Raw genomic sequence first — 144,179 nt, 5'->3', positions numbered from 1 at the left:
ATGCGCTGGATTGTCTCTGGTTTTTCCTCATCATTTTCTATATTTATCACCTTAAATTTGTTGGTGTTTTTTATGTATTTTTGATTAGTTTTGTGTTAATCACCTGGTCTTGTATTGCCACAAGGAACCCTTCTATTTCTAGGAAGAGGTCCCCAACTCTGAGCCAGGTGTTTGACGTTTCCTTGTCAACACCTAGTCTGCTCAGATCATAGGGATGTCTTCCATGGAGGATCATGCTTTTCCATTGGTTAACTTTTTCTTCAATAATGATAATGTGTTCATTTTTCAGGGTTGTGCTCTCAGTTATGTTTAGTGGTGTTGCATATTGGAATTGCATATGCTTGCACCGAGTGCGGATTCCTGTTTTCCTTGATGAGAGTATATCCTTAGAAGTTCTATCTGACTGTTGTGAAGATTTTTAATGTCTGTTATTCTATGTCCTCCTTCTGTCCTAGGTAGATAATCTAAGTGCATTCAAACGTACATAATTTTTTTCTGAAATCTGTCATTTCAATTTTTTTTTCTTTGCAAATTTTCCAGGTTGCTTTCAGACTAAGATATTATGTCAAAAGAATACATTAATATAGATACAGCAGAAGTGTTTTTTGCCTTTGTTATATTTTTACTGTTGAGCTTTGTTTAGCAGATTTTCTTAAGCCTTGAAGTAAATTCTGTCAGTTTTTCTTTTATCACACAACCATCTATTTTCTTTCCTTGATGATATCCCAGATACCTATATGTTTCATATTCATCCATCAGTTGTATTGTATTCTGCTGCTCTGTTTTATGTTCTACTAGCTCTATTGCACCTTTCTTTATGTTTAATGTTCTGTATTTATCCAATCCAAAGTTCATGTTTATATCTTTCAAAAATAGTTCTACTATTTGATCTAATTGCTTTAGCTTAACTGACAAAGGGGCATATAATTTCAAATTGTTCACATATAAAAGGTGTGTTAAGGTATAGCTCATTTAGCTGTTTCTGATTTGATACCCAATTTTCATTCAATTCAGTAAATTAGAGAGTGGTTTTAAAGCTAGACAGAACCAGAGTGGACTTCGAGAGTTGCCTTGAAAAAAATGCCTCGGTTTATTTTGATAACAGTGGTTGTTCTATTTTGGTGGTTAATTGATAGGGTGATTACAGTACGCAAATACTTCATTAGCATTATCCACTGGGCTTGATTTAGAAATACGGAATCTATTATTTACGATTATTAATATTATTTTATCTCTCTTTGCACAGTTTGTTGTTCCTTGCTTGTCCATCCCGTTAGGTACGGTCTTTCATCGATTCTATTGTGTTTCTTGTACTTACTGTGAATGCCTGCAAGAAAATAATTCTCAGGGTTGCATATGGTGACATTTACGTACTTTGATAATAAATTTACTTTGAACTTTTGAACTTTAATTTACAACAAGACTACATTGAAGCTATGAGATACTCTGTGAAGACAGTGAAGTCAAAAATTCAAGGGGGCTATGATGTGGAATTAATTGTAGTAGACTAGAAATCTGTGAAATGTCAAATTTGAAAGAGAAGGTAAAGAGATACCATGACTGAGCAGAAAGATAACTTCAATGCAAGTGATGACTCAAGTTCCAAATGAAATAATTTAATGGAGTCAGGAAAAATGCAGGCAGTTACATGAGATTGAGCAATCACTGGTACACTGACCAAAGCATGTTCTAGTGACTTACAAAGAAAATCTTAAAGCCAAATTACAGAGACCAACCAATTCAGAGACAGAAGTGCCAATAGGTATACATATCCCCAAAGAATGTATGCTGAAAAATCAAGAGGCTAACTGATACTGAGGAGGCTTTAATGGATTCTAGCTTTGGTTTGACACACTACTAAATGGATATTATTGTAGGAAAATGCTACTTAGAAAATCAACCCACAAGCGGAGGAGTACCAGTGCGACACAGGGAAGCAATCATAATTCAAAGTACATAAAATTAATGTGTTGTAAAAGCATAGATGAATAGATGATAACTTCAATTCTTTTAATATCCTCAATAATTTCAGGACTTTGCAATAGTTTAATTCACAATTTTCAGGATGACATACCCAAAAAGAAAATTCATCATTGAAATAATATAACCTAAATAAAACAATAATCAGATGAAAATTGTGTCTAGATTGACTATATGGTCATCAAGTGAATTGTGGAAGATAATTTAAAGCTTTTATTTTGGAAGCAAAGATATTTTTGGGGGGAGTAGGAACAAATGGTTGTTTTGTCCTGGATCATCGGGACACAGCTCCCAGCCCTGGAGGACACCTACAGCTAAGGAAAGCTACAAGCATCTGTAAGGTCAATACACACCCATCCAATCATCTGTTTGAACTTCTTCCATCTGGCCTACGTTATAAGATTTTCTATGCCCGCACTTCTAGACTGAAAAATAGCTTTCTCCCCTGAGCTATAATTGCTCTGAACCGATCGATCAAGCATCATCCATAAATTGTTACATTGCTACTTTTAATACTGGTTTTGTGGCTGTCATGCATCTGAGTTGCACTTTTGTACTGCTGGACATTGCTTGTACTGGCTGGTTACTTGATTTTATTTATTGTTTATTTTATTTGTTGTTTTATAGCATTGACTACGAGAGTTGAAAACACATTTTCGCTGTATTGGTGCATGACAAATTGTACTATGCAACGACAATAAAGATATTTCATTTCATAAAGGCCTAAACTGAAATTGTACCAGAGACCGAAGAATGGCACCAACTGTGCCATGAACATGATGAATTATTGTGGAAATAAATCTTTTGCAGGCTCATCAGAAATGCCTGCTGTGATGATGAATTACGTGCTTAGTTTGCATTGTGCAAGAGCTTTGAGCTTTGTCTGCAAACGCATGCATGTTAATGTGGTTGGGATCAGAATGCTTCATGGTGCTATACTAAGATACTGTAAACCTTTTTGCAGAGAGACTAAAATAATATAATATTCTGTTACAAGAGAACTGACCTCATAGTGTTCTCTTTTCCAGTACTTCAATATTTCATCTGTAATGGTTAGTTCCATGACTTTTACACTTTGGAAAAAATGTTTCTTCAGTTATGCACTGAACTTCCTTTTAGGTAGCCATGGATATTTTATTCATCTGATCTGACATCTTTTTCATTGATTGTTTGTTTATCCTTTTGCTTATTGCAATTAGTGAACATACCCTGAAAGTTATGCAGAAGAAATTTTCCCTTTGGTCACAAATAATAAACGTATGCAAGAAATTCAGGTGTAGTCATCATTATTCTCGGCACATAACAAGAACAGAAAATGATGGAACTATCATCTAGCAGGTCAAGTAATAGATAACGAGTTAGTATTTCATGTCAAAACCATTTTATCAGAAGTGGAAAAGGGAGAAAATAATGTAGTTTTCAGTTCCAGAGAAAATGGGGCGAGGTATTAATAGGGTAAAGAAAGTACCTTGAATAGGATGAGGACAGACTGTGGCAGTAAGTTGTTAATGGTGCCAGTTCAGGTTGAAAAGAAAATATCTTGCAAATAACAGGTCTGGATATGCTAACGGAAAGGGGAAGAAAAACAGAGACAGAGAGAGTTAATATCACAGATGGGTGACTTACAGAGGAAAAGTCCAGTTCTAATACGGACAAAGTGCAAGTTAGCTAAAGTTGTAGATTCCTGTGTAAGTCCAGAAGGCTGCTATGTAACTAGCTAAAGATAGACTGTTAGTCAACGAGCTTGCATTGGATGCTGTTATAACAGATGTATAGGTCACACTGGGAAAGTATAGAAAATTAAAGTGACAGGCAACAGTAAGCTAAGTGTCCATCTGCAGGTTGAAACAGAAAATGCTGAAAACACTCAGTGGATCAGCAACATGTACAGAAAAAGAAACAGAGTTAATTTATCAGGTCGCAGGGCTTCCATCAGAATCAAGAAAAAGAAAATAAAAGTTAGTTTTAAGTAGCTTAGGAGATTGGGGACTGATATGTGCACGTTCCATTCCATCGAGTTGGGAGAAGAAGAGAATTTAAAAACGAGACAGTGAAAAGTGTCCATTTCTGTGTGGGTGATCAGTGAACAGATTGTGGTTACAATGAACACCATCTTATTTCTCCATTCCCTGTTTAAGCTCCCTTTGTTGTTGGTCACCGTAGCATTCACTTGACCACAATAAGAAAGTTAAAGTTAATAGGAAATCACATTACAAAGTATACAGTATATCCAACTATGAAAAAATACATCCACATGTACCAACCTTACTCCCTATTTATATTTTTATTTATTTTTCTTTAGAGATACAGCACAGTATCAGGCTCTTCTGGCCCAATGAACCCACACTATTCAATCACACCCATGTGAGTAAATAACATACGAACACATACGTCTTTAGAATGTGCGAGAAAAGCAGAGCACCCAGAGAAAACCCACACGGCACTATAGCACCAAAACAGACCCTTTGGCCATGGAGTTCATGCTGAACTGCTATTTTACCTAGTCCCATGGCCCGCATCTGACCATACCCCTCTATATCCCTCCAATTCGTGTACCTCTATTAATTATTGAAATTGAACCCACATCCACCACTTACTCTGCCAGCTCATCCACACTCACACCACCCTCTGAATGAAGAAGTTCTCATTGCGGTTCCCCTTAAATATTTCACCTTTCACCCTTAACCTATGACCTCTAGTTCTAGTTTCATTCAAACTCGGTGGAAAAAAGCCTGTTTGCATTAACCCTATCTGTATCTTCATAACTTTGTACATCTCTATCAAATCTCCCCTCATTCCCTGACGCTCCAGAGAATAAATTCCTCACCTATTCAACCTTTCTCTATAACTCAGGATCTCAAGTCTCGACTGCATCCTTGCAATATCTCTTGACTCTCTTAAAATCCATTGATCTCTGTTTTGAATGTAATCAATGACTGCCTCCACAACACTCCAAGCAAGATAATGACAAAAACTTACTACTCTCTGAGTGAAGAAATTGGTTCCCTGCTTATTCTTGAATGGCCAACCTCTGGTACTGTAACCGTTGCTTCTGGACACCCCAGCCATGTGAAACATAATCCTAAAAAAGCTATTCATTGGATAAAAACAGAATGTTGGAAGCACTTTGCAGATCTGACACCACCTTTTGAAAGAGAAAGAGAGTTCACTTTTTAGATGAGACCCTTTGTCAGAGTTTACAACCTGAAACACTAACTCTGTTTCTCTCTCCATTGCTGCTGCTCGACCTTGTTATTTTGTTTTAGGTTTCAATATCAGTTGATTTGATTTTAAAGCCCCTTAAGAATTTTGCATGTTTCAGGGAAGACCATCTTTCATTTTACTAAACTCAAGCGAATTTAGGAAATATCTGTAATCCAGAAAGCAAATCATCGTTCTTGAATGAATGAATGAATTTCTTTAAATCTTACATCCATCCCATAAAGTGAGGGAGTAAAAATCTTTGCGTCATGACTCCATTGCAATGCACAAACATGTGAATTTATAAGTCTAATGGCTTGTAGAAAGAAGCTATCCCGTAGCCTGGTGGTACTGGCTTTAATGCTGCGGCACCGTTTACCAGATGGAAGCAGCTGAAACAGTGTATAGTTGGGGTGACTGGATTCCCCAATCATCTTCCAGGTCTTCTTTCTGCACCTGCTGCTGTAAATGTCCTCAACAGAGGGAAGTTCACATCCACAGATGTGCTGGGCTGTCCATACCACTCTCTGCAGTGCCCAGTGATCAAGGTTGGCTCAGTTCCCGTACCAGGTGGTGAAACAGCCAGTCAGGATGCTCTCAATGGTGCCCCTGTAAAAGGTCTTGAGGATTTGTAGGCCCATGCTGAACTTCTTAGATCACCTGAGGTGGAAGAGATGCTGTTATGCTTTTTATTTTGCCACACAGCCGGAGTGTACAGTCCAGGTGAGATCTTCGATGATGTGTATACTGAGGAACTTGAAACTACTCACCCTTTCAATTGCAGACCCATTGATGTCGATTGAGGTGAGCCTGTCTCTGTTCCTCCTGTAATCCACAATCAGTTCTTTCGTTTTTTGCATGTCGAGGGGGAGGTTGTTATCCTGGCACCACTGTGTCAGGGTGTTAACCTCTCCTCTGTAGGCTGTCTCATCACTGCTAGAAATAAGGGGGATCAATATCACGTCATCTTTGAACTTGATCAGCGGGTTGGAGCTCTGTGTGGCAGCACTGTCATGGGTGTAAAGGGAGTAGAGGAGGGGACTCAGAACACAACCCTGGGGGGCCAGGGCCAGGTTAAGTGCGGGGCCTGTAGCATATGTTATAAAGGGGCCCTAAATTTTAAAAATGCACATAAGTATTAAAACATAAATTATTTACTTGCATAGTAAAGTAATTCAATTTTTTCATTTGCTATGCAGCCAGATAATACGACAAATGTCTGACACTTCAGTAATAGTATTACTTACATGTAGGTATCAATTTCAAATGTCAAAAGTAACACAACTACAATTCAAAAGTTACATTTTCTAGATTTAACATGAGCAAATTTGTTGATGATACTGGAAATGTCTATTTCACGCAGAGGTTCATGTTCAATGCTCATTAGAGTGTGATTGTTCAATCCGTTTTGACCCATGGTGCTCCACAGTTCATTTTTAATCCTTTTCAGTTTTGAAAATGAGCGTACTGCACTGCAGTTGGTAACCATGAGTGACAAATAGATGCACAAGGCATTTTCTACATTTGGAAAACATGACTCCAAAGAATTGTCAGTTATCAAACAGTACAACTGTAACTCTACAAGGTCTTGTTTGGTGCCAATGTGAGAAGCAAATTCAGTTTTAAACAGTTTAGTAAACTGCACAAATTTTTCATCAAGACTTTCTTCCAGATCTTCCAGAATATGATTTAATATCTGGAAGCAACTTACAAAAGCTAAGTAGCGGTATCAACAAAGACTAGTGAACAATAACAAATTTATGTGACTGTAGTGGCTATGAGCATGTGTGGATCACATGCACTCAACAACCAACTAGGAATAGTGTTCTGAAAATTATCTGTTTTGTTGCTTATTGAAACTCATTTCAATTGGGAAATACAGGTTGAAACTCACAGTCTAATCCAATCTTGTATGTTCCTGAGCTGGTTCGGACTACCTAAAATCAGGAAAAAAATAAGGAATCACGAACTGGGTCACATAAAACTGTTGAGTCACACATCCCTTGTTGCAGGCTCTCCACGGCAGTGCACCCTCCAGCGGTGTAACAGCGCACGCTGCAGCAGCTTGGGAGCATGGGAGATAGCACAAAGGTCACCACGACACAGCAAGGAGCCAACACACGCCTGCACACACATACCATGCAGCTCCCCGGACATGAAAACAGCAGAGTTGTTGGGGCCCATCCTTACCACCTGTTGCCGATCCGTTAGGAAGTCTAGGATCCAGCTGCACAAGGTGGGGTGCATGCTGAGGTCGCTGAGATTCCTGTCAAATCTGGAGGGAATTGTGGTGTTGAATGCTGAACTGTAGTCCAGGGACAGCATTCTAACGTATCCATCCCTCTTCTCCAGGTGAGTGAAGACGGTGTGTAGTGCTGTGGCTGTGGTGTCATCGGTAGATTGGTCCCATCGGTAGGCGAATTGTAGGGGTCCAGTGTGGGGGGTAGCATGCTGCAGATGTAGTCTTTAACCAGCCTCTCAAAGCATTTGCTTATAATGAGGTGAGTGCAATAGGGCGCCAATCATTCAAAGCAATCTTTTGTTGTACTTCCTTGATTACAAGTATATCCTTCCTTAGTTAGGGAGAACCAATTTGTTATTACTGTTTTAATCCTTAGTACATTCATCCTCTGGCGATCTGTTCATTCCTTGCTGGTTAGCGCATTTATCGTTGGAAGTCCTACAGAGAGGATTCCTTAAATCTTCTAATAATAGCACTCAATGGCCAAGGAGGATGATCAACAAATTGGAGCTCACCAGCAGTGTATTGACACATGGTAGCATAGTGGCTAGCGCATACTATTACAGCACCAGCAGCTTGTATTCAATTCTGCCACTGCCCTCAGGAGTTCGTACATTCTCCCCATAACCACACAGGTTTTCTCCAGGTATTCTGGTTTCCACGCCCCCTCCAGGAGACGTAGTAGGCTAAGTGGTCACTTGGGTGTGATTGGGCAGCGGGAGCTTGTTGGGCCAGAAGGGCCTGTTACCTTGCTGTATCCTTCATATATTAGTTGAGATAGAATGATTTCCTTTAATTGAATTCCAGAAAAGTATTATGTTTTCTTCAATTGTCCCAATAATGTGCCTTGAAGGAATTTTGTAAATCTTCCAAAAGCATGCTTTTAAAATTCATTATTTAGACATAACAAGTCATATTGTCTATTTTTAGTTGAGCCTGGAATTTATAAGTACTTCTTCTCTTCCAACCATCACTGATGGTAATGATAAGACATTTCAGAATACCAACCCAGTGATGATGAGGAATTGACCATACATATCTAGGTCAGGATAATGTTCCCATGTACGAGGTATTCCAGTGCAAGTTCTCAGGGTGATACTGGGATGGAATGTTACTGCAGTTTTGATTGGAAAAGATCATCCTTGTTGACTTGAGCATTCAGTCAATTAAACAACTTTGTTTTGGACACTTCTAGGCTGCATTGTTGTTGATGCAGCATTAGTAATCTAAATAGAAGACCTTAGTACTCTTCTGACTATTCCATAATAATACTAAATGTTTCTATTCAGATTAATAGGACTGGTCTTAAAATATGTAGGCTGTCATCAACAATATTGTAAAGCTTTTCAGGTTTTTCCAAAGCTTTACAAAGGAAAATAATTGTTACACATGTCAAATTGATTATATATTCATTTTCATTCATGGGAATATGGGCGAAACACATTGCAAGAAAGATTGGTAGGGGAATAGGAATAGTGTCATGGTCCGGTCCGTGAAGTCTGTATTCCGGTTCACGGTCTGGTCCATCGACCCTTGATCCAGGTTTTCCTGTCTACCCTGTTTCTATTCTTGTTGAACTCTAATTGAGGCAACTGATGCTCATTGGGGCTGGCTGCATAAATACCTCCAGAGACCAGGGTGTGGCTGCTGGATTGTTCTTGTCCTTACTCCTTGTATCCCTTCCTCTGCCTTCTGTTTCCTCGCCTGAAGCCCTGTCTTGTCTTGCCGGTAGCTCTCGCCTCACCTGAAGTTTTCGTCTTGCCTTGCTTTGCCAGAAGCCTTGCCTTGCCAGAAGCCTTGCCTTGTCTTGCCGGTAACTCTCGCCTCTCCTGAAGTTCTCGTCTCGCCTTGCCTTGCCTTGCTGGTAACTCTCACCTCATCTCGCCTGCAGTCTTGTCCTGGAGCCACCCTGTACCTAGCTCCCTTGCCTCTGTCGGGTAAACCAGGCCGTCTCGCCGTTACCTGCGGTTGGTTCTGTCCCTTCCTGTTCCTTGCCTCTGTTGGGTGGTGATCCGTGCCATAAGACCATAAGACAAAGGAGCAGAAGTAGGCCATTCGGCCCATCGAGTCTGCTCTGCCATTTTATCATGAGCTGATCCATTTTATCCTATTTAGTCCCACTGCCCCGCCTTCTCACCATAACCTTTGATGCCCTGGCTACTCAGATTCCTATCAATCTCTGCCTTAAATACACCCAATGACTTGGCCTCCACTGCTGCCCATGGCAACAAATTCCATAGATTCACCACCCTCTGACTAAAAAAATTTCTTCGCATTTCTGTTCTGAAAGGGCGCCCTTCAATCCTGAAGTCATGCCCTCTCGTACTAGACTCCCCCATCATGGGAAACAACTTTGCCACATCCACTCTGTCCATGCCTTTTAACATTTGAAATGTTTCTATGAGGTCTCCCCTCATTCTTCTAAACTCCAAGGAATACAGTCCAAGAGGGGACAAACGTTCCTCATGTGTTAACCCTCTCATTCCCGGAATCATTCTAGTGAATCTTCTCTGTACCCTCTCCAACGTCAGTACATCCTTTCTTAAATAAGGAGACCAAAACTGCCCACAGTACTCCATGTGAGGTCTCACCAGCTCCTTATAGAGCCTCAACATCACATCCCTGCTCCTATACTCTATTCCTCTAGAAATGAATGCCAACATTGCATTCGCCTTCTTCACTACTGACTCAACCTGGAGGTTAACTTTAAGGGAATCCTGTACGAGGACTCCCAAGTCCCGTTGCATCTCAGAACTTTGGATTCTTTCCCCATTTAAATAATAGTCTGCCCGTTTATTTTTTCTGCCAAAGTGCATAACCATACACTTTCCAACATTGTACTTCATTTGCCACTTCTCTGCCCATTCTTCCAATCTATCCAAGTCTCTCTGCAGACTCCCTGTTTCCTCAGCACTACCGGCCCCTCCACCTATCTTCGTATCGTCAGCAAACTTAGCCACAAAGCCACCTATTCCGTAATCCAAATCGTTGATGTACAATGTAAAAAGAAGCGGCCCCAACACTGATCCCTGTGGAACACCACTGGTAACCGGCAACCAACCAGACTAGGATTCCTTTATTCCCACTCTCTGTTTCCTGTCAATCAGCCAACGCTCTATCCACGTATGTAACTTTCCCATAATTCCATGGGCTCTTACCTTGTTAAGCAGCCTCATGTGTGGCACTTTGTCAAAGGCCTTCTGAAAATCCAAATATACAACATCCACTGTATCTCCCTTGTCTAGCCTACTGGTAATTTCCTCAAAAAATTGTAATAGGTTTGTCAGGCAGGATTTTCCTTTAAGGAATCCATGCTGAGTTCTGCCTATCTTGTCATATGCCTCCAGGTACTCTGTAACCTCATCCTTGACAACCAACTCCAACAACTTCCCAACCACTGACGTCAAGCTAACAGGTCTATAATTTCCTTTTTGCTTCCTTGCCCCTTCTTAAATAGCGGAGTGACATTTGCAATCTTCCAGTCTTCCGGAACCATGCCAGAATCTATCGACTTTTGAAAGATCATTGCTAATGCCTCCGCAATCTCCACAGCTACTTCCTTCAGAACACGAGGGTGCATTCCATCTGGTCCAGGAGATTTATCGACCTTTAGCCTATTCAGCTTCCTGAGCACTTTCTCTGTCGTAATTGTGACTGCGCACACTTCTCTTCCCTGCCACCCTTGAGTGTCCGGTATCCTGCTGTCTTCCTCAGTGAAGACTGATGTAAAACACTTATTCAGTTCCTCTGCCATCTCCTCATCTCCCATTACAATTTCTCCAGCATCATTTTCTATCGGTCCTATATCTACTCTCACCTGTCTTTTACTCTTTATATACTTGAAAAAGCTTTTAGTAACCTCTTTGATATTATTTGCTAGTTTCCTTTCATAATTAATCTTTTCTCTCTTAATGACCTTCTTGGTTTCCTTTTGTAAGGTTTTAAAGACTTCCCAATCCTCTGTCTTCCCACTAATTTTTGCTTCCTTGTATGCCCTCTCCTTAGCTTTAACTTTGGCTTTGACTTCTCTTGTCAACCACGGTTGCATCCTTTTTCCACTCGAAAATTTCTTCTTTTTTGGAATATACCTGTCTTGCACATTCCTCATTTCTCGCATAAACTCCAGCCACTACTGCTCTGCCGTCTTTCCTGCCAGTGTCTCTTTCCAGTCAACTTTGGCCAGTTTCTCTCTCATGCCACTGTAGTTTCCTTTACTCCACTGAAACACCGACACATCAGATTTTGGCTTCTCTTTTTCCAATTTCACAGTGAACTCAATCATGTTATGATCATTGTCTCCTAAGGGTTCCTTCACCTCAATCTCTCCAATCACCTCCGGTTCATTACACAATACCCAATCCAGTACAGCTGATCCCCTAGTGGGCTCAACAACAAGCTGTTCTAAAGAGCCATCTCGCAGACATTCTACAAATTCTCTCTCTTGAGATCCAGTGCCGACCTGATTTTTCCAATCTACTCGCATGTTAAAATCCCCCACAATTATCATAACACTGCCCTTCTGACAAGCCTTTTCTATTTCTAGTTGTAATTTGTAGTCCACATCCCTGCAGCTGTTTGGAGGCCTATAAATAACTGCCATCAGGGTCCTTTTACCCCTGCTATTCCTTAGCTCAACCCATAAAGATTCTGCACCTTCCGATCCTATATCACCTCTTTCTAATGATTTAATATCATTTCTTACCAATAAAGCCACGCCTCTCCCTCTGCCTACCTTCCTATCCTTCCGATACACCGTGTATCCTTGGACGTTCAGCTCCCAGAGACATGCATCCTTTAGCCAGGTCTCAGTGATGGCCACAATATTATACCTGCCAATCTGTAGCTGTACAACAAGATCATCCACTTTATTTCGCCCTGCCCAGGTGATCCGCGCCCTGCCCAGGAGTATCGCGCCCTGCCCAGGTGAACCGCGCCCTGCCCCAGAGGAGCCTGCCTAGCCTCAATCCTGAAGACTCCAGCCTCTAGCCTCTAGCCTCTTGCCAAGCCAAGCCAGGTCTCTAGCCTCTAGCCTCTTGCCAAGCCAAGCCAAGTCTCTAGCCTCTACCTCAAGCCTCAAGCCTGAAGCCTGAAGACTCCTGCCTCGTCCTGCCTGCCTGCCAAGTCTTGTCCTTGCCTAGTTCTGGGGTCCGAGCCAGAGGCAAGACCCAGGTACTGGGTCCTTGTCCAGTCTCTGGCTCGGAGTCCAAGCCCGGACTCCTAGCTCTCTTGTCCAGTCCTGTTCCAGGTTCCTGGTTTTTGTGTCCATGTCCTTGTCCTAATCCTAGTCCTGTCCCTAATACTTCAGTGTCTGTGTCTTGCACTTGGGTCCGTTCCCAGCCACCACCGCATGACAAATAGATTTGACAGACCAAATGATTTTCTTTTATGATGTAAAGAAATATGCTTATCATTACTAAAAGAATTGATCGACAGGCCATTCTATTTTTTGTTGGAGACTTTTGAATGGGCCGATGATTAGGGAACAGATTAAGATAAAGTCTTTTGTTTACAGAAGAATACCCTTTGCTATTTAATGATACTTATTGCCAAGATACAACAAACTTAGCAATTTAATTGTATCATTCTCTACTTGTTACCACCGCCATGTTGTTGAAGATAGACTAACTATACTAAGCCCATCAACAGTGAGGAAGCTATTTGTAAAATGTCACCAATGTTTACAATATATAGAACCCTAACAATTTCCAAGTTTTAGAATTTACACTTGAGTGGCAGCTAGTTTGATTGTTGGGCCAGATTTTAATTCTGCCATGGTCACTGTTCACAGGAACACTCAGTGTTGAGAGTATTCTGGAGTTATGTGTATATTGCAGATACAGTATTAATTCAAGCAAGAACCAGTCTTTTGTTCTTATTGTAAATTGCAAGTAGTAAATTAAAGTCAAAAGCACAGCCTGCCCCAGAGTAAGAGATATAGTTTACAGAATGGTGACCATGAGATGTTTGCATGTTTAATGTAGTGTATTTAATAGTTCAGTAATACTTGATTAATATTGTAAATATATTGCTTGATTAAGCAGTCTTTGTTTGGTTACATAATTCATTATGTAAGCAGTTTGTGAATAGCATACATCATTATGCCACCATGTCATGAGTGAGCACTACTCTAAAAGCGAAATGAAGGAGACACATTTTCTCAGTCTTCCATGCTTTTCTTTTGATTGGTGTTTTGGTGTTACAAAAATCACAGCGGTGACAAGGAAGTTTTAAAATGAACCTAAGATGACTATCCACTTGTTGGAGTGCAGCATGTTTTTTTTTTCCTTCAGAAGTGAAGAAAGGAACATTTAAGTTAAAAAAAAAAATCACAGCATGTCTTTCTTCATAAGGGGAAAAAGTCATTCATAATTTTTTTAAAAAGGCAGAAAATAGATGAAATTCAAAAGTTCATAAACATTGAGAACCAGGCGACAATAAGAATAAATACATAAACAACAGAAATGGCTGGCTACATCAGATAGATAGGCGTGATCGACTGCACAGCAGATAACTGTATATTAAATGAATTAAGCAGTATTTACACCAGATAGAATAACCAATGAGAAATGAGGGCCAGCTTTGCTGAGTGCAATAGGTCGAAAAGCATATAGTTTATTTAGATGTTTAATTGCTCCAACCAAACTAGTCAAAATGAGTTTTGTTAATATCGTGAGCATAATATAGGAGCATTTGGAACCAAAACCAGTATTGATTGTAGAATATTTTCAGTTTCATAAGCAGAATCAAAAGGAAGGGAAGACTATTTTAGTTTATGTGGCTGAATTGTTGAGATTGTCCAAATATTGCCAGTGCAGTGACAATAATGCACCGAGAAATCATTTAGTTTGTGGAATCTTACAAGAAAGCATTGAAAAAAGACTCCTAGCTGAAGCACAACTCACATTTAAAAGAACAGTTGAAATTGGAGTTTCAATAGAAACTGCAGCCAAAGAAGTAAGTAAGTTACAGTCACGAATTAATGTGAGCATAAACAAAATTGCAATGTCTAAACAGAAACCTGCCTGGCCAAACAAATTATGTTACTGTTGTGGAAGTGGCTCACATACACCAGATCAATGCAGGTTTAAAGGTGAAACCTGCAGAAAATGCAACAAAGTAGGACACATACAAAGAGCACATTGGGCAGAAAAAAATAAATAGACTGCACAGAAAAGAGAAAAAGATAAAAAGTCAAATTACAGTTTCCAAAAGAGCACTAATCTGTATGTTCTCGATGACAAATTTGAAAATGGTGAGAGTGACACAGGATTGGAGAGCCTTGAGATTTAAAATGTGAAAACAAACAGGAGACAGGCAACATGGCTTACATCAAAAGTGAATGGCAAATTAGTTAAAATGGAATTGGTCACTGACTCTGCTGTTTCAGTCATTCCACAAAATGAATTTGAACAGCATTTCAAAGATACTAATCTGAAGCCTGCAGATATCCAACTAAGAACTTAAACTGGAGAAAGGATAACTCCTATGAGAACGACATTTGTAACAGTGAAATACAACAACCAACAAGTTACATTAGGCTTGTATGTGGTAAAAACAGCAGGGCCGGCATTGCAAGACCATAATTAAATGAGACAACTACAACTTGACTAGAGAACCATCCATCATTTGCATGCCATATCCCCTGCAATAGAGTGAACTGAAAGTGAATTAAGAAAAATACTGGATGAAACCATAGCATTGTTGAAGGATGACATTGGAAAACTCAAACATATCATGGATAAACTAGTGTTAAATGAAAATGTCACATCCAAGTTTTAGAAAGCTTATCCAATTCATTATAGAATCCATGATAAAGTAGCCAGTGAGCTAGATCACATGGATGATGAAGGAATTCTTTCCAATGTTAAGTGGAGCCCATGGGCAACACCAGTAGTCCCAGTAGCCAAATATAATGAATCTGTCAGAATCTGTGGTGCTGTTAAGGTCACCCAGTGCTGAAAGTAGATCAATACCATTTGCCCAGGATACAGGACATCTTTGCAAACTTTTCTGGAGGAAAACTTTTCAGCAAGGTGGATTTAGCTGAGGCCTACCAACAGATGGAAAAGAGTCCAAAGTGTTTCTTCCTATAAATACTCACAAAGGGCTTTATCACTGCAATAGGCTTATTTTTGGAATAGCATCTGCACCTGCACTCTGGCAGAAAGCCATGGACCAGGTACTGCAAGGCTGCCCAGGCACTCAGTGTTAACTGAACTATGTCATTGTTACCAGTAAGGATGACAAAGAACATCTCCAAAATCTCATGATATTGTTAAAAATATTAGAAGATTATGTGCTCAGAGCATAATGCAACAAGTATGAATTCTTTAAACCAAGAAGCACTTACTATGGCCAACCATTGATGCACAAGGATTACACAAGTGTGTTGAGAAAAGTCAAGCAGTGATGGATGCCCCAAAGCCAAGGATGTGTCACAATTGTGGGCCTTTTTAGGATTTATCAGTTACAATAACAGTTTCCTCCAAATCTGGCCACAAGTCACACCTGTCAAGCAGAATGACCACCCACCCATCTCGTCAGGAAAGGCATTATTCCACAACAGTAAGAAATCTTCTACAACAATCAAATCTTTAGGCTTGAATAGGACAATTTAACATTTACTACGCTGTGGCTTTGTGGTTGTATCATATAGTATATTTATAAATATATAGTATCATATATTTACATATATAAAATGACTAGAGAGCAATATGTTACATATTCATGTCGTGATGCATTCTATATTGAGTTGGGGTTTATAGCTAAGCAGGGAGGAGTGTTGTGTATTTAATATTTCAGTAATATTTGAGTTATATTGTAAATATACTGTTTGACTAAGCTTTCTTTATTTGTTTGCATAAATCATTCTGGGTTTTATGTGTTCATCCATGGTCAACGTCGACGAGGACCTCAACACCATTATGATGGTGTCGAGACTAGCGCGTGATTTAGACTTAAGTGAGGGAGAGTTGCGCAGCGCCAGCCTCACTCTCTCTTCCCAGTTCCCATCTGGATCCAGTGGCAAGACAGAGTTGAGACGGCTGGAGATGGGACTAGGCGCAGTGGATGACCAGGACGTCTTCTGTGTCTAGTCCTGCTCTACACGTTCCACGATGCTTGCAGAGACCGCCTTCTTGACCATTGGACCTTCCATTGGTCTCGTCCTCTCAATCCACCGGAGTCTGTCTTCACATGCTGGGATAGACAACTCCCTATCTCACCGAGGGTTTGAGACCCGTCGGCTACCTTCACCTGGTTTAGCCGGCTTGTCAAAGCCGTTGCCCGGGGTGTGGCCGCTGTCGCATGCAAACAGCTACGGGGAGCCACAGGTGAGAGCTGAGTGCCAGGTGGGGACCAAAGGTAGACTAACCGCCTTGAAAAGGATGCAACATGTTCCCCCACCAGAGGTGCTACCCCTCCCTGACATCCCATACACTCTGGGTTTTATGTAAGAAGTACCTGAAGGGCATACATCATTATGCCACAATGTCAGAAGTGAAAACCTCACTAAAAATAAAACTAAGTAGGCATGTTTTCCCAGCCTCCCATGATCTTCTTTCAATGACTTTTTGGAGTTACAAAACATAACATTTAAGACAATGAGGTTCTCTGCCACAGGAAACAGTTGAGGCCAGTTCATTGGCTATATTTAAGAGGGAGTTAGATAAGGCCCTTGTGGCTAAAGGGACCAAGGGGTATGGAGAGAAGGCAGGTACAGGGTTCTGAGTTGGATGATCAGTCATGATCGTACTGAATGGCGGTGCAGGCTCGAAGGGCTGAATGGCCTACTCCTGCACCTATTTTCTATGTTTCTATGTGTTAAATGCCTTGCATCAAACCAGGCAACATGGCTAAGTTATTTGCACTATTGTGACTTGAGTTCAAGCTGACAGACCAGGCTGATGTTGTCTCTTACCACATCAGACAATGTTGCAGGTATAGTTGCAATTAAAAGCTGATCTATTGTATGCTGACAGAGTCAGCTCACACAGTGACTAATCTTGAGCATCTGGCTCTCTGTCTTCAGAAGTTTTTTAGAATATCTGTGTCAATTAGTTTGTGCCACAGGGGTGGTAGAACACGCAGAGATGTCTCTCACTGTAGATATATAATTCAGAGGAAGCATTGTCAATGCAAAATGTTGAAGTAAGTGATGACATTGTCATTATTGAAATTGTATTGAATCATCTACCTTTGATCTCAAGGGTATAAAAATGTGATGTACTTTTAAGTTTGTGAGATTCTAGCTCGAGTGTTTTCATAGGAATGCCTGCTTGTTTTGCTGAATAAAAACTTTAACATCGCCAGCTTCAGTGTCTCTCCAGTGACTTTGATCACAGTCACAACACTGGGTGTAGCATCTGTAGAATAATTTGTCACATATTTAAATGCAATATGCTGTAACTTTGACTTACGAAGTTAACAGGATATTCTAAAATGGTATGTTGTTGATATGTGTTAGGTGCTGATATATCATGAATTCACGCTTTTTTAAAATTCTGACTTGGGGCACCAGAAATGCAAACAAACTCACAATTATCTTTGCACAGAAAAATCTTGTCCATTCTGTTATCCAACTTTGTTATTTTAGTGTCACAAGCTCTGTCATCCATTTTGGTTATATTACTATCTTTTCTTGACTGTTATATATTTATGAATATTCATTAGAAGTGAACCATTTGCAGTTCTGATGAATCACATTGGATACACATTTAAACTTTGCCCAGATTAATCTAAGCTAGGAAAAGCTGGTTAAAAAGGCTTAGCATGTCAAGCCAACAATATAAATTGGGAAACGACTATAACAAAATTCAGTGAGAACTGAGGTCAAGAGGTTTGTGGAGATTAATAGTAAGTAAGCCATGGTGTAGAGACCAGTGGCAGAGCCAGGGTTCAGGGGACAGATGTCCAAACAGTTCTTATTACAGGAGGTTGATCAAGGCTTGAGAATGTTTGGAAGATCAATCAGTGGAAATAAAACAAAGGCAGGAGAATGTGGTACATTGTTTTTGTGGGGAGGGAATAGTACTCACAAGGACAGTCAGTGAAAAATGAAATGAGAAAGATCTATCAGAATTGAACTATGAATTAGAATGGTTCAGTAAAACTGTCTTTAAACTGCAGTGGGCTATAACAACTAAGTATCCAGTCACAGAAAAAAGTGATCTAATTTTGCAGGCAGTAGTCTAAACTGGCTTTCCATAAAGAATAACATGATTCTATTTGGCATAATCACAATTCATAATCAGAAGTACAAGACAATTTTTAGCACGACTCAATTTGACCCTGATACAGGGATAATAATCTCCGCATTGGAATTAACGGATTTTCATTTCTGTTGCCTCGCAAGAAACTACATCATATTACTTAATTTCAGCAATATGCTTTGCAGATTACATATCCTGAGAGATAATATAAACAATTATATTAATTGCTGACTTCCTGTAATACAATAAATGCAACTGATAAGCATTTCTCTTTAAGAATGTAATTGTACTTCAGACAAGCTTCTAATACAAAGTTGTGACTTGGCTTAATTTATCAAAGATAATCCTTCAGACTTTCATTTGGATGCTATGCTTCACATCTAAAAGTAACTCATGCATGGAGCGTGGCTTTGCATAAATAAAGTACTAAAACTGAATTACATTTTCCCCTTATCATCTCCATATCTTGATCTTGAGTCCTTTGGCTACTCAGCGTCCTTTTGTGTAATTGGAAACAATTACACTTACTTTTTGTACTTACTTTTTTTCTCTCTCAAGACCATGTGTCATGTTGCCATCTCTATTAACCGGGTCTGTGTCTGTGTGAAACAGGCCACATATGTAAGAACAGAAACAGAGTCAAAGTTTTTGGTACACAATGCTTCATCAGAACTGAAATAGAATCAGAAGAAACTAGTAAAACTGTAAGGAGTGTGGAGAGAGGGATGTCTCTGAAGGGGTGAAACAGATGTAAACATGGGGATAAGCTGTAAAGGAAGTTCTCAGCACAGAATGACCTGAGACTGTCAGGTTAAATATTGAGTCCGTAAGTCTGCATCTTGCCCAGGCAGAAAAATGATTATGTTCGGCCTCACTGTGACAGTACAGGAATCCAAAGTAGGAGTGGGATGGAGAATTAAAGTGGCAGGCAAGTATTTTTTAAAGTAATGAGATCAAAGCTGAACAGAATATCTCAGATGTGGCCTCACCTATGGTGAGTATTGTGCAAAAGTCTTAGGCACATATACCTCGCTAGTGTGCCTAAGACTTTTGGACATTACTGTAGTAATTTCATGTATTGCACTGTACTGCTACCTCAAAAACATAGAAATTTCAATAGATGTAGATGATGATACTGTAAACTTGATTCTTATATGGGTCTCTATTATAGACTGAGAGTGGGAAGGGGACAGGGAGAGGGGGATCATGTTTGGGAGAAGAAGAAGGGAGAGGGGAGGGAGTGGGAACCACCAGAGAGACATTCTGTAATGATCAATAAGCCATTTGTTTGGAATCAAATGACCTTGCCTGGTGTCTCAGGGCTGGGTGCGTCTGTACCCGCACCATCCCCTGACTCTGGCACCTGTCCCACACCCCTCTTGTGGCATTCACCCTTCCCAATATCCTTTGCTCCCTCCAGATTTACAAACTCGCTCTCTGTTCCACCTTGACAAATACAGTACTATACAAAAGTCTTATGCAATCTAACTATATATATATGCGCCTAAGACTTTTGCACAATGTATGTGGTGCAGTTGCATTAAAGGCCAACATGCAATTTTTTTCTTAATTTTCCTGTGTTTGCCTTTGCTTTGAACAGCAAATTTATGTTATGTCAGTGCAATCAAACCCTGGCTTGCCATAATGTCAGTTGATGGATGTAGTTATAGTACGCTGTAAGCAATCCTCTCCTGCCCTTACAAATCATCTGGCAAAGGGCACAACTGTTGTTGATTGCATCTTCTGCCTGACTTTCCTCCATCTGCATGCAATTAAGATTATCCATACCTACAATAAAGAGATAACATTTATTGAAAGCAATTTAACTAACATTATTATCCAATAATCCATCAGTTGCAATTGAATAACTCTTCAACTATCTGCTCATTGACCCTGACAGCAATCCTGCCAGCTTTATACATTGGTCTGAGTATCTCAATTTGAAATAAAAATAATACCTGGGCTTTCAATGCAGCAACTCAAATGTAGCTATGGAGACACTCATCAGAAACAGAAGAGGACAAATGGCTCAAAGAAGTCAGTGATAATACCCTATGAATATTTTAACTACATAACATTTTCTCATCAGGCATGCAAGTTTAAAATCAAGATTCATGCATTTTTTCCAAACTTTCATTTTGTTTTTAAAATGGCCTTTATAGGGGTATATTTGCAAACTCTGTTTTAGTGGACTGGAGAATAAATCAGAAACAATTCATTACCACAAGGCCAATTCTGTTACGAATCTTGTAAGGCTTGACACAGAAAGAAGCTTCATAAAACTAACCCTTAGATCTTTAATGATACACGTTATATCAATAATCTTCTTATCATAGTACTAGGACACCACAGTTTGAAAAATCTAAACATGATGTTCTTATTGACTGCGTGAAGGGGGGGGGGAGTGTGTGGGTACGACACTGTGGGAGGTCTGTGTTGTCATGAAAGCCAAGCACAGTACTGATGCAAATCAAATTGTGGTCTATTGTATAATTAAAAAGACATTAAAAGACTTCAAATATAGCTAGCAGCTGTATAGATAAAGCTACACGGATCTCACTCAGTTGCTGAAAATAAGCTGTTCAAGTGATTAAGATAGAGCAATATTATTCATAGAACATACAACATAAAACATAGAACAGTAGAGCACAGTACAGGCCCTTTAGCCCTTAAACCCTGTCTCTCATATAACCCCCCACCTGAAATTCCTCCATATACAGTACCTGTCTAGTAGTCTCTTAAATTTCATGAGTGTATCTGCCTCCACCACTGACTCAGGCAGTGCATTCCATGTACCAACCACTCTCTGAGTAAAAAAACTTTTCTCTAATATCCCCCTTGAACTTCCCACCCCTTACCTTAAAACCATGTTCTCTTATATTGAGCAGTGGTGTCCTGGGGAAGAGGCGCTGGCTATCCACTCTATCTATTCCTCTTATTATCTTGTACACCTCTATCATGTCTCCTCTCATCCTCCTTCTCTCCAGAGAGTAAAGCCCTAGCTCCCTTAATCTCTGATCATACTGCATACTCTCTAAACCAGGCAGCATCCTGGTAAATCTCCTCTGTACCCTTTCCAATGCTTCCACATCCTTCCTATAGTGAGGTGACCAGAACTGGACACAGTACTCCAAGTGTGGCCTAACTAGAGTTTTATAGAGCTGCATCATTACCCCGTGACTCTTAAACTCTATCCCTCGACTTATGAAAGCTAACGCTCCATAAGTTTTCTTAACTACCCTATCTACCTGTGAGGCAACTTTCAGGGATCTGTGGACATGTACCCCCAGATCCCTCTGCTCCTTCAGACTTCCAAGTATCCTGCCATTTACTTTGTACGCTGCCTTGGAGTTTGTCCTACCAAAATGTACCACCTCACACTTCTCTGGGTTGAAATCCATCTGCCACTTCTCAGCCCACTTCTGCATCTTATCAATGTCTCTCTGCAATCTGTGACAACCCTCTACACGATCCACAACACCACCAACTTTTGTGTCATCTGCAAACTTGCCAACCCACCCTTCTACCCCCACATCCAGGTCGTTAATTAAAACCACGAAAAGTGGAGGTCCCAGAACAGATCCTTGTGGGACACCACTAGTCACAACCCTCCAATCTGAATGTACTCCCTCCACCATGACCCTCTGCTTTCTGCAGGCAAGCTAATTCTCAATCCACCTGGGCCAAACTTCCCTGGATCCCATGCCTTCTGACTTTCTGAATAAGCCTACCGTGTGGAACCTTGTCAAATGCCTTACTAGAATCCATGTAGATCATATCCACTGCACTACCCTCATCTATATGCCTGGTCACCTCCTCAAAGAATTCTATCAGTCTTGTTAGACACAATCTTCCATTCACTAAGCCATGCTGACTGTCCCTGATCAGGCCATGATCCTCTAAATGCCCATAGATCCTATCTCTAAGAATCTTTTCCAACAGCTTTCCCACCACAGACGTAAGGCTCACTGGTCTATAATTACCCGGACTATCCCTGCTACCTTTTTTGAACAAGGGGACAACATTTGCCTCCCTCCAATCCTCCGGTACCATTCCCGTGGACAACGAGGACATAAAGATCCTAGCCAGAGGCTCAGCAATCTCTTCCCTCGCCTCGTGGAGCAGCCTGGGGAATATTCCGTCAGGCCCCAGGGACTTTTCCGTCCTAATGTATTTTAACAACTCCAACACCTCCTCTCCCTTAATATCAACATGCTCCAGAACATCAACCTTACTCCTGTTGTCCTCACCGTCATCAAGTTCCCTCCATTGGTGAATACCGAAGAGAAGTAGAAATTACTTTTTTAAGCCTTCTTTGAGTGTTCCAATTCTTTTACTTTGGAAAAATAAAGATACTAATTCTTTTTTGGATTTATTTAAAGAAGATAGACTGATGACATTTAAACAATTAGTTGATAAATATTCTCTTTCATACTTTTTACAATACCTTCAAGTTAGACATTTCTTACAAAAATATTTAAGTAATTTTCCTTACATATTGGATGCTGACCTGTTAGATACTATTATGAGTATGAACACTTCGATGAAGGGTTCCATTGGAAGAATTTATAATTTATTATTACAATGGGATAAGCGTCCTTTATTTAAGATTAAACAAGATTGGGAAAAGGAACTTAATTTGACTTTTATGACAGAGGATTGGACACGGATTCTGAAGCTGGTTAACTCTTCTTCGATCTGTGCTAGTCATTCACTGATGCAATTTAAAATTGTACATCGTTACCATTTGACGAAGGAGAGATTGTTTAAAATATTCCCTAAAGTTGATAGTTATTGTGATAGATGTAAAACTGAGACAGCTACACTGACAAACATGTTTTGGTCTTGTTCTATACTGGAACAGTTCTGGAAGTCAGTTTTTTCACACTTTCTAAAGCACTTAAAATTAATTTACAACCTAACAAATTAACTGTGCTTTTTGGAATAATTCCTCTAAATATCCATGGTACCTCTTTGTCTGACCAACATGTTATTGCACTTGTTACATTGATAGTTAGGAGGGCCATTTTGTTGAAGTTGAAGGATACATAGGCTCCCACTTCGTCACAATGGTCTCTCAAGTGATGCTATGTCTTAGTTTGGAGAAAATTAGAAGTCGAACCTTTGAACCTATGTTTGATTTTGAGAAAAGGTGGGGTTCATTTGCTTGTTATTATCATTTGAGTTAATTGATAAATGTCCTCCATGATCTAATTGTAAATTTTTGGTACATATTTTTTTCTTGCTGGCGGTTTGATGTTTGTCTTTAGAAGCTTTTTGTATGATGCATGGCTCCGGAGTTGAACACCTAATGGTTTTTTTTTTCCCTCACTTTTTCTTGCTTAGTAGGGTTTTTTTTCTTTTTTTTAATCACCAAAATTTTTTCAATCTTTGAAATAATGTTTTTTCCCTTGAGACATTGTAAGTGTTGCCTACTTCGATGTACTCATGTTAATTTTGGATAATAATAATAAAAAGATTTGAAAAGAAAAAAAAAGAAAGAAAGAAGAAGTATTCATTGAGGATCTCGCTCACTTCCACTGCCTCCAGGCACATCTTCCCACCTTTATCTTGAATCGGTCCTATTGGTCCTATATTCAAAGGACAACTATGGGATTCATTGATGTCCCAGACTGAACCATAACCAGTGACAAAATTAATCAACAATTCATTCATTTTGTTTAGCTTTGTGGAAATTTTACATGGATAAAATGAGTTGTCCCTTCACAATAATTCTCTTTATGTGGAACACCTTCCAGGAGATTAAATAAGCTATCACTCAAACTAAGATTTATTTAAAATCCTACCTGAGATGACAGGCCAGTTTGGTGGGAAAGTTCCCCCTTACTCTGTCCCCTATCCTAACTCCAATTCCAAAAATCTTCATTAAGAACTACATAAGAAACAAAAGAAGAGATCTTCGTCGCCTCCCTGAGATGGGTTGGAGGCCAGAAAGTAAACAAGGTCCAAACTATTTTAAGTTTAGGCATTTTCTATTTGTCTTCAGCAAATTGCTAAATAAGAACACTGGTACAATTGTGGAGGGATGTGTGAGAAGTAGGGGAGGAAATGAAGACATATTGGGCAATTCTCATATTAAACCAGCCTTCCAGGCTACTCAGTTCATCCTACACCCAAATAAATATATAAATACACAACATGTCCACTTATTGGAGACACAAGAGGCTGTGGATGCTACAGTATGAAACAACACACAAAAAGCTGGACAGACTCTGCAGGTCAGGTACATCTATGGAGAGAAATGGACAGGTTGACATTTTGGGTCCAGACCAGATGAAGGGTCTCGACCTGAAACAACAATATCATCTCCATAGATGCTGCCTGACTTATTGAGGTCCTCCTGCCTTTTTGTGGATGCCCATTTATTGGCCAATCAATAAATCATATTAAAGGGTGACAACAGAGACCATACAACTTTTCATTTAGGGGAGTTCTTTCTTAGTGAGAGATTCACAGATGTAGTAACTTAGATCACAGTGTCATCTTCAAAAAGGACAAAATCTGTGGAGAGAGTAATGGAGATTATAGAACATAGAACAGTACAGTATAGGAACAGGCCCTTTGGCTCATGATGTTGTGCCAAACTAATTCAGCAAATGAAGCCTAATTAACTAATCCCTCCTGGCTGCACATGATCCACATACCTCCATACTCTACACATTCATGTGCCTATCCAAGACCCTCTTAAATGCCTCTGTCAAATGTTCCTTCAGAACCTATGTTGCCACTCAGGTGTGCGCGTACATATCTTTTGCTACTAGCGCACTTAGGAATTTAAACTGTTCACAAAATGTTGTCACCCTTTACCTCACTGGCATGTTATTGCATGATCGCATATAGCTATATTTCCTTTTCTGGTTTCTCATGTGGACGGTGTTGACAACATGGAGTTTGCGATGATTTATCTGCTGATTTTAGAACTAGCTTATTTATACTGTTATTGTTGAAAAAATTATTCAGTGCACAGCACAAATTTTTTGCACACATTGTTCATTACAAATTAGAGGAAACATGATTCAGAACCATTCCAGGCACCTACCACTCTTTCTGTAAACAATATAACCCACACATCTCCTTTGAACTATCCCCCTCTTACATTTAATGCATATTCTCTACTATTACACATTTCAATGCTGGAAAAAGACATCAGCTGTCTATCTATATCTTTCATAATTTTATACAACAGTCAGGTCTCCTCTCAGCCTCCATTGCTCCAGAGAAAACAACTTTTTTTTGGTCTAACCTCTCGTTATAGTACACGCCCTTAATCCAGGTAGAATCCTGGTAAACCTCTTCTGCACCCTCTCCAAAGCTTTCACATTCTTCTGGAAACAGAGCAAACAGAAAGCATGCATTACTCCGACTGTGATTTGCCCAGAATCTTACAAAGCAGCAACATAATTTCCTGACCTTCGAATGATGCGCTGACTAAAAAAGGCAAGTATGCATATGTTTTCTTCACCACTCTATCAACTTGCGTGGCTACACTTAAGGAGCTATAGATGGGCCCTGAGATCCCTCAATACATCAATGTTGTTAAAGGTCATGGTATTAACTGTTTACTTTCCTTTTATACTTGATCTTTCAAAGCACAGCACATCACAATTGCTCAGATAAAACTCCATCTGCATTTCTCCACCCATATCTGTAACAAGTCTATATTCCACTGCATCCTTTGGCAATCTTCTACACTAACCACAGTGCCACCAATCTTTGTGTCACCACAAATAGGAGAGTTCCCAATATGGATTGCTGCAGAACACCTTTAATCACGGACACCCAGACAGAATAAGATACATCAACTACTACCTTCTACAGGCAAGCCAATACAGAATCTAAATGGCGAAGTCACCAGGGATGAAAAATCATGAACTGAAGATGTTAAACTCAAGAGATGCTGCAGAGGCTGGAAATCCAGAGTAACGCACAGAAAGTGCTGAAGGAACTCAGCAGGTCAGGCAGCATATATGGAGAGAAATAAAGAGTCAATGTTTCAGGCCGCGACCCTTCATCAGGACTGAAAATGTTAGCACTGTTTCTCTTTCTAGAATGTCTGCATCAATTAATGACTATTTTCAGTATTGCTTTCAGATTGAAGCATCTGCCGAGTTTTACTTTGGGAAAGAAGATAACTTTTATCTCTGCTAGGTCATCTGGTACATTCTCAGCTATTTTATCCTCAGTGATATAAATCATTTATATCCATTGTTGACATTATATCTTCAGTTTATTTTTCTTTGTAATTCCATTTATTTTCAGTTTATTCATTCATTTCTCTTGACTTGTGCTTACAGATCAAGTGAAAGGTTTGAACCAAGAACAGAAGTCTGTTCTTCCATTTATCCAAGTCACCGCTGAGCTGTAGCCTGACTCTGTACATCCGACCACAGAAAAAAATGGGACATGTAACCTGGAGCAAAAAAAAATATGCATCTGGAAGAATTCAGCAGAGCAGGTTGCACCTCTGAAGGGAAGTGGACAAAACCTAACCTTATGAAGAGCTTTGACCTATAACATCGACAGTACAATTCACTCCATGGATGCTCCCTGAGTTCCTCCCCCAGACCATTTTCCCTCTGTATATTTGACTACGCCCACAGACCTCAAGATGCAAGGATAAGAAAATTCCTGAATTTCATATCATTCCCAGTAATCCTTGGTCAAAGTTTACACTGTGCTGCTGGTCATAGATTTCCTAAGCAGTTCCCTTTAACATCTTGGACATTAGGGTCAAATCTTACAAAAATGCCAGGGAATACATCCTAGGTTTTGTTAATAGATTTTTTTTTAAAGCTGCAGTTGCTGGAATTTGAAATGAAAATAGAAGATGCCAGAACTTGTAGCTGGCCAGATGAGAAAAATATCTAATTACTCCACATATGCCTAGATGGAAATATATTTAACCTTTCACCTAGTCTGTTATTATTTCTTTGTAATTTTATGCCACCATTTACCATACTGAGTCTGGTCCAGATGATATCTTTTAACCTCCTGTCAGCATCACAATAAAAATGGCCTCTGTCAGCCCAGCTGAAATTGACTACAATGTCAAAGTTAAAGTCAAAGTCGAGTTCATTGTCATATGCAGAAGCAATGTTTCCACAGGTGCAACAAAAATCTTTACTTGCAGCAGCATCACGTACACATGGTATTATATAAACAGAATTTTAGTGCAAAGTAATCAAAGTGTTCATAACTAAACTGTTGAGATTAGCGTTTTTCTGGTTGGTTCAAGAACTCAGTTGCTGAATGGAGGTAGGTGTTGTTGAATCTGGTGGGGTGGAACTTCAGGGTTTTTTTGATCTTGCCCACCAGTAGATGTGAAAAGATGGCATGGTCCAATTGGTCCTACAGCAATAGGGCTAGGTCTTTGGTGAATTTGAAGATGGCATTGGATCTGTGACAAATGATGAAGCACATTTTTCCCTTCACTTAGAGGTGGGTCTGGAATACATTTTTAGCTTTCCATCAGGTGAAGACTAACACTCGGAATGCTTGCGAAGCCCCCAGGTTTCCTTGGCTGCGTAAATCTAGGGAAGACAACCCCTGGCCCCACCAAACTCGTGAGACTGAGTCTTTCTCCCACCCCAAACCCTGGTTTGTGTGGATGCTGTGCAATTTGCTACCCTGTTACAAATTTTTACCACGAAATAACAGACAGACAGCATACGATTAAAAGATTATATTTTTTTATGAATCTTAATTTGACTAAAAGGTTAGTAGAGAAAAGAAAAAGGCCCATTTTAATGAAACAGTCAAATGTGCACAAGTTGGAGCTCACAGTTTCCCCATCATCACCAATCCTCAATCAGTCTCACCCCTGGCTTCGTCAAATCACGGTCCCACTCTGAGTGAAATCCTATGACTTCTTCTCTTCTGCAGCTTCCCTCTTCATCTCCTCTCAAACAAAAGCCCCAAGTCCAACCTTAGTGTCCCTCACCAGAGAAACCTCTCCTAAATTTGACCATCCTAAGAGAGGAAACTACCGGAAGATGTTGGAGTTGATTATCAAGGATGAGGTCTCAGGGTACTTGGAGGCACATGATAAAATAGGTTGTAATCAGCATGATTTCCTCAAGGGAAAATATTGCCTGACAAATCTGTTGGAATTCTTTGAAGAAATAACAAGCAGGATAGACAAAGGAGAAATAGTTGATTTTGTGTCCTTGGATTTTCAGAAGGCCTTTGACAAGGTGCCACACATGAGGCTACCTAACAAGCTACGAGCTCATCATATTACAGGAAAAATTCTAGCATAGATAGGCCTGTGGCTGATTGGCAGGAGGCAAAAAGTGACAATAAAGGGAACCTTTTCTGTTTGGCTGCCGGTGACTAGTGGTGTTCCACATGGGTCTGTGTTGAGACCGATTCTTTTAAAGTACTAAATCAATGATTTGGATGATGGAATTGATGGCTTTGTTGCAAAGTTTGCAGACCATATGAAGATAGGTGGAGGGGCAGGTAGTTTTGAGGAAGCAGAGAGGCTACAGAAGAACTTAGACAGATTAGGAGAATGGACAAAGAAATGGCAGATGTAATACAGTGTCAGGAAATGTATGCACTTTGGTAAAATAAATGAAAAAAAAGGGTTGATTATTTTCTAAATGGAAAGAAAATACAAAAGAACTGAGGTGCAAAGGGACTTAGGGGTCCTTGCACAGGATTCCCTAAAGGTTAATTTGCAGGTTGTATCTGTGGTGAGGAAGGCAAATGCAATGTTAGCATTCATTTCAAAAGGATTAGAATATAAAAGCAAGGATGTCATGTTGAGACTTTTATAAAGCACTGGTAAGGCCTCATCTGGAGTATTGTGAGCAGTTTTGGGCCCCTTATCTTAGAAAGGACGTATTAAAACTGGAGAAGTTCAAAGGAGGTTCATGAAAATGATTCCACATTGAATAGCTTGTTATATGAAGAACATTTGATGGCTCTGGGCCTGTCTTTACTGGAATTCAGAAGAATGAGGGGTGACCTCATTGAAACCAAATAAATGGTGAAAGGCCTTGAAAGAGTGAATGTGGAGGGGATGTTTCCCGTGGTGGAAGAGTTTCAGACCACAGGGCACGGACTCAGAATAGAGAGGTGTTGTTTTAGAACCAAGATAAGGAGGAATTTCTTTAGCCAGGGAGTAGTGAATCTGTGGAGTTTCTTGCCACAGGCAGTTGTGGAGGTCAAATCTTTACACATATTTAGGTCAGAGGTTGATAGATTCTTGATTGGTCAGGGGATGAAGGGATATGGGGAGAAGTCAGGAGATTGGGGCTGAGAGGAAGAATAGATCGGCAATGCTGAAATGGCAGAGAGAGCTGATGGGCCAAATGGCCTAATTCTACTCCTATATCTTATGGTCTTGTGGTTATGGCAACTCTCTGTCTAGCTGAAGTCAACTAACTGAACAAACTAAGAAGCATAAATGAAAGGGCAAAAGTTACCAGAAAATTCCCCCAACAGGCATGCATGGGATAATCGACTTTGGATTGTTTATGTGTCATATCCATTATGCACTTAGCAGAGGTTTTATTCACTGAACTACAAGTTAAGAAGGAAGTTGCTTTGATGTACTATTGCTGCAACTCTGCACCCACTCTTTCACACCATTATTTAAACCGACGAAAGAAAGGAAAGCTCCAATATTAGCCTCCCATTTTACTGAATCCTTTGGCCTTTCAGAGGTTTGATTGTCATGGAGGATGTGCTCTTCAGCCTTCATAAGTCAAACGGTTCTGTGAAGCTCCATTTGCATTTCCTGTAACAAAGCACATTATGTATTACAGACCACATCATGGGAGTCTGGGTCACTTGAACCATGCCAGCATACTGAGATTGCCAATATGAACAAGAGGAGGAGAAGGAATATAATGTGGAGAAATGCAAATTATCCACTTTGGCCATAAAAATGGAAGTAGCATTGACTTTTTTAAATCAGGGCCAAAAAATGTCAGTACACAGAAAGGGCTCAATATCCTTGCACAGACTCAGAAAACATTAAAAGTATAGACAACCAGTATCTCTGACCACAAATGAAACATTAGTCTTCTTTGCATAATAATTAGAATGCAAAAGTAACTTTCATTAAATAGGAACTTTCTGGTGTATCCATAGTACCATCCAGTCTTCTTAACAAAGGACAAGTATACTTCTCATGGAGACATAGGATGGGCTTACTTTTAGAATTGGGTGAGGCATAGGGAATTTGTGAGATACTGAGCAGTCTATGTAAATATTCACCAAGAAAGAGGAATACTATCATGAAATTGAACAATATTCATAAACAGACCAGTGAGCTATATTCTGAGCAGATGTAAAACTTATTGAACATTCTCAGATTAAGCATTAGTTTTAGTGAAAAAATGTTCCTATAATTAAAGGGATGTTTCTTTGAAACTTTTAATCAGTAAAGCTTGTGAATAACCTGTAGCATTTCTTTAGTACATAGATGAATGGACTTTACTCTGTGTGTGTGTGTACATAAACACAAATTCAAGATCAGGGAAAGGAGCTTGGTCCAAAGACCAAGCTATTTGTAAAACCAACAAAATGTTAAAACTTGTATAAATGGCAAATAAGGCCACTGACAACAATTAATTAATTAAGTGTTCGAAGCTTGCTCAGTTCTACAAGGTCAGTAAAAGGAATTTGGATCAATGTACACATTAACAAACGGCTGCAAGAAATTGGCAACATCAAGCCATCCATTCAATTGCCGAGATGGCTAAATAACTGATGTTAACTGAGAGCAAACTTTCTCAGTTCCTAACCTTTCAAGATTGATTACTTTTTACTCTTTCTTATTTTGATCTCACTCTGTCAATTTTTAGAATACAGTATGTGACATTTTACGTTTGTACATCTAAGCCTCATGTATATGCATTGAGAAAGGGAACTGTAAGTAAGGTCTTTCTCAAAGTCCTGGTGACTGACTAATCTGAAAAATTATTAGACACGCAGTGCACATGGCCTCATAACACAAACTTCAGATAAAATTAAAAGGTAGCAGTGAATGAATTCTTATAATATGCTTTAACAATAATTATAATCATTATAATTCTTATACCGGTGCCCAAGGAGACTGTTGTGACGTGCCTCAATGACAATCACCCAGTAGCACTTACATCCACAGTGATGAAGTATTTTGAGAGGCTGGTGATGAAGCATCAACTCCTGACTGAGAAACGACTTACTATTAATTTTCCCATCAGAGCAACAGGTGTGTGTATGTGTCTGGGGGTGGGAGGGAGAAAGATGCTTGTTTTGCTGTTGTTGTTTTGTTGCTTTTGGTCTGCTGAACATTGTGTGCATGCTATGTTGGTGCTGGAATGCGTACCAACTCTTGTGGACTTCCCCCAGCAAATCCATAGATTATGTTGGTTGTTCACACGAGTGACACATTTCACTATATGTTTTGATGTACATGTGGTAAGTAAATAAATCTGAATCTGAATTGAAATAGACTTTGCTTCCCAATTGCATACATCACATTCTTCATTGAAATCTAATATGGTTGAACCAGACACAGGTCTTGAAAGATGATTCATCAACATAAAGCAAGGAATCCCAGCATGACTGGATTCCACTGGTGGATTTTCCTGTAGCTGAAGTCCAGTGGAGAAACAAGCTAAAAGTTCTCCACATCAGCAATTCCAACAGTTCTGCATCTGACAGTGGCTGTGAGGAAGTCTGGTAGTTTTTGCTGTTTAAATGGCTAGAAGACAATGGTTCTATTTAGAAACATAGAAAACCTACAGCACAATACAGGCCCTTCGGCCCACAAAGCTGTGCCAAACATGTCCTTACCTTAGAACTACCTGGGCTTTACCCGTAGCCCTCTATTTTTCTAAGCTCTATGTAGCCATCCAGGAGTCTCTTAAAAGACCCTATCGTATCTGCCTCCACCACCGTTGCCAACAGCCCGTTCCACACACTCACCACTCTCTGTGTAAAAAAAAACTTACCCCTGATACCTTTTCTGTACCTACTCCCCAACACCTTAAAACTGTGCCCTCTTGTCCTAGCCATTTCAGCACGAGGAAAAAGCCTCTGACTATCAACACAATCAATGCCTCTCATCATCTTATACACCTTTGCCACCACATACAATAACCAACAAGGCTGAGTCCCAATGCAACATATGAAGTCATATCAAGATTCAATTCTAGGCAGAACCATGATGAAAAGAAATAAATCATAAAGGTCAACTGAAATTTAAGATTAAATTTTGAGATCTCGCCTGCTTGATCCTGAGGGGGTTTTGGTATTGTGGAGTTCCGATATTGATTTCAAACTAAATCTGAGTCACAACTGTTTCGTACTCGGCTATTGGGGATTTTGATCAGAAGGTCTGGCATGAAAGACAAATGAAACATGATGCAAAAGCTTTGTTAAAGCAACTGATAGTCTGGGAAGTAGATCAAGTTTGGATATTTCTGAGGTATACTGGAATATGAAATTAACTAACATAAACTGTCTAAAGCTAAATGTCCTTTGTGCAAAATCATCTCTCAATGGCAGTTCTAAGGGGTTGAGGATGACTTGTTTCCATTCCAATGAATGTATTTGTGATTCTCAGTGCTATCATGAACGATCAATTTCCCCACATTCATCCATCATGGAACAAGAATTTAGGGATTCAGGGAGACCTTTTTTGTCAGGGGGGTTTGAGAATATTCTAGAACCATTTCCTCTGCTCTCAGGGAAATCCCTTGCAGAGATGTCAGGATTGGACATCTATTTCATGGATCAGATGGCAGTTATGTGAGTGATTTGGTCTGCCAATTGAAGCTGTCTTAGTGTAATTAGGGCCCCAGTGTCGACTGGGGTGATATACTGCGTCCGGTGCTCCCGATGTGGCCTTTTATATATTGGCGAGACCCGACGCAGACTGGGAGACCGCTTTGCTGAACATCTACGCTCTGTCCGCCAGAGAAAGCAGGATCTCCCAGTGGCCACACATTTTAATTCCACATCCCATTCCCATTCTGACGTGTCCATCCACGGCCTCCTCTACTGTAAAGATGAAGCCACACTCAGGTTGGAGGAACAACACCTTATATTCCGTCTGGGTAGCCTCCAACCTGATGGCATGAACATCGACTTCTCTAACCTCCGCTAAGGCCCCACCTCCCCCTCATACCCCATCTGTTACTCATTTTTATGCACACATTCTTTCTCTCACTCTCCTTTTTCTCCCTCTGTCCCTCTGAATATACCTCCTGCCCATCCTCTGGGTCCCCCCCCCCTTGTCTTTCTTCCCGAACCTCCTGTCCCATGATCCTCTCGTATCCCCTTTTGCCTATCACTTGTCCAGCTCTTGGCTCTATCCCTCCCCCTCCTGTCTTCTATCATTTTGGATCTCCCCCTCCCCCTCCAACTTTCAAATCCCTTACTCACTCTTCCTTCAGTTAGTCCTGACGAAGGGTCTCGGCCTGAAACGTCGACTGCACCTCTTCCTACAGATGCTGCCTGGCCTGCTGCGTTCACCAGCAACTTTGATGTGTGTTCCCAGTGTTGTGTACGTTGGTTTGGGAGAGACCATTGATGTTGGTTCACTTCTCCGGTCGGTGAATATGAAGAACTTTATGTAGGCAACATTGATGGTTTCTCTCCAGAGTTTTCAGGTGCCTGGAATGTGTACTCCCTGCCTCAGTACAAAAATCTGCATCATTGCTAATAAGAGGACATCACCTTCAAGCACACCTCCACCCTCACAAAGTGATAAAAATATGCTGGCAGCCAAAAAGCGAGTAATTACAGGCCAGTTAACCTAACATCTATTATTGGAAAAATGTTAAAATTATTAAGAGGTAATAGAACAACTTTTGGAAGGTCATAATCAGTTCAAGCAGGCTCATGGGGAATTCATATCTGTTAAATGTATTGGTTCTCACTCAAGTATTAGCTGAGGCAGAGAGAGGGAAGCAAATAAATGTAATAGTATATTTAGATTTTCAAAAGGCTTTCATGACGTCATGCAAAAAGTTATTTGGCAACATAAGAGATCATAATGTTGGAGGTTTGCTAATTGGCAGGAAGCGACAAGTATAGTTAAAAGAATAATTCTCAGACTGTCAACAAAACAAGATCAACAGCATGCCACAGGGGTTGTTGTATGTTAGTGAATGATTTAGAGCAGAAGTTTCCAAACCGGGTGATATCACACCACCCCCACCCCCCGCAGAGGCTGTGGCAGTTTCTAAGGGGGCAATAAAGATAAAGGGGGCAGTACAGGAGGTGTTAGATAGCAAGGGAGGCAGCTGAAGGATTACAGGTTTAATTTAAGAAATTAATTACTTATTATAAGCATTTGATCCTCAACACCTCATCTCTGTTCTCTTAGACTACTCCTGAAGTATGTTACAGTTGTTGAAAAGCAATGTGACACTTCACAAGAAATCTGGGCTGAAGAAATTTCCGGGCCTTATTGTTATTCATTACTGTAGTATAGTGTTAGCTAGTACGATTTCCATACTCTAATCACTCAGTGATGCAATTCCTGTGAATTAGGGTATGGCTTTCAATGGGGTCTTCCACAGCCTTGTCATAGTGTTTGAAGGCTTGCCTGCCTCAGAGGGCTATGTTGGCTAGAGTCAGGGCCTTGTCAGGGCTCTTCGTAGGGCCACCCATGTCTAACAGGTCAAAGGGTAGAGGCCAGACTAAGAATGGTCCACTGGTCCTCCAGGTTCAGGGGTTCATCTCAGATCTAACAGCCCTGACTGGTCAAAGGACAACGGTTAGAAAAACAGAAATGAAGAAACCATCTCTACAGACAGAGGAGGAGGGCCTTCATTGCTGCCCTAAATGCCAGTGATGTAAGAGACAGTTAGTAAGTAAGTAGGTACTCTGTGGGGTAAAGTTCAGAACCTGCCCTTTTGAATGGTCTTGACAACATTTCTCTTACCCACGGCACAACCAAGATAATGTTGTTCTACCTTATGTACCTTCAGGCAGGTTTTGTCTCAGCTATGTTGATGTTATAACTTTCTCCTTTATTGTTTACAGAGCTTCAGGTTGGACAAACAACAGGCAATTGACTGTGGTCATTAATCCATAACGAAAATGGCAGAAGCAGACCAAACAAAAAGAGTGTAGACTGTATGGTGTAGAGTATCTGAAATTTGGATTTATACCTGCATCAAACAACCAACAGCAGCAAAGATGTCTGTTGTGTGAAAAAGTTTTCTTTTTCATATGAGGCAATGAAACCTCCTTGAATATTTGAAAAAGAATACACTCTGATAAAGCAAACAAGTACTTGGCTTATTTTTAGTCACTTCATGAAAACTTTCAGTTGTTATTTGCAAAGGGACTAGAAGCATATATGAAGAGGGAATCAATATTTCAGGTTGCTGAGCAATTTTTCAAAGAGAAGGACATTCCACTCATCAACACTCTTGCTTGTGCAACAGATGGGGCACCATCAATGACAGGACATCACCGTGGGGTTATTACATTCTTGTAAAAAGCTGTACCTAACATATTGACCAATCACCGTGTAATTCAGACATTCTTTTATTGCAAAAAAACCTGTGATCAGCTGCACAAGTCATGAAATACTGTTATCACAGAGGTAAACAAAGTTAAGTCCCATGCTTTCAATTCTCAACTATTTTGAGAGCTTTGCCTCAAGAATGATGAACAGTTTGAACACTTTTGTACGCAGAATTCAGATATCACTCAAAAGGAAATTGCCTAAGATGCTTTCATGCGTTTTTGAAACTGTGATAGAATCTTTGAAGACTTGAATGCTTCATTCAGTAATCAACTTAAGAATACTAGGCATGACATTGCTTATTTGTCAGAATTATTCACAAAGTTGAATTGGATCAAACTTCAATTGCAAGGAAATAATGCGAATCTTATTAAAGTCAAATCAGTTGTCTCCACATTTCTTTCCAAGTTAACCTATATAAATGCTGCTTTGGCCATCTCAACCTTTTCTGATTTCCAAGACTCTCTGCGTTATGAATGTCTCCAAGATCTCTTCAGCTAATTCTTTCAGAACCCTGGGGTCTAGTCCATCTGATCCAGGTGATTCATGTACAAACGTACCTTCAGACTTTTCATCTTCCCAAGCACCTTCTCCTTAGTAATAGCAGAAAAAACTTACTTTTGCTCCCAGAGACTCTTGAATTTCTAGCATACTGCTGGAGTCTTCCACAGTGAAAACTGACACAAAATACTTAATGAGCTCATCTGCCATTTCGGGAAAATTGAAAATGTCACCCCACATCTTTAAGAAGGGAGGGACGCAGAAGAAAGAAAATTATAGACCAGTTAGCCTTACTTCAGTGGTTGGGAAGATGTTGGAGTTCATTATTAAGGATGAGGATTCAGGATACTTGGAAGCAGATGATGAAATGGGCCAAAGTCAGCATAGTGTACTGAAGGGGAAATCTTGCCTGACAAACTTGTTGAAATTCTTTGAGGGAATAACAAGCAGGATAGACAAAGGAGAGTCAGTGGATGGTGTTTACTTGGATTTTCAGAAGGCCTTTGAAAAGATGCTGCACATGAATCTGCTTAACAAGTTAAGAGCCCATGGTATTACAGGACAGATAGTAGCATGGATAGAGGATTGGCTGACAGGCAGGGGGCAAAGAGTGGGAATAAAGAGGGCCTATTCTGGTTGGCTGCCAGTGACTAGTGGTGTTCCACAGGGGATGGTGTTGGAATCTCTTTTTTCACATTATATGTCAATGATTTGGATGATGGAATTGATGGCTTTGTGGCCAAATTTGCAATTTGTTGAGGGGCAGGTGGTGTTGAGGAAGCAGCGAGTCTGCAGAAGGACTTGGACAGATTGGGAGAAAGACCAAAGAAGTGGCAGATGGAATATAGTGTAGGGAAGTGTATGGTCATCTACTTTGGTAGAAGGAATAAAGGCGAAGACTATTTTCTAAATGGGGAGAAAATTCAAAAATCAGAGGTACAAAGGAACTTGGGAGTCCTTGTGCAGGATTCCCTAAAGGGAATCTGTGGAATTCATTGCCATGGATTGCTGTGGAGACCAAGTCACTGAGCATATTTAAAGTAGAGATTGATAGGTTCTTGATTAGTTAGGGCTTCAAAGGCTACGGGGAGAAAGCAGGAGAATGGGGTTCAGTGGGATAATAATTCCTTGATGGAGTGGAGGAGCAGACTCGATAGGCTGAATAGCCTAATTCTGCTTCTATTTCTTACAGTCTTACAGTCCAGCATGCAAGTACCATTACAAAGATTAATTTTCATAATAAATATACTTTTAACTTTCAACTTTGAAATTTGCTTTCAAAACAGGAATACCTTCTCAACTTCTTTGTTTAACTTCGGATCTCTTCATCTATTTCTTTTTATTTTCTGATAATATTTGATTTTCTTCATCAGTGAATTTGATAATGATTTAATATTTTAGTGACGTTCATCATGTACGTAGTTGATCACTGCTGGATGTTTAAGTTCATGGCTATATTTGTACCGGTATGAATACTGCGGCCCATTTTCACTGCCTTTGTTGCTGACCTGTTGATTGTGTTCTCTGTGTGTTATAGGAGGACAGTGACACTTATGTGGTCAGATCGTCCAGCTAAATAAGGACTGTGTACTCTGTGCTGAGACATCTGTTGTACTTTGCATTATTGTAAATCAATGAGCTTCAGCAAAGGCAATCATAAACATTCCTGCCGTGTTCCATATTACGCTTACCAGGAGAATTTCACTGTGTGCTATATGACTCTGTCTTTTACATGAGAGCCTTTGACTCCCTTCCACATCAAACTCTCAGCTCCGATGCCGGGTTTCAACCCGAAACTTCAACAATTCCTTAAATCCCACAAATGCTGCTTGACCTGCTGAGTTCTTCCAGCAGATTGTTGGTCACTCCAGATTCCAACACCAGCGGCCTCTTGTACCTCAAGTTCAACAGGCCACAGGCTAATGGAGAGGAAGGAAAAACAAGGCTTTGGAGCTGATAGTATCTTTGCTGCAGTTCTAAAAATTGTCAGAGAAGAACTTAAGTAATCTGATTGCAGTCTCTCTTCTCTCCCACAAGAAAGGTCATCACCAGGCTTTTAAACAACTACTTCCTCCCAGAGACTAAAGAGCTGCTCCCTAAATCACAGTGTAGGTTTTATCCATCTAAAGCAGGGGTTTTTTTATGTCATGGACCCCTTTTCAGTCTGGTGAAGCCTAGGGACCTCTTCTCAAAGTAAATATTTAAATATGTAAAATATAATGAATAGGATTGCAAAAAAATCTATATTTAAAAACAGTTATCAAAATATTTTAAAAACTAACATGTGATATAGTAATATATTTACTTCTTCATTAAGTAACAAGACCATAGATTTAAAATATAGGCAAGTTAAAATTAAATCTTACTTTTTAAAGACTCACCAGTGTGAAGGCTGCTGTTGCTTAGCTTGAATAAGAACATTAAACTGTGGGGTGGTCTTTGACAGAATAACACCTATGCCATGTTGGCCATTTAATCAATTTCGATTTTTGCTTTAATGTGTTGAAAATCCTGATTCACGAAGATATGTTGCAAATTGAATGAAAGCTTCCTTAGCTCACTTTACAAGACAAGGATAGGCTTCTCTCAAGGAACAGCAGAGTTCTCCAAGGCTTTTTGCCTGCATTCATAATTGAAGGAAATGCTAAATTTCGTTCAAGGATAGTGAAAATATGTAAATTTCTTCCCAAGTTTACAGACCCGTTGGAGACTATCCATGGACCCCAGGTTAAGAACCCCTGATCTAAAGACATAATGGGCATGGTCTCTATTATCTGTTAACTCCTAGAAAAATGCAGGAAGCAACTCCAACCTTTGTACATGCCCTCATTGGCAGTTATTGTAAGGAATCCTTACTTTAATGTTTCAACCTTTCTGAAATAAATGCCCGCATTTCATTAGCTTTCCAGTTTATCTACTGAACTTGCATGCTGGTGAATGTTCAAAGTTCAAACTTCAAAGTAAACTTATCATCCAAGTACATATATGTCACCTTATACTACACAAGATTCATTTTCTTTTGGGCATACTCAATAAAGCTATAATAGAATAATAACCATAATAGAATCAATGAAAGACTGCACCAATTCAAGCATTCAACCAGTGTGCAAAGGCAACAAACTGAATTACTACAAGAAGAAAGAAATAATAATAATAATAATAAAAAACAAGCGATAAATATCAAGAACATGAAATGAAGAGACTTGAAAGTGAGTCCATGTATGGGAGTTCATTGGTTGTGGGAACATTTTATATGATGGGGCAAGTGAAGTTATCCCCTTTAGTCTAAGAGCCTGTTGGTTGAGGGGTGATAACTGTTCCTGAAACTGGTGATGTGAATCCCAAGGCTCCTGGCAGCAGCAAGGAGAGAGCATGTCCTGGGTGGTGGGTGCCCCTGATGATGGATGCTGCTTTCCTGTAACAACATTTCGTGCGAATGTGCTCAGTGGGGGCAAGGACTTTACCCATGATGGACTGAACTATATCCATTACCTTTAGTAGGATTTTCCAGTCAAGAGAATTGGTGCTTCCAAACCAGGCTGTGATGCAGCCAGTCAATGTACTGTCCACCACACATCTATAGAAGTTTGTCAAAGTTTTAAATGTCATGTCAAATTTTTGCAAATTCCTAAGGTGGTAGAGGCGCTGCTGTGCTTTCTTCGTAATTGTACTTATGTGCTGGGCCCAGGACAGGTCACTGAGGAATTTAAAGTTGTTGACCTCTCCATGTCTGATCTGCTGATAAGGTCTGGCCCATGGACCTCTGGTTTCCTCCTCCTGAAGTCAATAATCAGCTCCTTGGTCTTGCTGACATTGAGTTGTTCTGGCACCACTCAGTCAGATTTTCAGTCTCTGTCCTATATGCTGATTCATCACCACGTTTGATGCGACCAATGACAGTGGTGTATATAAGCTATCTTACATATTTATATCTATTGTGTTTCCTTATTATTATTGTCTGTGTTTGTTTTTGTGCTGCATCAGATCCAGAAAAAAAAATTTCTCCTTTACACATGTATACTGGAAATGGCATTAAACAATTCAGAATCTCGAATCTAACTCCCTGTGTTCATGTACAAGAAACCTTAAAAACCCATTTTGCTGCAGTTTTACAGTTCTGCAGAATTTTACCATTTAAATAGGGATCTGTTTCATCATTCTAACTTCCAAAGTGATCAGTTCAGATTCCACAAGATCTAGTTCATTTGCTATTTTTTGTGGTTGTTAGACCTATCAATATCTCTGTGTATTCTGCCTGTATCCTCTACACAGCTTCTCTTCCACTTTCCTTGTATGTTAGCTGCCAATTTAGCTATAGTACGTGTATTTGCATTCTCTAAATCAGTGGTTCCTAAACTTTTTTGGGTTACTGCCCGTTTGGCTCCCAGACCACATACTCAGCATCCCCCTATCCAACCATTACATAAACAACTCTAAATAATTTTGATTTATGATGTACAGTGAAAGAAAATAGGAACAGCAAATTCAAAGCAGTGATGAATAATAGCAAAAAAATTCAAATCTATTTAAAGCTACAAATAAAATTCTTTATTTAATTACAGTAAAAACAATTTTATGGCATACATTAGTAGTACAACTATTCACTACTTCATTGCTTTTTCACCTTTCAGTGAGATGGCGCAGTGGTATCGTCTTCTCAACATCAGGCTGAATGTTACTCAGAAGGAGTCTCAGATCCCCACATTTAGTAATTTGCAGTCTGTTTCATTGCTTTGAAAGAAATTTGGCAACAGCACTGAAACTGCACTCCACTCAGTATGATATTGGAATGGCAATAAAGAATACCTCGACCTTTTTCCGCAGTGGAGGATAGCATTCAGAAATTTCTTTCTGCAACCAAAAGTCCTCATATAATTTTTTGAAACTCGGCTGCTGGTCAAAGTCATTTTGTAGTGAGATCAGTTCTTCCTCCATCCTTCCTGTTAATTCCTCATTACCAGTGTTCAAGAATGGATTTATTACCCAATCCGGAATTTGGATCAAGTGAAGATCATGAAATCTCTCTGACATGTCTTTTTCCAGCTCACCCAGTACAGTATACTTGAAGATCACCATCTGTATTCTTTCTTTTTCTTCCAACTCAGAAACTCTGGCTATTCCTATTTTACCATCATTCCTGCTAGTGTCTCCTTTCAATCAATTTCGGTTAGCTTTCTCTCATACCTCAGTAATTCCTTTTACTCCACTGTAATACTGATACATTTGACTTTATTTTCTCCCTCTCAAACTGCAGGGTGAATTCTATAACATTATGATCACTGTTTCCTAAAGGTTCCTTTACCTTAAGCTGGTTCATTATACAACACCCAGTCCAGAATTTCCTTTCCCCTTGTGGCTTCAACCACACACTGCTCTAAAAAGCCATCTCTTAGGCATTCTACAAATTCTATCTTGGGGTGCAGCACCAACCTGATTTTCCCAGTCTAACTGCTTATTGAAATCTCCCATGACTATTGTAACATTGCCCTTTTTACATGTCTTTTCTATCTCCCATTGTAATTTATATCCTACATCCTGGCTGCTGTTCTGAGGCTAGTACATAACTCCCATACATGGACTCACTTTCAAGAACTGTTCATCTCATGTTGTTGACATTTATTGCTTATTGGTTTGTTTATTTGTTTTTCTTTTGTATTTACATAGTTTGTTGTCTTTTGCACATTGGTCGTTTTTATTGTCCTGTTAGAAGCAGTCTTTCATTGATTCTATTGTATTTCTTGGATTTATTGAGTATGCCAGCAAGAAAATGAATCGTAGGTTTGTATATGGTGACATATATGTATGTACTTCGATAACAAATTTACCTTGAACTTTGAATGTGATCAAGGTCTTTTTACCCTTGCCGTTTCTTAACTCTACAGGGATTCTACATCTTCTGATCCTATGTCACCTCTTTCTCAGGACTTGATTTCATTTTTTACCAAAGAAGTTACTCCACCCGCCCCCCCTCTGCCTGCCTGCCTGCCTGTCCTTTCAATACAACTTGTGTCGTTGAATGTTAAGCTCCCAACTATGATCTTCCTTCATCCACAACTCAGTGATATCCACAATGTCCTGCCTGCCAAACTCTAACTGTGCTACACAATCATCTACCTTATTCCTTATATTGCATGTGTTCAAATATAACACCTTCAGTACTGTATTCATCACCTTTTTTGATTTTGGCCCCTGTTGCACTATAACTCATCTCATTGACTGCAATTTTGCCCTATCATCTGCCTGTCTTGCCTTACAGTTTCACTACACACTGCATCTGCCCAATCCTCAACCCTATCACTCTGGCTCCCAAACCCCTGCCAAATTAGTTTAAAACCACTGCAACAGCTCTATCAAACTCTCCTGCAAGGATATCACTCCTGTCCACATTTGGAGGAAACGTCTCCTTTTTGTCCATGTCATACTTTCCCTGGAAGAGATCTCCCTCCGATATGTTGATTCTTCACCACCTTTGATTCAGCCAACAATAGTAGTGTCATCAGCAAACTTAAGTATGGTATTGGAGCTGTGCCTAGCATCACAGTCAAAAGTATAAACTGAGTAGAGGAGGGGCCAAGCACACAGCTTTGTGGTGCACCTGTACTAATGGTGATTGTGGAGGAGATATTTTTGCCTTCTGAACTGACTGGGTTCTGTGAGTGTGGAAATTGAGGATCCAGTTGCACAAGGAGGTCTTGAAACTTGTTGATTTGTTTTGAGGGGACAATAGTGTTGAATGCTGAGCAGAATAGTGCATTTATATAGGGCTATTCATGATTCCACGATATCCCAGTGTAGCACAGTAGTGTAGCAGTTAGCACAATCACTTTACAGTGCCAGTGATCACCGAACAGTTCAATTTCCACTGCCATCTGTAAGGAGTTTGTGCATTCTCCACATGATGCTTGAGTTTCCTCCGGGTGCTCTGGTTTCCTCCCATGTTCCAAAGATGTACAGGTTAGGGTTATTAAGATGTGGGTAGGCTATGTTTTCACCAGAAGCATGATGACACTTGCAGGTTGACCCCAGTATATTTGCTGATTTGATTTGAAACAAGACATTGCATTGTATTTTTTGATATTTTGATGTACATGTAACAAATAAAGCTAATCTTTAAGATCATGAATTACTTTGGAATCTAATATAGGGAACACAAAAGATACAAAGGCATTGCAAAACCCCACTGACAGCATGTAACGATGACTAGAATTTTATTTTTTTTTAAGTGGCCTTAATTGAAGGAAAATGCAAACCAGGATATTGGGGGCACTGCCTGCTCTTAAAAATAATTATTCAGGATCCTTCACATCTGTCTGAGGAAGTGGGCAGGCTCTCATTTTAATGTGTGATCCAAAAAAATTCGCCCAACAATGCACACTACCTCGGTGCCATCTCAGAGCAAGAGTCTGGAACTTTGTGCACTAATTTCCAGAATTGGCATTGAACCTGCAAGCTTCTGATTGAGATATTGAAGCAAGAATGAAAGAAACTAAGGGGTGGCTAAAAATGTGCAGGGGCAATGCACAAAGTTCTAACCAAAAAGGAAAAAAAAAGGTTTGTATTGACCACATCCTCAGAAAATCTCAAAATGTCATCGGAAGGTTATTAAAAAGTTTTGAAGGAGAAAAGGCCAGGCAGTCCAAAACAGAATTTGAGATAGAATCGAGGATGCAGGAGACAGTAGGACCAGTTCAATATGAAAATAAATTGTTTAATGCAGAAATACAGCTAAGGTCAGTATCCCACAAGGTGTAATAACATTGGCTAGTAATTATATTTATATTGGAATTTTGGAAAGTTTTTTTAAAGAGTGAGCAAAATAGCATCGGTAACAAAATGGTCCAGTGTAATTACAGAGCTCAGGGTTGTGGGATAGGAGGTGAGGATATTTCTGAACGATAGTTCAGTGGTTCAGTCCTCAGCATATACAGCAGAACTGCAATGAATGAAGGGTCTGAATATTTCCCTGTATTATTAGTGACGAACAATACCAGAGTTAAAGAGCTGACTTTGCAAGTGAGAACACAAGGCACGGGATTGAATTAGGGCACTTGGCCCATCGTCTTCTCAGAACCACTCTGTTGTTCAAGTTTACGAACCTTTGCTGGTCCCTTGGTATTCGGGATGACTTGCTTCCACTCAAGTTCTTTGAGTTTTGGTCTGTCCTCAGAGGTATTGGACTTGGACTCTACCATAAATTGGAAGCAGATTCCTGACCAGATGGACTGCTGTGACATTCTTGAGGTACCTCACTCCTTCCACTCTTTAATGGGGCTTTCAGTGATCTTGATGTACTTCTCCAAAGCCACTTCTCCACTTTGAGCTTTCATTGGCCCATCGCCTTTATTTTTCTTCTTAAAACTTTTCCTCCATCCCCTTGTAATGTCACACTGTGACAGAGCTGGGAAACAATGTGCCGGTTTCAGGAGTCCGTTCATAGGTATGCGGCAGGTTTATGAAAGAAACAACTTGCGCCGTGTATCATTTTGGAGTTTTGAGAAGGGATCGTTATACAGTCGCTAAATCTTGCCGTGATATAGCTGCTTCACTAAATTAAAGCAACTTGCCTCATCTCAAGTCTACCTTGCAAGACACAGGAGAAAGTCACTCGGGGACACGTATCACTCTGCACAAAAAGGCTTATTACAGAATCCTCGTTCACTATCACCTGAAATTTTCTGCAGCAAATTAGAGTGACTGGCGTGAATACATACTCAGGACTCAAAATTTAATCCGACACTTCATATTTGGGTTTAAAAAAATGATGCGTATCACAATGATGATATAATATTGAGTCGTGTGTAGACGCGCGCCATTTCTAAAACAAAGTGTTTACATGTACATTGCGGACTAATAATTGAGACTCCACACAAATCGGTACATTCTACGACTCTTCAATCAATTGCTCGGTAACTGCTTTGGAGACTTCGGCGTTTCCCGTGTTTGAATTTGCTGCAGTTGTTTCGTCGCAGGTTTATGAGCATCAACTGCAACTACTAGCGCCGATCAGCATAAGTTTTCCCCAGTCTCCAAGTACCGGACAGCCTTTGTTTTTGGTGCCAGAGATTAAATGGTCACTCCCTGTCTCCCTCGCCCCATTTCACAACGAGCGTATACCCCAACTATTTCTGACCTCCAAGCAGTTCACAATGGGTAGTTCTTTTTGCAGCTGGTTAGGTCACCTGGATCGTTTATAATAAAATATATTATATATAGCTCCTTATTACGCTGCACCTCACTTCTGCCGACTCCGGAGCAAGCGCCTGCGCAGAGTCGAGCTCCCGCTTCATTAGCACAACCGGGAGATGTGAAGTGGAGAGGATGCGAAGCCCACCGAGTCTTTCCTCGCTCTTGGCTCATGCCCGCACCGCGATGATACTGCCATGCCTGTTAGTACTCGGGAAACTAAACGGTGAGACTTTCCCGCGTTTTGCGGTTGATTTACATTACTGATGTGTCTGTTGCTCCTGCGTATTAATTTTTAAATAACTGGCAAGCGGGACCATTTTGTTCAAATATATTAGAAATGGCCCATTGTGAAAGCCGCAGTAGTAGTATGGTATGATAGACTTTTTAAAAAAATCTAAGGTGGCTAAGCCACGTAGAAAACGCGCTTTGTCCTTCGCAAAAGGCTGTAGTGACGAGACCTGGGGTTTGGTTGGAAGGAACACCAGCGGCAGTATTGGGCCAACATTGGTTATGGATGACATGCTATCCGATCGGAATTAGTTATGGAGCAGACAACACATCTGATAAGGATAGATTATGGTGAGGATCGATTCGCTCGAACTGTAGCGTCGATCTAAGATGTGGGCAAGGGTGGATTTAAATGATCGATGTGTGATGTGGTGCTTAATTTTGAAAATTGAAGTGTTGCTTATTAGCCAAACGATAAGATTCAAGTACATTTATTTTCTGGAGTAAATGTTTATATAAACCCAAATCAGTCAACTTTTTTTTATTTTCCCAAATTTAAGTTTCACCGTGGCGTTCTCCCACCTCCCCAGTTCAACAGTGTCAATCGAGATTGCTAAAGATTAATGACTTTTAATTGACCTTTTCATCAACCGTAGCTAACTGAATGAAAGTGATAACCTTAAACGAAAAGTTCCCGGAAGGAGGCAGGGATGTCACAATCGTTGACTTTTCCTTGATCCTATTTAAAACATGCCATTCAATCATTTGCTCTGATAGTTTGACGCGCAGTAGAGGAAACAACCGAACTGCCTTGATTCGATTGTGCTTTGCATTCGACAGAAAACAAAAAATGCAGGTTTGCTTCTGTGAAGATTTTCTTTAAAACATTTAGTCTAATGTGGTTCACTTAATGTCCGAAGGTATCTTATTCTTTAATTTGAATGTTAAATATTGTTGGGCGGCTGGCCACAAAAAAGCGACGTTTCGTGACCGTTGTTCAGTTAATTTGAAAAACGATCTTTGTTATCTTGTAATTACTTTCTACATTTGTTGATCTGGAAAAGCGAGTTGATTGCTGAAAGGCGCGTTGCATATTTTGATTTAATCCAAACTGGACATTCCGCTCCCATGACTCCTTGCAACGGATACCTGTCTTTTCTTGTACCTAAAAATCCTGTCATCACTCATTCGACTCTCTCCCCGTCTTTCCGTTCTCGCCTCTTCTTTCAAAAATGCTTCTTGTTTATCATTAGGCTTGTCTAACACTTTGGAAGAATATTTTGAACCTGGCAACGTGACGCGCTCCATGTGTCTCCGGCGACTGGTGATGGCAGCTTTTGTTGCTTAATATAACTTAAAGTCAGGGCTACTGACTTATGCGCAACATTCTGCCACTTGAATATATTGTATCTGTCCTCCCAGAAGTTCAAAAGGAGTTGCATTTTATTTTCATATTAACCTCAGTGTTAATATTAAAATTGCCCAATCTGCCGATCCTGCCTGGTTTTCCTAGCTCTATTGATTCTTATTTTGTTAACACTAACCTTGACCTCCGAACCTACAATTGTTAGGTGTCCTAACCACGATTTGACTTTCATATTAGTGTTTGCTTTACAGTGTCTAGGATGGAGTTACGTTGGCCCCGTAATCAATTAACAGACCTCGGTTGTACTATGTTGCGATAAAGCTGCAATGAGCTTGTGCCTGGACGTGCGATCCAAAGTTCGCTCCACTTCAGTCCTGCTTCCGATGTTACATTTCCACCTTCGGTACGAACTAAAAATAGGACATTGAAATCAACAGGATACGCGATGCAGGCATTTTTAACTGTGACTATGCAATGTTGACTTTATATTCTTGGCTGACGTTCCTCGATGTCTGGTAAGAATTAGGTGCTTTGTTGCTTTTCAAACCAGGTTAGCTGCTTCCGGGACTGCCCTGCTGCCAGCGCTCTATCGAAAAACGCTCCTTTGACCATCGTTCCTGTTGTAGTAAACGAGTAAAAAGATGTAAAGCAGAAATGGAAAATTTGGAGTTATGCTGAAGTTTTGCTGAAGAAAAAAGTCCGGCCGCCGATGTCCGTGATGGTAAATGTGAGGGTAATGGAGAGGGCGAATTTAGCGGAATGTTCGTTTATCTGACGGCTGAGGGGAGGAAAAGTTCCCTGGTAAAGAAAAGGTGGGGTCCTATCCTGATTTGAAAACCAGCATGCTTTTTAAAAATAAAATCAAAGTATTTAACTGAGAGGTGGTGAATTCGGGCAAGTGATGGGGGTTGGGAGTCGGTGCCGTTCCGTGGCAGATAGCAGAGACCTGGATGACGCTTAAATTAATGGAGGGTGCAAAAATTGTGGGGGCTGGAGAGAATATCAGAAGATGAAATTTTTAAAATGCAGATTCTGGAAATCTGAGACTAAATGAAAGCTGTAAAACCTTAGAAACTCTCAGCAGACCAGGATGCATCAGTGAAGAGAAAAAGTTACTGTTTCAATGAAGGATCCCAGACCTATTTCCCTTAACACGGATGTTATGTAAGCGCTGTATGTTTGCAATGTGGAGACTAGAATAGGCAGGGCATGAACTTGACCAGTAAAGCAGACTGGTGTTATGGTGTCATCTTTGCGATGGCGTTGGTCTCCAACTGGTTGCAAAGAGCATGGTTCGTTTTCCAGTTGTTGCCATGGAGAGGCATGCAGCCAGTTTCTAGCAGTCGGGGATATTGGCAGGAACTCAGCTCAGGATTTTGCTCTTTCCAGTGTTTCACTGGAAGAACTCTGTCAACACAGTTACCGGATGTCGACTTGTATACAAGGAAAGGGGTAAGCCGAGGTGGCGATGGAAGAGTTTTGGCCTGTGAACTAGAGGACACTGCCAGTGATTTCAGACGATATTTTGGGGGGCAGTACATAGATGGGAAATAAAAGTGTCCAATTGTAACACTGGATAACATGTAGTATCATTGGTAACAGTGTGGGGAGTTACAGCTGATTCTCTATTACAGGAAGGTATTAGACCAGCTAAAACTGGTACTACCCTGGTGAGGAGAACATGGGTTCTCAGGAGAAATATTTCAATAAAAGGTGAGGGATATAGAAACTTATCACAATCATATGGGATGTCATTAATGACCTGGCTACTGTGTCAGGTCAGAAATTTTATTGGAGAAATTAAGAGATTAGCTTTATTTGTCACATGTGCAGTGACTGTCTTTCAATAACCAACACAGTCCAAATATGAGCTGGGAGCAGCCACAAGCATTAACATGCTTTTAGGATAAACCACTGGCTAGCCGCTAAACTACTGTGCATGGGAACTTCAATACTTTCAGAAGAAAAGGTGTTTAGAAATAAGGCAGTTTTTTACATAAAGCAGAGATCACAAAGCAGGGAATCATTGCTACCCTCTGGCATAGGACCCAGGAAGCAGAGTGGCAAGAATAGAGTCTTGAAATAAGCAGGTGAAGGAAGGATAGACGGTACTGAGAAAGGGAGACAGTGAAGGAAACTAGTGAAAGTTAGGATGAAGGATGTAATCTTTACAGCCTTAATGTTTTTAAGATCTTCTGATGTAACCTGCTTAGCTTAGAATCTTTTATCCCTAATGCACTGATATTGGTATATCAGATAACATGCTATGCTTCCATTGTAGATGGAAGGTTTTTCAAACATGTTCATCCTAATGTTTTTTTAAAGAAAAATAGATGTTTAGTCCTACTGGGTGGCAGGGTGGAGATATGTCCCTACCAAAGGAGGTGTAAGGTGCTCTTTCCCTCTGCTAGTCTGCTGTTCACCCTTGGGCAAAGTGTAGCACCTGCTTAGCACCACCCCCCCCCCCAATTCCATATCATGTGAAGCCACGGGGCAGGCGGTGGATGGTCGTATGAGCAGCTGGTGTATATCACAGCGCCTGGTTATGCGACCGCTGACAACCGGGAGACAGTCTCTGAAGAGTATTGAGAATGGCTGGGGTCACCCATCCTGTAAGGATACTGCCCAGAAGAAGGCAATGGCAAACCATTTCTGTGAAAAAATTGTTAAGAATAATCATGGTTATGAGACCATAATCACCTACATCAAACAGCATGGCACATAATGACAAGATCAGATTTCAAGTGCTGGAAAACCATAGAACTGTCGGAATAAAGGCAAGGAAGGTTGGAGAAGGCATATGCTGGGCACATCAAATTGGCCATTTTCTGTGGTATAAAACACAATATGATTTTCTGTGAAGCATCAATATAATTCTAAGTAGTACATTGAAATTCAGTCATTATCTAAAAAAGGAAAAGATTATTTTAAAATCAAAGCACCTGGGGAAACTCCACAGGGGAGAAACACGCAAACTCTGCACTGACAGCAGTCCAGGTTTGAACCAGGTGTCACAAGCTGAGAGACAGCATCACTACCTGCTGCAGCATCATGCTGCCCGTTATTAAACAGCAATTAAGTGATTTAAGCAAAATAGTAGATGACCAAATTGTTCACATTAAAAATTCATAAAATGCTTTAAAATAGTTAAATATATTTAAAAGTTAAAGTAAGATTCTTGTCATCTAAAATGCTGTTTCTGCTCCTGTCCTAACTTTATAGGAAGTTAGCATTTAGATTCACCAGCAAACCTGTGGGGAGTTCAGTAAGGTTATTCTCTCTTGCTGGGCTCACGTAGGATTCAGTGTCCCAGTGAGGCTGAGAAACCACTAGGGTGACCTGCCCTGCAAATCTGAGACTTCTGCGAATGCATGTGAGTCCCATACTTGCTAACATTTATGACAGTAAATGCCAGCAATTCTCTGTGAAACTGAAGGAAAAGTAGGATTTTTAAATAAAAAATAAGTCTAACTACTTATGTTTAGAAATATTTATGTCCAAGTACCTATACAAGGATAGCTTTCAAACTGATTCAGTCTAAGCTGACTTCTGAGCATATTATTTTTGTCCCTCAAATCAGAAATACTGAATTGAAATAATCGAGTGCTTTGAAAGGAAATTAATTCTTTCTGATAAGATATTTTTGACTCTACAAATAAAGAGCTAATCTGATGCACCCAAGGATATCAGTTTGTGTTCAATTAAGTTCCTAAGCAAATGTATGAGCTTAGCTCATATTTCTTTGCCAGCTCTTTGCGAGATTCATTGTTGTCGATATTACTTCCTATATTCTGTATCACCCCAGTGTAATTTTACAGCCAATCAAACTTTCCTGAACTTCCTGCTAATTCCCATTATACTTCAACTCCCTGTTTAACCCTGCTGCTTTTTATTTCAGTCCTTCTGGGTTGCTGATTCTTATTCATTTCAGGACTTACTTTCCCAAGCCAATGAGCAAAACTGTGGAAAATAAATTGGTTCTTTCAGATAATCAAATCATTAACTCTGCAACCTAAATGTACATGAACAGACTTGCATCAAGTAAACCAATTACACCCCAGTGTTGCACTTGAAATTCATAACTAATAAGTGTAAATTACATGTCTGATCAACTCAAACAGAAAATGATGAATCAGCAAAGAGTTCCATTTAAACGTTCTGATCACTACCTCACTATTCCTCTTCGGTACTATTTGTTTTATACTTTTGTAACTTATAGCCACTTTTTAATGTCTTGCAATATATGGCTGCCACAAAACCAACAAATTGCATGACATATGTCAGTGGTAATGAAAGTGATTCTGATTTAAAGATACATTAAAAATGATAAAAGTTAGTTCTCTTGCATCCTAGTTCCTCTGAGACTAACTCAACACATAGCATAAAGGAATTACAAACAGTTGCCCAAGCAGAAACAAACTAAACCAAAACCAGCAATTAGCTTTGAAGAAGCTCACAGCTTTTGAAACACCTTCTCATGGCAAATGACATTTCCTGTGGGAAACCTTTTGAGCAGCATTTTGCTTTAGTTTCATTTCTATCTAGTGTTTTATAAGACTTGTCATTGGTAGCCTAAAATGTTGTATATTTAATATTTCAGTAATATTTGAATAATGTTGTAAATAATATATATTGCTTGATTAACCAGCTTTTGTTATTTAAATAATTCATTACGGGTTATATGTTGAAATACCTGAATAGTATATGTCATGACGTTACCACAAATTACGTGTTTGCCTTACTTAAAGTAAAAATGGATTTAGACTCGCAATCTTAGCTGCCTTTTTTCCTTTCAATTAGTTTCATACTTTGGAGTTACAAAACACAACAGTGACAATGAGGTATTTTTAAAATAAACTCGAGATGGCCACCTACAGTACCTGTTGAAGTGCACTGTGACATTCAAGTTAAACAAGAGCACAGTGAAAAAAGGTTGAGTTTAAAAAAGCATAGCAGATTTTTTTTTCCTCTGGAGTAGCACATTTAACTTTGCAAAAGGAAAGACAAATTCACAGGTTCATAAACAGTGAGTATGAGGTAATAATAATCATATAAGAAAAAAGAGCAGAAATGGCTGACCAGAAAGATTGACATGTTTGATTACACAATGGATAACTGGCTCATGAATACTGAGCAAATTAAATAGCCAATGAGAAGTGTGTGCCAATTTTGCTGACTGCATTGGTTTTAAAGGCATACAGTTTGCTTAGATGCTCCAACCAAGCCAGTCAAAATGAGCTTTGTTAATATCATGATAATGCAGGAAAATTTAGAACCAAAACCATTGCTGATTGCAGAATGCTTTAGGTTTCTTAAGCAGAATCAAAAAGGAGGGGAGTCCATTTCAGCTTGCATGGTTGAACTGATGATATTGCCTGAGCATTGTCAGTTTGGTAATAAGTTCAATGACGCACTGAGAGATTGTTTCATTTATGGAATCTTACAACAAAGCATTCAAAAGTGGCTCCTAACTGAAGCATAATTTGCATTTTAAAAAAACAGTTGAAATAGCTGTATCAGTGGAAACAGTAGACAGGTGGAATTGAGTTGCAGTCAGGAATGAAAGTGAGCGTGAACAAAATTGCAATGTCTAAACAGAAATTGGCTGGTCGAACAATTTGTGTTACCGTTGTGGGAGGGTCACATACACCAGACCAATGCAGGCTTAAAGTTGAAACCTGCAGGAAATGCAACAAAGTAGACGCATACAAAGAGCATATTGTGTGGAAAAAATTAAATGAACTGCAGTGGGAACAGAAAAAGTTAAGAAGTCCTGGTGCTGTTTCAAATTGAGCACTAATCTGCAATATGGCTTACACCTGAAGTTGACGACAAATTAATTAAAATGAAATTGGACACTGATTCAGCTGTTTCAGACATTACACAAAATGTGTTTGAACAGCATTTCAAAGGTACTAAACTGAAGCCTGCAGCTATCCAACTAAGAATTTATACTGGAGAAAAGATGACTCCTGTAGGAATGACATTTGTAATGCTGAGATACAACAACCAACAAGACACATTGGGCTTCTGTGGTAAAAACAGGAGGGCCAACATTATGGGAGTGGGATTGACTAAGACAACTGCAGCTTGATTGGCGATCCATCCACCATTTGCATGCCACATCCCCTGTAATAGAATCAACTGAAAGGGAGCTAAGGGAGATACTGGATGATGCCACAACAGTGCTCAGGGATGGCATTGGAAAACTCAAACATATCAAGCGCAAAATAGAATTAAATAAAAATACTACTCACAAGATTTACAAAGCTCGTCTGGTTCCTTATACCTTCCGTGATAAAGTAACCACTGAGCTAGATCACATGGAGGCTGAAGAAATTCTTCCCATGGTTGAGAGGATCCCATGGGCAATGCCAGTCATCCCAGAGGCCGAAAATAATGGGTCTGTCAGTGTCAGGATCTGTGGTGATTTTAAGGTCACCATCAACCCAGTACTGACTGTAGATCAATACCATCTGCCCAGGATAGAGGACATCTTTGCAAACCTGTCTGGAGAAAAACACTTCCGCAAAGTGGACTTATCTGAGGCCTACCTACTGATGGGGATGGAAGAAGAGTCCATAAATACTCACACATTGCTTTATCACTATAATAGGCTTATTGCTGGAGTAGCATCTGCGCCTGCACTGTGGCAGAAAGCCATGGACCAGGTGCTGCAAGGCTGCCCAGGCACTCAGTATTATCTGGATTACCTCAATGTTACCAGTAAGAATGACAAATAACATCTCCAAAATTTCAAGACAGTGTTGAAAAGATGATAAGATTATGGGTTCAGAGCATGACGCAACAAGTGTGAATTCCTTAAACCAAGCATCACTTACTGTGGTCACATCATCAATACTCAAGGATTACACAAGTGTGCTGGAAAAAAATTCAATCAGTTGTGGATTCCTCAAGGCCAAAGGACGTGTTACAGTTGTGGTCCTCTTTAAAGTTTGTCAATCACTATAACAGGTTTCCGCCAAACCTGGCTACTGTGCTCCACCTCTTCAACTCATTACTACAGGTCAAGGGAAAATGGCAATGGACAAAGCAGTGTGAGATGGCTTTCCAAAAGGTAAAGGAAATGATGACATCAGGCATTGTACTCGCACATTAAGATACACATCGCCTGTGAAGTTTGCCTGTGACACCTTGCACTATAATACAGTATACTGTAGGTGAGTCATGTCACGTTATGAGTAATGGAAATGAATGCCCTATAGCCTTTGCATCATGCTTCCCGATTACTGCAGAGAAAAAATTGCACACATTGACAGAAAGGACTTGAGTCTGGATTTGTGTTGTAAAATGTTTCAACCAGAACTCTTATGGGAGAGAATTTACCCTCGTTACTGATCATGAACTACCAGTGTCCATTTTCAACATACAGAAGGGTGTTCCACTAACAGTATCAGTATGAATGCAGAGATGGGCTCTGTTTCTTGGAGGACACAATTACAAGATTGAATTCAAGAGGATGACTAATCATGGAAGTGTTGATGGATTGTCCTGTTTACCATTGGAAAAGGAAATAGCTGAAAAATTTACAAAAGAGGGCACTCCTGTTGACATATTTTCCCTAATGCAAATCAAATGTCTCCCTATGACAGCAAAGATAATCCAAGGGAAATTAAAAAATACTCCACAATGTCTCAAGTCCACATGGCAACCCAAAGTGGCTGGAATATGCAGCAGAAATTCCAGTTCCCCCATTTTTACGAGTGTCAAAATGAACTTGCCGTTGATGGGGGCTACCTTATGTGGGGGATTGAAAGTTGTTCCATGCAAGCTGAGAGCTGAAGTGTTGGAGGGGCTATATGCTGGTCATCTAGGCAGCATTGGCTTGAAGCTTCTCTGGTGGCCTGGGATAGATCAGAAGATTGAGCAATTTGCCATGCATTGTTCAGGATGCCAACTTGTCTGGAAGATGCTGAGAGCAGCACCTCTCCATCCCTGAGAATGGCCTGCACTGTCCTGGCAGAGGACTGTTGCCAGACCATTCATGGGCACAAATTTCTTAGTAGAAGTAGATGCAGCTACAAAGTGGCCAGCCTCCACTACAGCCTTGCACACTGTTCATGTATTGAGAAGCCTCTTCAAAGGAATGGCTTTTTAGAACACTTAGTCGGTGACAGATGACCACAGATTGTGGCAGAACAGTTTCAGTCATTCCTAAAAATGAATGGAGTATGACATATTACATCTGCACCATACCACTAGGTTCCAAGGTTGACAAGCCGAGGAGTGAGTGGGGGCAGGCTCGCGCCACCTAAAAGTGCTCCTCATGGCATGCACCTCAAATAGCCTCTGACAACCAAGTCCAACTCCTGGCCTTTTTGTGTGGCTTAGCCTCTAAGCCCAGCGGAACTGTTTCTACTGACAGGAAAAGGGGTGAAGGCAGGTCCTGGTGCCTTAAAACCAGTGCTTCGGGTAGATGGAGCTCGTCAGCTTGGGAAGGCAGTCCATCTAAGAGAGGGAAAACTCTGATTTCAAACCTCCGCTGCCTTGCGGCCATACCCACTCATGGGAAAGGCTTTGGGAGTAAACCCTGATGACAAATCCGGAGCTGGAGTCCCTAAGGCAGTCCAACGTTGCCTTCAACCTCGCTCTGGCAACTCCTGCGACAACACTGGTGCCAAGCTGTATTGGCCCTTGCCCTTCCCTTGTACAACATCAGTGTGGTGGAGAGGGGAGACTTGCTGCATGGGCAACTGCCGGTCTTCCATACAACCTTGCCCAGGCCTGCGCCCTGGAGAACCCTTCCAGGCGCAGATCCATGGTCTCACGTGACTAACGGATGCCACCGTACCACCAGCAACAAATGGCTTGGTGGAAAGGTTGGTCCAGAGTCTAAAGAACACATTGCAACCATTGTCAGCAAAACACACTACACTAACACTGAACCAGAAGCTCACCAATTTCCTCCTTGCATGACACAATGCAACACACTCGACAACAATGCAGCACACTCACCCGCTATGCTGTTCTTTGGCCAACCTTTGTGTTCACACCTTGATCTCCTAAACCCAAATCTCAGAAGGAGTACGCAAGACAAACAGTTGAGACAAATTTAGGGCTCCTCAAAAAAGAAGGTTTGATGTTTCACTCCTGGACAAGCAGTCCTGGCAAGGGACTACAGAAGTGATGAAAAGTGGGTACTTCAAAAGACTCAGGACGGACAGAAACTGGACCACTCTACTACACAGTGGAGATTGCATCTGATATCATCTGGAGATAACACATTGACCAACTTTGGAGAGCAGAGTCAATTATTAGAGTAGAAAGGTGAGGAGTGTAGTGCTTTTAATATTTCACTAATATTTAAATACTGTAAATATATTGTTTAACTAAGCATTCTTTGTTTAAATAATTCATATGGGTTATATGTAACAATACATGAATTGTGTATGTCATGATGTTACTATGTAATATGTGTGATATGGAATAAAAACGGAGTTAGGTCCATATTCTCGTCTCCCTTGTTTTCCTTTCAATTAGTTTCATGTTTTGGAGTTACAAAACGCAACATAAAGCTTCCCTCATGACTTGTGATTTAGTTGCCTACAGCTTTGCTCATGAACTTTATTCCTATGGCACAAACAGCTGAGTCATACAAGATTCTTTAAACATCACTCGATAAAATGCAAATACATATATGTAACTTTGCATGCAGTTAAGTATTAGAAAGAGAAATTAAACTTTATAATAAACTGGAAACTCGATACAGGGTTTCAACCTGAAATGTCAGCCATTCCTTTCCCCCAGTAGATGCTGCTTCACCTCTTGTGTTCCTCCAGGAGATTGCTCATCGATCCAGATTTCAGCATCTACAGACTTTTGTGGCTGAAACTCGGATTCGTCCAAGGAACTTGGAAATACTGTACATAGTAATAAAAGACTACATTTAATTTTTGTAGACTATCTAAACTAGTAAGCTAATTATCTTATATGATTTTGTTAACTGAATATTTATTATATTGCCAGTATCTTCATTGGCTTAATATTTCCATAATTCCTGCACTTCTTGCCATCCAAAGTAAAGGTATATCTCTGACAGGATCATGAATGGATCAGGGTTATTGGGATAACCACCCTCTCAGTGCTTATTCTATTCACTACTCGCATTTCAGCAACAACATCTTCTATGTTTAGTTACCTTTTGGATCTCTGCATCGATATAAGTAACAATATTGATGGTCGGCACAACATTGTGGGCCAAGGGGCCTGTAATGTGCTATAGGTACCTATGTTCTATGTTCTATTTAGTGACATGGTAGGACATTCCACTTCCTTTCCACTCAACAATCTGTAAAAAGGAAAATGTCCTGAAATAGAGACATGGTTTTAAAATAAATGGTCACCTATTTAAAGAAAGGTTGAGGAGTTTTTTCCTTTCCTAGGGTCTCGGATATCTGACTCTCTCTACTACAGAGTTATTGAATATATGCAAAGCAGAGACTAACATATAATTGAACTGCAAGGAAATCAATGAGTATGGGCAGAGAGTGGGTAAGAACCCACAATTAATTCACCAGAGTCCATCTTAATTTAAAAAATGTTGAGGTTTATTCTAACAGCACTAATCATCGTCATCATCATCATCATCAGGTGTCGTGCCCAGTTTGAGCTTTGACTGCCATGGCCCACACACTCCTGTTTCGGGTCAAGTGGATCAATTCATTGGTATTCATTTCCAGTTCTCTGGCTGCTGTCTCCATCATCATTTGTCTTTGCCTCCCTCTTGCTTTCTTCCCTTCAATCTTTCCCATAATTACTGTGCATTCTAACTCCTCTTTCCTAATCACATGTCCGATGAAGTTATGTTGCCTTTTCAGGATCTCGTACATTATTTCTCGTTTTGTGTTTGCTCTGTTCATGACATCCTCATTAGATATTCATTTTGTCCATGACATTCTTTGTATCCTCCTCAAAAACCACATCTCTGCTGCTTCAATTCATGTCCTCATGTTACTGGATACTGTCCAACATTCTGAGCCATATAACATAACTGGATAAATGTAACATTTCAGTACTGTGAGGCGGGTTGTCATAGAACATACATAGAACATAGAATAGTACAGCACTGTACAGGCCCTTCGGCCCACCCTTCAACTCTGCCTCCCATATACCCCCCCACCTTAAATTCCTCCATATACCTGTCTAGTAGTCTCTTAAATTTCACTAGTGTATCTGCCTCCACCACTGACTCAGGTAGTGCATTCCACACACCAACCACTCTCTGAGTAAAAAAACCTTCCTCTAATATCCCCCTTGAACTTCCCACCCCTTACCTTAAAGCCATGTCCTCTTGTATTGGGCAGTGGTGCCCTGGGATGAGGCGCTAGCTATCCACTCTGTCTATTCCTCTTAATATCTTGTACACCTCTATCATGCCTCCTCTCATCCTCCTTCTCTCCAGAGAGTAAAGCCCTAGCTCCCTTAATCTCTGATCATAATGCATACTCTCTAAACCAGGCAGCTAAACCTCCTCTGTACCCTTTCCAATGCTTCCACATCCTTCCTATAGTGAGGTGACCAGAACTGGACACAGTACTCCAATTGTGGCCTAACCAGATTTTTATAGAGCTGCATCATTACCCCGCGACTCTTAAACTCTATCCCTCAACTTATGAAAACTAACACTCTGTAAGCTTTCTTAACTACCCTATGTATCTGTGAGGCAACTTTCAGGGATCTGTGGACATGTACCCCCTGATCCCTCTGCTCGTTCACAGTACCAAGTATCCTACCATTAAATTTGTACTCTGCCTTGGAGTTTGTCCTTCCAAAGTGTACCACCTCACATGCCTAGTTTAGTATTGGTCAGTATACTCTTCAACTCGTAAAGGTGTCTTTTGCCATCCCTATTCTTCTTCTGATGTCCATGTCACACCTGCCATCTGATGTCACCTGGCTTCCTAAGTAGCAAAAGTTCTGTACTTGTTTTATGTCTTCTCCGTTTATTCTCAGCCTACAGATAGGATTCGTCTTCTAATACACATTGTTATTAAGTATGCATGTAACGTAGTCAATAAACTAATGATGCCGACAGAACTAATCTATTTAGTAGGAAGAAGTTTTGTGGAAGTATTTTGTTCTGTAATAAAAGAGCACTAGATTTCAGGGAGTACTTTATTCCACATGAGATGTCAAAAGACCAGCCTGTGCCTCCTATATAGAAGAAAAAAATCCCAGGCCACAAATTAAAGAACAGCAAAAGAACTGTCTTATTGATTTATACCCAACTAACGTAACAGAATAAGTTTCCTTACTCTCTGAATACTAAGCTGATGGAACCCCTGTTTAGAATTGACAGCACATCAGTTATATTGATTTAAATAATGGTAAAAATTGAACAAGTGGTCTGTTCCACCAGATAAACGCAAACAACAGGAATTCTGCAGATGCTGGAAATTCAAGCAACACACATAAAAGTTGCTGGTGAACGCAGCAGGCCAGGCAGCATCTCTAGGAAGAGGTGCAGTCCACGTTTCAGGCCAAGACCCTTCGTCAGGACCCACCAGATTACTGCCAGGAGCTGAATGCATAAATTTACCTCCAATTATCCCACAAACGCCATTTTGTGCTTTTAACAAAAAAAAATCCCAACGTGTTTTAAATCCAAGAAAGAAATGAAAATCCAACGAAGACGTGTGGGCTTGCCCTGCATGAATGGGTCGTTGCCTACACCCATTACAAGTCAGTAATAAATTCTTATTTTGTATACGGGAAAGGCAATATGTTAAACAAAATACAGAACATACTAGCAAAACTGCCAGTTGAACACCAACTGTGGTAAGAGAAACCAGTTAACATTTGGGATCAGGACCCACCTTTACAAGTGGAGGAGCTCCTTTGTGATTTTGTTTCAGATTCCAACATCTGTAGTTTTATTTGCCGAATGCTGTACAGACCGCTGTAAATTATTTGCGTATTCCGTTTTCTTTAATCGTGGAGTTCCTGAAAGATATTTAAAATCTATTTACATATAATTATATAATCATCTTGCAACTTGGAGTCTGAACGTTTTTGAATAAGTAATGTAGGGTATAAATAGCAGGGTTTCCCAGCTGATCGGTTCTTTTTGCCGCTGTGTCACTGTGAAGCTAGTGCAATAGCGCCACCCTGCGGATTTTTACGGCCAACCTGTGGCCCATTGAGAGCATTCATAACATTACAGAAGGAAAATTTTTCGAGGGTTTTAAGGAATTCTGAAAAGCCTTCGGTGAACGAGTAGATTTAACCTGTTTAGAAAATGCGCGCAAAAAGTGTGTCACTGGAGCTAGTAAATCATATGATTCGATTTTAGTATATCAGTAAGTGCTGAGATAATTTGAATAACGATAGTCGAAACAAAAGTAAAGCCAGAGATTTTTATTCGTTGAGATTGGAGATGCAATTTTGAGGAGCTATAATTTTACAAAAGTCCTGAAGGTGGCTGAAAATGACTACCACTTCCTTAGTACATTTTCATGAAGATTGCAATTACAGTATCCTGAGTTCTTCATTTGTATTTTCAGTTTACAACTATTTCTGAAATACTATTTTTATCTGCTGTAGAGAAAAGACTGATGTAAAATATCTATTTGCTGCAACCATCATCTCATTATTTTTCTTCATTAAACTTCCAGGCCCAATTAATATCCATAGGACTAACATTTACATTTTAAAATATCTATGGAAACTATCTTTTATGTTTTCAGCAAGTTTTGCCTCTAATTCTAATTTTTGCTTCCTAATTTATCTCAGGGACATCTTGTTTTTATATTCTATTAAATTTTCGGACCTGCCACACATTCTCTTACAATTAAGTGATTTCTTTTTCATTAAATTTGATGCTGTCTTCAACGTTTTCATTTACCAGCAGAATGCGGAATCAGAATCAGGTTTAATATGTTGTGAAATTTGTTAACTTAGTGGCAGCAGTAAGCAGTAGCATGCAATACATAATAGTATAGAGAAAACAGATAAAGGAATTATAGTAAGTATATGTGCTGTAGCTATATTAAATAGTTAAATTTAAGAAATAATAAAAAAAACTGAGGTAGTGTTCACAGGTTCAATGTCCATTTAGGAATCGGATGGCAGAGGGAAAGAAGTTATTCCTGAGTCGCTGAGTGTCTGCCTTCAGGCTTCTGTACCTCCTACCTGATGGTAACAGTGAGAAAAGGGCATGTTCTGGATGCTGGGGTCCTTTATGAAGATGTCTTGGATAGTACGGAGGCTAGTATGCATGATGGAACTGACTAATTTTACAACTTTTTTTAGCTTCCTTCGATCCTGTGTAGTAGCCACCCCCCCCCCATATGCGACAGTCATACAGCCTGTCAGAATGATGTCCATGGTATATCTGTAGAAGTTTTTGAGTGTTTTAAGTGACAAACCAAATCTCTTCAAAATTCTAATGAAATATAGCCGCTGTCTTGCCTTCTTTATAGCTGCATTGATATGTTGGGACCAGGTTAGATCCTCAGAGATATTGACACCCAGGAACTTGAAATTACTCACTCTCTCCATTTCTTCCCTCTATGAGGATTAGCTCGTGTTCCCTCAGATTGACTTTGCTAAAGTCCACAATCAGCTCTTCGGTCTTCCTGACATTGAGTGCAAGGTTGTTGCTGTGACACCACTCAACTAACTGGTATATCTCACTCCTGTACGCCCCCTCATCTCCATCTGAGATTCTACCAACAATGGTTGTATCATCAGCAAACTTATAGATGGTATTTGAGCTATCTCTGGCTACACAGTCATGGGTATAGAGAGAGTAGAGCAATGAGCTAAGCACACACCCCTGAGGTGCACCAATGTTGATCTTTATCACCTGAGTATTAATATTGAAGACATAAAGTTCTCATTGCCTACTGCCTTATTATTCATTAATCTGTATACTCTGCAATGGTAAATGCTGTATGTCCCTTCAGAGAACTCTCAGATGTCTGATAAATCCTGTTTGCCCATGAGCTGGACTGCATTTGATGTTTTGTTCTGGCAAGATGTGAAATCTTGGTATTTGACTGAAAAGGGTTCGGGATTGGGAAAACCAAAGGTCAGAAAATTTAGTGGTTTAACAGCTGGAGTTGAGGTCTGGAATCATTGCACGTGTTTTTGCTTGTCAAAAAGAAGTTGAAACTTGTATAGAAGTTGTATGTACAGAAACGTAACTGCTGTAGGATTGCAGCCTTTACAGCAGCCTTAGAGATATCTGCATAATATTGGCACCCATAAGAACTGTGCCTCTCTCCCTTATGAAGGTTTAGTACATTCCAAAAGAATATCTGCTGCCACATCTAAATTGACCAGTCTGTTCACCTAACTTGCCACGTCCCTTTGGCCAGCTCTGCTTTCCTGCCAGCATGGTGGATCTTATTTCAGTTTTTGACCCATTCTTCTCCTAAATCTGAATATTAAACTTAATCATATTGAGATGGCGACCACCTCAGGGCATTAATTGTTCTCATTGCTTAATGCCTTTTTTTATCTTTGCAGTTTGTGTTCAAGTATCTGAAATGAAATTTGAGTACATGAATTTCATCGAATCCTTCATTGTGAATTACTAATTTTTTTTCAATTATCCAGTTATTTGCTTTGATGGTGTGCAATATTATCTCTTCATTCCCTCATTTTCTCTGGTTGTGTTTTGCAGCAAGTCTGGATTTTAATCTTTGCAAAGCAATCAGTGACAATAAATTAAATCAGAAAGGAAGAAGTTGGTGAGAGATGGATAACCAGACAGAGATAAACAATTATAAATGGGGGGGGGGGGGTAAATTGAAATTGACAAAGAACAGAAATAGGTAGTCTAGAGTCAGAGATTGGCTTGTGCCCTTTTCGCTTGTCCAACTGAAGGTCAGAATGCTGGGAACAATAAATCTCTAATTTAGAATGAATATATGGTAGGTTCAGTTTTAGTTTTGATGGGTAGGGTAATACCTACCCATCAAAACCAAAACAGCAATACCTGTGTCAGGCATCTGTTTAAGATTACAACTCAGTGTTCAACTCAATCATACTCTCAGTCCTAATCAACAGTCCTCACTGACATTCAACATTGGAGCACCTCAAGGATTCATGCTTAGACCATTGCTCTACTCTCTCTACAATTTTGTGGCTAGGCACAGCTCAAACACCATCTATAAATTCGGCAATGACATAATAATTCTTAGCAGACTTTCAAATGGTGATGACAAGGTGTACAGGAGCGAGATAGATTAGCTGGCTGGGTGGAGTCACAGCAATAACTTTACACTCAACATCAGTAAGACCAAGGAATTGATTGTGAACTTCAGGAAGGGCAAGTCGAGGGAATGCACACTCAGAAATGGGAAAAGGTGAGCAGTTTCAAGTTCCTGGATGTCAACACCTCTGAGGATCTATCCTGGGCCCAACATATTAGCATTTCAGCACCAAATGGCATTAGGAGTTTGAGGAGAATTGGTATGTCACCAAATACACTTGCAAATTTTTATAGATGTACCATGAAGAGTATTCGACCGGTTGCATCATTGTCTGGTGTGGAGGGGCTGATTGCAAAAAGCAGCAGAAAGTTGTAAATTCAGCAAGCTCCATCACGGGCACTAGTCTCCACCAAAGAGCTGGCATCCATCATTAGTGACACCCATCACCCAGGACGTCCTCTCTCATTGCTACCATCAAGGAGGAGGTACAGGAGCCTGAAGACATGCACTCAATGTTTCAGGAACAGCTTCTTTCCTTCTACCATCAGGTTTCTGAATGGACAATAAACCCATGAACACTAAATCAATATTTCTCCCCTCACCTTTGGCACCACTTAGTTAACTTAATTTTCTGTATTTTACATATGTTTTTTATTGTAGGCTATATTTATTACCATTATGTATTGCAATGCACTGATTCTGCAAAACAACAAATTTCATGACATATGCCATTGATATTACACCTGATTCTGATTCAGGGTATAATTAGCCGAAAATTTGATTTTATGAAGTCTAAACCATTTAGATAGAGTGAACTATGAAAATTTCAGGCAGGTCGTAATACAGTGATCCACCCAGCCTAATCCTACAGTTAAAATATCTGGCACATCGTATTACAGACACTCCAGATTAACTGGAGCCAAATAATCTTACAGAAGTGTCAAGACTGGAATTGGAGTTGGTTTATTATTGTAGCATGTACTGAGGTACAGTTATAATACTGTTCATACAGATTAATTTATTAAAGTTCGAAGTAAATTTATTACCAAAGTACATATATGTCACCATATACAACCCTGAGATTTGTTTTCTTGTAGGCATACACAGTAAATCCAATAACCATAATCAGTGGAAGACCACACCCAACAGTGCAGACAATGAGTGTGTAAAAGAAAACAGATTGTGCAAATACAAAATTTTAAAGAGTAATAATACTAAATGAATTAGTAATAAATATTGAGAACCTGAGATGAAGAATCCTTGAAAGTGAGTCCATGGGTTGTGGGAACAGTTCAGTGATGGAGCGAGTGAAGATGAGTAAAGTTATCCTCTCGATGATAACTTCACTCAACGTGTACTGAAGTAGTACAAGATAAAGCAATGATGCAGAATAAAGTGTAACAGTTACAGAGAAAATGCAGTGCAGGTAGAGAATAAGGTGTAAGATCATAACAAGGTAGATTCTGAGGTCAATAATCCATCTTATCATACTGGGGTACCATTCAATAGTCCTATAACAACAGGATAAAATCTGTCCTTGAGCCATAGGAAATTCTTCTCCAATCTCCTTGGCAATCCAAACTAATCTGCAAGAACCTTTTAGGTCTGGATAACATGATCAGTTACTAAACCTTGTAAAAGAAGATTTCAACACAAACCGTGACCTACTAAGCTCTGGTTTAAAGAAATCTTGTGAATTAGTTTTCACCATACGAAATGGTATCCTGTTCCAGTGCCTTGCTACTGTCTTGGAAAATGACTGCACAGATTACCTAGTTTGTTCCTTGTATAATATGAGTGTGAGAGGGTGAAATAAATAGCAAGAAATAAATAGAACAAGAAATGTAGTCTTCAGATGGGAAACTAAGATAGATACAAAAAGGTATGCATAGATCTATAGAATGAATATTAAACAAGTTAGGTGGAGTGCAAGGGTAACTGACTGCATTATAGTGTGTCATAACATTGACCTAGCTAAAATTAGATAGGAATGGTTCCAAATATTTATTTGTAGAAGGTGTTCAGAAAGGGAGGAACGCATATGGAGTAATGGTCTTGATTAAGGAAAATGTTTCAGGAAAGAGAATATGCTGGAATACTCAAGGACAGGTTCTTTTTGTTTCATGTTACTAATTAATAGAGGAGTATGATTACACCATAGAAGCTGCTCTGTCGGTCATCAATCAGTGGGAGGATACTGAGGAGCAAATATGCAGAGAAATGTGTCAATGTGTCAGTTCCATAGAGTAGCAACAATGAGGGATTTCATCTATCCAAAAATAGGATGGGATAGAAATAGCACTGAGCAGAAAAGGGAGGTGTTCCTGAAACATGTTCAGGAGAAACTTCAGTATGATCAGTAAATTGCTGGTCCTGTGAGGGAAAATGACACTGATGAATCTGAATCTGGGGATTGTCCCAGTACAAGTGGAGCAAATATCAAATATAAATTGGATTTAGACTTCGCCACCAGTTCTTTGGCCACTTTGCCAGCTTTCCCTGCCTTTACCATTCTGAGGAAGGTAGGAGCTAGCTGACTGGTGACCCACCTGTCAATCCCTTGGGGAGAATATAAGTTTGCCTGCTGTTAACTATAACCCATTGCCTCTGGTCCACATATCTGGGATATCATGGTTGGCCACTGTCCTATCACTGATCAGCCATTGCCTTCTTAATTCTAGCTCCGAGAAATTTGAAAAGGAATTAATTATCAAATGTTCCCATTTGTGTAAGACCCTTGAATATGTTCACAGAAAATGTCAACAGCCGTTTCCTTAAGGAAAGACTGGCACCGGGGGTGTCAGGATTGGCAGTCCGGGCACCAGCTCAGAAGAGCACCCACCTCTTGAAGCTTCTAGTTTACATGGAGAACCATACCCTCGGGGTCCTCCGAGAGGGAGGGAGAATGATGGACCCAATCGGAGGGATACAGTTAATTACAGGGAGCAACTACGACCAAGTGCTAGGATAAGAGGCTCTGAGTGTCCAGTGTGTTGGTGTGGGAGAGTGTTTTCCGGCATTAAAGGTTTACGTGTCCACCAAGCAAAGTTGAAGTGCTATTCCATCCCAGTGGATGAAGATGAGATTTCTTCACCAAGCACAGATGATGTGGTCTTTTCAACCACTGATTCACAAGCCACAGCGATTTGCTCTGGAGAGCATCATCATACTCCAGGTTAGACGAGAGATAACCCAGGTCAGGTTTCAGACCACAGTACCCAGGCAGATTCTTCACATGATGGCGGTGGTGAGGAGGTAGAGAAGAAGGGGAAGGTCAAGTGGCCAGCAATGGCAGATGAGAAGGCTTGGCATGTATTTGATGAGGACATCAGTATGATGTTGGAGAACACTCTCGGGAACATCAAAGAGAAAGTTGGAAGTGATGTGTGATATGATTTACGATGTTGGAAAGTACAGGTTTGGTTTGGTTGAGTTGAAGAAAATGAAGCCTACACAGCAACCAAGCAGGCGCCAGAAGGAGATTAGTAGGTTGAGGACAGAGCTTAGATCATTGAGACAGAGGTGGAAAGTAGCAACTGAGGGTGACAAGCCAGGGCTTGCTGATCTCCAAGAGCATTTTCGAATAAAGTTAGCTTCACTACGTTGTGCAGAGTCACAACATAAAAAGAGAAAGAAGAGAGAGGAGGCAAGAAAGTCGTTCTTTGAGAACCCTCACGAGTTCACAAAGAAACTGTTTGAACAAAGTAAGAGCGGGCAGCTTAACATCTCTCAACAAGAACTTGAGGATCACCTGGCAAGCACTTACTCTAATGAACAGCGGGACTTTGCTTGACATTTCAGGGCTTGTGAAACCTATCAAGCCAGGAGTGAAGTTTGATCTGTCAGAACCCCAACTGGCAGAAGTCAAACGGTTCATCAGAAAGGCAAGGTCAGGCTCAGTGCCAGGACCTAATGGAGTGCCGTATAAGGTGTTCAAGAAGTGTGAAGAGCTGAGGAAATACTTGTGGGGATTGTTAAAGGTGGTGTGGAGACAAGGTGTTGTTCCTTTGTCATGGAGTGAGGCTGAAGGAGTATACATCCCGAAGGAAGAGAATTCTTCTACATTGAATCAGGTCCGACCAATTTCACTCCTGAATGTAGAGGGGAAGATTATGTTTGGCATTCTGGCAGAAAGAATATCTTCATTTGTGATTGAAAATGGATTAGTAAATACATCTGTGCAGAAGGCAGGAATACCAGGCTTCCCAGGATGCCTTGAACATTCTAGTATGATATGGCATACCATCCAGGAGTCAAAAAGGTTGAGAAGAAATCTGGCTGTAGTTTGGCTTGATCTGGCAAATGCATATGGTTCTGTTCCCCATGTCCTGATTGAGTTTGCGATGGAATTCCTATGGATTCCAGCTAAGGTGAGGAACTTTGTTATGCAGTACTACAACGATTTCCGGATGAGGTTTTCCACTCAGCAGTTTACAACTAGGTGGCAGAGCTTGGATGTTGGAATCCCAATGGGGTGTGCAATTTCACCCATCCTTTTTGTGTTAGCCATGGAGGTTATTGTGAGGGCTGCAGAATCAATGGGACCAGGTGCCGCACTTGATGGCGGAGAGGAGTTACCACCAATACGAACGTTCATGGGAGGATCTTACCCTTTTGGGTCCCCGCACGGAGGCAGTGGAAAATGTACTATCTAGACTCGAGGAGCCAATGGATTGGGGAAAAATGAAGTTCAAGACCAAGAAGTCAAGGAGCCTTGTTCTTAGGAGAGGAAAGCTGGTTGACTTTCATTTCACCCTTTGTGGAGAGGAGATTCCATCCATTCAGGACCAACCAGTTAAGAGCCACGGGCAATGGTACACAGAGGAGCTGAGAGACACCAAGAGGGTTCAAGAGACAGGAGAACAGATCACCAGAGGTCTGATGTCTGTTGACGAGTGTGGCTTGCCTGGCAAGTTGAAGTTGTGGTGCTTGCAGTACGGACTGATGCCACGAATAATGTGGCCACTAACTGTCTATGAAGTGGCAATGTCCCACGTTGAGGCAATGGAACGGAAGATCAACAAGTATGTGAAGAAGTGGCTTGGAGTACCAAGCGGCCTCACCAATGTTGTAGTCCACAGTAGCCAGACAAAGCTTACCATCCCAGTGCAATCCCTTGTTGAGGAGGTCAAGGTAACCAAGGTAAGATCATTCTTGATGCTTCGAGACTCAAAAGACCCTGTCATCAAGAACACCCAGCCGGATGTGAGATCAGGCAGGAAGTGGTCAGCCGGTGTAGCAGTTGATGAGGCAGAGTCCAGATTGAAGCACAAGGAGACAGTTGGGGCTATCTAGCTAGGCCGCCAGGGACTTGGATGGACAACCCACAAGTGGTGGTCATCTTCTACAGGTAAGGAGCACCATGAGCTTGTAACACAAGAAATACAAGAGGTAGAAGAGGAGAAGAGGTTAACTAAAGCAGCTGGCCTGGCCAAACGAGGGGCTTGGACCCGGTGGGAAAGTGTTGAACAACGACACCTATCTTGGAATGTTCTGTGGCAGATGGAACCGCTCCGCATTTCTTTTTTATGAAGAGCAGCGTACGATTTGCTCCCAACACCTGCCAGCCTCAGCACCTGGTATGAAGATAAGACAGACAGGTGTGCTGCTTGTGGTGAGAAGGGAACACTTCAACATATCTTGAGTGCATGCAGAGTCAATCTTTCCAGCGGCATGTACACGTGGAGACATAACAACGTTCTCAAAGTTGTAACAGAAGTGGTTGAGCAGAGAGTACTGGAGCACAACTTATCTCATGCCCCATGCTGCACAGAACATCGCATATCATTTGTGAAAGAAGGCTCCAAGTCAAGGGTGTACAGCATAGGCTCACGATCAAGCATACTTTCTTCAGCCATTGATTGGTGTGTCAAGGCTGACTTGGACGGGAAAGACAGTTTCCCAGAGCAAATAGCTTTCAGAACATTGTGTCCAGATATAATCGTATGGTCTGATACCAGTAGAGAAGCGGTTATTGGTGAACTCACAGTCCCCTGGGAAGACGACATCGATGAAGCCCATGAGCACAAGTTAACCAAGTATGCAGAGTTAAGATCAGAGTGCAGAGACAGAGGGTGGAAGGTCTCATGCTATCCATTCGAAGTAGGCTGCCGTGGGTTTATTACGTTCACTCTCCAGAAGTGGCTCCGTGACCTTGGCTTCACTAGAAGAGAGATCAAGTCAAACAGCAGGGCTGTAGCTGAGGCAGCAGAGAAAGGATCAGCATGGGTGTGGACCAAGTATGTCCAGAGGGGCAAATAGTCAGACATTGTATATATATCTTGCAAACACTTCAGCAGTTGCATAGACACCTGAAGAGCAGACTATCTGTTGGATGGAAGTGACCAACAACTCTGATAGAGGCAGATACCAAGTTTTTAAGCTCACCAGTGGGAGGTGGTGCTTTAGCACTGCTGGCCCACCACCTCGAAGGAGTCTTGATCATTAGCGGGCTGAAACTCCTGAAGACAGGTGGCAGATCAACTGATGATCCCACTGGTGATAGCACAGGACAGTTAACATTTTAGTCCATGTGTATTTTATAACTCAGCATGTAATGAACACAGTAGTATAAAGGTAACTGATGCAGAGGAGTTATAGTATTTTGCCGGCTTTTAATGGACTCTATCAACATTTCCCTGGTGTCCAATATCTCTCCATTAATGTTGTTGGAGAGATCCACCATATAAACTTTGTTTCCTTTCTCATCATCTTTTTGACAGTTCACATCTTGAATACACTTTTTCATGCAATTCTGTTCAACTGGCCACAGTTGATTGTCGCTGTAGCTAAAACATATACAATTCCAATCATGAGTTCAGTCTTTGGGATCTACTGCAGAATGGAATGAGGGAAAGATTGCCAACATGTCAAGCTACACTAAAATACACGTAGACCTAATAATAATAATAACTATTATAATCCTCTTCAGCCTGAATAGTGGGTCAATGAGTGAACAAATTCTCTCCGGGTAATTTCAAGGTAAATCAAAACCAGATGTACATGTAACTCAGTCACATTATAGCATTTAGAAATTGATAGAGAAAATTGCTGTCACTTTTCCAACAGAGAGTTCTGCTAAGAGAATAAAATGATACTGTCAAAAATGATCACACCAAAGTGAAGTGATTAAGCTGATACAGTGTCAAAGACTCTGAAGGCACTTCTTATCGATTCAGAATGTACCTTTCATTTTATAAATTCCATTTCACTTTATGGAAAGTTATTCATGGACAGAAGAATGTTATCTGTTGTAAGAATTGCAAGAACTATTAAACATGCCATGTCCCATTGGTTCCATGTTCCATTTTCAGACCAAATAAATCATATTCCCAAAATTGAGGACTCCAATGTACCATTCTTATGCAGTTACGTTAAATGCATAATATTGTACACAAAGACTATTTTTCTGCAAATTTTCACCCATTGTTTCAACATCAAATAGCACTCATAATACTAGAATTACAGACATCCCACCTCTCCCGGAAGTTCCGGGAGTCTCTCGCATATTAATAGTGGCTCCCTGATGCCCGCAAATTATATACAATATCATGGAAATCAATTATTTTGAGAGCGAGCGAGAGAAAGCAAGAGAGAATGCGAGACTGACCACGAGAGAGAGCGCACGAGAGAAAGCAAGAGAGAGCGCGAGAGCGACCATGAGAGAGAGCGCGCGCGAGAGAGAGAGCGAGAGCAAGCAAGCAAGCGAAAGAGAAAGCAAGCGAGAGAGCGAGAGCAAGCAAGTGAGTGAGTGAGAGCGAAAGCAAGCGAGAGCACTTGAGAGCGTGAGTGAGAACGTGCCATGGCAGAGTGTTCCAAAAAATATAAAATGTAAGTCACCCCAGACTACACTAAAGTGTACCCCTGCCTAATAGGGGTCAAAATAATGACAGTGTTGCTCGCTGCACTGTTTGCAACAGTGACTTTTCTATTGCCCATGGTGGGTTAAGACTGTAAAAGACATGTTGAGGTGAGTTTAACAGGTGTCATTCGTTCATTAGCATAGCTAACGTTATTTAAACTAGCTGGCTAGCTGCTAAGGAGCTACTCTATTGCAGACATCCCACCTCTCCCGGGAGTCTGCCACAAATTGATGGTGCTACCTCCCTGAAATGCGTTTTTGCAGGGTGGGATGTCTGGAATTAACAAAAAAAATAGCGTAGCTGAGAAATATGAAACAAGTTCCTTTCCATTCTGGGTCAAGTTAAAGAGAATCCTTTTGATAAATCAATCTTGTTTTGCAGTTCCAAGTAGCTTTACTGACAATGTCCAATGATGAAAGACAGTATTCACCATGAAGTTATATGTAATATGAGTGAAGTTTCCGCTATGTGCTTGAAACTTTATAACTATCATGAACAGTAAAGTTGAACCAATCTGCGCAGTGAAGGAGAAAATTGGGTTAGTCAGATGCTGTAATGTTACTTAATATAATTTGTTATATAGCATAAACTTGGATAAATTTGACATGAAAGTGAGAACTTCATTGGGTATGTTGTTTTCCCATTCTTTTCAATAGTGAGGTAAAAACAGAAGCTGCTGTAAAAACTCAGCAAGTCCAACAGCATCAGTAGAAAGAGAAACAAGGCCAACGTTTAAGGTCAACAATTCTAGTGATCTTCACAGATTTTCCCTGAGTTGCTGCATATTCCCAGCATTTTTTGTTTTTGCTTTTATCTTAGATTTTCAGCACGTACAACTATTTTGATTTTCATTTGGTTATTTGAGACAGGTGACCTTATTTAAATTCACTAGTGATCCCCCAAGGAATCGATTACTTAAAAAAAATGAAGGGGATTGGTACAGCCCAGCTACCTGCAAATTTAGGGTATGAGACAGAACGTCATGATCATAGAAGGCGAGGTACGAAGATATCAGAAGAACATTATTCTTTTTGGTATGGTTTCCGGGGACTTGTAAAAATAATTTCCATGAACCATAGAATACATCAGAACCATTTTGCATTAATTTACCTACAAGGGATGTTTCCTGTGAAATAAGTTATTTTATTTCAGATTATACTCTGAAAATGAATTCTTCTCTAAAAACAGGCAAAAATAGATTGCATTAAAATTGTACTAGAAATTAGTAAAAATTGGCAATATAAACAGAATAGTTGATTGTCATTATTATCATTTAGAAGAAATTATTTATCAGATCTTTCACTGGAATTAATTAATGCAATTTACTGCTTTTGGGAGGAAGCTACTGTACATCTCCATTCTTCTGTGGGCTAAATACTTCAGGATCCATTGCTTAATTTTCTTTTCTGAAGAAGTAATACAAGTTTCACTAATTTATCATTATAACATGAGACCCGGTTTCATTTACACTATAGTTATCCAAAATCTAAATCTAGTCATTGCTCAATTTTTCCTTTTGGAATATAGCAAGTCAGTTGTCTTTGTTATTCATTATGACAAGACATATTTAATATAAAATTACTCCTGATAATTTCCTTTCCAGTTTGTTACTCCTGGAGGGCATTATGCTTCAAAATTGCAAGGAAATAGTTGGGGTCTTGCATTCATGCTTGCCAGTTGGCAATATTTTTCTTAAAAAATCTTTTCTTTAATCACAGGTTAGCTGGCACAGACAGAAGATTTCAGAAAATGTCCCATTATTCGTTTTATAACAACTAATTTTTTTTTTAGATTTCTAGTTGAAACTGCCAATGAAGATACCTGTTTCGCAGAACATGCACATTGGCATTTTCAGAGCAATGTACATGAGCCACATAAAATCATACCATGCTGAGACAAAGAGATGGCTGTGTCAATTCACTAATGCATTGTCAGGACACTTATCACATCTTTGCTTTTATACCATAACTGATGTGAACTTGAGATTGCTGGCTGAAATAGGTGCATGAGGCAAATTCAGCAAAATAAAGTGAGAGCAGATCTGGAGTTTTCTGAAATAATGTTACTGGTGCAATTTCTTCGACTTCTGTGATTGTGACCTCTATAATTTGTTTGGTGAAGTGATATAAAGGTGCAGAACTACCGAGTCACATTTATGAGTTCTGTACAGATATTTGCTGAGCTAATAATAGACTATTCAAGGGCTCTACCAACTTTTATCAGCATCTCCCTGAGAAGAGATCAATAGTAGACAAGGCTTCTGTGTGTAATTGCTATTTTTAATCCCAGTTGAAAAGTGTGTTTTGAAGTTTGCACAGAGGAGATTTGGCATGGTTGTAATCTATAGTGTGAAAGACTGGTGTCATATGCTTAGGCTCACGTGTATAACCAGAGCCCTTTCATAGGAAGAACAGAATTGTGAGCTAATTAGAAAAAAATACCAATTATTTTGTTGGTTCATATTGACCTGGATCAATTTTAAGTTTGGCACTTATCAAACAGTTTGTTCTTTTTCGTTCAGTTTTGTACTTTGTGATTTTTGTTCCTTATACATTTTGAAATATTGCCTGACTTATTAAGTTTCTGAAATTATATACATCAATAAATTGTAAATCACACTTGAAAATAAGAAATATTTCATAGTTGATGTTTAAATAACTTTATTGGAGTGCTTTATTAATTCTCTCTCTGCCCACTATAGAAGTCATGACAACAATAACTAACCCTCAGAATCGTCATTGCCCTGTTGGATTTTTCCCATGCGGGAATATCTCACTATGTCTGCCGCAGCACCTGCATTGCAATAAAATTGAAGACTGTGAAAACGGAGCTGACGAGGAAAACTGTGGTAATGCATGTTTTTATCGCATGAAATGGTGTAAACTGTCCTGTGTGTACTGGTTAGGAAAATCCAAAGTTGGAAAATTAAATATAGTTTGGCATATTGTTACATTTTACTTGAATGTGGGAATGTGGTCCCAGTATTCAGTGTTTAAGTTGTCAATTCAGCAAAGTTGTGGGATTACCATACATCAGGGGTCCCCAACCTTTTTTGCACCGCGGACTGGTTTAATATTGACAATATTCTTGCGGACCAGCCGACCCAGGGGCGGGGAGGGGGGGCGGTTGTCAAGTAGGGTTAAACTCACCTCAACATGTCTTTTACAGTTAGGGTTGCCAACTTTCTCACTCCCAAATAAGGGACAAAAGTAGCAGTCAAATCCCGGAACACTTTACCCCAGGAAAGACTACCATGACCATGAAGCCTTGCGCAGGCACCTGTGTGCGCATGCGTGTACGTGCCGATTATTTTTTCCCCACAAATTGGTTTTGCCTTCATCTTCCCGGCTATACTGTACATACATTATTTCTACTTTATATAGGCTGTGTATTTATCATATCATTCCTACTTTTACTATATGTTAGTGTTATTTATTTTTGGTTCTATGTGTTATTTGGTATGATTTATTAGGTTATTTTTTGGGGTCTGGGAATGCTCAAAAAATTTTCCCATATAAATTAATGGCAATTGCTTCTTCACTTTACGCCATTTTGGCATGAAAGGTTTCAAAGGAACGCTCTACCTTAGTGGGGGAAATACAGGACAAGGGCAGCCGTTATGGGACAAACCAATTTAGCCCAATATACGGGATGTCCTGGCAAATATGGGACAATTGGCAACCCTATGTTCAAGTTCAACAATGCGTGTCAGGGAATGAGGAAAGGTGCAGCTGACTCATATCGTTTCCTCACGGCCCGGTAGCACATGCTTTGCGGCCTGGTACCGGTCCGCGGCCCGGTGGTTGGGGACCGCTGCTGTACATGACATTGCAAATTTACCAAGTAGTGTACTTCCTTACCTTAGAATATATATGGCGCCTTTTCTTGCTTTTCATGAATATACTGGATGAATTCCTCCATGGATAACTATTAGGAACCAATACACAGTTCTGTAGTACTATTGGCAGTGTTTTAATTTGTTCTGTATTTCATTTAAATATATAATTTGTTACACAGTTAAACAGTACATTATCTTTGTTTCGTATCTTTTAAAATCTTTCCTTGAAACTTTGGCTAATTAGTGCAGCTGCTTAACTGGGCCAATATATATTGGTCACAAAGTGTCCCAATGAACTGGAATCCACTGTGTTAAAATATGAACTGACTTTATAATATATGTAATTACTGTACCAAGAGTTGCAGAAATCAGGATGCTGTTGAAGTTTCTGTTTTTCTACTCTGATGTAACCAAATAATTGCTTATATTAATGTCATTCGTAATCCTTAGTTTACAAGGCCTTTTGTTCCCGACTCAGCATCAGTTACATTTTGTTTCTGAAAGTTATTACAATGTGCTTTCCTGTCTTTCCTTTTAGATGATGATACTGGTTTCGCAGTTACGTTTGAAACCTATTTTAGGCCAACTCACAATAAATTGTCAGAAGATTGCTGTAAGTGATTGAGTTACTCCAAACATGTTTATGTGTCTGAGGATTGTTTTAAAACCCAATAAAACTGGAACCTATTTCTTGACAGAAGAATAATACTCTGACATTCTAGAAATAAATTTGGAATGATGAAGTGAACTATAAAGGTTTTGCACATGCCTGGAAGTAAAATAAAAATGTTGTAATTTTCATAATTTTGGATAGTTATTAACATAGAGATTGGTGGGATTAGGAAACCATTTCTAGCTTTGGATTTCATGGTGACAAATTTCTGCTGACTGATTCTAGTCAGAATTGTTGGACAGACTTAATCCAATGGCCTTCTGATGGAATCTGTCCAAGATACAAACAATTTTCATGTTGTGTTTCACTTGCACCAAAATACTTTTGAGCAGCTCACAGGTCAGAGATGGATGAAAATACATGTTTTTAGTGAAGGGTCTGCATAATAAAGCTAGTTGAAGAACAGAGAAAGAATATTGACCATAAGACCATAAGACATTGGAGCAGAATTAGGCCATTTGGCCCATTGAGTCTGCTCAGCCATTCAATCTTGGTTGATCCTTTTTTTCCTCTCCTCCTCAATCCCAGTTCCCGGCTTTCTCCCCGTAACCTTTGATGCTATGTCCAATCAAAAACCTGTCTATCTCTGCCGTAAATACATCCAACGACCTGGCCTCCACGGCTGCATGTGGCAACAAATTCCACAAATTCACCACCTTTGGCTAAAGAAATTTCTCCACATCTCTGTTTTGAAAGGGCAGCCTTCTATCCTGAGGCTGTGCCCTAGACTCTCCCACCACAGGAAACACCCTTTCCACATCTATTCTGTCTAAGCCTTTCAACATTCGAAAGTTTTCAGTGAGATACCCCTCCATCCTTCTGAATTCCAGTGAGTACAGACCCAGAGCCACCAAATGTTCCTCGAATGATAACCCTTTCATTCCTGGAATCATCCTTGTAAACCTCCTCTGGACCCTCTCCAATGCCAGCATACCTTTTATAAGACGATGGGCCCAAAACTGTTCACAATACTCATGGTGCGGCCTCGTCAGTGCCTTATAAAGCCTCAGCATCACATCCCTGCTCTTGTATTCTAGACCGCTTGAAATGAATGCTAACATAGCATTTGCCTTCCTCACCACCGACTCAATCTGCAAGTTAACCTTCAGGGCATTCTGCACAAGGACTCCCAAGTTCCTTTGCATCTCAGATTCCTGGATTTTCTCCCTGTTTAGAAAATAGTCCGCACATTTATTCCTACTACCAAAGTGAATGACCATGCATTTTCCAACATTGTATTTCATTTGCCACTTTCTTGCCCGTTCTCCTAATCTGTCTAAGTCCTTCTGCAGCCTACCTGTTTCCTCAACACTACCTGCCCCTCCACCAATCTTCATATCATCTGCAAACTTGACAACAAAGCCATCTATTCTATCATCTAAATCATTTATGTACAGCATAAAAAGAAGTGGTCCCAACACCGACCCCTGCAGAACACCGCTAAGCACTGGCAGCTAACCAGAAAAAGATAATTTTATTTCCGTTTGCTGCCTTCTACCAATCAGCCAATGCTCCAACCATGTTAGTAACTTTCCTGTAATACCACAGGCTCTTAACTTGGTAAGCAGTCTCATGTGTGGCACCTTGTCAAAGGCATTTTGAAAGTCCAAACATACAACATTCGCTGCATCCCCTTTATCTATCCTACTTGTAATATCCTCAAAGAATTCCAACAGGTTTGTCAGGCAGGATTTTCCCTGAAGGAAACCATGCTGACTTAGTACTATCTTGTCCTGTGTCACCAAATACTCCATCACCTCATTCTTAAAAATTGACTCTAACATCTTCCCAACCACTGAGGTCAGGTTAACTGGTGTATAATTTCCTTTCTGCTGCCTTCCTCCTTTCTTAAAGTGTGGAGTGTTGACTCTATTGAGGATGTACAAGCTTCACAGAGGCTGATATTTTGATGGGCTTGAATGCTATTTTTGATCAATGAATTCATTTTTGGCCATTGTTGTATTTGAGCATTCTGCGGAAACCTGGCAGATAGAATGCCTAGAATCAAGACCAGTGAAGCATCACTGAGTGGAACATATGTAAATCATTCTCTACTAACTGGTATGCTAAAAATACTAGAACTGGGATAAAACTTCAGTTTTACAAATTTCATTTACAATGATCATTTTGCTATATCAAAATATCTCAAGGAGCATCACAAAAATGCATTCAAATAAAAGTTAGCACTGCAGTAAAAGGAGATATTCAAAACTGAGTCAAAGGAGAGTTTGTAAGGGATCTTAAAGGAGATGAAGAAGATGGAGAGATCTAGAGATGCACATCTACAGATTAGGGCAGGCTAAAGGCAGAGTGCCCAATTATGGAGCAAAATAATTTGTAGATGAAACATTAAGCTGGAGTTGGATGGGTAAAGGGGTCATGGAAGGTTTCAGACTGGATGAGATTTGGGAAAGTTGAGACGATGAAGAAATTTGAACACAAAGATGAAATTTTACATAGAATTTAAAAACATGTAAACATTTCAGTTAGGAGCAGGAATAGATCATTTGTTTTCTCAAGCCAATTCATTAATTTAATAAAATCCCAACATACTTACTTAAAACTTCAGCTATGTTACACCCATCTATCAGGGATAATCTTTCACTCCTCGCTTATCAAATATCCATCTACCACTGTTAGGAAAATATTTAAAATCTCTGCGTTTACTATTCTTTCGAGGAGAAGGCTTCAAAAGAAACTTGACCATTTGAAAGAAAACATTACATCTCATCTCTCTATTAAGTAGGTGATTCTAATCTTTAAACTATGATCCCTAGGACGAGATGCTTCCCCAAGAGAAAATATCTGCTCTTTCCACCTGTTAAGAACCCTCAAAATTGTAAATGTTTCAATTAAGTTTCCTCTCATCCTCCTAAACTCCAATGGCTTTAAACATAAGCTGTCCTCACAAGACAGTCTGCTCATTTAATATACTGGTCTAGTGTATCTTCTCTGAACCACTTCCAATACATTAACATCCTTCCTTAAATAAAGGCCAAGACTATAAACAGTAGTCCAGGTGGTTTCATCAGTGCTTTATGTAACTGAAGCAAAACCTCCCTATTTTTTGTAGTTGATTTGCCTAGCAATAAATTACAATATTATGATAGTTTTCCTCATTACTCAAAACATGAACTGAAGTGCCCAGATCAGAGAGCTCTACAATCTTTCACTATCTGGATAAAATGCAATTTTGCTGCTCCCGCCAAAATGGATAATTTATCATTTCTCCACTTTATTCTTCTATTGCAGACCTTTGTTTACTCACTTAATCTGTCTCTAATCCTTTGAAGCCTCCTTGTATCTTCTGCACAGTTCCGTCTTCCTATCTATATTTGTGTCATCAGCAAATGTAGCAACTAGGCTTCAGTGCCTTTGTCCAATAAATCGTAGAAAGATTAGGCCCAATTCTTAAGGCACACACACACACGATGCCAGAAGAACTCAGCAGGTCAGGAAGCATCTATAGAAAGGAATAAAAGGCTTCTTGTATCTTCTTTCATCTTGCCAAACAGATAACTATTTATGCCTACTCTGTTTCCAGTTAGTCAGCCAATCTGATATCAGTATGTTGTATCCTAATCAATGAGCTTTGTTTTTAGCAGTAAATCTGATGTGTCAATTTATCATAAGCCTTCTGAAAACCTATATCCACTACACTCCCTTTTATCTATAGCCCATTACTTCTCCAAAGGACTCCAATAAATTGATCAAATTTGACTTCCCTTTCACAAAACTTTGTTGAATTTCTCTGATCACTTCAAGTTTTTTTTTCTCTAAGCACAATGTGATACCATCTTTCATAATATGTTACAACATTTTCCCTACATCTGATGTTAGGTTAATTCACCTGTCATTTTCTGCTTTCTTCCTCCTCCCTTTTTGAAAAAAATTAATTAAATAGTTAATTTCAAAACCTTTGCCTATTCTTTCTGGAATTAGTGGGAGCTCCATAAACAGCATGTAAAAGTCTTTTTGAAATGCCACAGTTTCATTGTGAATGACCATCTCCCAAGTTAGCTTTAGTTCAAATTGAACAATCCAGAATATAAATATTCTAATCTACTTGAACTTTTTTTTCCATTTCTCATATCAATTTGCAGAGAATCAAGCTTGATTAGCAATATAACAATTAATGTGTTTTGAATATGATTCTTAATTTACAGCACTTCAACATTTCCCACAAATATGTGATTGCAAAGAAACACAAGTGAAATGTGAGAACAAGAAACTACACAAAGTGCCTCAGGTTTCAGGAAATGTGACTTTTCTGTAAGTAATTCTATTTATGTTTTGTTTTGTAAGTTTATTTATTGGCCATGACAGGAAATAAAAGCATTTATTTGCATTAAAACTCTTTTAAGTGTGGGATTTTCATCCTTAAAGTGTAACAATTCTATATGAAAAAATAATACAAGGTAACAATTTAGAAAGAATGTGTTTTTGCAACATTGCTAAGAGTGTTTTCAGTTTATTATAATACAGTATAATGATGTGGAAAGAATTGGTTAGAACATTGTTCTTCGAAATACTGTCTTCTGGCGAGTGAAACAGATAGCAAAGGAAACCAATGGTCTGACAGTTTAATACCATTTTCCTATAACATTGGAGTATAGGGATGATCAGGTACATAAAATTGAATGTGAGATATTCTGATTGAAACACACCTGAGGATCAAAAGGGACTCTTTGAGGTAAAATGTAATTGAGTCAGCTAGAATTTGTCGCCTACAGTTTTTCACAGTGTGTCCCAATTGACCAGGTATGCAGGAGCCGTGTCTAGCTCTTGAAACTCAAACACAGTGTATCTGAGCTTGAAGACTTGCTGGATTGCCACAGACAAATATAGGCTGAAAACATAATGTGATGCAATTTGTAGAAACCTTGCAAATGGATGTCAATTTGGAAGGAAGTGAAGGTAGGAAAGGCAGAAATAGAGAACAATAGTAGAAATTTAGCTGTCTTGGGGATTCAATAGAATGGCAGTAACCTAGCTACCACCATAAGTTTCATATGATGTATTTTCACCCCGGCGTCAATCTAAAGGACAGCAATTAATGTGGCACATTTAGGGTGGGGGTAGTGCGCAGGGAGAACACCCAGAAGTTGTGATCCCAATGAGAACCAATACCACAGGAAGAAATGTATAAAGCTGAGTTTCAGGAGTTACAGAAGAGCAAAAGAAAAAGGTCTCGAGAGTAGTAACCCTTGGATTATGCCCAGTGCCGTACATTGGTAAGTGTAGGATAAAATACGTTAATGTGTGTTTGAAAACTTCTGATTCTGGAGACAACGGGACAAGATCTGTGCAGAAAATCTTTTATACAATACCTTTCATGTCCATCATAAGCATTTCATGTTTAAACTAATTTGGCAGAGGGATGGGAACTAGAGGGGTGGGATTGAGGATGGGTTAGTTCGTTTACAAACAGAGGCAATGTGTAGAGAGTCTGCTAGCAAGGAGAGATTGATGATAGGGCAAAATTGCAGTCAACGGCATGAGTTGCAATGTAAAAGGAGACCAATCAAAAAGAGTGATGAATACAGGACTGAAGATGTTATATTTGAATGCACACAGTATATAGAATAAGGTATATGAATTTGTAGCACAGTTACAGATTGGTATGTATGACATTGTCAGCATCACTGAATTGTGGCTGAAAGATTATAGCTGGGAGCTTAAGGTACAAGGATACACATTGTATTGAAAGGGCAGGCAGGTAGGCCAAGGGAATGGGGTGGCTCTGTTGGTTAAAAAAAATTAAATCAAATCATTAGAAAGAGGTGAGATGAGATTGGAAGGTGTTGAAACATTGTGGATAAAGTTAAGGAACTTCGGGGATAAAAGGATGCTGATGGGAGTTACATACAGCCCTTTAAATAATCGTAAAAATATGGTCTACAAATTACAGCACGAGATAGAAAATGCATGTTAAAAGGGCAATGTTGTGATGGTCATGGGGGATTTCAATATGCAGGTAGATTGGGAAAATCAGTATGGTGCTGGATCCCAGGAGGGGAAATTTGAATAATTCCCATGAGATGGCTTTTTAGAGCAGCTCGTGGTTGAGCCCACGAAGGAATTAGCTATTCTGGATTGGGTGTTGTGCACTGAACCAGAATTGATTAGAGAGCTTAAGGTAAAGGAAACTTTGGGGCCAGTAATCATTATATGATAGCTTTCACACTGCAATTTGAGAAGAGGGAGCTAAAGTCAGATGTATCAGTATTACAGTGGAGAAAAAGGAATTACATAGGCATGAGAGAGGATTTGGCCAAAATTGATTGGAAGGGAACACTAGCAGGGATTATGGCAGAGCAGCAATGGCTGGAATTCCTGGGAGCAATTTAGAAGGTGCAGGATAGATATATCCCAAACAACAGGATGCATTCTAAAGGCAGGATTATGTAACTGTGGCTGACAAGAGAAGTCAAAACCAACATAAATACCAAAGAGAGAGCGTATAATAGAGCAAAAATAAGTGGGAAGTTAGAGGATTGGGTAGCTTTTTAAAGCCAATAGAAGTCAACTAAAAAATCATAAAGAAGGAAAGGATGGAATACAAAGGTAAATTATCCAATAATATTAAAGAGATTACAAAAAGTTTCTCACATTTATAAAATGTAAAAGAGAGGCAAGAGTAAATATTGAATTCTAGCACGGTTCTGGAGGACTGGAAAATTACAAATGTGCAGAAGAAAGGAAGTTATAGATCAATTAGTCTGACCTCAGTTGTCGGAAGATGTTGGAGTCGATTGTTAAGGATGTGGTTTCAGGGTACTTTGAAACACATGATAAAATAGGCCATAATCAGCATGGTTTCCTTGAGGGAAAATCTTGATTGATAAACGTGTTGGAATTTTTTTGAAGAAATAACAAGCATGAGGCTAATTAATAAATTAAGAGCCCATGGTATTATAGGAAAGAATGTAGCTTGGCTAGAGCATTGACTGATTGGCATGAAGCAAAAAGTTGGAATATTGGAGCCTTTTCTGGTTGGCTACCGGTGACTAGTGTGATCCACAGGGCCTGCTTTGGGACCACTTCTTTTTATGTTATATGTCAATGATTTGGATGATGGAATTGATGGCTTTGTGGGCAAGTTTGCAGATGATATGAAGATAGGTGGAGGGGCAGGTAGTTTTGAGGAAGCAGAGAGTCCACAGAAGGACTTAGACAGATTAGGAGAATGTGTGAAGAAGTATCAGATGGAATACATTGTCAGGAAGTGTATGGTCATGCACTTTGGTAGAAGAAATGAAAGTGTAGACTATTTTCTAAATGGAAATATCTGAGGTACAAAAGGACTTGGGAGTCCTCATGCAGGATTCCTCAAAGGTTAGTTGGCAGGTTGAGTCAGCGGTGAGAAAGGCAAATGCGATGTTAGCATTCATTTCAAGAGGACTAAAATATAAAAGCAAGAATGTAATGTTGAGGCTTTATAAGGCATTGGTGAGTATCGTGAACAATTTTGAGCCCCTTATCTAGGAAAGGACAGTACTGACAGTGGAGAGGGTTCAAAAGAGGTTCACGAAAATGATTCTAGGATTGAAAGGCTTATCATATGAGGAATGTTTGATGGCTTTGGGTTTGTACTGTCTGGAATTCAGAAGAAAGAGGGGGGAAATCTCATTGAAACCTGTTGAATGTTGAAAGGCCTAGATGCAGTGGAAGTGGAGTGGATGTTTCCTATAGTGGGGGGAGTGTAAGACCAGAGGATAGAGCCTCAGAATTGAAGGGTGTCAGTTTAGAACAGAGATGTGGAAGAATTTGTTTAGCCAGAGAGTGATGAATCTGGTCGAATTCGTTGCCACAGATGAGTGTGGAGTACTTAAGGCAGAGGTTGATTGATTATTGATTGGTCAAGACATGAAGGGATATGGGGAAGAAGCAGGAATTTTGGGCTGAGAGGGAAATGGATCAGCCATGATGAAATGGCGGAGCTGACTCGATGAAGCAAATGGTCTAATTCTACTCCCTTATCTTACGGTCCATAGAAAGCCCCAAAGGGCAGATATTTTGTTTTAAACTGTGGACAATGTTTGAATAAAAGCCTACTTATATGAAATAACTTTTCACAAAAAAATGATAACGTCCATGTAATTTTCTTCAACGGTTTTGATTGAAGAGTTTATATTGAATAAGATACTGGAGATAATCTCCTATCTCTGCTTCAAAATACTATCATGTCACTTCCTACATCCACTTGAAAAAGGAAGAGTTTTGTTTTAAAGATTCACCCGAAAGATGACAGTAACTGGATTACAATTAGGTGTCAGTCTACATTTTGCTTTTGAGGTCAAGATGGACTGATCACAACTCAAACAAGTTAGGAATACTATGATCATAGGATACAAATTAATTTGGTGTAGGTTAATACTAATTTGGCTGGTGTAAGCATCAGGATGATGCTCTAAGGACTGGAAGAGGAACAGTTGAGGCATAGGAAGAATCAGCCACAGAGCCATATACAGTTAGGAGTGGGTAATTGTAGATATGGTTAGGTTATAGGCAGATGTGACCAGATATCACGTGGTAGAGGTAACATACTTGGCTCAGAGATCTATGCACGGTTTCTATGGAAAATGAGTGGCATTTGTCCTTTATGCTATTGGACTGCTGCCACCATGCCATAATTGCATTAATCACAGAAAGCCCTCACAGGCACACTAATGTTCAATATTTTCTTCCAAATCTATATTTTTTTTCCCCACTGGAAAAGTCAACAACATTCCATGAATCTTGCTGCAGCCATTATGGTAACATGCCTTGGCACATGCAACCATTGACGGAGAAAGATTGATAAGTGGTTATTAATGATCTTTTATATGAAATATGACATGATCAAATGTTTCAAATTGAAATATTTATGTTGTGGTGCCTTTAACATCTACACTCTGGCCAAGAAATTGTTCTGATGGCCAGCGACAGAGGTAAACTAAGGCAAGGGGCAGATAATGAATGGAGGACTAAGGCAGTATTTACTAAAAACAAGCAACACTTGAACTTTATCTTTTTGCCAACTCATCCAATGTATAGGAAACAGGGGGTATATCAGATGCTTGAGGAGTATAAGAAGTGCAAGAAAATACTTAAGAAAGATATCAGGAGGGCTGAAAGAAGACATGAGGTTGCCTTGGCAGTCAAAGTGAAGGATAATCCAAAGAGCTTTTACAAGTATATTAAGAGCAAAAGGATTGTAAGGGATAAAATTGGTCCTCTTGAAGATCAGAGTGGTCGGCTTTGTGCAGAACCAAAGGAAATGGGGGAGATCTTAAATAGGTTTTTTGCGTCTGTATTTACTAAGGAAGCTGGCATGAAATCTATGGAATTGAGGGAATCAAGTAGTGAGACCATGGAAACTGTACAGATTAAAAAGGAGGAGGTGCTTGCTGTCTTGAGGAAAATTAAAGTGGATAAATCGCCGGGACCTGACAGAGTGTTCCCTCGGACCTTGAAGGAGACTGGTGTTGAAATTGCGGGGGCCCTGGCAGAAATATTTAAAATGTCGCTGTCTACGGGTGAAGTGCTGGAGGATTGGAGAGTGGCTCATGTTGTTCCGTTGTTTAAAAAAGGATCAAAAAGTAATCCGGGAAATTATAGGCCGGTGAGTTTAACGTCAGTAGTAGGTAAGTTATTGGAGGGAGTACTAAGAGACAGAATCTACAAGCATTTGGATAGACAGGGGCTTATTAGGGAGAGTCAACATGGCTTTGTGCGTGGTAGGTCATGTTTGACCAATCTGTTGGAGTTTTTCGAGGAAGTTACCAGGAAAGTGGATGAAGGGAAGGCAGTGGATATTGTCTACGTGGACTTCAGTAAGGCCTTTGACAAGGTCCCGCATGGGAGGTTAGTTAGGAAAATTCAGTCGCTAGGTATACATGGAGAGGTGGTAAATTGGATTAGACATTGGCTCGATGGAAGAAACCAGAGAGTGGTGGTAGAGAATTGCTTCTCTGAGTGGAGGCCTGTGACTAGTGGTGTGCCACAAGGATCGGTGCTGGGTCCATTGTTATTTGTCATCTGTATCAATGATCTGGATGATAATGTGGTAAATTGGATCAGTAAGTTTGCTGATGATACAAAGATTGGAAGTGTAGTAGACAGTAAGGAAGGTTTTCAGAGCCTGCAGAGGGACTTGGACCAGCTGGAAAAATGGGCTGAAAAATGGCAGATGGAGTTTAATACTGACAAGTGTGAGGTATTGCACATTGGAAGGACAAACCAACGTAGAACATACAAGGTTAATGGTAAGGCACTGAGGAGTGCAGTGGAACAGAGGGATCTGGGAATACAGATACAAAATTCCCTAAAAGTGTCATCACAGGTAGATAGGGTCGTAAAGAGAGCTTTTGGTACATTGGCCTTTATTAATCGAAGTATTGAGTATAGGAGCTGGAATGTTATGATGAGGTTGTATAAGGCATTGGTGAGGTTGAATCTGGAGTATTGTGTTCAGTTTTGGTCACCAAATTACAGGAAGGATATAAATAAGGTTGAAAGAGTGCAGAGAAGGTTTACAAGGATGTTGCCGGGACTTGAGAAACTCAGTTACAGAGAAAGGTTGAATAGGTTAGGACTTTATTCCCTGGAGCGTAGAAGAATGAGGGGAGATTTGATAGAGGTATATAAAATTATGATGGGTATAGATAGAGTGAATGCAAGCTGGCTTTTTCCACTGAGGCAAGGGGAGAAAAAAACCAGAGGACCTGGGTTAAGGGTGAGGGGGGAAAAGTTTAAATGGAACATTAGGGGGAGCTTCTTCACACAGAGAGTGGTGGGAGTATGGAATGAGCTGCCAGACGAGGTGGTAAATGTGGGTTCTTTTTTAACATTTAAGAATAAATTGGACAGATACATGGATGGGAGGTGTATGGAGGGATATGGTCCGTGTGCAGGTCAGTGGGACTAGGCAGAAAATGGTTCGGCACAGCCAAGAAGGGCCAAAAGGCCTGTTTCTGTGCTGTAGTTTCTATGGTTATGGTTTCATCCAGTATTTCTCCCTGCAGCCAGGGACTTTACCATTTTCATTCCAGTATAGTGCAATGTGGGTTGGTCTGAATTGGACCCTAAAGCTCAAAATCACTTTCAATCATTCATTTACTTAGACATGCAGGTCTTAAAGTACTGAAAATGCAACTTTTACTTATGGCTGAAATCAGCACAATATAAAAAATGTTGCACAATATGACAACGTGGCAAAGTGCCTTCAGATGATTATTACCCACCAAGTGGAACATACAGCAATATCGACCTAGATTTCAATGTGTAGATTCTGCTCCTGCCTGCCTGGATTATACATCAGGGTTTTCAGCAAAGCTATGAACCTTTGTCATGCAGCAGTCACCTTCTGTTTCATACATTGATGCAAATACAGCCGAAATAATGGAGTTTTGCAGAATGAAAGTAGATCACAGCAGGTGAAAGTTTGCAATCTGGACCTCATTTGGCAAACCAGACACATTTGTGCCTTGCCAATGAAGTTCAGGTAGGGCAATTTCTCCCAGAGGAAAAAGCTGACTCCCTTCTTTCCCTTCTCCCTCACTCTTTTTCAGCATTCTACCCTAGTTGGCATGCACTCTGCTCATTCTCCTAGTCATATAATATTGCAAAGTGAATACATGCCACTGAGCATATATTTGGAAGCAAGTAGTTTACAAAATTTTTTTTTTAAAAAGCAGCAGAAGGTGAAGCAACTGCCATATCACTCCCTTCAGCATGCAGACAGATTAATGTCTGTCTTCTCAAATCTGTTAAAAGGATTATTCAGTTATCCAACAAGCATTGCTTTTACATCCAGCTTAACAGATATAAGAGGCTAGAAAAATGGATGATACAAAGAAGTACAATTAAATTGAAATTGAATAAAAGTTCTGTAACAAATTCCTCTAGAGCTACTGAGGAAGGTTCTATTTTGCATTTGCAGCACAAAACAACTGTTAGCGCAATTGTATACATTTCGCAATGAAAGCAACTTCGCAATATTGGAGGTAAATCTTACCAGGTGTTAGGAGCACCAGGGCACCAAGAGAACACGGACCCTCCTTATGGACACATGATTTGACCAACTAATTTATAGATATTAAAACTGCTTTTCTCCATAATAGGTCTCTGAAGAGCAATAAAATCAGAAGTCTGCCTGATGATGCTTTCCTCATGTTCTCTGACCTGAAGGAATTGTGAGTGCATTTTCATCCTTTTATTTTTCTCAAGCATGAACTTCTATATAGTTTCTATAACTTTTTATTTATTTTGCCTTCCATAATACTGATTCATATTTAACTTTAATATTGATGTACTTTTAAAAGGAAAGAAATTGTCAAAAGTGTGCTGTAGAAAGTTTTTGTTTTTGAATTCCAGCATCTGTGACTTCTTTTTATTTTTTACTGTAGCAAGCAATAATTCTAATATTTTCTAAATAAGATTCAAGAATTGAACTATTTTCTTGGGTTTCTGATTTCTCTGCAAATTCCATTATATTGTGCACTGGGTACAGAGCAGAAAATTGAATTGCTCTTGGGTTTTAGTACCACAATGTAATTATTTACAAAGATATTTGTTTTTTTTTATTTATACACCGAATTCCTTTCAACAGGGTGCTAAATTGTCAGATAATCTCAGTTTAAAGCAGTATCAGCAAATGTACTGTGGTAGAATTCTGTGTCACAGAATTCACTTGCAGGCTCTTAAAGTGGTTTGAGATAACAACAGACACAAAATACTGGAGGAACTCAGCAGGCCAGGCATCATCTGTGAAAAAGAGTAAACAGTCAACATTTTGGGCCAAGACCCTTCATCAGAACCCTTCGTCCTGATGTGAGGTCTTGGTCCCGAAATGGTGACTGTTTATTTTTTCCCATAGATGATGCCTGGCCTGCTGAGTTCCTCCAGTATTTTGTGTGCTTTGCTTGGATTTCCAGCATCTGCAGATTTTCTCTTGTTTGAGATGACATCACTTTACTGTAAGATATACCCGTTCTTTGCTCTGCATCCCATGCAGCAGCAAAATGATGTTTTTATATGACCCAAGGAGCTAAGTTAGTTCATTTGTTGATCAGCCATAGAAAAATAAAGTAAGTAAGAACTGCATACACAGTTCTAATGGTAAGTAGGATGACAACACTTTCTGCCAACAAGCAAGATAGATAAGCTATGACATAAGTCAATGTACCATGTATATAAAAGCTGCAGAGCTAAATGAGTCATTACAGAGAATGAAGCAACATCTGTCCAGCCATTTCCTACTCCCTCCCATTCCACTTCCCCACATAATTTCAAAAATTGTTATGTACTTTATCATGAGTTACCGCATTCCTTATTTTGTGTGCTTTTTTTTGGAAATTTTCTTTACATGCCTGAAGCTTTCATATATTACAGAATAGGTTTAGGTCAAGTAAAATCTTATACTGAAAGAAATTGCTTTCAGCTTGTACTGTAACAGAAATGTCCCTGGTTTAAACATGGCTGGGGGAAGTTGTTAGATAAAGAGAAAGAGAAGCAGCAAGAGCAAAGAGTTTACTTTGGAATATAAATTACATACTGCTGGAAAGCAGGTGCATGCATCACAGTGCTTTTATGCCTCATATCCATTTGGTTATGAGGTCTACATTCATATAATACACCAAGAAGGTCTACATTCATATAATTGTGTTTAAAACTGCTGGGAGTTAATGTATCATGGCTCCATGCTTTCCCAATGCTGCACTGGAAATCTAGATTGAAGGGGTGAACAGGAAGAGTGATGCAATCAGCCTACAAGGACTGGGATCTCCTCCCGATTTATACTGTGGATTAAGGAATCAGTTATTATTATCATGGCGTCTTATGATGTGAAATTTGTTGTTTTGCAGCAGCAGTACAGTGCAAAAACATAAAATTTCTACAAATTACAAAATAAATAGTGCAAAAAGAATAATAAGGTAGTGTTCTTAGACCATTCAGAAATCCGATGGAAGAGAAGAGGCTGTTCCCTTATCATTGAGTGTGGCTTGTCAAGCTCCCATACCTCCTCCCTGACAGTAATATTGAGAAAGTGCATGTCCCCAGATGGTGAGGGTCATTTCTGATGGATGCTGCTGCCTTCAGCCACTGCCTCTGGAAGATGTCTACAGTGGTGGGGAGGGTACCAGCCTGTGATGCAACCAGTTAGAATGTTCTCCACCGTGCATGTATAGAAACTTACAAGAGTCTTTGGTGACATACCATATTTCCTCAAACTCCAAACAAAGAACAGCTGCTGTCCCCTCTTCATGATTGCATCCCTGTGATGGGCCCAGGACAAAAGCTTGGAAATGTTGACACTCAGGAATTTAAAGCAGCTCACCTTTTCCACTGCTGACACCTCAATGAGGACTGGTGTGTGTTTTCCCAACTTCCTGAAGTCCACAATCAATTCCTTGGTCTTGCTGTCAATGAGTGTCATGTTGTTATTGTGACACCACTCAATCAACAGTGGAGGTAGAAGCAGGTGATTCCTCTGGATTCAAGCACCAACCACCTGGATGTAGTATGACAAGTTCTTAATGACTTTGTGTATATGATTAAAATTGGTTAATGCATCTGTATAAAGCACATCTTAGTGTATGACCACTGGCAATGTTAGCTGTTTGGCAGGTAGTCATAGTCATAGTCATAGTCATACTTTATTGATGCCGAGGGAAACTGGTTTTCATTACAGTTGCACCATAAATAATTAAATAACAATAAAACCATAAATAATTAAATAGTAATATGTAAATTATGCCAGGAAATAAGTCCAGGACCAGCTTATTGGCTTAGGGTGCCTGACCCTCCAAGGGAGGAGTTGTAAAGTTTGATGGCCACGGGCAGGAATGACTTCCTATGACGCTCAGTGTTGCATCTCGGTAGAATGAGTCTCTGGCTGAATGTACTCCTGTGCCCACCCAGTACATTATGTAGTGGATGAGAGACATTGTCCAAGATGGCATGCAACTTGGACAGCATCCTCTTTTCAGACACCACCGTCAGAGAGTCCAGTTCCATCCCCACAACATCACTGGCCTTACGAATGAGTTTGTTGATTCTTTTGGTGTCTGCTACCTGTAACAGACCTGGCTTCCATTCCATATTCCCCATTGGGGAAGACATAACTAGAGAGATTATGGACAAGTTGTGGCAAGCAGTGGTAATGAAGGCATGGAAGATGATCACATTCTTAAACATAATCCTTCCTTCCACATCCCACTTCCCCTGTACTTGCCTTAAAAGTTTTAAAGAGAACTAAATGTCAGAGAGTTTTCAAATTGTTAAAATGCCTCACAACTTTGACAGAAGCTAAATAATCAGCGCCAGGTTTACCTTCTCTCAAAATCTGTCAAGGCAGTTGCAGCATCTGCACCGGAGTGATCAGTGTACCATTGTCACCAGATTTGAGGGCACATATCACCGAGATTAGTCCTCCCAACCAGATGTAGGCAGATAGGACTATAGCTCGCAACTCAAAGTGTGAGCTGGGTCCAACATGACCCAACCTGAAGTAGGCAGGGGAGCATCACAGTGTGAGGAGGACATTTAAAATGGCACATTACTGGATATCTGAGACACGTTTTAAAAGTAATCACTTAAATGAAAGAAAGAGCTGGCATTAAATGTTTCAAGTGCCACTGATAGACTAAGCATTGTTGGGCAGAATTGGAATGTTACAGAGAGAATAGAGTCATTTCAAAGCAAAAGTGAAAGGGAACGATACGTGTGATATTGGTGGAAATGGAGAAACATGATCCACCGAGTATGGAGGCCAATGGACTGAACCTAGACAACACCATTCAGTATTTGTAGATGACATGAAACTCCAAAGTGTGGTTACAAATGAGGAGGCTGGTAACACATCCAAATCAGTGGTGAAACAGGCAAATTGAATTTATTGCTGAGAGGTGTAAAATAGTTAGCTTCACTGCTTATGAAGCATGAGTATTAACTAATTGGATAACCTTAAATGGATGCATGAGTTAAGAAAGAAGAGCTTCATATTCATGAACCTTTAAAATGTCTAATTAAATTGATAAACCCTTTTTTTTATAAACTCATGAGGAGTATAAAACTAAAAATACTTTATCAGATTCTGTGTGCAAGACTTGCTTGGAAGGATGTCAATGCTTTGGAAAGGGTACAGAGTAGTTATTGAATAGCATCAGTTATGAGGGACTTCAGTTGTGTGGAGCATTTAAAGAAGCTGTGATTGTTCTTGTTACAACGGGGAAAGGTTAGATTTAGCAAAGATCATATGTCATAGAGTAATAGAACTGAGAAACTGGCCCTTCAGCCCAACTGGTCCAGGCTAACCATCAAGCTCCCATTTATACTGATTCCATTTCACTCCCCCACATTCCTATCAAATCCTACCACCCCCTCTCCATTTTACCACTCATCTGCAGTACACACCATGGGATTTTGATAAGAGTATCCTTCCATATTCTTATCAAACCCATAAATATAGCTATCCTCAGTATTTTATGAGATTTTGACGAGGGTGTATAAGAATCTGCTTCTACTCGTAGGAGGATTGGTGACTGTTGTTTATGGACTTGAGTCAATTTAAGAAGACAATTAGAATATTGTTAATTCATTGTCTTACAGATATCTGCAGCATAACCAAATGCAATCTATCTCAAAAACTGCATTTTGTGGACTTTACAATCTCAAACGATTGTAAGTAAACAGTTTGTATTCTATGACTTATTTTAATGCTTTAGAATAAGCTTATTTGAATTCCCATATATAAATTGAAACTGATACTTATGCCTTCTTGCAATGAATCATATTTTCCTTTTTCCTCTCCCCAACTTCTAGCACATGATGTTGCTCTAGATACATTCTGGCTATTTTCCCAATGCCGTTGTGCTCCAGATGAAAAGATTACAAAGATGCTCATGTCAAGGATTAAAAGGAAAACGCAGAATCCTGGAAAATAGCCAAACTCCATTACTATTTGGCAAGACATGTCCTGTAGATTTTATAAACTCTAGAAAATTCCAGAAATGACAATTATTGGTTTCCTGCACTGTTGAAGTAATTGCAGAACTACTTTGCAGCATGTGTGATTCACATATGATCCAGAGATCTAACCCAAACAATTCTTGAACTTTGCCTTTACAGCAGTGTTTCATGCTCAGAGTTTCGTGGTGTGCAGCTTCTATTTCTGATCTCTCTTCAAGGTGCAAACAGTATCAACATCTGAGCAGGTGCTTATAAGATGATGCTGTGTCTTAATTATCACTCTCCCCTTGATTTCATCAATGCCACCGCCCAGAATTTTGGGTCAATGAAAAGAAGAATGCATATGAGTAATATTCTAATGAGGTAACATAATAAAGTAGAAGGTACATCATTAGCTTGTAAATCAAAAGGATGTAATGAGAGGAACGAATAAAAGTACCATCATTTTCAACAGTTTCAGTCCAACATGGGCTAGGTAATGGCCCACCTATAATAGCCAGTATTGTGTGGGTGTGTGACATGTTTGTACCCCACTGTATGGTTGGCCATAGATTCCTATGGTGTGCCTCTTTTGGCTTCCAGGGGATTGAAATGAGTGCTAGCAAGCAGCATTCAGTATATTGGGAAATTATTGCTAACTTGGTTGATCAGTTGGCAATGTGTGAAATCTGTGGAACGGTGGGTACAAAGCTTGCAACTGTAAGGTTTAGGATATGAATGTTAGGTGTGAGACCCGATTAATAGAGGTTGTTGCATGTGATTTATGGGAATTGTGAACTGTCTAAGGTGAGGGTAGAAGATATTCCCTTTGAAGATGTTTTCATTAACCTTCCCCTCTCAGGTGACGTTATTAAACATCCCATAGAACGAATTTGTGTCCTCTGAACTTGACATAGAATTCAAAATCTACATGCCTGCTATTTATTGTCTTTGACCCTAGATCTTACAGCCTTCATATCTCCGTGAAGATTAGAATATTTTAATTCTCTGTCTTATCTATTTCCATTGCAGTCAGAAGAATTTGCATTCACGGGCCTATCAACGCCCAGCCACTATTCTGCCTTTCTCAACTTGCATGTTATTAAGTGATGAAAGTTAGTATTTGAACAACTTTGACCACAATGTTGTGCCAATCTTTTAACCTACTCCAAAATCAATCTAACCCTTCCCTCCCACAAAGTCCTCCATTTTTCCTTCATCCATCTGCCAATCTTAAGTATCACGGATATACCTGTCTTTACCACCACCCAGCATCTACAAGTCAATATTTTTTTTAAAAACTGCCTCTGACATCACCTCTGTATCTTCCTACAATCACTTTAATGCCATTCACACCCTGGGAATGTCTGCCTGTTATCATCTTATATACTGCACCTTATCAAGTCACTTCTCATGCTCCTACACTCCAAAGAGAAAAGTCCTAGCTCACCTAAGCTTCCCTCATGAAATATGTTCTCTAATCCAGGAAGCATCCTGATAAATCTCCTCAGCACCCTCTCAAAAGCTTGCATGACCTTCCCGTAGGAAGGACATAGGTGTCATCAAGTACAAGTGCCTAAGGACTCACACCATCAGCTTCAAGATCAGTTACTACCCCTCAACCATCAGGATCTTGAACAAATGTGGCTAACCATACTCATTCATTTTCTGGTGTTCCCACAACTGATTATCTCACTTTAAGGACTCTTCATCTTGTTACTTCATGTTCTTGTTATTTATTGCTGTTGGTTTATATTTGCACTTGCACAGTTTGTTGTTCATTAATCCCATTCACAGTTACTGTTCTGTAGATTTGATAAGTATTCCCTCAGAAAAAGAACCTCAGGGTTGTATGTGGTGACATATACTTATGTACTCAGGTAATAAATTTTACTTTGAACTTTGAAGTATAATGAGGCAACCATGACTGAACATAAGATTTTGAACAAGATCTGATCATAGTTTTACAGAACTGCAACATGACCTCGTGAGTCTTGAACTCAATCTATTGAACATTGAGTCCAAGAGCCACGATTGACTATTGAAGGCCAACACACTATATGCCTTCTTAACCATTCTACCAACTTACAGTGCAACTTTAAGGGATATATGGATGGGACCTCAAGATCTTTCTGTTCCTCCACACTGCTAGGAATCCTGCCAATCTCCCTATATTCTGGCTTCAAGTTGGACCTTCCAACATACATCATTTCACATTTTTCTTGATTTAATTTCATCTACCACTTCTCAGCCCAGTTCTGCAACCTATCAATGTCCCACTGTAACTTATAATATCTTCTACACTATCCAAAACACAACCAACCTTTCTGTCATCTGCAGACTTATTAACCACCCCCCTTCCACTTCCTCATCCAAATCATTTATAAAAATCATAAAGACCAGGAATACCAGAACAGAACCCTGAGGAACTCCAGTGATCACAGATCGCCAGGCAGAATATGCTCCATCTATAACCAACATTTGCCTTCCATAGGCAAACCAATTCTGAATCCATGAGGCCAAGTTTCCCTGAATCCATGCCTCCTGACTTTCTGAAAGAACCTACCATGGAGGCCTTGTCAAATGCCTCAATAAAATCAGTGTATTCTACATCCACTGTTCTACCTTCATCAATTTGTTTTGTCACTTCCTCAAAGAATTCAATCATACTCGTGAAGTATGCTCTGCTTTTCACAAATCTATGCTGATTATGCCCTCAACAGACAATTTACCTCCTGGTGTGTTGGAGGCTGAAAAGTGACCTTACCGAAGTTAACTTCTCCACAACATCCAAGGTGCCTCTGTAAGCTAGTTTCATTTGCCTGTAGTTGGCTACATGTCCCTGTAGGATTTATCTATCCATGTACTTGTCCAAATGTACCTTCTTACTTTCTTTGTTGTACACTACACCCCCGCTGTTGGTGTCATCTGCAAACTTACTAATTATGTAACAACATTGTCGTATAAGTTGTTAATACAGATGACAAACAGTGGACCCAGCACTGAGCCCTGCAGCACACCTCTGGTCACGAGCCTCCAATCTAAATAACAACCCTCCACTATCACCCTTAGACTCCCTTCCACAAAGCCAATGGTGTATCCAATGAGTTACTCACCTAGACCAGGCTATTATGCAGAACCTTGTCAAAGGTCTTGTTAAAGTCCATGTAGACAACATCAATTGCATCTAAATGTATATTACTATTATTGCTGAGCTGACAATGGACTTCACTAAAGTCCAATCATGTCTTTAGGCTGATTTTTTGACTGTTCTGTAATTATTCATTGACTCAATACTTTCTTTGAGTTTTGAATGTTTATGGTATAAATAGATGTAATAATTTTATCCAGAACAAAAATTACTGGTACATCTCTTTTCTAGGTACATCAGTCAGAATCGTATCACTTCACTGAAGCCAAGACTATTTCAAGACCTTCATAATCTGGAAGTTTTGTATGTATCAAGCATCGATTTCTCTATCACTATAGTCTTGTTACATCCATTTTGATCTCCAAGGCTTGATATTTCTAATCTATTTGAAATAACAGTTGAGATATCTTTTAATTTAATTTGTGTAATAATCAATTGCATGTTAAGATCACCATTTATTTGTAAAGGTAATTCTTTGGCCACAATGATATCTTGACTTCATGATACAGTCACAGAGTGAGTTATGCAGAATGGAAAAAGGTCCTTTGGCCCAACTTGTCCATGCCAACCAAAGTGCCTATTTTAAGCCAGTGTTTTGCCCACATCTTTCTAAACCATTCCTATTCAAGAGCAATTTCCATTTATCTTTAATATATTAACAAGTGCTTTTCTGCTTCCTTAATTCATGATTTGAAGTAATTGGAAATGAGACATAGCATCTTTCAATAAGGTTGGTATCAAAAGTCCAAAAGCCTTTGAAGTAGTCCTCGAGTCTTCAATGATGCAAACTATTCCCTGACAGCTCATAATGCCTTCAGATCTGATGCATGCATGAGTCTGCTGGTGACCTCTTCAGACTGCAGCAACACATCCTACTGTAAGCCAACTTATGATTAATGATGAATAATAGCAATTGGCATTCTCATATGCATTTTGATCTTAGCATCATTATGCTTCATTGTTTCTAATTGCATTATTTATATTTTGTTCATTATTTATGTGGCCATTGAGGACAAAACCAATATTATTTAACCACTGCAACACACACAAAATGCTGCATGAACTCAGCAGGCCAGGCAGCATCTATGGAAAAGATTAAACAGTTGATATTTTGGGTCTTGGAACGAAACACCGACTGTTTACTCTTTTCCACAGATGCAGCCTGGCCTGCTGATTTCCTCCAGCATTTTGTATGTGTTACTTTGAACTTCCAGCATCTACAGATTTTCTCATGTTTGTGATCATCTAACCATCCCTCACTGCTCCTGAGTAAGTGAGTTGGTCACCCCCTTTGCAGCCTGCATAGTGTTTGTTGATTTCTAGTATATGCGGCATTTATCTTTCTAGAAGGCAGAGATCACAGGTTTTATGAAATTATAAACATTTGTATTTAACAGAATCTGGAATGATATCTAGAATTCTGTAGAGCACAACTCACCAAAAGGACTGAACCTCTTTTAATATTATACTGTATATTGGCAGTTTGGATGTGATCTTCTTTCACAATAAATAGACAATAATGGGGCATATACAAACATATTCCTAATGATCACATATAATGGGAGTCATTTTGTACTTGGAGTAAAATTAATTGCACCCATTATTAATAAATGCTGGGAGAAGTGGAAGAGCAATGAGAGTGGTTGGAAAGAGGTGCAGAAGCTGAGACCATATACAGTAACAGATAGTTACTGTCCTTACCCCTGCTTCAACCCAAAATATCAACGATTCTTTTTCTCCCACAGAGAACCCATGAGTTCCTCCAACAGATTGTTTGTTGATAGTAATTCTAATAGAGATAGTAATCCTCAAACTGCAGTGGAGTAGAGGATACCATGTCTGTCAGAGAACCTGTTCAACCAGACTGGTAGAGTTCAAAGATCAAATTTATTATCAAAGTATGAATACAATATACAACCTTGAGATTTATTTTCTTGTAGGCACCCACAAAACAAAGAAACATGATAGAATCCATGAAAAGCCACACACATCAAAGACCGACAAACATCCCGTGTGCAAAAGAGGACAAACCATGTGAATAGTTAAAAAAAAAATCAGAAATACGTCGAACATGAGCTGCAGAGTCTCTGAAAGTGAGTCTATGTGTGCTGCAGAGTCAGTTCAGTGCTGAGGTGAGTGAAGCTGTTCCAGGAGCCCAGTGGCAGCAGGAAACAACTGCCCGCGGGAGCTGCAACCCCTGTCCAATGGTAGTAGCGAGAAGAAAGTAAAATGGGTTAAACACAGGCAGACAGCATTGGACACCAGTTCTTTTTCCAGTCTTGGTCTCGATGCTTTAATCTGTTTCGTGCTTTATTCGGCATGGAGTAACAGGTTCATTCTCTGCCCTAGGCCTCAATGCAATGTTCACCCACAGTGGAGGCTGCCTCAGCCATACCTGGATTCTAGCGAGTCAAGTTCTGTGAATCCATCAGGAGATTGTACAATTACTAATTCATTTAGATCACTTTTTCCCAACATTTTTAGCCCAACACACCCCCAAAGCTATTTCATACTTGCCAACAACCCCTAAAGCATCTTCATACTTGCCAACACCCCTCTTAGGCACATTATACTTTCCGGCACCCCATAGTGTAAAACCATGTCTAACATATGCTAACATGAGAAAAATGATTTTGCTTTAAAGTTTTATTTATTCTTAAACCTAGCTTACACAGTACCTGTGCGCCGTCCAGCAGCTTCAATATCAACATGCTCCTTGAGCTTGATGGTTTTAGCAAGAGTTGAAATATCTGGTTCAAGTTGTGACAGCAAAAGCCTTAAGTCCCCACATGTAACAATGTCCAAGCGGTTTCTACTTTTTGTGAGTATGTGGTTCATTGTACTGAAGCCTCTTCCAACAAGGTAGGAGGATGGAAATACAATGAAGAGCAGTTTGGCTCTTCTTTAAAGTCCAGGAAACGTTGTATGACAGTGTAGCCACGTACCACAAAAGCTGACATTTTTGAAAAGCCAGTCCAGAATTTGCAGATCATTCAAATCCTTGAACCGATTCTGAAATTTCTTCTTCATTGACTGCAGGTGTAAGTAGTACTCTTGCAAATCACCATCTATGAAAGAGAATGCCATACTTTCCATACAAGGAAATGGTGAGAACTTTCTTCACCCAGTGTTTTGCTTGCATATTTCCAATTTTCCAATAAAAGTGGACACTGCACTTTTTACCTGGATTAAATTGAAATTCTCACCCTGCAGTTTCATACTTAAAGCACTCATTTTCTCGTACAGATCGGCAAGGTATGCCACATCTCCATGTAGAAGCTCAGTCTTGTTTCCCAAGCTCTTTGTCAACTTTGAGCAAAAATTCAACCAGTGTCCAAAAGATCAAAGGAATGGTTTAAGCAGCATCCTTTTGACAGCCAATGCATTTCAGTGCAAGCTTTCAAACTCTTCATTGTTACCTTGGCATAACTGGTGAAATATTCTGCTACTTAATAGATGAGCTTTAATTTTATTGATAGCAGATATTACAAGTGTCATGCTTGAAAAAAGTCGCTAGCTGAGGTTTTTGGCTGTGAGGTGTTGATGATGAATTACACAATGGATTACAAACAGACTTGGAATTTCTTTTTTCATCAATGCCACTAGACCAGCATGGTGACCTGTAATATATGATGTTCCATCTGTTGCACAAGAAATCATGTTCATAATCAGAATATTTTTATCCTCAATATATATTTTGAGCTCACCGTAGATTGATTGTCCATTGATATTTGTTTTTTAACTTTTTACAAAAGAGAATCTCTTCATAAACTTTTTTTTCATTTTTGTTGAACCATACCTATGCCATTAGCAATGCCTCATTGCCTTGCACAGTGGACTCATCCAGTTGTATCCCTATTTCTGTTTTCTGTAGCTCTGTGCATAGTTGATACTCAATGCCTTCTCTCATTTCATCAATACAATGAGCTACAGAGTTAATACTCAGAGAAACTGGCATCCATTTTCAGAATAGTGATGAGCACTTCTGATACAGCAGGCATTATTAATCTTTCACCAATTGTATGAGATTTTCTACACCTTGCTATCATTTTGGAAATGTTATCAGAAGCAATGAGACCACTATCGAGGTCATTTTGATCTTTCTTGGTAAATGACTCAAGTGTGCAATGCTTTTCAAATGCTTCTTTCATCTTCTGGAACTGAGTAATACTATAAGCAGCCGCTTTGGGGGGTCTTTTATGGAAGTGTTCCTACAATCCTGACCATTTCATGGCTTCATTAATAATAAAGTATTACAAATAAGATACATGAGTCATCGCTGATCTGATGGGAACAGAATAAAACTGTACTCCAGGTATGTAACATTGTATTGATGCTCCTTCTGTAGTTTCTGTTTCTTAGCTGGATTAGAATTCAAGGCTTCACTGCCTTTGGACTCATCAAGATCACAGTGTACATATTTATCCATCATTAATGGGGCTAAGTTAAAATTTAAAAATTAACACAAACTGGGAATGCCTATCGGATGTTGGCGACAGCAGCAAGTTGACACGGATGGAACAATGGTAGCGGCATGCAAAGGAACGGTGAAGCAAAGATGAAGATGATCACAACAGCAAAACTTGTTTCAGACTGGAATCTGAATGTTAGTTGGGATAGAGCTGGTGTTCAGCAAGCTAGCTTTATACTATTCCAGTTAGCGCGATTGGCCAATCACGTAAGGTTTCATAATCCCCAAAGATGGTTCTTGACCACACATATGAAGCCGAGGTTGCTTTGAACACCTGAAGAGGAATCCTTGGGGTGGGCAGTTTCACTTATTGGCTCTATTTTACTGTTCGGTTCCGGCCAGTGCTGTATCATTGCGCGACCTGTTTTCTGTAGATCTGTAAAGAAAATTGAGAGGGTATACTTGATTTACCAACTGTTAAATTGCATGAACTCGTTCCATGCTGTGAGTCAAGGGGGAGCTGTTGGCACCCTGGTTATTAATTTATGCAATAATGTATATGTTTGGTTGGTAAGGGTGGATGAGATTGCTGAGTTTCAGATGCATTGTGACGATGAGTGCTCAACATCTGCAGAGCTATGGTTCTTCCTGTGTTCCAGTGCCTCCTTTTTTTTGGAAGTGCCTCCTTTTTTTTTGGAAGTGCCTCAAGTTAAGGTGTCACTTACCACCCCCCAAGAATCTTGAATGCCCCTTGACAACTTTTATTTCCCCTAATGCCCCCTTAGGATACGTAACCACCCCATCTTGGGAATCGCTGATTTAGATGGTTCAGAAGTACCTTCCTTAAAAGGAGAATAACAGGCTGCAGATTGCAGTGATTGTAGTTCAATAGTATATCTAGTAGTGTATCTAGTACTTTTGTGAGCTTCCTGCAAAACATCACCATATGTCACCAATGCCAATTTGGAACTACTTTTTCTTAACAATATGACACAATATAACCAAGCAACACACACAAAATGCTGGAGGAACTCAGCAGGCCAGGCAGCATTTGCAGATTTTCTCTTGTTTGTGATTGGGATACAATATAAAATAGATCTTACAATAGGATTGAAGTGTACAAGTTCAGGGACACCCACTGAAAATAATGGCAAAATCGCCTATCATTTACTCTTACCAACTTGAGTATCAGCAAGGATCTGGACATACAAAAGAGATTTTTCTCCTTTTTGCATCCTTGCACCTACATGCAACCAGAGACTCGGTCTCAGATTGAAGCGATCTCTACCTGGACTCGTGCATCAGATCTGAGAAACTGGACACAGCATTTATAATGGATAGTCGCCATAATCAAAAAGTGATAATTGACAGATGTTTCAAATGTGACGTAGAAAAAGAAAGTGCTAGAAGTACTCAGCAAACACGGTGGTAGATACTGACAGAGAAACAGTGCTATCGTTTCAAGAGGAAAGTTCTATTGAAGTACCATTTACCTCAAATGTTATCTCTTTTTTAAAATCTGTGTGATTGATATTAATTCACTTTTAATTTTCCTATTTTAGTAATTTGATAGCATCATCAATGTGCACAGATTATTTTAATTAGTTATTGACAGATATTGAACTGAAAGATCATGGCTTATGACCTTGGTAAATAACTCACCATAAAGTGATTTCATCGTGCTGAATGTAGTGAACTCTGCAGGATGTGAAGTGAATCCTAATGCCATCATAATTACATGTGAAATGGAATTCTTTGTCATTTTTACAATAGGTGTCAGAATGCCTCTGTGAACATAGACCTTTTGTCAGTTAACAAAATGCTGCCTGTAATTATGGGGTGTCAAAAATATCCATGGCCACAAGATATTCTTTTACCGTTATACCTTTCCTGTTTCAATTTTCCCCCCTCTCCATCACCCCCAACTTTGCACCATTCCCACTATTCTCCATCATCTCAAAGGTAGCCTAGGGTTGCCATAGAAATGTCTCTTATTGGATTTCCCAGTATGAAAAGAGTTTCTGCTTCCTCATCCATTTCAGACAGTGAATTCCACAATTCCTTCTACCAAAATTAACGTAACTATTTTCTGTGTGTCATTGAATTTGCTTCAGGGAAAAAAGACATTCCTTATCTAATTGTCAAAGCCTCTCATAAATGTATACATCTCAGTAAATTCTCTCGTAAGTCTTTATTTCAAATAAAAGTAAACTCGGCCTAATTAGTTTCTTTGCATGATGATAATTTTGCAAATCTACCATGCTTTACCTTTATCACCACCTTGTCAACCATTTCCAATATCTTCAGGGGTCTCTGGACATACAACCCAAGGTCCCACTCTTACTCTCATTCCTACCATTCCTGTGGCCTAGATTTTTCCCTTATTATCAACTACCAACTCTAGCATCATCAGCAAACATTTTAATTGTGAAGCTTGGATTACAGTCTAAGTTATTAATATCTATCATGGGACCCAGTACTGAGTCAAGTGCATAGAGACCTTGGGTCATGAAAACTCCCATTGATCAGAAGGTACACCAGATTTAAAGGTTATTTGATTAAGCACATGAAGCAATCTTGCCATTTTTTTCTGGGCTCAAATGTGACTTTTTTAATCAAATAGCTATGTGAGATTTGGTTAAACACCTCACTTAAATTCATGTAGACTGTTTCAAATGTACTAATTAGGTTATTTGAACAAGTTATTTTAATACATCCATGCTGATTGTACTTCATTAACCTGCACCTCTTCAGTATTGATAATACTGTCCTCTGGAGCTTGCAGTTATCCAGTCTGTCACTTACTCCTTTTGTACACAACAGTTCCAGGTTAGTTTCCAGTTCACTGCCATCATGCCCTTTGCTTCTTTTAAGAATCTAGATTTCTTCTTATCCAGATTTGATTATACAGCTACTTTTAAGGAACTTGTGTTTCTTGATATCTTATTTTTTGTTATGCATACTTCACACTATGTCTTTAATGTTAATGTCAATATCAGCCCATCTTTGATAAAGAAAATAGAAAGATTCATAGAAGAAAATAGTCACATGGAGGCTACAATTTTGATCTCCTAAAGGATCTGTTGTTTGTTATCTTATTTCCTTAAGAAGAGATGAGTATGGAGCATAAACATTAGACTTTATTAAAGTAAGTAACGAGGATATAGCTACTCAACAAAAAATCCTTCTTTTGAAGGACTTCCTCGAAGGAAGCCATTTTTGAATGCTTAATCAACAGTAGTAGTTAGTACAATAGAATATCAGAAGTCATATCAGATGTTACACATAGATTTTCACATTCTAAGTAATTCTGTTACATGAAGTTAAATAAAACAAATTCTGAACTCTCATCTTCCTGGCTTGAAATGGTACAATTATTTTTTCTTAGAATTCTTGATGACAATCTAATATCAAAAATCTCACCACGGATATTTATTGGACTGAAATCTTTATATATTTTGTAAGTACATTTCCTTCCATTTAGTAAATTTCTTAATGTTTTTCTTTATGAAGAATGTGGTTTTATTCAATTTTGTGCTTAGAGCTTTTGGCATTAACTTTTCTAAAAAGGTATTAAGATGACTGTAACTAATGTGCTAATGTCAGTTTTTGTTGGAATTAGGCTGATATATTTTGACATTTTGTGTTGCATTTAATATTCATTTCAGATTGCTGAAGTATTTAAAATGTATAACTGGTCTGAAAAAAATGTGATTCGGTGCCACAAAAAGCTGAATGGCAAATGGTTGACTGCTGAAGTTATAGATTAAACTTGTTTGGCATTACTTGGCCAAAAATATCTGCATGTATTATGTAGTATCTGTAGGCTCTTTTGTGGTTTAGTGAAGCAATTAATATGGTAGGAGCTACTGCTTGAGGTTTCTTTATTGAGAGCAGGCAACATTCAACAATCCTCACAACACGCTGGAGGAACTCAGCAGGTCGGGCTGCATCCGTGGAAACGATCAGTCAACGTTTCGGGCCGGAACCCTTTGTCAGGATTCAACAATCAACAATCAGTAGTGACTAATACCAAAATACTTACTATATTTATATTAGATATTATCCTGCAATGTCCACAAATTTCTTAAAGATACATGTAGTATATATTAAATTCACATTATATTGCTGGCCATTGGTGTAGAGGCATCCACACGGGACTTTGAAGCGAATGGTCCTGGGTTCAAGTCTGGCTGGCTCCTTGCTTTCTATCCATACTGGGTTGAGTGTTGAGCTAGCAACTCGGCCTCATAAAAAGCAGACAAAAGTGCTAACGAAACGGTAAGACTGCCGCCCACATGGAAAGGAAAAACAATATTCTATATGCTTTCCCTTTTCTAAAAAAAGGTAGTAAATCCATACCAACGATGATGATCTACAAACATTAAGAAATGTAGATCAATTGACAGAATAATTCAAGCTTAAATAACTACGAAATCTTCTCGATAACAAACACATCACTAAAATCCAACACCAAACTTACCATCTCTATGATTGATTGCTCCATATACAGTTAATCATGTTAGATTATTTCTCCAATAGTTTTCATATATAAATAATTGCACATCTCGTATTCCAATTATTATCATGACTGCATAAAATTCCAATATACTGCCTTACATATATTTGCCAACATCCGTAGTATCCCCAAAATGATTATAGAACAGCATAAACACTACCTGATTACTGCCTAACAGACACAAAATGCTGGAGGAAATCAGCAGGTCGGGCAGCATCTATGGAAAGGAATAAACAATTCATGTTTCAGGCTGAGAACCTTCATCAGGACTGGAAAGGAATGGGGAAGAATTACTTACTAAAGCAGTACCACCCCAAACTCAACACTAATGTATTCATGTTCATTCAGGATCTCTCTTGTGTTTGTTTTATTAAGGCAAATGCTCAACAAAAAATCCTTCTTGAAGGATTTCCTTGAAGGGAATCCTTTTTTCAACAGTAGTGGTTGGTACAACAGAGTATCAAAAGTTATACAAGATGTTACGCATAGATTTAAAGGTAAATAAACACTCAATGGACTGCATAAGGAAGCCTTGCATGCACACTGAACTCAGTCTCAACAAGAAGATTGAGATCTCCTTCAGCTTCAGTTGAATGCATTTACTCTATATGAATCCCTATCAGAGTATCCATCTTCTAAGCTTACTTTGTTACAAGTATCCTTCTTCAACTTTCTATGGTTATCACACCACCCCTCACTGCCAATATCTTTAGCACAATCACCCCAGTCACCTGCTTGAATTCTCCTCATCCATACATCGTCTATCTGATTCAAGCACAGACTCATTATTGGACCCAGGTCTAAGATGTGTCACTAAGAATAAAGAAGGGGGTATTTAATCTGAAAATAAGTGACAGGTTGGGTAAATGTTTAATTTTCCAGTTGAGCCTTCTGTAAAAGATTTAACCTTTTCTTTGTAGATCAATGGTGAACAATTTATTGGAAAATCTACCAAAGAGAACAATATGTGCTGAAATCCCAGAAGTGTGCCTGATGTAAGTGAAAATTATTTTCTCATTGTTGGTAAAATTAATGAAACTTTTTCTTTGGTATGTAACTTTGGATGTTATCATTCACTATTCATTTTAAAACTGTTCATGATGGTCCAATTTATTGATGTTCGTTAATTTTACTGTCCAATTGTACTTCCAGGGATTTTGGCAGTAATCAAATCAAGTCATTGGATGATTCTTCTTTCCTGAAATGTGATAAACTGGCTGTGCTGTAAGTATATTTATTTATTCAAAGTTTGAAGTAAATTAATTATCAAAGTACACATACCATACGTCATCATATATAACCGTGAGATTCATTTTCTTGCTGGCATTCATAATACATACAAGAAACACAATAGAATTAATGAAAGACCACACCCAACAGGATGGACAAATAACCAATGTGCAAAAGACAACAAACTATGCAAATACAAAAAGAAAAAGAAATAAAATAAGTAATAATAATTATTAACAGGAGAAAATCTGCAGATGCTGGAAATGCAATCAATACACACAAAATGCTGGAGGAGCTCCAGCAGGCCAGGCACTTCTGCAGAAAAGAGTAAACAGTCGACAATTCAGGCCGAGACCCTTCATCAGTAATAATTATTATTGTTAATTATTATTACAAACTATAAAATAAAACCATAATTATTTAAGACTATATATAAAATTATAAAATCATGCATCTTGCAACTAATCACCACTCACTTAGATAGCCACAAGATACTTGCAGAAGAGCAGAAAGGATGCCGTAAGGGTATTAAAGGATGTCAAGAACAACTGATAATAGATTCTGTAATTCTAAATCAACAGGTGGAAAAGCAGAAACCTTTCATGTTGTTATATTGACTACCAAAAAGCATTTGATTCTGTCACACACTCATGGTTAAGAGAAATACTTAATATATGTAAACTACACCCAATACTTGTGAAATTTCTACATCTGATGAAACATTGGCATGCAACCACCATTTTCAAAATAAACTGAGGCATTTTCCAGGACAACTCCCTAAGTCCACTATGGTTTTGTCTGGCATTAAACATGCTCTCTAATTTACCAAATCGGACAAAAATTGGGTTCAAATCAGAAACAACCAAACAAATTATACCTTGATAAACCTTCTATACATGGAAATTATACATTCCATCAGTAAAGCTAAAGCAATTAATTCAAATAGTAGAACTATTTTCTAAAGATATTAACATGATCTTTGAACTAGGTAAGTGGAGAACATTAAACATAAAGGAATGACCAATAGAGCTAGTAGAATATAAAACAGACCAGCAGGATTCAATACAACTGATGGATGATATGAAACATATAAGAAAATACATCATAGTGCAATAAAGGGAAAACTTTTGACAACATTTACTTCAAAGCTTATGGAAATCTGCCAGACAGAGCTCAATAGTAAAAATATAACAAAGGCAATAAACACTTTTGGTATGCCCATATTAACATATTCTTTTGGCATAATATCTTAATCTGAAACAGATCTGGAAAATTTACAAACAAAAATAAGAACTGAAATGACAAATTTTAGAAAACACTATGTACACTTGAACACACTTAGATTATCACTACTTAGCACAAAAGAGGTAAGAGGAATTACAGATATGAAAAAATTACACAACAGTCAGATAAAACTTCTAAGGATATATTTGCATCAACATAAACAGGACTAAGCACTCAACATGACCATATGCAATTCTGATAAGAACTACACACCACAAAACTAAGTGAAAGCAGAACCTAGAAAAATGAAGAAATTATCGCTACAGAAGAAAAAGTTGACCAATAGAAAAGCATGACCCTTCATGGAAGACAGCCCCTTGATCTGAGCAGACTAGGTGTTGCCAAGGAAGCATCAAATGCGTCAGAGTTGGAGACCTCTTCCCCGAAACAGAAGGGTTCTTGTGGCAATACAGAACCCGGTGGTTAAGACAAAAAAAAAATGATCAAATATACATAACAACAGACCGACAAATTCAAGAAGATAAATGTAGAAAGTGTCAAGAAAACCAGAGACCATCCAACACATTACAGGATCCTACAACAGTTTAACTCAATCTTTTTACTTACACAGGCACAATCAAGTGGCAAACATCATTCACCAAACTCTTGCTTTAAAATACAAACTCATAAAAGATGCCATACTTTACTATAAATACAAGCTGATCCAATTTTAGAGTCAGAGTCCTACAAATTATATTACAACCAATCAACTATTACAGATTGGGCAATCCACAATAACCGTCTGGATATAATGTTCCAGGGTAAACAAGCAGGAAAAATTACTTAGTAGATATAGCTATTCCAAATACACATAACATACAAAAATCAGTAAGTGACAAACACCAGAAATATGTTGAATTAAAAGACCAAATTGAAAGACCATGGAACATCACCAATCTCTCAAAGAACATGGAGGAGCTATTGTGAACCCTGACTTCTCCTGAAGATCCTTTGATCTCAGTATCTGAAGCTGATGTGTGGCCTTCCTTCGGGAGGATAAATCCAATGAAAGTATCCGGACCGGATGGGGTACCTGGCCATGTACTAAAGTCCTGGCTCGTATGTTCACTGATATCTTTAACCTCTTGCTTTAGCAGTGGGTGGTACCCATCTGCTTCAAGCAGACTTCAATTATAGTTGTACCCAAGATGAGTGTGGTGACCTACCTCAATGACTATCACCCAGTTGCACTTACATCACTGTGATGAAGTATTTAGAGAAGCTGGTGATGAAACATATTAGCTCCTGCCTGAGAGGTGACTTGGATCTGCTCCAATTTGCCTACGGAGCAATGGTCCACTGCAGATGCCATCTCATTGGCTCTTCACACAACCCTGGAACATCTGGACAGAAAAGGTGCATATATACATCAGGATGCTCTTTATAAACTACAGCGCAGCATTCAATACCATTATTCCCTCGAAACAAATCAATAATCTCCAAGACCTTGGACTCAATACCTCCTTGTGCAATTGGATTCTGGATTTCCTCACTTGTAGACCCCAGTCAGTTCAGATTTGCAAGAAACATTTCCTTCATGATCTCCATCAGTACAGGTGCACCACAGGGCTGTATGCTTAGCCCCCAGCTCTGCTCGCTTTACACCTATGACTGTGAGGCCTGGCATAACTCTAGCACCATATTCAAATTTGCTGATGATCCACTGTTGTAGGCCATATCAAAGTTGGTGATGAATCAGCATACAGGAGGGAGACTGAAAAGTTGTCTGAGTAGTGTCGTAACAATAACCTCTCACTCAATGTCAGCAAGACCAAAGAATTGATTGTAGACTTCAGGAGAGGGAGATCAGAGGATCAGAGGTGGAGAGGGTTAGTAACTTGAAACTACAGGGGACCTACTTCCTTAGGAGCCTGCGGAGATTTGGCATGACATCAAAAAACTTTGACAGATTCTGTGGATGTGTAGTGGAGAGTGTATTGACTGGCTGCATCACAGCTTGGTATGAAAACACCAATGCCTTTGAACAGAAAATCCTATAAAAGCTAGTAGATTCAGCCCTATACATCATGGGTAATGCCCTCCCAGCCATTAAGCGCATCTTCTACATGAAATGCTGTCGGAGGAGAGCAGTATCCATCATCAGAAATCCTCACCACTCAGACCATACTCTTATCTTGCTGCTGCCATCAAATAGAAGGTACAAGTGCCTCAGGACTCTCAGCATCAGGTTCAAGAACAGTGACTACCCCTCAACCATCAGTCTCTTGAACGAAAGGGGATAACTACACTCACTTGCCCATCCATTGGGATGTTCCCACAACCAATGATCTCACTTTAAGGACTCTTTATATTGCTATTTCATGTTCTTGTTATTTGTGCTATTTATTTATATTTGCATTTCCACAGTTTGTTGTCTTGTGCTCTCTACTTGATCTTTCACTGACCCTGTTATGGTTACTGTTGTATAGATTTGCTTAGTATGCCCACAGAAAAATGAATCTCACCATTATATGTGATGACATACATGATAATAACATTTGCTTTGAACTTTAATCACAGTGCATGTAAGTGCTACTGGACGATAGTCATTGAGGCAGGTTACCATGCTCTTCTTGGGCACTGGTATATTTGAAACCTGCTTGAAGTTGGTGGGTACCTCAGACTGCCAAAGCGAAAATTTAAAGATGTTGGTGAACACTCCAGCCAGTTGATCAGCACAGGTCTTCAGCACTCAGACAGTTACCCCATCTGGGCTGGATGCTTTCTGTTGATTCTACTTGTAATATAAAATCTATTAAATGCTGTGAGAAAAGGTCATATAAAAGTAAAGTCTATTATTCATCCATATTGTTCTCTGTTAAATCTTTCATAGACCTCAGGAAATTCTGAGAGTTCTCTTACCTGGAGTATCCCGGCAACAATTTTCAAGTTTCAATTCAAGTTCGAGCTCAAGTTTAATTGTCATTTGAACATTCACATGAATACAGCCAACTAAAAGGCACTCCATTGGGACCAAGGTGCAAAATACAGTACCAATAGTCACACGCTGCACAAGGCAAACGTAATTACCATAGCAGAAAAATATACAGTCACAATAAGATATATACAGTCCAGATCCCTGAGTGTCATGGCCTGTAGATTGATGATGCATGGGATGTTGTGCTGGAGCCACATTCCTGCAGGTCCTCATCATGCGCTAGTGTAGTCATAGAGGAATGTAATCCGGCTTGTCTTCCACAGAGCAAACACTGCAGGGCAGCACTGATGAGAGTGGCTATCCCCCAACTGAGCACAGACTCCAGTGTGCCCGCTACACCTCTGCTCTTTCCCACACCACCTCCGGCCTCTCCTAACTTGCAACAGATGGCCACCATCATCCCCATGACCGCATCGGCTTTGATGATATTCCTGTGCAAATTGTGGATGCACTGATTATCATCTCCTAAAAATGAAGTAATGGCTTAAAATGTATAAAGTTTTTATACTTGAAAATGGTATCTTATAATACTGGACAGGCCATATGGGCCTACCACATTGTGCCAATCTTGATGCTAATTTATATGAAATGTCCTCCTCCTGTGTATCACCCATATCCTTACATTCTTTTCATGTTCATGTGTCTATCTAAAAGCCCCTTAAACTCTACCAAACTGTCTGTTTCAACTATTACTCCAGTAACCTGTTCTACACAATCTGCCCCTCAATTTGACTTAAACTACCCCCCACCCCATCCAACCTTACAAGCACATCCTCTGGTGTTTAACATTTCTACCCAGGGTGAAAACTTTGACCGTCTTCCCTATCTATGCCTCACATAATTTTAATTACCTCTATCATGACCCCTCAGCCTCCAACAGTCCAGGAAGAAGAAACCATGTTTGCTCAGCCTTTCCTCATAGCACATACACCCTAATCCAATGATCACCCTGGTAAAAAAAACATAGAAACATAGAAAACCTAAAGCACAATACAGGCCCTACTGCCCACAAAGTTGTGCCGAACATGTCCCTACCTTAGAAATTGCTAGGCTTACCTATAGCCCTCTATTTTACTAAGCTCCGTTTACCTAACTAAATGTCTCTTAAAAGACCCTATCATATCCAACTCCACCACCGTTGCCAGCAGCCCATTCCACGCACTCACCACTCTCTGAGTAAAAAACTTACCCCTGACATCTCCTCTGTACCCACCCCCCAGCACCTTAAACCTGTGCCCTCCTGTGGCAACCATTTCAGCCCTGGGAAAAACCCTCTGACCATCCACACGATCAATGCCTCTCATCATCTTATACACCTCTATCAGGTCACCCTCTTGTGCACCCTCTCCACAGTATACACATCCTTCCTGTAACGGAGTGAACAGAAATACACACAATACCGACTTTGTACTTAACACCCCTAACGGTGCTATTAAGGGGTCTACCATTGTCTGTGTACTTTCTCCTTTCATCTGGTTTCCCAAAGTACAACACCTCACACTTGCCCAGATTAAACTCTTTGATAGTCTTCTACAGTGGCCACAACTCCACCAGTCTGCAAATTTGTGAATTCACTCATCTTTATTTTCATCCAAATAATTGATAATCATAAATAATAGTGGTCCCAACTTCGATCTTTGCAGAATATCACTGATCACAGATCTCCAGCCAGAAAAGCAGCCTTCCATCCATACTCTCTATCTTCTATGGGCAAGCCAGTCCTGAATTTAAACTTGCAATTCACCCTGAATCCCATGCATCTTCATCTTCTGAATCAACTTACCGTGAGGGAACTTTTATTAAATGCCTTACTAATGTCCATGTAGGTAACATCCATTACCTTACCCGAATCAGGATCCTGTGCCACCTCCACAAAAAACTTGAGCAAGTTTATAAGCATAACTTGCCCTACACAAGGCTATGCTGACTGTCTCTAAGCAGTCCATACTTTCCATATGTGCATAAATCGTATCACTCCCTGTCTATTACTTCCTCATATTAATATAATCGTTATACTATTTAACAGAGAGAGAGGCCACTGAATGTTGCTCTGCTGTGCCATTTGGCTGGCAATGTAAGAAATACACATGTACAGCAAATAATTAGGAGAGCAAATGGAATATAGATCACAGTTGTCAGATGAGAATATAAAAACTAAAGAAATCTTGCTACAGTTTATGGGTGAGACAACATCTGAAATCATGTCAGGAATCTAGGTCTCCTTATTTAATCAGAGATCTGCTTTCATTTCAGCTTTCCTTTTTATTTGTTTTCTTTTGTGATTTCCCATAGATTTTTCATTGGTGGTGACACGTAGGGGAAAGGACAAGTTGAATTAATGACTCCTGCCCTCTCTCAATAAGCTGCATTACAGTTCAAGATGACAATATTGATGAGGACTTCAGCTTCTGTTAGTTGCTTTATAAATCACTACCATGCTCCATTGTATGGAAAGAAATCTTTACCTTGATTCTTTTTTGTTTATGTAATGATAAAGCTCTCTCTAATTTGCATTTTAGGTTTCCGGCATACAGGTATTCCCTTGTGATAACTCCAGTGGGTTGATACAATTAGATTTTTCCTATCATTTCTTTCATATCGATATTATAGAATAAATGCATCAATGAAATTTAGGGAAAATAGCTTGCTTTCTCATGCTGGCTCCCTACTACAGGTCATTCCGACTTCCAGCATGTTCTCTCACTGACAAGTGACGAGGCGGAGATAAAACAAAGAAAGACATTCAAACTTGGATGAGAATTGGTTCCTTAGGCAGACAAAGAGGTTGAAAAAATTGGGCACAAACAACTTGAATGAATGAAAAGAAAATGTTTGAACATCTGTATTTCAGATCTGAAGGAAATTGCCATTTAAAGACAAGCATACTAATTTGATTAATTACAATTATTTTTCTCTTCAACAGGTATATCTTGAAGAATGAAATTGCTACCATTTCTGAAAAGACATTTGCTCCATTACATAGTTTGATAGATCTGTACGTTTATGTGCCTTCTACATCAATATATGCTACTGTATTTACTTATTTCACCTTGTATATATTGGAAGATTCCTTACTTTTGACATACCAGCAGAAGTGCCCTGATTATTGAACGTGATGATTTAAACTCAGTAATCACTCTGTTAGGTACACCTACTCATTAGTGCAAATATCTAATTAGCCAATCATGTGGCAGCAGCTCAATGCATAAAAGCATGCAGACATGGTCAAGAGGTTCAGTTGTTGTTCAGACCAAACATGGGAATTGGGAAGAAATGTAATTAAATGATTTTGACTATGAATGATTGTTGGTGGCAGATTGGGTGGTTTCAGTACCCAGTCTGCCAGAAACTGCTGATCTCCTGGGATGTTCAGGTACAAAAGTCTCCAGAGATTACAGAGAATGGAATGAAAAACAAAAGAAAAACATCCAGTGAGCAGCAGTCCTGTAGGTGAAAATACTTTGTTAATGAGAGAGGTCAGAGGCAAATGGCCTGACAGATTCAAGTTGATAGGAAGGTGACAGTAACTCAAATAACCACATGTTACAATGGTAATGTGCAGAAAAGCATCTCTGAATGCACAACATGTCAAATCTTGAAGTGGATGAGCTACAGCAGCAGATGACCATGAACATTCATTCAGTGGCCACTTTGTTAGGTACAGGAAGTATCTAATAAAGTGGCCACTGAATGCATATTTATCCAACTGATTAAAAATGCTATTTTTATTAATAATTGTCTCCGATAAAATAGAATAATCAGGAAGATGTTAACAACCAATTAGCAAGATGGTACAGAAACATTACTAGAAAATATTCAAAAGTTCATTTGTTATCTGAAATTCTTCTTCTCCAGATTGCTAGAGTAATTCAAGAATGAATGAATTTCATGGAAGGATCGATCTCTTTGGAAAGTGGAGTGTGTGCGTGGGGTGTGGGGGGTGGGGGGGGGGTAAAGTTGTGTTTGGTGGTAGGATCTCATTGAAAATGGTGGAAGTTGCCAAGAATGATGTACTGGATGCTGTGGCTCATGGGCTGGTAGTTGCAGACAAAAGGAACTCTATCCCTGTTAAGGCAGTGGGAAGATGGGGTGAATGTGAATGTCCAGAAATGGAGGGTATACAGGTGAGGGCAACATCAATGGTAGGAAACCCCAATTGTTTAAAGAAGGAGGTCATCTCTGATGTCGTGGAAAGGAAAGCTTCTTCCTCAGAACAGATGTAGTGGAAACAATGAAACTGAGAAAAGAGAATAGCATTTTTACAGGAGACGTGTTGAGAAGAAGTATAGTCAAGATAGCCATGGGAATTGGTAGGTTTATAAAAGGTGTCAGGAGGGAGATAATTTGTCTCCGGTGATGAAGACAGAGAGATCGAGAAAGGGGAGAAAGGTGTCAGAAATGGACCAAGTGAATGTAAGGGCAGGGTGAAAGTTGGAAACAAAGTTAATGAAATTGACAAGCTCAGCATGGGTGACAAAAGGTAAATAACACAAATTCCCTATTAAAAGATAAAGAACACAATAATAACAATAATTAGAATAATAAATAACACTCAATAAAAATAAATACGTAAGATAGCTTATATGTATAGATTGTATGTATGTCCATAAAGTGACACAAGGCTATACTTTAGATGACTTACAGGAGATAATAAAATATTGGTGGAGGTAGTGGGTAGAAGTGTTGATCAGCCTTACTGTTTGGGGAAATTAACTGTTTCTGAGTCCTGGCATTGATGCTAGATAGCCTCCTCCTTGATAGGACTGTGACAAACAGTCCGCGAGCGACTTTTTCCATTACCGTTCCATTACTTCCAATGCTGTTGCAGTCATGGCCTAAGTATCACAGTTATACCAATACAAAAAAAGCACAATCCCATGAAGTTCACCATAAATTGTAAGTGATATGAATTAAATATTGCAACATTTTTGCATGCTGCTCAGTTCATCTTTATTTAAACCCTGAATACAGCACACGGGTGACACACAGCTGGAAATTAGTTTTAGGTCCTCCATGCATAGAATTCACAGGGCCTGAGAAATGTCATTGAATGGTGTGAGGCTATAAATAACTGTGAAAAACAACCCACCATTTGAATTCTGCTTCTAATTTGTAACACCCTAAGATATTGCCCTATTATGCAGCAATACTTTAACACACCTTTTAAGCACTATAGAATTTCTAGCCCAAGAAATAATCCTAATTGAAATGTAGTCTGGTTCATGAGCTCTTAATCCATGCAGAAGAAATATTTGACAAATGGTTGTTAGCTTTCTACCTAGAGGTTTTGGTGGGTTTACAAAGCTTCTGTGAGTACCATGTATTCATGTGGTACTCATCCATTTTTGGCCGCAATTTTAAATCTATGCATCCTTTCTAGTTAAAATCTTGTTTGGTTTTGTTAAATGAGGAAACAATTTCCTAGTTAACAATTTTAAGTAATCTTAAAAGTTATTATTTTGTTTCTGTGTGAAATTGCATTTCTAACCTTTATTTAACTATGAACTTATTGTGCTTTGTTGAATAAATAATGTTACCTACAAATTTCTGATCATTTAATTTTGTATTTTTATCAGGGAATTGTCTTCAAACAAGATTCAGGAACTTCCCAAACATTTATTCAAATATACTAAATTACTGAAAAAATTGTAAGTAAATTCAGTTAACATTTGTGATTGGTGTATTATTATTTATTTAAATTCTGACATTAAATAGTCATATTAATTTATTTTAGGAATATATCTGACAACCCTATCAATTTTGTTCATCTTGAACAGTTTGACAATCTCAAACACCTTCAATCTCTGTAAGTTAATTTAAGAATTATATACCTATTCCACTTGTAAAATAACATTGTGTGTATCTCTAAGATACAGCTTTAATCTAATCAGTTACCTAGTTTTATGTAATTTGTCTTATATTCATCACATGCACAAAATACGTGTTCAAAAAACATGAGCAACTGAATGGAATTAATGCATTGCTTTCAAAGCAAGAATGCTATGCATATATTTCACAAAACTTCAGAAAAATACTTGGTGTGTAATTGTGCAAGTATACTTAATAAAAGAACTTACCCTACTAAAATCTCCTACCTGTTTATTTGTATTTTACTGAATAATGTCTTTTGAGAGATTAATTTCTTTATTTTAAATTGACAGTGGAATTGAAGGAATAGAAATTACAAACATAGAAAGCAGGATGTTCAAATTCATGACAAATTTAGATCATATGTAAGTATACAGCTGAAAATTTACATTGTGACCTTTCTTGGATAAGTACATTATTACAGAGCAAGTCTGATTTAATCATATGTGATGGAGACTGAGAAAGAAATCATAAATTTCTCCAACAGTCTACCAATTAGTGACTTGTTGGCTAAATGGAAGAAAAATCTTTTGTGTCCATCAATACTTATCTTTGGTGTTTACTTAAAATGATAGAAGCAAATTGAGAAATCTCCAAAGAAATTCCTTGCAAGTTATTTAGACTGTGACAATTTGTTTCCCCAGTGCATTCTTTCTCAGCCTTCATTCGCTGCTTTGTGATGCTAATTTCAATCGTACTACTTTATTTATCGAATTCTTGCTCGATGCCAGAGCTGGGGGCAGGGAAGCTAAGGGCACACCCCATAACTCACCCTCATTATCCTTACCCCCACTGCAGGAACCCAATCATTACACAAAGTCTTTTTAGGTGCTCACAAACATGTTTAATCTCAGTGCAGGCTGGTGAAAAGACTGGTCACATCATCAAATCAATATTTTTTCCTCAATCTTTCTTATCAGAGTGCTGCACCTCAACTTCAGCAAGCTTCTGCTGGAGTAGAGCTAATCTACAGAAAGAATAGGAACACACGTCACCTCTGCTCCTGATCCACGAGATGAAACCAGCTTGAGATCAGTACTGAAATCGCTGTGGAGCTCATGGTCCTTTGAGCAAAAGTGATCCGTGATCTCCTTTACAATTCGGAGTCTGCTGACTGGAAGCACATGAAATCTAGAGATCTGATGTACCCCCAGCCCACGTACTGCCTCTAAATCCACAGGCAAGATATGTGATTCAACATCTGTAACTTCCACCAGGCCAACACCACAACTGAAGCCTGAATTGTACTTAGCCAGTTCCAAAGGGCAGGCCGCATCATTCATGTGCCCAATGATAGGTTTCCATAGTCTGCTACAACGTGCATGTTTATGAGAGAGAGAGTTGTGTGGGCAAAGGAAAATTTTCAGGACATTGTTAAAGCCTTGTTCCCAAAAAGGTCATGCAAATCCCTGGGCTAAAATAACTTAAACCAAAGAAGTAGCATAAGGGATGGCATTGAAAACCTTGGGTATATTTGAAATGTGGAGAAGCTCAGTGTAAATGGTGGAAGAAGTGCACCACCTCCCAAATTTCCCATTCTGTCAAGTACTTAGTGACCCACCTATGGCAGGGCCTATGCATCCCAATTTGGCACCAACCACCTCAGAATTTAGAAATGGAGTGGAAGCAAGTCATCAAGTGTTCATTGTCTGTATTTGATTGCTCTTCAAAAGGTAATCACATTCATGTTCCAGTGCTTGCCTTGTTTCTTGGTGGAAATTTTCTGGGTCCATGCAATATTGTTATCTAGTCTTCTAAAAATATTGTTTTTTTTTTCTCTGTCCTTAAATTCAATGCAATTTATGCAAGTAGATGTACCCATTATTCAAGATTGGAGCCCATAGTATTACAAGAAAGAATCTAGCATGGATAGCAGATTGTCTGACTAGCAGAAGTCAAAGAACGTGAATAAAAGGAGCCTTTACTGGTTGGCTGCCAGTGATTAGTGGTGTTCGTAGGGATCAATGCTCTGTCCACTAGTTTTCACATTACATGTTAATGATCTAGATGACAGAATTGATGGTTTCATGGCCAAGTTTGTGGATTATACAAAGCTAGGTGGAGGGGCAGGTAGTGTTGAGGGAGCAGGTAGTCTGCAGAAATTCAGACAGATTAGGGGGAATGAGCAAAGAAGTCACAGATGGAATACAGCATAGGGAAATGGATGATCATGAACTTTGGTAGAAGGAATAAAGGCTTAGACTATTTTCTAAATGGGGAGTGAAAGATACAAAGGGATGGGAAACAGTGCAGGATTCCTTAAAGGTTAACTTGCAGGTTGGTCAGTACTAAGGAAGGCAAATGTAATGTCAGCATTAATTTTTAGTGGACTAAGTAGAAAAGCAAGAGTGTAATGCTAGGCATATAAGCCATTGGTTGGAGCACTTTAGGAATATTGTAAGCAGTCTTTAGCCCCATGTAAAAGAAAGGATGTGCTGCAATTGGAGAGGGTCCAGAAGAGGTGTATGAAAATTATCCTGGTAATGAAAAGGTTAACCTATGAGGAGCATTTGATGGCTCTGGACCAGTTCTCATTGGAGTTTAGAAGAATGAGTGTGTATGTCATTGAAGACAACCAAATATTGAAGGGCTTGGATAGAGTGGACATGGAGAATTTGTTTCCATTACTGGGAGAGTCTAGGACCAGAGCGCATGGGCTCAGAATAGAAAATTAGAATAGAGATGCGGAGAAATCTCTTTAGCCAGAGGATGATGATTCTGTGGGATTCATTGCCACAGATGGCTGTGAAGGCCAAGTCATCAGGAATATTTAAAGCAGAGGCTGAAAGGTTCTTCATTAGTAAGGACATCAAAGGTTATGGGTAGAAGGCAGGAGACTGAGGTTGAGAGGGAAAATAAATCAGCTGTGATTGAATGGCAGTGCAGACTTGATTGGCTGAAGGGCCAAATTCTGCTCTTATAAAGCCATGAGAGATAGGAGCAGAATTAGGCCAATTGACCCCCATCAAGTCTTCTCTGCCACTCCAACCTCACCCCACTACCCACCAGCGTTCTCTGCACCAGTCCCAACCTCACACCATTATAAAGTCCACAGACAATGTGGTGCTGTTGTAGTCTGGCGGACTGACCTCTTCCTTGCAGAGGCTAGTCAACAACCCTTGGACACATCCTCTTGCTTACCTCTTAACCAGGACCCCACTGTGAAGCATCAGGCCACTTTCCCTTGCGCCATTACTCACCACATCACTTCTGAAGATCTTTCTCTAAAGCCTTCAACCTAAATGTTCCCCAACCCCTCACCCACTGTTTCTAACTCTTCCCCAAGATTCACAAATCAAGTTGCCACCAATAGGCCCATTGTTTCTTCTCACGTCTGTCCTATTGAACTCCATCACATCAGACTAGGTTCAGTCTCTTTCCCACCTATCCATGACTCCTTACACGCTCTCTACCACTTAAACAACTTTCAGCTCCCAAGATCTGGCCATCTCATATTCACAATGGATATCAAATCCCTATACACTTCTATTACCCATTAGGAAGGCCTCAGGCTCTCTGCTTCTTTCTAGATAACAGGTCCAACTAGTTTCCCTCCACAACTACCCTCTTCCATCTGGCAGAATTGGTACTCACCCTTAGCAACTTCACTTTCGGCTCTTCCGGCTTTCTCCAGACCATAGGTGTAGCCTTGGGCACTCACGTGGGATCTGGTTATGCCTTCCTTTTCGTTGGCTGCATGAAGCAATCTATATACCAAGCCTACTCCAGCAATGATCCCCAACTGTTTCTCTACTACATTGATGGCAGCATCAGTGCTGCTTCCTGCACCTGTGAGAGCTCATTAATTTCATTAATTTATCCACCAACTAACACCCTGGCTTCAAATTCACTTGATCCATCTCTGACACCTCCCCTTTATCTCTCTATCTCCATCTTGGGAGACAACTTAGCTACTAACATCTTCTACAAACCCAGTGCCTCCAATAGTTACTTCATCTACACCTCTTGCCCAGTTATCACTTTCAAGAATGCAAATACCTCCTTTCAGTTCCTCTTTCTCCACTGAATCTATTTTTCTGAAGAGGATTTCCATTCTAGGGCATTCTAAGTATCCTTTTTTCCAGAAAATAAGACTCCCCCATCTGCTATTAATTCAGTGCTCACCTGCATTGTTTCTGTTTGCCTCAAAACTGCACTCAACTCATCCTCCCCACCCCCGGACATAACAGGTATAGAGTTCCTCTTATCCTCAACTATCTCATCATGAGCCTTTACATCCAACATATCACCACTATTCAGGGTTCCAAACAGTCCTTCCAGCTGAGGCAGTCCATGTGTGAATCCATCAGTGTCATTTATTGCATCCGGTGCTTTTGGTGTGCCCGCCTCTATATCAGTGAGACGCGATATAGATTAGGGGATCACTTCATCAAGCACGATGCAGATTATAGGAACATGACCTCATATTCTGCCTTTGTAGTCTCCAACCTATCGACATGAACATAGATGTCTCTAACTTACAACAGCCACTCCCCTCTGTCCACCCCAACCTTTGGTTTCCCTTAATCCACTTGCCCCATCACCCATCTCTTTCCCCTCCCCACACCTCCCCATAAACTGAATCTTAAAATTTGCACACCACTTAAGGAGGAAAATGTACAGTTGTCCCTCGGTACCTGGGGGGAATTGGTTCCAGGACTCCCCGCGGATACCAAAATCCGCGGATGCTCAAGTCCCTTATATAAAATGGTGTAGTATTTGCATATAACCTACGCACATCCTCCCGTACACTTTAAATCATCTCTAGATTACTTATAATACCTAATACAATGTAAATGCTATGTAAATAGTTGTTATACTGTATTGTTTAGGGAACGATGACAAGAAAAAGACTGTACGTGTTCAGTACAGACGCAACCGTTGTAGCTCTTCTGGGAACACTGATGCTGCCCCGGCATCAGCCGATGCCGATTCTCCCATGGTATTTAAGTTCTTGAGGCTGTAGCGCTTTACATAGCTAGCCAGCCATCCCTTACTCGCCTTAAACTCCTTCCTCTCGCTCACAACACAAGTAGCGAACGAACAAGATGCGAGGTGAACAATGCTCAAACAACGAGTGCTGGAGAGAGACTGAGGATCTGTGAAATGCTGGGAGGCTACAACAGGGTATGTCTACACATCACTTCATTCGCGTGGGTTCAGCGTAGTGCTCGGCACGCGGCAAATTCAATTTTTGCTTTTTGGAACTTTCTGGAATTGTTTTTTTCGAATATTTTCAATCCGCGGTTGGTTGAATCCATGGATGCGGAACCCACAGATACGGAAGGCCGACTGTACCATCATTTTTGATTATTAGTTTTTATTCAGGAAAAAGAAAGAAAAAATAAATTCTGTACACTTAATCCTACTCTGACCCAATAAGCAGTTCCTTTTCTGACAACATGAGCAATACTGTACCAATTAACATCTGGACATGCTTCTCACTTTTCTGTACTCCTTATTTTCACAGATATTTCCATAAATTCCAATACTGTGCTTATTCTCCTCATGTACGGAGTTGTAAACCAAATACAGATGGCATATCTTCTTTTGAAGACCTACTAGCAAACATTATCCTCAGAGTTTTTGTTTGGATCATAGCTTGTCTCACGTGTTTTGGAAACCTTTTTGTCATTTTTATGAGGTCGTTTATTCAAGCTGAAAATAAACTTCATACTATGTCCATAAAAATTTTATGCTGTAAGTATTACCTTTTGGTTTGAAGTGTCTTGTAGAAACCTAGTAGATAAAGCTTTATTCTTTCAGCTCTTTACATTAGCTTGCCATCTATCACTGAGTAAGACAGGACCTAACTTCCACACTTGATGCAAGTGTTTAGGAAGATGCCAGAAATAGATTTTGACTTATAAACATTTAGTAAAAGGAGGAAGCAGAGATAGAGAAGGGAATAGGAATATTGTTCATTAAAACATGTGGCATCCTTCATCAAAGAGGAACCTTAAATAACTTTGGAAACTGGTAGGTCAAGTGCAAGGATTGGATATTTGAAGGATGACAGTGTCAGTAGCCATATCAAGAAACAAACTTTTCTTTACCAGGAGTTAAGAAACTTATTTCCCATAATATTATCTTATGAACAATGTCTTAATTATCACTGATTTAATATTGGTGCACACCTATGTAACAATGGTCAGATTGTAACAGAACAGATATGAAATTAAGAAAGGTGTGTCAGTTTCCAAGGATTTAAATTCAGTTAAGGATGACTTCACTGGAATTTGCTTTGTACTACTGTCGCGAAACAACAGATTTTATGATGTACGTCAGTGTTAATAAACCTGATTCTGATCTTTCTCTCATTCTGCCTTTGAGTGCATGAGAGTAATCAACAATAGTAAGTTTGTAAAACAACGAAGAATAGAGCAAATAAATATGTGCCCTTCCTGTGTAACAGAAGGATATAAAAATGTGACAATAACAGAAAAAAAGAATACAAGCATAAGCTTCTGAAAATTATCAAAAACAGCACTTAAGATTTTTCAAACATAATAAGTGACTAAAATTTATGTGAGCACTTTGAGAGCAAAGGTAATTGGAAATTGGAAAACAATGGACTTACTTCATAGCTGCTTTATACACTTGGGTAAATTAATATGTTCTTAAGAAACTAATGAGATTAAATTTAAGCAAATCTCCAGAACTGTTTGCTCTATAAGCCAATATATTAAATAAGTCTTGAAGAAATGTTGATGCAGCTGCCAAAATCTTCCAGAGTTCTGTTAATTCTCGAGTTGTCCCTTTTGAATAGAAAACCACCAAACTCATGTCAATTTTTAAAAAGGATAAAAGAGAAAAGTGTTGGACTTATTACCCTGGTGTTCATTTCAGTGAAATTACTACAGCCTGTTATTAGGAACAGAGTGCGTGTGCAATTGGACTTTACTGGATTTAGGCCACAGAAATATAGCCCATGAATGATGTATTGATCTGGGGGGGCGGCGGGGGGGGGGTGCAACATAGAATCACCAGAATAATATTGGGTCAGGTTGGGCTGATAAGGGAAGAAATTGCATAGCCTTGTGTTTTTTTGGAATATGAAAAATAAGTAGTAATCTCATTGGAGTTATTGAAAAGATATCTGAGGGATAGTATTCATTTGCACTTGGAAAGGCAAGAAATAATCAATGTACAGTTTTTTTTAAAGAGAGATCCCTTATGACCAATTTGATGCTTTTCAGAGAGAAAACAATGTATTGCTGAAGGCAGTGCAGTTAATATAGTAGACGTAACAAATTGATTCAGTGTGTGGTGGAGACAGGAAATCTTACAATATATAAGCTAAATGAGCATTTGAATTGCCAACACGTGGCCAACATATGGACCAATTGCTGGTAATTAGCATTATTATAGATAGGTGCTTGATGGTCAGCATGAATATGGTAAGCCAAAGGACCTGTGTTTCTGCTCTGACCCTAAGACTTTATACTTCAGGTTCTGTATTCACAGTGATTAAGATATTTCCCATTGTGGCAGAGGGCACAGTAAGGTTGCATAATCATAAAATCAGTCAAAAGTTAGTCAGAGGTGCTAAAAGGAAACTAACTCTTAATACCATGATAGGGGGGTATCTGGATTTTTTTTTCTCTACCCCTAACATTAGCAATTGATGTCATGTTGATTTAAAAACTTTAAAACTGAAATTGGTAGAATTTTATTGAGGAAGAGTATTCTAAATGGCGCTTAGAATTAATAAGTTATTGTTACATTTTATAATTTATTATCAAATCACATGATGGTGGGGAAAATTGTCAGCAAGATTGATTTGATTGGTAACCTGATTTAACTAAAGTTTTGAGAGATAAATACCTGTAATTTGTAATGAACATTAAAGGGTGTGCTGGTATGGTGTTAATGTATTGGAATAGCAATCATTAACCCAGGCTAGGGAGGTTATACACTAAGATTGCCTGGATGGTTGGGAATCCAGGATTGGGATTTGCTGACAAAAGTCTCCTCAGCCTACTTATTCCTAAGTAAAATTTGTGTGGTAGTGTAAATTCATTAAGCCAAAACTACTATCAGTCCAGTGTCTTGGTTGGAAAAAGCATATGTAAATGTCTTAAGCCTGATTTATACTTGAGCATACGGGCTATGTCGTAGGCCTGATTTTAACTTCTGCGTAGCCCTACGCCGCAGCAAGCGTGTGTTGTGTCTGTGTCGCTCTGCAATTCACCACCAAAATGCTAGTTGGCGGTGTGGATTCTATGCCACTGTGTTGAGTTTCTTCGTGAGAGACATGGACGAGGAAATGCATTTCAAATATTTTTGGATGTCGGCAGGTAGATTTGACGATTTGGTTCATCGTCCCCAACCATTTATTTTGCATCAGTGTACAGACATGGTGGAGAAAAGCCACCGGAAATGCATAGGAGGAAATGCGATGCTACCAAGTGGACCAATCACAGTTGTTGCAGTCTGCGTCACCGTGACGTGCGAGTTACTTTTTTGGGGAGGTGCACGTCACCCTACGGCGTAGGGTACGCGGTATCTATGGCGTACATTTGATGAAGAAGTATAAATCAGGCTTTAGTTGAAAGAAAAGGCTATGTTTCCAAAGCTAGATGGAAAAACATTGGGCTGAGTCTTTTTTCTTTATCTAAAAATTAGCAAAACGTTACTTCTTTGACAAAAATGGCAATTATTACACTTTACAACTTCTGACAATTAAATTCATCAGCAGCAATAAAATAATAATTGTTTTGGTTCATCATTTTTAGAGAACTTACATTAGTTGACTATAACAAAGTGCTTTAATATAATTGTGAATTGAGTAATGATTGCAGAGCATGATTTCATCCACAGAGTAAACGTAAAATTGCCTTCTTCCATATTGTTAATATGAGAATGCTTAGCATAGGTCTTATTTGGCATGGACGCATCAATCTCCATCTATACAGGAAAACTCAATTAAATACAGAAATTAAAATGTATTTCAGTTTCCGGATTTTCTATGATCTCTACTCAGAAGACAAATGTTCCCAGGGTACAAATCATGCTTAATAAGCCCAATGTATCTAGGGAACCTCATAGGTCATGCAAATTTGTACAATTTCTGTGTTTTAGAGCAAAGTTTTCAACTTAATATTGCTACAAAATATAATATATATAGCAAAGATGTATGTTTTGTCTCTCTTTTACATTCAAGGTGCTGATTGTTTGATGGGAGTATATTTATTCTTTGTTGGAATTTTTGATGTCAAATATCGTGGGGAGTATAACAAGCATGCACATCGATGGATGGCAAGTGTCCAGTGTCGAATGATGGGATTTCTGGCCATGCTTTCTACAGAAGTTTCGGTTTTGCTATTGACTTACCTGAGCCTGGAGAAGTATGTTGTCATTGTCTTTCCATTCAGTAACATCAAACCAGGAAAGCAACAGACTTTGATAATACTCATTATCATTTGGCTAATTGGATTTATTATTGCTACAATTCCACTCTGGAATGAAGATACATTTGGAAATTATTATGGAAGAAATGGAGTTTGTTTTCCTCTTTATGCAGACCAAATTGAAAAGGATGCTGCAAAAGGCTATTCTATTGGAATATTCCTTGGTATGAAATTTTAAATGTTTTAATGATTAGAGTCATAGAAACATAGAAAAGTACAGCACAGAAACAGGCACTTCAGCCCATCTAGTCTGTGCCGAACCATTTAACCTACTTACTCTCTTCAACCTGCACTGGAACATAGCACTCCATATCCCGACCATACATGTACCTATCCAGACTTCTCTTAAATGTCAAAATCAAGCTCACATGCACCTCTTCCACTGGCAGCTCGTTCCACACTCTCACAAACCTCTAAGTGAAGAAGCTTGCCCACATGTTTCCCTTAATCTGTTCAACTTTTGCTCTTAACCCATGACCTCTAGTGGTAGTCCCACCCAACTTCAGTTGAGAATGCCTACTTGTATTCCCCTTATAACTTTGTATACCTCTATCAAATCACTCCTCAAACTTCTACATTCCAAGGAATAAAGTTCTAACCTATTCAATCGTCCCTTTAAACTCAGGTCCTTCAGTACCAGCAACATCCTTATCAATTTTCTCTGTACTCTTTCAACCTTATTTACATCATTCCTGTAGGTAGGTGACCAAAACTCACACAGTATTTCAAATTAGGCCTCACCAATGCCTTATACAACTTCAACATAACATTCCATTTCCTGTTCTAAATACATTTCAATGTGCCAAAAGCGTCCTTCATAACTCTATCTACCTGTGACACCACTTTCAATAGATTATTGATCTGTGTTCCCAGATCCTTTGTTCTTCAGCACTCCTCAGTGCCCTACCATTCATTGTGTAAGACCTACCTTGTTTATTCCTATGAAGTGCAACTCCTTGAACTTGTATGCAGTAAATTACATCTGCCATTTTTTAGCCCATTCTTCCAGCTGGTCTAGATCCCTCTGCAAGCTCTGAGCTTTCTTCACTGTCCACTACAACCCCCAATCTTGGTGACATCTTCATATTTGCTGACCCGGTTAACCACATTATCATCCAGATCATTGATATAAATGATAAACAACAACAGACCCAACAGTCAGCCCTGTGGCACTCCACTAATCACAGACCTCCAGATAATGAGGCAACCATTTATGACCACTCTCTGGCTTCTCTCTCAAAGCCTATTTCTAATCTAGTTTATTACCTCATCCTGAATGCTAAGTGACTGAAACTTCTTAACCAACCTCTCTATCGGGACCTTGTCAAATGCCTTGTTAAAGTCCATTGCCTTGCTTTCATCAACTTTCCTGGTAACTTCCTCAAAAAAACTGGAAGATTGGTTAGACACTGCCTACTATGCACAAAGCCATGCTGTCTATCCTTAATCAGTCCATGTCTACCCAAATACTCATATATCCAGTCCCTTACAATACCTTCCAATACCATTTCTACTACTGATGTCAGACTCACGTATAATTTCCTGGTTTATTGTTAGAGCCTTTCGTAAATCGCAAAATAACATTAGGTATCCTTCAATCCGACAGTACCTCTCCTGTTGCTAAGAATGACTTAAATATCTCTGCTAGGGCCCCTGCAATTTCTGCACTTGCCTCCCACAGGATCTGAGGGCACACCTTGTCAAGACCTGGGGATTTATCCACCCTAATTTGCCTCAAGATAGCAAATACCACTCCTCTGTAATCTGTATACATTCCAAGAAGTCAAAGCTGCTTTGCTTCACTTCTATAGACTCCATCTCCTGAGTAGCAGATGCAAAATATTCTATTTGAGATCTCCCCCATCTCATTTGGCTCCATGCATGCATTACCATTCTGATCTTCCACAGGACCAATTTTGTCCCTTGCAATCCTTTTGCTCTTAACATAGCCATAGAATCCCTTAGGATTCTCCTTCATCTTCAAGGTCGGGGGAACACTTTCGACAAAACCACCACATCAGAGCAGAACCGAGAGTTTATCATGAAACACAGACCTCCACCTTTTGCCTTTTCCAAATCAGCAGTTTAGTCCTTTAGGTAAATCGAGAAGCCTTCCAATGTATGTGGCGCGCTTTAAGAAAGCCACGTCTCGCTCAGACATAGAATACTTCAATCTCACATTTCCCTCCAATACAGCTATCTTGCCCTCAGGTGCTCAGTTTTGTTCTCCAAGCAACTGCATATTTGCTACCAAGATGCTAGGTAGAAGGGGCCTTATCCCTTCATGTTTGAACCTGGCTTGGAGTTACCCCCCTCCTGTCTTGCTTCTGGCCATGGAAATGAACCTTCATCCACTTAAAGGTGTACTTGCGTGGTCTGCTGAGTCCTTCAGAAGATCATGAAATCTGTAGATCATTAAGTTGATTTTAAAGTGCATTGCTTAAAGGTAAATTACATGCTACAGATTGCAGTGGGAGTAATTCAAATGAGTTACAAACTTACCTGCACTTTGTGACCCCAAGAGAACTATCTGTCACATGATTTGTTCGTGAAGGACTTAAGATGTGCAGATGAAGGCTTTTTGAGAAAAGAAGATGCTGTCTACACCTTCTAGAAAGGAAGGACAGCAAGCAACAGACCTGGTATAATTTTTGTGTGTGCTTTTGAAGCAGGGGTGAACATTCATCTGCAGCAGTGAGATGTCAAAGATGTTCTTGAACACTCCAGCCAATTGATTGGCCAGCATTATTAGTGAAATACATCAATGTTTGACATTGAAAACAAACAGAAAAACAGGAACAATCCTTTATGCTGCCTTTGACAAAATTCCTGCTACAAATAATTTAATCCTTTTAGGGCACTTAACTACAAGTGCTGGCTGAGGAAATGAAATTTTGGGATATGCCAATTTCTGATGGCACTTTTCTATGTGCAAAGTGCAGTATCATAGTCACAAACACAATCTTCAGAGTAAGCAAATGTAAAAACAGCTTTGAGAAGGAATTACCACCTTGAAATATTTTGTCACTCTGGTCACAGATAAAGGCCAGAAAGAAAAAGATAACTGTCTCAAAGCAATTGTGATTAACTCTGCCTCCTATACTACATAGAACATCCACCAACATACCTTCTAAACCAGATTCAATATCCAAAGAACCCATTAAAAATTAAAGTCTGTATAAGAGATCATTTTTAACTATCATGTAATTGCTGATGATAGTAACTTTGAGGTGATATTATTGCACAACCCACACACAGTTGGTTAGCATGCATAAAATTTTTTAAAAGCTGCCATTTAAAATGTGATTAAGTTGACCACTGACATGCAAAATACTTATGCTTCTTAGATTGTTCTGCAGAAGTTATCTCCCAACGTTTGTCTGCATGATTTGTGCAGAATTTTGGTATGCTCATCAATAGCAAGGCATAGCTGGCTTTCTTTCTCTATCTATCTATCTATCTATTGATTGAGATACAGCATGGAGCCACATCACCTGTTTAATCCTAGCCTAATCATGAGACAATTTACAATGACCGATTAACCTACCAAGCAGTACGTCTTTAGACTGTGTGGGAGGAAAGCAGAGCACCCAGAGGAAACCCACACAGTCACAGGAAGAATGTACAACCATCCCCACAGCCCCCAATGATCCTACGATTTCAGTCTGAGACCGACGTACAAACAGCCTTCAGGAGGGTAAACCCATGAAAAGCATCTGGTCCAAACCAGATACCTGGCCAAGTGCTAAAAACCTGTGCTGATCAGCTGGCTGGGGCATTCACTGAGATTTTTCACCTTTTGCTTCAGCAGTCTGAGGTACTCGCTTGCATCAAGCAGCCTTCAATTATACCGGTCCCTAAGAAGAATGTGGTAACTTGCCTCAAAGACTCATCCAGTACCATTTACATCTACTGTGATGAAGTGTTTTGAGAGGTTGGTGATGAAACGTCTACTCCTGCCTGAGAAGTGACTTGGATCTGCTCTGGAGCAACAGGTTCATAGCAGAGGCCATCTCATTGGCTCTTCTCTCAACCCTGGAATCTGGACAGCAAGGATGTTAACATCAGGCTGTTCTTTATCAACTACAGCTCAGCATTCAATACCACCATTCCCACAAATCTAATCAATAAGCTCCAAGACCTTGGCCTCAAAACCTCCTTGTGCAATTGGATCCTAGATTTCCTCACTTGCAGACCCCAGTCAGTTCGGATTGGCAACAGGATATCCTCCACAATCCCCATCAGCACAGGTGCACCACGAGGCTGTGTGCTTATCCTGTACTCTATTCGCTTTACACTTACTGTATGACTGTGTGGCTAAACACAGCTCCAGTGCCATTTTCAAGTTTGCTAATCACACCACTGACATAAGCCGAATCAAAGGTGGTGATGGATCAGCAGGTAGAAGGAGACTGAAAATCTGGCTGTGGTGCCAAAGGAGCAACCTCTTTCTTACTCAGTGTCAGCAAGACCAAGGAGCTGGTTATTGACTTCAGGAAAAGGAAACCAGAGGTCCATTGCTAGTCCTCATTGCAGGACCACAGGTGGAGAGGGTTAGCAACTTTAAATTCTTAGGTAAACAACAGGAATTCTGCAGATGCTGGAAATTCAAGCAACACACATCAAAGTTGCTGGTGAACGCAGCAGGCCAAGCAGCACCTGTAGGAAGAGGTGCAGTCGACGTTTCAGGCTGAGACCCTTCGTCAGGACTGACAGGAGCAACTTTGATGTGTGTTGCTTAAATTCTTAGGTGTTACTTTTTTGGTGAACCTGTCCTAGGCCCAACACATAAGTGCCATTATGAAGAAAACATGGCAGCACCTCTATTTCCCTAGGAGATTGCAGAGATTCAGCCTGACATCTAAAACTTTGACAAACTTCTATTGAAGTGTATCGGAGCGTATATTGACTTGCTGCATCACAGCTTGATATGGAGTCACCAGTGTCCTTGAACAGAAAATCCAACACAAAGTAGTGGAAACAGCCCCAATCCATCATGATCAATACTCTCCCCACTTTTGAGCACATCTACATGTAACACTGTCACAGGAAAGCAGCATCCATCATCAGGGGCCCCCAGCACCCAGGACGGGCTCTCTTCTCACTACTGCCATCAGGAAGAAGTCACAGAAGCCTCAGGACTCACACTGCCAGGTTCAGGAACACTTAATACCCCTCAGCTCTCGGGCTCTTGAACCAAAGGGGATAACTTCACACAGCTTCACTTGCCCCAGCATTGAAATGTTCCCACAACCTATGGACTCTTCATCTCATGTTTTTGATATTTATGGCTTATTTATTTATTATTATTTCTTTCTTTTTGTATTTGCCCAGCTTGTTGTCTTTTACACACTGGTAGAACACCCAAGTTGGTATGGTCTTTCATTGATTCTGTTATGGATTTATTGAGGCTGCCCACAGGAGTTATATATGGTGACATATATGTACTTCACTAATAAATTTAGTTTGAATTTTGAACTTTATCTGGTGACTACTTCAGCTATTCTTATAATCATCTGCTGGAATTGGTGGGTAGGGGTAGCATAATAACTCTCCTGTGTTGACACGTGGCCATGTGGTTAAGGTGTCGGTCTAGTGATCTGAAGGTCGTGAGTTCAAGCCTCAGCTGAGGCAGCTTGTTGTGTCTTTGAGCAAGGCACTTCACCACACATTGCTCTGTGATGACACCAGTGCCAAGCTGTATCGGCCCTAGTGCCCTTCCCTTGGACAACATCGGTGGCGTGGAGAGGGGAGACTTGCAGTATGGGCAACTGCCGGTCTTCCATACAACCTTGCCCAGGCCTGCACCCTGGAAACCTTCCAAGGTTGCAAATCCATGGTGTCACGAGACTAATGGATGCCTATTAAAAAATTCTATGAAATAAGGCAGTTCTTGAGCTGTTTAGTGTTGGGGATCTGATGATTAACAACATCTGCACAAAACCTGATGGAAATGCTTCTGTGTCAACTAACATGAACAAATAGTATGACCTGGAGCTTAAACATTTTCCATCCATTTTCCCAGCTTAAGTGAGGTTGCTCTACCCTTTCTGCCTACCAATGCAATTGTGGTCTTGATAATGGATTACACTTCTCCTAGTAACTCTTCTATGACCTTACCACAACTGGTGACCTTACCAGGACTGCAATACACCTGCCTGTATCATTTGTAGGCTCATTAGTAGATGCAGATTTCTTAATCGCAATGAAGTAACAGCCTGGGAGCAGTTACCAGTTAGTTTATTGCGGGAAATGCTGCATAATAAACACATTATGATGTGTGCCAGCTGGATATTGAGAAAATAGAGACATCTGCGTTGATATGCAATGCTGCAAGGTAATGTATGTTTTATCAATGATCCTTATGTCAGAGAGAAACCAGCTCTACCTGCTGCTTTCTGGTAAAAGGGAATGAAATATACTGATTTTTTTTGTATTAAAGAAGTTATCAATATCCCTTGCACAATAGTGATTGACAAACTGTATGATGTTGCAATCATCAGCAGTTCCTAATTCCACACTGTAGTAGATCTTCTTTTCTGTTCTTTCCCCTTTTATCTGTTGCATCAGCTCCAAACGTTCTGTGTAGTTTTCATTTCTTTTTCTAGTTCTGTATTTAGTGTTTATTTCTTTCTTACAGGATCTCTGCTTCTTTTCTTTCATATTGTTTATGATTGGAAACTTTGAAGTTCAATTATGAGCTTTCTAAAATATTAGCTGTCCCGAACTACCATATTCATTAAGCATTACAGGCACTGAATAATCCCTATGCCATCTGTTGTCATCATTTTTGAAAAGCTTCTGTCAAAGCCCAAAATATGAAAGTGAGTTCTCGGAGAACACTGTCAGCATGTCACCCATGCTCTATTATCTTTTCTATGGTGCTACTAGCCTAATCCTAGAGCCTACAAAATAAAAACTCTTCAGTCCAATTCTCTTTTGAATGCACACTGAACATGCACACATTGCATGAATTGGCTGCCTATTTCAGAAGTCAATAGCACTCTGATTACTTGTTCTTGGAAATCAGGGATATGTCCTATTTAACTGCATGCAGATCCTCTGTTCTATTTATTCCATTTTTTATTTGCTGTAATCTACTTACTTGGAATGGCAGTCATTAATTCAAATACTTCAATCAATTCTTCTCCAATGCCTCTGCTCTTCAACAGGAAATAAATCCTATTACATCAACAGTTATTTCTCAGGACTTTTTCCAAAACCTTTGTAATACTTAATTTGAATAACTTTTCATTAGCAGTTATTCAAATTCTTGAAGCTCTAGCTACTTTTAACTACTAAATATTTTCTAATTATATGTGATCGACTACAGATACAGAAAAAAAAAGACTGGCACACAGACCTGAGTTGCTCCGTCCAGGAGTGTGAATTCTCAAACCACACCCTTACACAGATAGATTTAACCCATCTTCTCCCACTCATCCCCACCGCACACACACAAACACACTCTATACCATCAACCACACCTTCATTCTAGCATTAATATTTTACCCTTCTATCCCACCTCTTCACAAAGAGGTCAAAACTCCTAACCTAGTGAAAAGCTTACTGCCTCTTTTCTAGTAAGACTGTAACCAATAGAAAGGTACCTCCAACAAGGGTGGTGGTCCTTCATAAGTTCAGAATTTCACCAGGCTGAGGGAAACTGTTCTTCACCTCATGATTAGAGGGATCAAAGAGTTCCAAATGATGTCAGTAATTGAGGGTATAAGACATATGCTAAATAACTTTACTTTTAATGTTTCATTTTGATATCTATATCTTTTTATGATTTGATCTGCAGTAGACAACTCATGAGCTGTTGCAAGTTCAGTGGAAGAGGAAGGGCTTGAAGATGAAGACTATCGTCATATATTAACATACCTGACATCCATAGCAACAGCTCGGATATGGGTATTGTGACAGGCAAGCAATTTAGGTTAGATAAACACAGATTAAAAGTAGATACATTTAGCATTCAGAGGTTGTAAGTCTGCAAAAGGTTTGGGAAATCTAGTGCAGAAGCTTGCAGGAAGGGGATCAACACATCTGTACCATCCAGAAGATGCAGATAAGGACTAGGAGAAGGATGCTTTCTGACACAAAAGACTGCAGATGCATGGGTGTAATTGGGCAGCACAGGCTCTTTGGGCCAAAGAGCCTGTTACCAAGCTGTATCCTAAATAAAATAAAAGCATGTACACCATGACTTTTCTTAACAACCTTATGTAACTGTTCTGCCAGGAATCTATTACATTCATTCCAAGATGCTTCCGTTCCTCTAAACTAAAATGTGCTACCTCGAAGTTCTGTGGATTGAATTTACTTGCTATTTTTTGGCCACCTGACCAAGACATTCATATCTTCCTGTAGGTCCAGAATACGTCCTCACTATTAATTGCAGTGAGACCTATGGCATGATCTGCAAACTGCTTAAACATGGCCCCCACATTTAAACCAAGATTATTGACATGTCCCAAAAAAGACAAGTCCTGGTCACTTCAAAACTCTGTTGCATATAGCCCTACAATCTCTAAAATCTTTATCAATTATTACCTTAACCACTCTACAGGTTAAATTATGATTTTTTATAAAGAAAAGTCACTGGAATTTCTTTTTTCTGTGCTCTTTAAATATATGTTCTCCTGACAAAATTACAGTAAATATTGTTTACTGTGATTCATGCATCCTTCCCCAGATGCTACACATCAACAGAAATGGTATTGTTAATAAACATTCTGCATAATATTTTATAGTGTTTTACATGAACCTCTGCATTTCTCAAAGCGCTTTACAGCCAATGAAGTCCTTTTGGAGTTAGAAAGGGATGTGACTGAAGATTTGTTCAGATCAATGTTCAATTTTCAATATAAAGCTAGTTAAATTTTGTTGCTAGCCTAATTTTTTCATTCATAGATGCATAACGAAGTTTAATTCTGATAAGATATGAGTTTCTGTTTCTAATGTATGCAAGACCTGAGACAGGAAGAATATTGATCAGTAAGTAGAATTGAAAAGGTGGAGATTATGATGAGATGAAAGGTCTAAATGTAGGAATTGGTAAAGGAGAGGAGCATTTTTCCTAGCCAACTTTGCAATTTGTGGCCTTTAATAGGTTGTGTTCCCTCAGACAGCTTTTCTCCGTCAAAAGAACAACATAAAAACCAACAAAAAGATGAGAGGGAACCAAACTGAAATTTGAGGAAAGGTGACCAAAAGAAACAGTTGCATGAAAACATTAGAAGTATCTCAGAGAGTGGCAGAATTCATTTGCATTGCAAAAATGGATTAAATCCATGTTTTTTTAACATTACCATGAAATTGTCTGTGTATCCTTGGCTTACTATAAATAAACGCTCCAGCAGGACTGATCGGTCCATTATAGAATAGTACAGCACAGTACAGGCCCTTCGGGCCACAATGTTGTGCCAACCCTCAAACCCTGCCTTCCATATAAGCCCCCATCTTAGATTCCTCCATATACCTGTCTAGTAGTCTCTTAAACTTGCAGCTATGAAGATTATGAAGTGACATAAGAAAGAGCCTAAATAAAAGTGACTAATATAAATTAAATCCTTAGCCAACAAATTATTTCTTTTTTTTTTCAGGCTTGAATCTGATTGCCTTCATCATAATTGTCTTCTCTTACTTCAGTATGTTTTATTCCATTCGCAAAACTGGAATCCAGACACCAGAAATGAAAAGACGTATTCGAAGTGAAGTTGCAGTGGCTTACAGATTTTTCTTCATAGTGCTCTCTGATGCCTTCTGTTGGATCCCTATTTTTCTCTTGAAATTCCTTTCATTGATTCAGGTGGAGATTCCAGGTATATTTTAACTACAAATGGAAAATAAGTGTTTAGCTACAAAAATATTATGGGGAACTGTTATATGTCACAGAGATATGTATTTGGTATATCCTATCAAGAAGTACTTGACGAATTCCTGCAGTGGTGCAAAATCATTCAAAAATTGTTATACAAAACACAGAAAATTTCAGGGTTATTTGATTGACTTTCCAGCATTATTCTTCTTATTTATGCAGCTTGTCCAATTATGTTGGCATAGTCTGATGATAAAATTCCAGCAACTTTTCCAAACCTGTTTTAAACATACAATTTATCACTAACATGTTTCTCTCTCTCTCTATTACAATTATTAATAAGGACATGCAAATTTCCAATCAAATTCCACAATTCCCAAATCTAGAGACCTCAAGAAAAGCTTGATTTAATGTGGCTGTAGTTTTCTTACCAACCTTGTTAATCTGCCTAGGATGTGGAATATTAGTGCAAGACCTTTTCTTTTAAAGTTGTTCATTGATATAGCTTACATCAAAAAAACATGATAGTATAGCTAAATATAGTGGGTTCCAGTTAATTGGGACACATCAGAACCAGTACATTTTGGCCTAATCAGGCAGTTGCCCTAATTAGCTGAAATTGCATGGAGATAGTTACAAAGACAAACTGAGTAACAAATTATGTATTTAAATGAAATACAAAATAAATTAGAACACTACCAACAGTATTATAAAACTGTGTTTTAGTACCTAATACTTATCGATGGAGGAATTCATCTGTATCACATTTTTTTGACTGTAAATGAACAAAATCAGTGCAGACTATGGACTGCCTTCATACAGTGCTGACGACGATTGTATTCCTCAAACCTTCATTTACATTATAACACTTAATATGATGTTCATACCTTCAAATACTTCATAGTACCTAACTTATTGAAGTATGAAATCATTTCATTTTCACTCCTGGCCGTTTCCGGCATTTCCAAGCCTGAATGCTTGAAACCACAGTGAGTAAAAAAAAAGTTCTGAATTGCCTTACTGCTTATTCCTCGCCAACTATCAGTGACCAAAATTGCTGCTTTTTGAACACAAATGAGTGCAAATGATGCTATTTAAAAACATGACAGCTTGGTGTAGTGTCTAACTACCACATAAGTGCATTTGAATGACGCTAGTTAGAAACTGTTCAGCCCCAATTAAGCAGATTTATGATCCAAATAAGTGAAGGGAATCCTGGCTAATTTCTCAATTAGTTTTTGTTCTCTCAGAGTTGTCCCAAATAAGTGTTGGTGCAATTAATCTATGGCCCAGTTAATTGGAATCCATTGTATTAGCTGAAATCCTGTTGCTGAAATTCACAATCAAACTGTATCAAAATAAACTTAATGAGCTTTACTATAGAGACACAAGACACCGCAAATGCTGAAATCTAGACCAAAAACTAGATGGCTGGAATAACTTACCTATAGCTGGTCAGGCAGCATTTATGGAGGCAAAGAGACGGTTGAGTTTTCGAGTCAAGACCCTGAATCAGGGCTGAGTCTGGAGCATAAAGGGAAGATAACTTGTATGCCGAAGTAAGAGAGAGGAGTGAGACAGAGGTGGCAGGTAGAAACAGATGAAGTGGGAATAATTGGCAGATGGAGCCAATTGGGGGTAGGGGAGAAAGAGAGAGGGTAAAGGAAAGATGGACTAAGGGAGAACAAACCCAAGTGGCTAGATATTTGGATGATAGAAAGAACCAGATGGCTGAGGATAATTGCTAGTAATGAATGGTAGAAGGATAGCAATGGTGAAAAGGGGGGAGAGAATGTGGGTGGAGTGGTGGGAGCAGAAAAAGAACAAAGTGTTGACTGAAATTGGAAACTATCATAGAATGGTGGTTCCCACCTACTCATTCCTGTCCCCTGACACATTCCCTGCAATTGTAAGAGGTGAAAACACTTGTTCTTTCACCTCCTTCCTCGCCACTATTCAAGAACATAACCAATCTTTGTAAATGAGGCAGAGATTCGTATGCATCTTTTCCAACCTGATCAATTGCACTCAGTACTCACAATATGGTGAGACCAATTTAGACTTGGCAACCTTTCTGCAGAGCACTTACTCTCTGTCTGCTGAAATGAAATTCATCTCTATAGTTCAAGTTCAAGTTTGTTGCCATCTAATTGTGTGTGTGTGTATATATATATATATATATATACACACACAACCAAAGAAAACAAGGTTCCCCCAGATCATGATGCATGACTACAACACATATCACAGACAGCACATACCGTAAACCAAAATATTATACTATAAATAATAAAGTGCAATTCAAAATGCATGTAGTAAAACTCAGCACAGGTACACAGTAAGCAGCTTGTTGTCTTACTGGCAAGACCTCAGTGGTGGCAGGGAGCAGTCTTACACAGCCTGAGGGAAGAAGCTGTTACCCAGTTTGGCAGTCCTAGTCATAATGCTTCTGTACCTCCTTCCTGATGGTAGTGGGTCAAAGAGATTGTGAGATGTATGGGAGGAATCCTGAACAATGCTTTGGGCCTCTCGTCTGCTGCACTCCTAGTAAATGTCACAGATTGGTGGGGGGGGGGGGGGGGAGATACCTCGATGATCCTCTTGGCAGTTTTTAATTGTCTTCTGTAGGGTTTTGCAGTCCGATGCCTTGTAGCTTCCATACCATACCAACCAGACAGCACACTCTCGATGGTGCTCCTGTAGAAAGTTGTTAGAATGGGGGCAGGGAGATTTGCATGCCTCACAAAGTATAGACTGTCTTCTTGACTAGTGAGGAGGTGTTATGAGTCCAGGTTAGCTTGTCTGTTATATGCACACCAAGGAACTTTGTGCTCTCCACTGTCTCCAAGGCAGAGACATTGATGTGCAATGGAGAGCAGTCAACCTGTGCCTTCCCAAAGTTCACAATCTTTTCTTTTTTTCTCATCCATGTTGAGACTCAGATTGTTGTTCTTGCACCATTTGACAAGCCTCTCTCCTCTCTGTATGCCAACTCACCATTGTTGATGATGATGTCAACCACTGCAGCAGTGAACTTGATGATGCAGTTTGAGCTGAATCTGACAATGCAGTTGCAGAGCACACAACCCTGAGGGGCGCCAATGGAGCTTGATGTTTACTGCCAACTTGGACCAACTGGGATCTTCCCATTAAGAAGTCCAGAATTCAGTTGCAAAGAGGGGTATCCAACTGAATGTCCAATGAGGACAGTTTACCCACCAGCCTGTGAAGGATGATCACTGATCTGAAGTTAATGAACAATATCCTGACGTATGAGGCATAATTTTCTAGGGGAATGGGACAGAGTGGAGGTCTGAGGCTATGACATCATCAGTGGACTGGTTTGAGTGGCAGGCAAACTGACAAAGATCCAATGTAGCCATTTTATATGGTCCATTACCAGCTGCTCAAAGCTTCTCATGATTGTTGAAGTCAGTGTCACTAGGCAGTAACCATTTAGGCCAGTTACTATTGCTCCCTTGGACACCATAATGATGACTGTTTTAGATATTAAAGATGCCCATGAAGACCTCTGTTAGCTGGGCTGCACAGTCCCTCAGCACCTGACCAGGTATTTTGTCCAGCCCTGCAGCTTTGTGTGGGTTGTCTGGCTAGGGTTCTCCTCACCTCAGTGCAGCCAAACAGCATGTCTGTTCCTCAGGAAGAGAGGGGGCTTTCCTCAATATCATATCATTCAGTTGGCTAAATCTCACTTAGAAAGCATTCAACCTGTCAGGAAGGGTGGCAATAGACAATAGGTGCAGGATTAGGCCATTTGGCCCTTCGAGCCAGCACCGATGTTCACTGTGATCATGGCTGATCATCCACAATCAGTATCCAGTTCCTGCCTTATCCCCATAACCTTTGATTCCGCTATCTTTAAGAGCTCTATCCCTCTCTTCCTTGAAAGTATCCAGAGACTTGGCCTCCACAGCCTTCTGGGGCAGAGCATTCCGTATATCCACCACTCTCTGGGTGAGAAAGTTTTTCCTCAACTCCATTCTAAATGGCCTACCCCTTATTCTTAAACTGTGGCCTCTGGTTTCTGGACCCACCCATCAGTGGGAACATGCTTCCTGCCTCCAGCGTGTCCAATCCCTTAATAATCTTACATGTTTCAATAAGATCCCCTCTCAGCCTTCTAAATTCGAGAATATACAAGCCCAGTCGCTCCAATCTTTCAACATATGACAGTCCCGCCATCCCGGGAATTAACCTTGTGAACCTACGCTGTACTCCCTCAATAGCAAGAGTGTCCTTCCTCAAATTTGGAGACCAAAACTGCACACAGTACTCCAGGTGTGGTCTCACCAGGGCCCTGTACAGCTGCAGAAGGACCTTTTTGCTCTTATACTGAATTCCCCTTGTTATGAAGGCCGACATGCCATTAGCTTTCTTCACTGCCGTTGACGTGCAGAGCGGACTTGTAATTGATTATGGTTTGTATACCTTGCCACATGTTCTGCGTGTCCTTGGTGTCACAAAGGTGACACTTTGTAACAGTTATCTTCACCTTCCAAAAGCATGTTATTCTAGCTCCTCTTCCTATTCTCACATTGATCTGTTTGTCCTCAGCCTTCACTGCCTGTGAGGCCAAATGCAATCTAGAACTAATCCTCATATTCTGTTTGGATAGCCTACAATCCAATGGGATGAACATTGAATTAATTTTCCAGTATAATATTCTCAACACAGCTTCCCTCCCCCGCATGGTTCCAATTGCCCATCATTCCCACCCTTCATCTGATTCCATTGATCTGAAAGTCTCCCTCTCACTGCAATATACTGGGCTATATTTATATTCTTACTCATGATGCAAGTCTCAACCCAATATGTCAACCACCATCTGCCTCCTCCTACCAAGTTTTGTTTTTCAAAAGTACTTTTTGAGCATTTACTGTGGTTGAGTGGGAAATCCATTTTAAAGCAAATTTTTGGTTTTGGTCTTTTAATTAATGTTTACTAAAAATAGAGGCATTGGGTGAAACTCAAAAAAATGCTGATGCTGAAATATGAATCAAAAATAGAAAATGCTGGATCCACTCAGCAGATCACATAACAGTTATGGAAAGATAAATGTTTCATGTTGAAGTCCCTTCATAGGATAAATTAGAAAACAAGTTTGGAGCTTTTCCCATATCAGTATTTCAAACAATCAAATTATTTATTATAGCTTTGTTGGCAAATATATTTCAGAACACCAAAATTGTAAAATATTTAAATGTATTTATATTGGTGATTCTTGATATTTTTTAGGAACAATTACATCATGGGTGGTTATATTTATACTTCCAATAAACAGTGCTTTGAACCCGATTCTCCATACACTCACAACTACTTTCTTCAGAGAAAAAATGAAACAATTTCTTTGCAAGCATTCATGTAAAGGAAAGGACACATGGACAGAGAACTCTTCAAAACAGTCAACATCATCACTTAAATTTAGATTTTTAAGAAGGATATCTGCTTTGGAAGACATGCTGACTTCAAGACATCGCTGACACTTTGGGACATTCTTACCACTGAATGTGGAATTACAGTTTACATGGAAAGCAAGGTTTGTTTTTTGTTGGTGTTTCGACAGTATTCCTCAAATGTACAATTTGAAAAAGGAAGACGGCTCTGGAGATAATGTAAAATTAATTCACAAAGCTTTAAAAACAATATTGTTGTTTAGTATTATTATCTTCAGTTTGAAGATAGAAGTTCAACAGAGGATAAAAACAGAATTCATTTTTGTTTGCATCAAAATATGTTAAATTAATGTGTCCATACTTCAAATTACAGTTCTTGAAATTCTTCTAAAATGATTAGGGAGTGAGAAAGAATAAGAAACTTGCCAATTATTCAATTGTGATATGTTGCACCAGATCAACTGTTTCTTTGTACACTTAATGCCATCAACATTTCTTGGCTAGCAAAACCTGTAATTCCCAACTTTTGTGGAATCATAGCACAGAAACAAAATCTACTAATAATACGGAATAAAGCTTTCAAAGTTTCTGATAACATTTTTGTAATATTAACCCTAAATTGCTAAAAAAGTTCAAAGTAAATTTATTATCAAAGTACATATACGTCACCACATACAACCCCGAGATTCATTTTCTTGTGGGCTTACTCAATAAAACTATAGAGTAACAGCCAGAGTAATAACTACAGAGTAATAACAGAATCAGTGAAATACAGCCCAACTGGGGCATTCAACCAGAGCGAAGAAGACAATTATGCAATACAAAAAGGAGAAATAATAAAAAAACAATAAATTTTAAGACCATGATATGAAGAGTCCTTGAAAGTGAGTCCATTGTCTGTGGGAACATTTTAATGATGGGCCAAGAGAAGTTATCCCTTTTGGTTTAGAAGTCCGATGTTTGAGAGGTAGTAACTGTTCCTGATCCTAGTGGTGTGAGTCCTAAGGCTCTTGTACCTTCTTCCTAATGGCAGCACCGAGAAGAGAGCATGTCCTGGGTGTTGTAGGTCCCTGAGGATTGATGCTACTTTCCTGCAACGGTATTTCATTTAGATGTGCTCAATGGTTGGGAGGACTTTACCTGTGATGCTAAAATACACAACAATTTTAAATATTTTCATTCATGAAAACTTCTGTTTTTTAAAATCATAATTCTCCAGCTTTTCCCATTCTTTTTCATCTATTTGCTTTTGCTGTTCTTATTTATCATATACATGTTCGGCACAGCATTGTGGGCCGAAGGGCCTGTATTGTGCTGTAGGTCTTCAATGTTCTAGAAGTATTGTCTATTTATACATTTTTATTATTAAAAAAATAAGTTGAATATCTCCTTTTTTCCAGTTTCCTTTGCTGCATAGAGTTTGTTTTACTTGATGGTACATCCATGAGAAAAGGTAACATTAGATAGGATGCAAAATATTCCCCATTCCGTCTTATTAACCATGTAAGGTCTTGAAGATTGGTATCTTTGTGCTTAAAAACCTCAGATTATGAAGCATAACCTCACAGGAAATTATTTCAGTAACGTCATGGTAGCCTCATGGTTCAAAATAATAGACTATCTTATTGCAAGTTTTTTTCTTGAAATAATGGTTGCATATGATGACACTGTAGTAGACAGCAAGAACAGTAATTACATGTGGTGAGAGAAATTGACTCTATGGGCATAATTTATATGTAACTGCCCTTCATTCATTCCTTATGAAGATGCCCTTCTTTTACAGGTTGCTGTTTGGTTTCTCTGTTTCTAAATGAATTCTATTCTGAGTTTCATTCCTCTTTGCAAAAACAGTTAACCTGGACAGGATACATGCTTATTGGTAATTTCACTGACACATTGTTGCTAATAACTATTTTGTTTTAGAATTTTCATCCCAATTATAAATCATTATTGTACTCACAAGAATATGGTCCAGAACTAAGGAGATGTCCTTCTTCTTCAAAGAAAGAGGCTTCTCTCCCTTCACCCACATCTCTTCCATTTCGTGCACATCTGCCCTCATCCCATCCACCTACCACCCTACCAGGGAAAGGGTTCCCCTTGTCCTCACCTACCACCCCACCAGCCCCCACACCCAGCACATAATTCTCTGGAGTTCCAATGGGAGCCCACCACCAAGCATATCTTTCCCTCCCCCCACTTTCTGCTTTCCACCAGGATCGCTTTCTACACGACCCCCTTGTCCATTCATCAATCACTCTCCACTAGTCTCCCTCCTGGCAAGTGCTACACCTGACCTATACCTCCTCTCTCACTACTATTCAGGGCCCCAAACAGTTCTTCCAGGTAAGGTAATACTTCATCTGTGAGTCTGTTGGGGTCATCTACTGTATCTGGTGCTCCCACTGTGGCCTCCTGGGGACTGGGAGACTGCTTCGCCAAGCTCCAATGCTCTGTCCACCAGAAAAGGTGGGATCTCCCAGTAATCATCCATTTTAATTACACTTCTCATTCCCATTCCAAGCTGTCAGTCCACAGCCTCCTCTACTGCCACAATGTGGCCATACTCAGGTTGGAGGAGCAACATCTTGAAATCACCTACTTCAAATATTGCAATCATCAAATAATTTAATTCAAAAAAAAACTGAACACACTTTATTCAGTGCTTTCACCTTAAGACCAGAACTCTAGAACTAGTCATACCTCCAATCCATGCTGGCCTTAAACTCAATAGGAAAATTGCCAAGGTATATATTTTTTAAAAAAACACAGGACAAATCCAAATCAGCCATTTAACAGCCAATCAATTAATTAGTTAATAGAATGTGCATACCCATCAATTACCTGCTAACCAATGCTTACTTCGAGACTCAGTCTATTTAGTTCCAAAATTAATTGCAATTTTGGTTTAGAATTCATGATGTGAAAGTTTCTGCTTCTGGCATCAAGAAAACATTTAACCCTGTACTATACTAAGAACAAAATACTTCCAATGGCAGGGGTACTTTACAAGGAATGTGATTTTATTTGTTTGAGGCCATCCATTTCAGCTTGGGACATCAAAGAAATTCCTCATAATAGTGTTCTGTATTCAACTATCCTTACCTCATTCTCAATAACCTTCCTAGATCATTGATGAAAATGGGCTCATTCACTTACTGTAAGTTCACACAACATATAGACCAATTTGAACTTCATAGGTAATAAAGGATTCTCATA

At 39.5% G+C, this 144,179-nt stretch overlaps 1 protein-coding gene across 4 annotated transcripts; it reads left to right on the top strand.

Annotated features, from left to right (window-relative positions):
- The first annotated feature begins 45,949 nt into the window (after positions 1–45,949).
- rxfp2b (relaxin family peptide receptor 2b) lies at positions 45,950–141,258 on the top strand. 4 transcript variants are annotated; one of them, XM_072264288.1, is made up of 18 exons: positions 45,950–46,049; positions 74,165–74,308; positions 75,840–75,914; positions 80,141–80,246; positions 88,082–88,153; positions 92,571–92,642; positions 96,292–96,363; positions 103,860–103,931; positions 105,911–105,985; positions 106,143–106,214; positions 113,366–113,437; positions 116,019–116,090; positions 116,177–116,248; positions 116,604–116,675; positions 121,781–122,010; positions 125,477–125,887; positions 135,332–135,550; positions 140,803–141,258. In XM_072264288.1, the coding sequence occupies exons 1-18, from the start codon at positions 45,959–45,961 to the stop codon at positions 141,045–141,047; spliced, it is 2,244 nt and encodes a 747-aa protein (XP_072120389.1). In that variant the 5' UTR covers positions 45,950–45,958; the 3' UTR covers positions 141,048–141,258. The 4 variants fall into 4 exon arrangements, with proteins under 4 accessions (XP_072120389.1, XP_072120387.1, XP_072120391.1 ...); XM_072264286.1 differs by having other exon boundaries at positions 74,165–74,311; XM_072264290.1 differs by lacking the exon at positions 45,950–46,049 and adding an exon at positions 47,712–47,823 and having other exon boundaries at positions 74,165–74,311.
- The last annotated feature ends 2,921 nt before the right edge of the window (positions 141,259–144,179 follow it).

This window comes from Mobula birostris, chromosome 7 (assembly GCF_030028105.1).
Source record: "Mobula birostris isolate sMobBir1 chromosome 7, sMobBir1.hap1, whole genome shotgun sequence".
NCBI lineage: Eukaryota > Metazoa > Chordata > Chondrichthyes > Myliobatiformes > Myliobatidae > Mobula > Mobula birostris.
The sequence above is the reverse complement of the archived record's forward strand: the minus strand, read 5'-3'. Positions and strand labels throughout refer to the sequence as shown.

Excerpts from the sequence above, each read along its gene's own strand:
- rxfp2b (XM_072264286.1), top strand. The coding sequence starts at position 45,959 with ATGCGAAGCCCACCGAGTCTTTCCTCGCTCTTGGCTCATGCCCGCACC. Across the intron at positions 106,215-113,365 it reads TGTGATAAACTGGCTGTGCT|GTATATCTTGAAGAATGAAA; the intron begins GTAAGTATATTT and ends TCTCTTCAACAG. Across the intron at positions 135,551-140,802 it reads GATTCAGGTGGAGATTCCAG|GAACAATTACATCATGGGTG; the intron begins GTATATTTTAAC and ends GATATTTTTTAG.